Raw genomic sequence first — 144,179 nt, 5'->3', positions numbered from 1 at the left:
CTCCAGGCCTTTTATCTGCTTCATTGAGAATGACATAACGAAGGGATTGCCCACACCCAGGGGCGGAACTACCGCCCGTGCAGCCGGTTCATTGAACGGGGGCCCTGAGGGAGAGGGGGCCCCTCCAGCCTCAAGCAGGGCCGCCATCAGGGCATGTCTGCCCTGACTCCAGTATGGGGCCCAGCCGGTAGGGGCCCTCCTCTTGTGAGTCTCTCTCCTCATGGGGCCCCCGGCCCCATGCTAAGCGCCGGGTCCGGGACATCTCAGCGCTGTGCTGCGCTGCTGCGGCAGCGCCTTCATGATTCCCCTGACTTCCGGTCATGTGATGGCGCCGTCACATGGCCGGAAGTCAGGAGAACCTGGTGTCAGCGATTTGGACGAGCGCCAGGATTCTGCAGGGATCGCATGGGGGTAAGTATAACAAGTTTTGTTTTTTTCAAAATACAATTTACTAGGAGTGGGGGGAATGGGAGATGCACATGTGTGTGTGTGTGTGTGTGGGGGGGGGGAGATAAGAAATGCACATGGGGGGGGAGATAAGAGATGCACATGGGGGGAGATGATAAAAGATGCACATGGGGTGGGGGGGATGAGAGAGGTGCACATGGGGTGGGGGGGATGAGAGAGGTGCACATGGGGTGGGGGGGATGAGAGAGGTGCACATGTGGGGGGAGGGGGATGAGAGAGGTGCACATGTGGGGGGGATAAGAGATGCACATGGGGGGAGATAAGAGATGCACATGGGGGGGGAGATAAGAGATGCACATGGGGGGAGATAAGAGATGCACATGGGGGGGAGATAAGAGATGCACATGGGGGAGGGGGACAAGAGATGCACATGGGGGAGGGGGATGAGAGATGTGCACATGTGGGGGGGTGAGAGAGGTGCACATGGGGGGATGAGAGAGGTGCACATGGGGGGGATGAGAGAGGGGCACATGTGGGGGAGGGGGATGAGAGAGGGGCACATGTGGGGGAGGGGGATGAGAGAGGGGCACATGGGGGGGTGAGAGAGGTGCACAAGGGGGGGTGCTGAGAGCGGCACATGTGGGGGGGGGATGAGAGAGGGGCACATGTGGGGGGGATGAGAGAGGGGCACATGTGGGGGAGGGGGATGAGAGATGTGCACATAGGGGGGTGGTGAGAGCTGCTCATGGGGGGGTGAGAGCTGCACATGGGGGAATTGGGAGAAAATGAGCTGCACATGGGGGAATTAGGAGTAGGGGGATAATGAGCTGCACATAATGAATGTGGGGTGGGGGAGAGTAAATGATAAATGACGATGGGGTGGGGAGAGCACGGACATGATATAATGAATTGGGGCAGGGGGTGCATGTAAATAATGAATGCGGGGAGCAGGAAGTATAGAGTAGAGGTTCTAATTAAATTATATATTAAGTGCCTATTTACAGTTAATGGGGGCACCGTGGTGGATTACAATTTGTATTTGGAATGGTAGGTTGCATAATAACTAACCATATATTGATGGTGGATGCACGTCTGTATTCAGCTGCGTAATGTAGAAGTTGGGGAATGTGCTCTAGATAACTGTGTTAATTTATGCAGAGACGAGTCCTGGCTGGAAGACGTGATGGCGGTCTGTGCTGGATGAAGGAGAAAAGCGTAGCTGAAGGACTTCACCTAGAGACGTCACCAGTGAGTCAGTGCATTACATGTACACTTACACTATATACTATGCACCGGGCTCCTGTGTATAATGTCACTGGTGATCACTGTATTACCTGTACACTATATACAGAGCTCCTGTGTATAATGTCACTGGTGATCACTGTATTACCTGTACACTGACAATATATACAGAGCTCCTGTGTATAATGTCACTGGTGATCCCTGTATTACCTGTACACTATATACAGAGCTCCTGTGTATAATGTCACTGGTGATCCCTGTATTACCTGTACACTATATACAGAGCTCCTGTGTATAATGTCACTGGTGATCCCTGTATTACCTGTACACTATATACAGAGCTCCTGTGTATAATGTCACTGGTGATCACTGTATTACCTGTACACTGACACTATATACAGAGCTCCTGTGTATAATGTCACTGGTGATCACTAGATTACCTGGACACTTACATTATACATACCATGTATAGAGCTCCCGTGTATAATGACACTTATGGTAATATTAGTAATGTGGTGGTAATTAGAGATGAGCGTTGTTCTACTCGAACTGTTCGCCAATCTCAAATTCGAGCTGTTTTGGGCGGTGTTCGAGCCGGTCGGCGAACACGAACAATTTGAGAAAAATTCGGCTGTTCGAGGTTATGTTCGATAACTGTTCGTGCACAAAAATCATAACTGGATTTTTTCTCAGTAATGATGAAAATTAATGTTAATACGCAGTTTGAGTGTACAGCGGGGCGGGGGGAGGGGCAGGGGATGGATCTCTGCAGGAACAATGAAGATCTCCATTTTTTTTTCTCTTTCCCGCATTTGCAGTGGGGAGGTGCAATCTGTCAGCCTATCAGCAGCGCACACACGGAGCGAAGTGCTTTTTTTCACACAAGCAAGGGCATGTGTGATTGGCAGTGTATGTCACATGTCCTTGCCCTATAAGACCAAGCCATTTTCCCCGTCGCCACCATTTTCTCACTGCTGCAGCTGCGTGTTAGACGGCACCGCTGTTGCTGTGTGCGCTATACCTTGTTAATTTCAAGCCAATTTTCGCACAAATATACAGATAGCTTGGGAGTAGGGAATAGTTGTGATTGCAGTCCTTTTAAGGACTAGGTTACAGCATTTCCTACGACTTTTATCAGGCAGGTCTGTGCTCTTAAATAGATAGATTGTGGGAGTAAAGACTAATTGTAATTGGAGTCCTTTTCAGGACTAGGTTACATCAGTTCCTATCAGTTTTTGCCAGGCAGGTCTGTGCCAGTGCTGTGCAAGTTTTTTTCACAGCATTTGGCTGAATCTAGCAAAGCTAATCCTTTTTGGCCTATTGCAGAGTGTGTTAGTCAGTGGAGTAGCCTATCTGTGTTGCAAGATATACCACCTGTGTATAGAATACCAATTTTTTTACTGCACCTAGTGAAGTAAAATCTTTTGGGCATAGCATCATTCTATTAGTCCATCTATACTGACCTCCATCAGGTTGCAAACTGAATATAATTTTTTTCTGCATCTAGCTCTGAAAAAATATTTGGGCTTCTAGCAGTGTGTGGGACTTGGTCTATTAGTCCATCTATACTGACCTCCATCAGGTTGCAAATTAAAAATAATTTTTTTCTTCATTTAGCTCTGAAAAAATATTTGGGCTTCTAGCAGTGTGTGGGACTTGTTCTATTAGTCCTTCTATACTGACCTCCAGCAGGTTGCAAATTGAATATAATTTTTTTCTGCATCTAGCTCTGAAAAAATATTTGGGCTTCTAGCGGTGTGTGGGACTTGGTCTATTAGTCCATCTATACTGACCTCCATCAGGTTGCAAATTAAAAATAATTTTTTTCTGCATCTAGCTCTGAAAAAATATTTGGGCTTCTAGCAGTGTGTGGGACTTGGTCTATTAGTCCATCTATACTGACCTCCATCAGGTTGCAAATTAAAAATAATTTTTTTCTTCATTTATCTCTGAAAAAATATTTGGGCTTCTAGCAGCGTGTGGGACTTGTTCTATTAGTCCATCTATACTGACCTCCATCAGGTTGCAAATTAAAAATAATTTTTTTCTGCATCTAGCTCTGAAAAAATATTTGGGCTTCTAGCAGTGTGTGGGACTTGGTCTATTAGTCCATCTATACTGACCTCCATCAGGTTGCAAATTGAATAAAAAAAATTTCTGCATCTAGCTCTGAAAAAATATTTGGGCTTCTAGCGGTGTGTGGGACTTGGTCTATTAGTCCATCTATACTGACCTCCATCAGGTTGCAAATTAAAAATAATTTTTTTCTGCATCTAGCTCTGAAAAAATATTTGGGCTTCTAGCAGTGTGTGGGACTTGGTCTATTAGTCCATCTATACTGACCTCCATCAGGTTGCAAATTAAAAATAATTTTTTTCTTCATTTAGCTCTGAAAAAATATTTGGGCTTCTAGCAGTGTGTGGGACTTGTTCTATTAGTCCTTCTATACTGACGTCCAGCAGGTTGCAAATTGAATATAATTTTTTTCTGCATCTAGCTCTGAAAAAATATTTGGGCTTCTAGCGGTGTGTGGGACTTGGTCTATTAGTCCATCTATACTGACCTCCATCAGGTTGCAAATTAAAAATAATTTTTTTCTGCATCTAGCTCTGAAAAAATATTTGGGCTTCTAGCGGTGTGTGGGACTTGGTCTATTAGTCCATCTATACTGACCTCCATCAGGTTGCAAATTAAAAATAATTTTTTTCTGCATCTAACCCAGCCAATAGTTTTGGCCTAATACCACAGTTTGGCCACTCAGCTCTGCTCGGTTACCATCCATTGTTTTTTTGTGCAAACAACTCCAGAGTTGTGAATTAGTTAACCACCAAAATGAGTGGAAAAAGGCCTGCTGCTGGTGGAAAGGGGAATAGGCGTGTTGGGAAGGGGAAAAAAGGTTGTGTCCGTGGGGTAGGTGCAGAAGAAAGACCATCTTCCAGCCAAACTAAAATGTCTACTTCTTTTAGCGGACAATGTGATAAGATCCCTTTCTTATGGCCACGCCAATCGCTACAAATTCCAGATGAGGCACAAAAACAGCAGGTGCTTCAACGGATATCAAGTGCTACTTTAAGTGGGCTCTCCTCCACATCAACTTCAACATCACAAATACTCCAGTCCTCAAAGGTGTCACCCAAATCGCACTTGCTTCCTCACAGCTCCCAAATCTCCAGCTGCCCGTCTGAGTATGAGGTAGAACAGATGGTTGAGTCTGCAGAGCTGTTTACTCATACTATAGCCTGGGAATCAGAGGTCGACTCCAGCGCTTCTGTGAATCCAGACGAGGAAATGATCTGCACTGATGCCCAGAATCTTTATGAGTCGGATCCAGGACCAGACGCAGAAGGTTCTGACCATAATGTAGACCCTCATTCCCAAACTGTAACTCCTGTTGGTGGAGACAATGAGGAAGACGATGATAAGACTCAAATACCTGATTGGAGCGACAACTTTAGTTTTTTGTCAGGGCAGGAACAGGTTGGCTCTGAGGACGACGGGTGTGATAACGCACAGGGTGATGATGATGAGGTCGGAGATCCCACTTACTGTCAACCCACAGTCAGCCAAGAGATGAGGTCAGCAGAGGAGGTGGAGGAAGATGCTAGTGACGACGAGGTCAGGTTGCGCCTTCCTGGACAGAGACGTAGTACTGGAAGCACGTCAACAACTGCATCCTCAAACACAACTCTGCCTCTCACCACAGGTCGTGGTGGCTCTTCAGGTCGCATGGGTGCTAAGCCTTGCATAGCCTGGGCATTTTTTCAGATCGATAAAGATGACCCAACTCGTGTTATCTGTAACATTTGTCAGCAAAAGCTAAGTAGAGGCCAAAAAATACATAGTTTGAGTACTTCATGCATGAACCGGCACATGGACATGAAGCATAAGTTGCAGTGGGAAGCTCAGTGTGCTACAATGCGGTCTAGCCGGCCGGGCCAACCACCGTCTGCCATATCTTGTGCATCCGCGGCCTCTTCATCCTCTGTGACTGGGGGGACAGCAGTCACACCTGTTTTGGGGCGCAGACCTGCCACCTCTTTACCCGCAACAGCCAGCGTGATTGGCAGGTCATCATTTTCTTTGGAGGTGGTAACACCAGCTGGTCTTGAGCGCTGTCCGACATCGATAGCACCACCTTTGGATCAAGGCAACCTAACATGTCCGCCTGCATCTTCCTCACAGACCGGCAGTTTGCCGGGGACACCCTTATCAACCCCGTCTAAGCACAATAGCCAGCCCTCGGTCCCTCAGATGTGGACAAGTAAAAGACCATTTCCTCCTAGCCATGAGAAAGCTAAGAGGTTGAATTTCACCATCTGCAAGCTCTTGGCTACAGAAATGCTGCCTTTCCGCCTGGTGGACACAGAGGATTTTCGAGACCTTATGTCCGTCGCAGTGCCCCAGTACCAGATGCCCAGTCGGCACTACTTCTCAAAGAAAGGTGTGCCTGCGCTCCACCAGCATGTCGCACACAACATCACCGCTTCTTTGAGAAACTCTGTGTGTGACAGGGTGCATTTCACCACAGACACTTGGACGAGTAGGCATGGACAGGGGCGTTACATGTCGCTGACTGGGCACTGGGTAACTATGGTGACAGCAGGACAAGGGGCTGCTGTCCAAGTCTTGCCGTCCCCACGAGTTGTGCGTCAATCCTCTTTATGTCATTTTTCCTCCACTGCTTCTGCCTCCTCAACCTCCTCTCGGTCTTCCACCTGCACCCAAAGCCTGTCTGGTCATGCCACAAGCTTTCTAACTGCGCAGAAGGGATCCTGCACACCTCCTTACTATGCTGGCAGTAGGGCTCAACGTCATCAGGCGGTTTTTACATTGAAATGTCTGGGAAATGTGAGTCACACAGCTGAGGAGTTGTGGTCAGCTCTGGAGAACCAATTTCATGAATGGTTGTCTCCACTGGACCTGAAACCAGGGAAGGCCGTGTGCGACAATGCTGCAAACCTGGGTGCGGCCCTTCGCCGGGGCAATGTCACACACGTGCCTTGTATGGCTCACGTGTTGAACCTGGTTGTCCAGCAATTTTTAGCCCACTATCCCAGACTAGATGGCCTTCTGCAGAGGGCACGGTCGCTGTGTGCTCACTTCCGCCGTTCGCATCCCGCAGCTCAGCGACTTACATCTCTACAGAAGTCGTTGGGCCTGCCACTTCACCGGCTAAAATGCGATGTGCCTACCCGGTGGAATTCAACTCTGCACATGTTGCAGCGACTGTGGCAGCACCGACAAGCCCTGGTGCAATACGTTCTGACGTATAGCCTGGGCCAACGAGATTCAGAGGTGGGGCAAATCACGCTGGAGGAGTGGTCTCAGATCAGGGACCTATGCACCCTTCTGCACAGTTTTGAAATGGCGACGAAGATGTTTAGTGCTGACGATGCCATTATCAGCATGACTATTCCGGTGATTTACATGCTGGAGCACATGTTAAACAGAATTCGGAGTCAGGTGGTGGCACAAGAGGAGGTGGAGGAAGTAGAGGAGGAGGAGTTGTATGCGGAAGGGCTAACATCTGCAAGGTCCAGACGGTCGGCAGCACCAGGGCGGCAGGCATGTGAGGGTGGGGGAGATGATTTTACCAGGGCGCATGGTAGCAGCCAAACTAGTGAGGAAGGTGCAGGAGCCCAGGAAGAAGTGGAGGACGAACTGATGGAAGACTCATCAGATGAGGGAGACCTTGATCACATTTCTGTTGTGCGAGGTTGGGGGGAGAGGACAGAGGAAGGAAGCATGATTGTTACCTCGCCACCAACACAACAGGGACTTGGTGCTCCTGGATGCGCAACACACATGAGTGCCTTCTTGCTGCACTACCTGCAACATGACCCTCGAATTGTGAGAATTAGAAATAATCCTGACTACTGGGTTGCCACACTGTTAGATCCCCGGTACAAAAGTAAATTTGCAGAAATTATTCCTGCCATAGAAAGGGATGCACGCATGCAGGAGTATCAGCAGAGACTGTTGCAGAATCTTACATGTGCTTTTCCACAAAATACCAGTGGTGCACGTAGTGAATCTCACAGTTCCAACTTGCCAACCGTGGTCTGTATGGAATTGTTCAATAAAGGGCCCAAAATTAAGATAACATAGATGGGAGAGGTCTCTATGAATAGGAATTCCTAAGTATTTGATACCCTGTGAGGGCCAGGCAAAGGGAAAGTTGGACTGGATGGAATCCTATATGGATTTAGGGAGGGAGACATCGAGGGCCTCAGACTTCGCTGCATTGATTTTAAAATTTTACCATGTAACAAAGTGATCTATTTCAGCCATAACAGCAGGGATGGATATATGTGATTGAGTGATATATACTAGGACATCATCAGCAAATAGAGAGCACTTGTACTCGGTGCCTCCCACCTCAATCCACCTAATATTGGGGTTATGGCGAATTGATGAGAGCAGGTGCTCCGTCACTAGGATGTATAAGAGAGGGGACAGAGGACATCCCTGCCTTGTCCCATTGGTGATTGTGAAAGGTGATGAAAATGTTCTGACGCACCCCCTGGGCCTTGGGACACCCGGAGCCGGACCCTTTTTGGTGGATGCTGGTGGTTGTAGTCTTCGTGGCGGCGATCCGGTTCCGTGGCTCAGGGCGGTCAAACCAGTGGCGGAACTATTTATGTGGTTTTGATGTTTAAATGTCCGACTACGCCACCCGTGGATTGCGGTCAGAGTGAACCGCCGCTACAGGGCAGACCGCTAAGGCTGGTGTTGTGGGTGCAGCAGAGCGTAGCATAACTCCCCACGGGAGGAGTATAGCCTCAGGGCAGTGTATGCGGAGGATGGGGGTGATGGTGCAGGGCAGCAGCAGTAACGACACGGAGTCAGTGATGCAGTTCAGGGCCTTTACTCACAGTTCTTATTATCCAGACCACGTCTGCAGGTAACGGCTGCCCACGTCGTACTGTGCTCACCAGGTGAGGGGCTCAGACAACTCCCAGATAACTTTGGAGCGCTTCACAGGACCCCCTTTGTGTGTCCTTTGTCTGGCCTTTCTTACCAACACTTCTGTCCGGCTGCCTCGGGCCTCCTCTTGGTAAACTTGGCGCCAGTTTCCCTGACCCTATGTGGTGCCTTCCTAGCGGGTGGAGCAAGGGGCTGCGCCACATAAAATGTCAGAGCCTCCGGTTTCTAGCTGAGGGTCGTTTCCTGCCTCCACTAGTTCGGGGACCGGTCTCCCCCTTTGGCCTGACCCCTCCACGCAGGTGGATTCGGGCGTGCGGTGGCGACTCGCCCGTCCGCACCCCTGGGATCCCTTCATTCCTCGTTCCTGGAGCCTTCTCCGCTCCTCTTCCTTCCTTCTCCCTCTTGCAGGCCTGGGCCTCTGTTACTAGGCCCGCCTCCGGAGCAGAGCTCATGCAGAGCCCCTGCTCCCTGCCACTTCTGCTCAGACTTCTCTGCACTGAACTAAGATGGTGCCCACCTTTTATACTCCCTTCTCAATGCACCCAGGAACTGCTTCCTCCCTGCTCCTGCACTACAGGGTTCCCCTTCCTCAGTGTTCCCTCCCCCCACTCCAGCCAGGGACAGGGACTGTCGTGCCCATCTCAGGGGTATATTGGTCGCCCTGCCCCACGGCAATGTGGTGTAATGCATGCAGGTGTCGGGTCCTGATCCACACTCCATCCTTATCTGAGAGTGAGATATCACACCTCTGGGTGAGGTGCAATACGTCTGTAGCAACCGAGCCCTCGGTGCTACAGTTCCATTTATCTTCAGCCTAGGTGACGTATTGTGATACAGGGCCGTGATTTTGGCTATAAAAGGGTCCCCTAGACCCCTACCCCAAGCTTTTTAAGAGAATCATATATGGCGTGCCAGGAGACTCTATGGAATGCTTTCTCAGCATCCAACGAGAGTATCTACTTAAAATTTTTTAACTGCATCTAGCCCAGGAAATACTTTGTGCCTAGTAGCAGTGTCTGCTAGTCAGCGGATTATCCCGGCTGTTAAGCAAGCTACACCACCTGTAGTTTGGACACTTAATTTTTTCAAAGGAAATGCTTCGGGACCACGGGATACTTAGTGAAGAGCATCAGGAGGCACCCCAAGGCATAGGGGCTGGGACTGGCACTAGGATGCCTTGCGGTGGACAGCCGAGCTCGATCCTTATAAAAGCTTTTTAACTGCAGCAGCTTTAGTGGACGCTACTGGAGCTGGAATTACGCGGCTGCTGGCATGAGACTTGCCCTCCAATAGATCCTTGTAAATGGATTTAAAGTGTATTCATTCAAATTAGAGGGACAATTTAAATTAAAAAGCTTAGAGCTGCCTCCACCACAGGGGGCTCTCTCGACCCACCAGCGGACAGGCACCAGTATTGGGAGAGGGGGGCTGGCCGTCAGGGTTCACCGCGGCTCTGGCACAAACCCGGCGACACGGAGGTGGCACGGGCAGGAGCGGACTGGCCGTCTCGGCTTCTCACTTTTTGGATTTTAGAAGGGCATGACATGCCTATATCTGTGTCTCCCCCTCCTTTTACTCCTCCACCTCTTTTCTTTTCGCATGACTATATGTACTTGTCACTTTTCCATGTGTTAGTTGTGTCTTCTGAGCAGTTTGTCAGCTTTTGGACACCTTTGAAGGTGTTTTCTATGTGTTTCTATGTGTTTTTGTTTGCCTGCCATTGGTTTTAACGGTGTTCGAAGGTGTTCGACGAACAGTTTGACGAACAGTTCGGCGAACACACGGGTGTTCGACGAACCGAACCGAACTCGAACACTACGGGGGTGGCTCAACACTAGTGGTAATATTAGTAATGTGGTGGTAATATGTGGTCTGGTCATGGTGTGGCAGTTTTTCTCCCTTCTGTGTGGTATTATTCGGTCACTATGTTGTGGTAATATGTGGTCTGGTGATGGTGTGGCGGTATTCCCTGTATGTGGTATTATTGGTCATTTTAAAAAAAAATGTATATGACACATTCCCTTAAAGAAAACTAAATAAAAATATATCTAAAAAGAGTATTGGATATTTTAAGAAAATTTTAATAGGTTAGAGTAGGGTCCGGCCAGAAGAGTCTACCTTATCGTGGTGGCGGCTTTAAAAATCTTTTGGCCAAAACAAAAGTTGTTGGCTATGTATGTGGCACCGTCACATGGCCACACGTCAGGAGAGCCTGGTGGCAGCGACGTGGACGAGCGCCAGGATTCTGCAGGGATCGCATGGGGGTAAGTATAACAAGTTTTATTTTTCTTAAATACAATTAATTAACTAGGAGTGGGGGGGATGAGAGATGCACATGGGGGGGGATGAGAGATGCACATGGGGGGGATGAGAGATGCACATGGGGGGATGAGAGATGCACATGGGGGATGAGAGATGCACATGGGGGGGATGAGAGATGCACATGGGGGGGATGAGAGATGCACATGGGGGGATGAGAGATGCACATGGGGGGATGAGAGATGCACATGGGGGGGTGACAGATGCACATGGGGGGGATGAGAGATGCACATGGGGGGGATGAGAGATGCACATGGGGGGGATGAGAGATGCACATGGGGGGATGAGAGATGCACATGGGGGGATGAGAGATGCACATGGGGGGGTGAGAGATGCACATGGGGGGGTGAGAGATGCACGGGGGGGATGAGAGATGCATCGGGGGGGTGAGCTGCACATGGGGGGATGAGAGCTGCACATGGGGGGGGCGAGAGATGCACATGGGGGGGTTATGTTTACATAACTTTGTTGCCTTATGAAGCGCAGGGGGGGGGCCCCAAAAAATTTCTTGCACAGGGGCCCACTACAGTCTGTGTCCGCCCCTGCCCACACCTGTCCATGAAATAGCCTTGGAGTCAATTGTCCAATTACTTTTGGTCCCTTTAAAAACAGGGTGGCACATGTTAAGGAGCTGAAACTCCTAAACCCTTCATCCAATTTTAATGTGGATACCCTCAAATGAAAGCTGAAAGTCTGAACTTCAACTGCATCTGAATTGTTTTGTTTAAAATTCATTGTGGTAATGTCTAGAACCAAAATTAGAAAAATGTTGTCTCTGTCCAAATATATGTGGACCTAACTGTACATGCCTGAAATCATGCAGCCAGTGCCTGATACATGTTGCCCGTGGATTGGGAAGCATGTATATGCTGTCAGATTCCCTTTAAAAACTACCTATCACCAGTCTGGGTTTAACTTTTTTTTTTGAGAAAACTGTGAGCCGCCATAGACAGCTGATTTTACTAAATAACAATCCAGGATATGTCCAAAAGTGCTTTTAATGCTACAATAGAGGACATAAGTTTCGAAGAAATGTTGGGTCAAAACTTCCTGGTTGTGAGATTTCGAAACCCTCTTCAACCCCCTCACTGGAAAAGCATGAGATTCTGTGTGATATTGTAAAATTTCTCACTTTTAACTAAAACAGTGCTACCGAATAATGTACACAGCAGTTACTCATCAATAACAGCTTATAATGGAGCACTGTCAGGGTAAGGCTTCCACATATGGGCTTTATCCAACCCACTCCATCTAGTATTTCCCAACGGAATCCTGGCTTTCACCCTCTAACCCATATACAGGGATCTGGACTTACAGTTGTGCTCAAAAGTTTACTTACCCCGGCAGAATTTTTCTTCTCTTGGCCTTGTTTCAGAGAATATGAATGATAACAAAAAACTTTTTTCCACTCATGGTTATTGGTTGGGTGAAGCCATTTATTATCAAACTACTGTGCTTTCTCTTTTTAAATCTTAATGACAATCAAAAACTTCCAAATGACCCTGATCAAAAGTTCACATACCCCAGTTCTTAATACCGTGTATTGCCCCCTCTAAAATCAATGACAGCTTGAAGTCTTTTGTGGTAGTTGTGGTTGAGGTTATTTTCTCAAATGGTAAAGCTGCCCATTCTTTTTGGCAAAAAGCCTCCAGTTCCTGTAAATTCCTGAGCTGTCTAGCATGAACTGCGCGCTTAAGATCTCCCCAGAGTGGCTCAATGATATTAAGGTCAGGAGACTAAGATGGCCACTCGAGAACCTTCACTTTGTTCTGCTGTAGCCAATGATAGATCAACTTGGCCTTGTGTTTTGGATCGTTGTCATGTTGGAACGTCCAAGTACGTCCCATGCGCAGCTTCCGGGCTGATGACTACAAATTTGCCTCCAGTATTTTCTGATAACGTGCTGCATTCATATTTCCTTCAACTTTTACCAAGTTTCCTGTGCCTTTGTAGCTCACACATCCCTAAAACATCAGCGATCCACCTCCGTGCTTTACTGTAGGAATGGTGTTCCTTTCATCATAGGCCTTGTTGACCTCTCCAAATGTAACATTTATGGTTGTGGCCAAAAAGTAAAATTTTGGTCTCATCACTCCAAATTACCTTGTTCCAGAAGTTTTGAGGCTGGTCTCTGTGCTGTTTGGCGTATTGTAGGCAAGATACTTTGTGGCATTTGCGCAGTAATGGCTTTCTTCTGGCGACTCGACCATGCAGCCCATTTTTCTTCAAATGCCTCCTTATTATGCATCTTGAAACAGCCACACCGCAATTTTTTAGAGAGTCCTGAATTTCAGCTGATGTTATTTGTGGGTTTTTCTTTGCATCCTGAACATTTTTCCTGGCAGTTGTGGCTGAAATTTTTGTTGGTCTAGCTGACCGTGGTTTGGTTTTTACAGAACCGCTGATTTTCCATTTGTTAATCACAGTTTGAAAGCTGCTGACTGGCATTATCAATTCCTTGGATATCTTTTTGTATCCCTTTTCTGTGTTATACAGTTCAACTACCTTTTCCCGTAGATCCGTTGACAATTCTTTTACTTTCCCCATGACTCACAATCCAGAAACGTCAGTGGCTGGATGAAAGATGCAAGAGTCTGTCTGGATCCCAGAAACTCACTCAGCTTTTATGCATACACACTGATTACAAGCAAACAGGTCACAGATGAGGATGTTACCTTTAGTAGCCATTCAAACCCATTTGTGTCAAATTCTGTGCATATTATCAGGCAAAAATCACCAGGGTATGTGAACTTTTGATCAGGGTCATTTGAATGTTTTTGGTTGTCATTAAGATTTAAAAAGAGAAAACACAGCAGTTTGACAATAAATGGCTTCGCCCAACCAATAACCATGAGTGGAGAAAGTCTTTTGTTATCATTTATATTCTCTGAAACAAGGCTAAGAAAGGAAAAAGTCTCCCGGGGTATGTAAACTTTTGAGCACAACTGTATACAGGACCCCTTGATTTACATCCGCAGAGTGGCTGCTGACCGGTGAAGTGGCATGGTAGCGGATGGTCAGAATGTAGATTACTTATTCTGCAGCACAGCCATAGAGATTTAAGACTTTCTAATCCAGGGTACAACTCAAGAGGTATTCCATAGAGCGAGTGGCCAAACACCATTTCCATAAAATAATTATACCATCAGCCTGACATTGTCCGCAGTCCCATTTTCCATAGTAAGCTGCTGAAAAAAAGTATATGCAATATTTAAAGTTATTTGCTTTAATACTAATGCAATAACCACCCAATGTCTGTATAGTTTAGGACATCTACACATTAATAAACTAATAGAGATGAGCGTTGTTCTACTCGAACTGTTCGCCAATCTCAAATTCGAGCTGTTTTGGGCGGTGTTCGAGCCGGTCGGCGAACACGAACAATTTGAGAAAAATTCGGCTGTTCGAGGTTATGTTCGATAACTGTTCGTGCACCAAAATCATAACTGGATTTTTTCTCAGTAATGATGAAAATTAATGTTAATACGCAGTTTGAGTGTACAGCGGGGCGGGGGGAGGGGCAGGGGATGGATCTCTGCAGGAACAATGAAGATCTCCATTTTTTTTTCTCTTTCCCGCATTTGCAGTGGGGAGGTGCAATCTGTCAGCCTATCAGCAGCGCACACACGGAGCGAAGTGCTTTTTTTCACACAAGCAAGGGCATGTGTGATTGGCAGTGTATGTCACATGTCCTTGCCCTATAAGACCAAGCCATTTTCCCCGTCGCCACCATTTTCTCACTGCTGCAGCTGCGTGTTAGACGGCACCGCTGTTGCTGTGTGCGCTATACCTTGTTAATTTCAAGCCAATTTTCGCACAAATATACAGATAGCTTGGGAGTAGGGAATAGTTGTGATTGCAGTCCTTTTAAGGACTAGGTTACAGCATTTCCTACGACTTTTATCAAGCAGGTCTGTGCTCTTAAATAGATAGATTGTGGGAGTAAAGACTAATTGTAATTGGAGTCCTTTTCAGGACTAGGTTACATCAGTTCCTATCAGTTTTTGCCAGGCAGGTCTGTGCCAGTGCTGTGCAAGTTTTTTTCACAGCATTTGGCTGAATCTAGCAAAGCTAATCCTTTTTGGCCTATTGCAGAGTGTGTTAGTCAGTGGAGTAGCCTATCTGTGTTGCAAGATATACCACCTGTGTATAGAATACCAATTTTTTTACTGCACCTAGTGAAGTAAAATCTTTTGGGCATAGCATCATTCTATTAGTCCATCTATACTGACCTCCATCAGGTTGCAAATTAAAAATAATTTTTTTCTGCATCTAGCTCTGAAAAAATATTTGGGCTTCTACCAGTGTGTGGGACTTGGTCTATTAGTCCATCTATACTGACCTCCATCAGGTTGCAAATTAAAAATAATTTTTTTCTTCATTTATCTCTGAAAAAATATTTGGGCTTCTAGCAGCGTGTGGGACTTGTTCTATTAGTCCATCTATACTGACCTCCATCAGGTTGCAAATTAAAAATAATTTTTTTCTGCATCTAGCTCTGAAAAAATATTTGGGCTTCTAGCAGTGTGTGGGACTTGGTCTATTAGTCCATCTATACTGACCTCCATCAGGTTGCAAATTAAAAATAATTTTTTTCTGCATCTAGCTGTGAAAAAATATTTGGGCTTCTAGCAGTGTGTGGGACTTGGTCTATTAGTCCATCTATACTGACCTCCATCAGGTTGCAAATTGAATAAAAAAAATTTCTGCATCTAGCTCTGAAAAAATATTTGGGCTTCTAGCGGTGTGTGGGACTTGGTCTATTAGTCCATCTATACTGACCTCCATCAGGTTGCAAATTAAAAATAATTTTTTTCTGCATCTAGCTCTGAAAAAATATTTGGGCTTCTAGCAGTGTGTGGGACTTGGTCTATTAGTCCATCTATACTGACCTCCATCAGGTTGCAAATTAAAAATAATTTTTTTCTTCATTTAGCTCTGAAAAAATATTTGGGCTTCTAGCAGTGTGTGGGACTTGTTCTATTAGTCCTTCTATACTGACCTCCAGCAGGTTGCAAATTGAATATAATTTTTTTCTGCATCTAGCTCTGAAAAAATATTTGGGCTTCTAGCGGTGTGTGGGACTTGGTCTATTAGTCCATCTATACTGACCTCCATCAGGTTGCAAATTAAAAATAATTTTTTTCTGCATCTAGCTCTGAAAAAATATTTGGGCTTCTAGCAGTGTGTGGGACTTGGTCTATTAGTCCATCTATACTGACCTCCATCAGGTTGCAAATTAAAAATAATTTTTTTCTTCATTTAGCTCTGAAAAAATATTTGGGCTTCTAGCAGTGTGTGGGACTTGTTCTATTAGTCCTTCTATACTGACCTCCAGCAGGTTGCAAATTGAATATAATTTTTTTCTGCATCTAGCTCTGAAAAAATATTTGGGCTTCTAGCGGTGTGTGGGACTTGGTCTATTAGTCCATCTATACTGACCTCCATCAGGTTGCAAATTAAAAATAATTTTTTTCTGCATCTAGCTCTGAAAAAATATTTGGGCTTCTAGCAGTGTGTGGGACTTGGTCTATTAGTCCATCTATACTGACCTCCATCAGGTTGCAAATTAAAAATAATTTTTTTCTTCATTTAGCTCTGAAAAAATATTTGGGCTTCTAGCAGTGTGTGGGACTTGTTCTATTAGTCCTTCTATACTGACCTCCAGCAGGTTGCAAATTGAATATAATTTTTTTCTGCATCTAGCTCTGAAAAAATATTTGGGCTTCTAGCGGTGTGTGGGACTTGGTCTATTAGTCCATCTATACTGACCTCCATCAGGTTGCAAATTAAAAATAATTTTTTTCTGCATCTAGCTCTGAAAAAATATTTGGGCTTCTAGCAGTGTGTGGGACTTGGTCTATTAGTCCATCTATACTGACCTCCATCAGGTTGCAAATTGAATAAAAAAATTTTCTGCATCTAGCTCTGAAAAAATATTTGGGCTTCTAGCGGTGTGTGGGACTTGGTCTATTAGTCCATCTATACTGACCTCCATCAGGTTGCAAATTAAAAATAATTTTTTTCTGCATCTAGCTCTGAAAAAATATTTGGGCTTCTAGCAGTGTGTGGGACTTGGTCTATTAGTCCATCTATACTGACCTCCATCAGGTTGCAAATTAAAAATAATTTTTTTCTGCATCTAGCTCTGAAAAAATATTTGGGCTTCTAGCAGTGTGTGGGACTTGGTCTATTAGTCCATCTATACTGACCTCCATCAGGTTGCAAATTAAAAATAATTTTTTTCTTCATTTAGCTCTGAAAAAATATTTGGGCTTCTAGCAGTGTGTGGGACTTGGTCTATTAGTCCATCTATACTGACCTCCATCAGGTTGCAAATTAAAAATAATTTTTTTCTTCATTTAGCTCTGAAAAAATATTTGGGCTTCTAGCAGTGTGTGGGACTTGTTCTATTAGTCCTTCTATACTGACCTCCAGCAGGTTGCAAATTGAATATAATTTTTTTCTGCATCTAGCTCTGAAAAAATATTTGGGCTTCTAGCGGTGTGTGGGACTTGGTCTATTAGTCCATCTATACTGACCTCCATCAGGTTGCAAATTAAAAATAATTTTTTTCTGCATCTAGCTCTGAAAAAATATTTGGGCTTCTAGCAGTGTGTGGGACTTCGTCTATTAGTCCATCTATACTGACCTCCATCAGGTTGCAAATTAAAAATAATTTTTTTCTTCATTTAGCTCTGAAAAAATATTTGGGCTTCTAGCAGTGTGTGGGACTTGTTCTATTAGTCCTTCTATACTGACCTCCAGCAGGTTGCAAATTGAATATAATTTTTTTCTGCATCTAGCTCTGAAAAAATATTTGGGCTTCTAGCGGTGTGTGGGACTTGGTCTATTAGTCCATCTATACTGACCTCCATCAGGTTGCAAATTAAAAATAATTTTTTTCTGCATCTAGCTCTGAAAAAATATTTGGGCTTCTAGCAGTGTGTGGGACTTGGTCTATTAGTCCATCTATACTGACCTCCATCAGGTTGCAAATTGAATAAAAAAATTTTCTGCATCTAGCTCTGAAAAAATATTTGGGCTTCTAGCGGTGTGTGGGACTTGGTCTATTAGTCCATCTATACTGACCTCCATCAGGTTGCAAATTAAAAATAATTTTTTTCTGCATCTAGCTCTGAAAAAATATTTGGGCTTCTAGCAGTGTGTGGGACTTGGTCTATTAGTCCATCTATACTGACCTCCATCAGGTTGCAAATTGAATAAAAAAATTTTCTGCATCTAGCTCTGAAAAAATATTTGGGCTTCTAGCGGTGTGTGGGACTTGGTCTATTAGTCCATCTATACTGACCTCCATCAGGTTGCAAATTAAAAATAATTTTTTTCTGCATCTAGCTCTGAAAAAATATTTGGGCTTCTAGCAGTGTGTGGGACTTGGTCTATTAGTCCATCTATACTGACCTCCATCAGGTTGCAAATTAAAAATAATTTTTTTCTTCATTTAGCTCTGAAAAAATATTTGGGCTTCTAGCAGTGTGTGGGACTTGTTCTATTAGTCCTTCTATACTGACCTCCAGCAGGTTGCAAATTGAATATAATTTTTTTCTGCATCTAGCTCTGAAAAAATATTTGGGCTTCTAGCGGTGTGTGGGACTTGGTCTATTAGTCCATCTATACTGACCTCCATCAGGTTGCAAATTAAAAATAATTTTTTTCTGCATCTAGCTCTGAAAAAATATTTGGGCTTCTAGCAGTGTGTGGGACTTGGTCTATTAGTCCATCTATACTGACCTCCATCAGGTTGCAAATTAAAAATAATTTTTTTCTTCATTTAGCTCTGAAAAAATATTTGGGCTTCTAGCAGTGTGTGGGACTTGTTCTATTAGTCCTTCTATACTGACCTCCAGCAGGTTGCAAATTGAATATAATTTTTTTCTGCATCTAGCTCTGAAAAAATATTTGGGCTTCTAGCGGTGTGTGGGACTTGGTCTATTAGTCCATCTATACTGACCTCCATCAGGTTGCAAATTAAAAATAATTTTTTTCTGCATCTAGCTCTGAAAAAATATTTGGGCTTCTAGCAGTGTGTGGGACTTGGTCTATTAGTCCATCTATACTGACCTCCATCAGGTTGCAAATTGAATAAAAAAATTTTCTGCATCTAGCTCTGAAAAAATATTTGGGCTTCTAGCGGTGTGTGGGACTTGGTCTATTAGTCCATCTATACTGACCTCCATCAGGTTGCAAATTAAAAATAATTTTTTTCTGCATCTAGCTCTGAAAAAATATTTGGGCTTCTAGCAGTGTGTGGGACTTGGTCTATTAGTCCATCTATACTGACCTCCATCAGGTTGCAAATTAAAAATAATTTTTTTCTTCATTTAGCTCTGAAAAAATATTTGGGCTTCTAGCAGTGTGTGGGACTTGTTCTATTAGTCCTTCTATACTGACCTCCAGCAGGTTGCAAATTGAATATAATTTTTTTCTGCATCTAGCTCTGAAAAAATATTTGGGCTTCTAGCGGTGTGTGGGACTTGGTCTATTAGTCCATCTATACTGACCTCCATCAGGTTGCAAATTAAAAATAATTTTTTTCTGCATCTAGCTCTGAAAAAATATTTGGGCTTCTAGCAGTGTGTGGGACTTGGTCTATTAGTCCATCTATACTGACCTCCATCAGGTTGCAAATTAAAAATAATTTTTTTCTTCATTTAGCTCTGAAAAAATATTTGGGCTTCTAGCAGTGTGTGGGACTTGTTCTATTAGTCCTTCTATACTGACCTCCAGCAGGTTGCAAATTGAATATAATTTTTTTCTGCATCTAGCTCTGAAAAAATATTTGGGCTTCTAGCGGTGTGTGGGACTTGGTCTATTAGTCCATCTATACTGACCTCCATCAGGTTGCAAATTAAAAATAATTTTTTTCTGCATCTAGCTCTGAAAAAATATTTGGGCTTCTAGCAGTGTGTGGGACTTGGTCTATTAGTCCATCTATACTGACCTCCATCAGGTTGCAAATTAAAAATAATTTTTTTCTTCATTTAGCTCTGAAAAAATATTTGGGCTTCTAGCAGTGTGTGGGACTTGTTCTATTAGTCCTTCTATACTGACCAACAGCAGGTTGCAAATTGAATATAATTTTTTTCTGCATCTAGCTCTGAAAAAATATTTGGGCTTCTAGCGGTGTGTGGGACTTGGTCTATTAGTCCATCTATACTGACCTCCATCAGGTTGCAAATTAAAAATAATTTTTTTCTGCATCTAGCTCTCAAAAAATATTTGGGCTTCTAGCAGTGTGTGGGACTTGGTCTATTAGTCCATCTATACTGACCTCCATCAGGTTGCAAATTAAAAATAATTTTTTTCTTCATTTAGCTCTGAAAAAATATTTGGGCTTCTAGCAGTGTGTGGGACTTGTTCTATTAGTCCTTCTATACTGACCTCCAGCAGGTTGCAAATTGAATATAATTTTTTTCTGCATCTAGCTCTGAAAAAATATTTGGGCTTCTAGCGGTGTGTGGGACTTGGTCTATTAGTCCATCTATACTGACCTCCATCAGGTTGCAAATTAAAAATAATTTTTTTCTGCATCTAGCTCTGAAAAAATATTTGGGCTTCTAGCAGTGTGTGGGACTTGGTCTATTAGTCCATCTATACTGACCTCCATCAGGTTGCAAATTGAATAAAAAAATTTTCTGCATCTAGCTCTGAAAAAATATTTGGGCTTCTAGCGGTGTGTGGGACTTGGTCTATTAGTCCATCTATACTGACCTCCATCAGGTTGCAAATTAAAAATAATTTTTTTCTGCATCTAGCTCTGAAAAAATATTTGGGCTTCTAGCAGTGTGTGGGACTTGGTCTATTAGTCCATCTATACTGACCTCCATCAGGTTGCAAATTGAATAAAAAAAATTTCTGCATCTAGCTCTGAAAAAATATTTGGGCTTCTAGCGGTGTGTGGGACTTGGTCTATTAGTCCATCTATACTGACCTCCATCAGGTTGCAAATTAAAAATAATTTTTTTCTGCATCTAACCCAGCCAATAGTTTTGGCCTAATACCACAGTTTGGCCACTCAGCTCTGCTCGGTTACCATCCATTGTTTTTTTGTGCAAACAACTCCAGAGTTGTGAATTAGTTAACCACCAAAATGAGTGGAAAAAGGCCTGCTGCTGGTGGAAAGGGGAATAGGCGTGTTGGGAAGGGGAAAAAAGGTTGTGTCCGTGGGGTAGGTGCAGAAGAAAGACCATTTTCCAGCCAAACTAAAATGTCTACTTCTTTTAGCGGACAATGTGATAAGATCCCTTTCTTACGGCCACGCCAATCGCTACAAATTCCAGATGAGGCACAAAAACAGCAGGTGCTTCAACGGATATCAAGTGCTCCTTTAAGTGGGCTCTCCTCCACATCAACTTCAACATCACAAATACTCCAGTCCTCAAAGGTGTCACCCAAATCGCACTTGCTTCCTCACAGCTCCCAAATCTCCAGCTGCCCGTCTGAGTATGAGGTAGAACAGATGGTTGAGTCTGCAGAGCTGTTTACTCATACTATAGCCTGGGAATCAGAGGTCGACTCCAGCGCTTCTGTGAATCCAGACGAGGAAATGATCTGCACTGATGCCCAGAATCTTTATGAGTCGGATCCAGGACCAGACGCAGAAGGTTCTGACCATAATGTAGACCCTCATTCCCAAACTGTAACTCCTGTTGGTGGAGACAATGAGGAAGACGATGATAAGACTCAAATACCTGATTGGAGCGACAACTTTAGTTTTTTGTCAGGGCAGGAACAGGTTGGCTCTGAGGACGACGGGTGTGATAACGCACAGGGTGATGATGATGAGGTCGGAGATCCCACTTACTGTCAACCCACAGTCAGCCAAGAGATGAGGTCAGCAGAGGAGGTGGAGGAAGATGCTAGTGACGACGAGGTCAGGTTGCGCCTTCCTGGACAGAGACGTAGTACTGGAAGCACGTCAACAACTGCATCCTCAAACACAACTCTGCCTCTCACCACAAGTCGTGGTGGCTCTTCAGGTCGCATGGGTGCTAAGCCTTGCATAGCCTGGGCATTTTTTCAGATCGATAAAGATGACCCAACTCGTGTTATCTGTAACATTTGTCAGCAAAAGCTAAGTAGAGGCCAAAAAATACATAGTTTGAGTACTTCATGCATGAACCGGCACATGGACATGAAGCATAAGTTGCAGTGGGAAGCTCAGTGTGCTACAATGCGGCCTAGCCGGCCGGGCCAACCACCGTCTGCCATATCTTGTGCATCCGCGGCCTCTTCATCCTCTGTGACTGGGGGGACAGCAGTCACACCTGTTTTGGGGCGCAGACCTGCCACCTCTTTACCCGCAACAGCCAGCGTGATTGGCAGGTCATCATTTTCTTTGGAGGTGGTAACACCAGCTGGTCTTGAGCGCTGTCCGACATCGATAGCACCACCTTTGGATCAAGGCAACCTAACATGTCCGCCTGCATCTTCCTCACAGACCGGCAGTTTGCCGGGGACACCCTTATCAACCCCGTCTAAGCACAATAGCCAGCCCTCGGTCCCTCAGATGTGGACAAGTAAAAGACCATTTCCTCCTAGCCATGAGAAAGCTAAGAGGTTGAATTTCACCATCTGCAAGCTCTTGGCTACAGAAATGCTGCCTTTCTGCCTGGTGGACACAGAGGATTTTCGAGACCTTATGTCCGTCGCAGTGCCCCAGTACCAGATGCCCAGTCGGCACTACTTCTCAAAGAAAGATGTGCCTGCGCTCCACCAGCATGTCGCACACAACATCACCGCTTCTTTGAGAAACTCTGTGTGTGACAGGGTGCATTTCACCACAGACACTTGGACGAGTAGGCATGGACAGGGGCGTTACATGTCGCTGACTGGGCACTGGGTAACTATGGTGACGGCAGGACAAGGGGCTGCTGTCCAAGTCTTGCCGTCCCCACGAGTTGTGCGTCAATCCTCTTTATGTCAAAGTTCCTCCACTGCTTCTGCCTCCTCAACCTCCTCTCGGTCTTCCACCTGCACCCAAAGCCTGTCTGGTCATGCCACAAGCTTTCTAACTGCGCAGAAGGGATCCTGCACACCTCCTTACTATGCTGGCAGAAGGGCTCAACGTCATCAGGCGGTTTTTACATTGAAATGTCTGGGAAATGTGAGTCACACAGCTGAGGAGTTGTGGTCAGCTCTGGAGAACCAATTTCATGAATGGTTGTCTCCACTGGACCTGAAACCAGGGAAGGCCGTGTGCGACAATGCTGCAAACCTGGGTGCGGCCCTTCGCCGGGGCAATGTCACACACGTGCCTTGTATGGCTCACGTGTTGAACCTGGTTGTCCAGCAATTTTTAGCCCACTATCCCAGACTAGATGGCCTTCTGCAGAGGGCACGGTCGCTGTGTGCTCACTTCCGCCGTTCGCATCCCGCAGCTCAGCGACTTACATCTCTACAGAAGTCGTTGGGCCTGCCACTTCACCGGCTAAAATGCGATGTGCCTACCCGGTGGAATTCAACTCTGCACATGTTGCAGCGACTGTGGCAGCACCGACAAGCCCTGGTGCAATACGTTCTGACGTATAGCCTGGGCCAACGAGATTCAGAGGTGGGGCAAATCACGCTGGAGGAGTGGTCTCAGATCAGGGACCTATGCACCCTTCTGCACAGTTTTGAAATGGCGACGAAGATGTTTAGTGCTGACGATGCCATTATCAGCATGACTATTCCGGTGATTTACATGCTGGAGCATATGTTAAACAGAATTCGGAGTCAGGTGGTGGCACAAGAGGAGGTGGAGGAAGTAGAGGAGGAGGAGTTGTATGCGGAAGGGCTAACATCTGCAAGGTCCAGACGGTCTGCAGCACCAAGGCGGCAGGCATGTGAGGGTGGGGGAGATGATTTTACCAGGGCGCATGGTAGCAGCCAAACTAGTGAGGAAGGTGCAGGAGCCCAGGAAGAAGTGGAGGACGAACTGATGGAAGACTCATCAGATGAGGGAGACCTTGATCACATTTCTGTTGTGCGAGGTTGGGGGGAGAGGACAGAGGAAGGAAGCATGATTGTTACCTCGCCACCAACACAACAGGGACTTGGTGCTCCTGGATGCGCAACACACATGAGTGCCTTCTTGCTGCACTACCTGCAACATGACCCTCGAATTGTGAGAATTAGAAATAATCCTGACTACTGGGTTGCCACACTGTTAGATCCCCGGTACAAAAGTAAATTTGCAGAAATTATTCCTGCCATAGAAAGGGATGCACGCATGCAGGAGTATCAGCAGAGACTGTTGCAGAATCTTACATGTGCTTTTCCACAAAATACCAGTGGTGCACGTAGTGAATCTCACAGTTCCAACTTGCCAACCGTGGGACCGTCAAGTGTTCAGCACTCAAACCGTAACAGAACCACAGTATCTGCTGGTAACATCAATTTTGCGGAATCATTTCACCACTTTTTTAGCCCATCCTTTGCAAGGCCACAGGAGACAAGAAGTCTGACACATAGTCAACGCCTAGAGACGATGGTACAGGAGTATCTCCAAGTAAACATTGAAGCCACGACTGTGTCACTGGACCCTTGCTCTTTTTGGGCTTCCAATCTGGATAAATGGCCGGAGCTAGCCACTTACGCCTTGGAGATCTTGTCATGCCCCGCAGCCAGCGTTCTGTCTGAACGTGTGTTCAGCGCTGCTGGTGGTGTGCTGACAGATAAGCGCACGCGGCTCTCCACTGATAATGTAGACAGACTCACGTTCATAAAGATGAACAAATCATGGATCCGAAACGACTTTTCTACCCCTGTGTCATCCTGGGGAGAGTAAAAGCTTGATGATTGGTTAAAATCACCCTACCAACCGTTTTAAGCTTTCAAATTACTAATCATGTTTATCTGTATCTTGACTGGAAAATAATTTGGGCTTTGTAGCAGTGTGCAGCACTGATCCTATTAGGCCATCTATACTAAGCTCCACCAGATTTAAAATTACTAATCATGTTTATCTGTATCTTGACTGGAAAATAATTTGGGCTTTGTAGCAGTGTGCAGCACTGATTCTAATAGGCCATCTATAATAAGCTCCACCAGATTTAAAATTACTAATCATGTTTATCTGTATCTTGACTGGAAAATAATTTGGGCTTTGTAGCAGTGTGCAGCACTGATCCTATTAGGCCATCTATACTAAAGCTTCACCAGGTTTAAAATTAATAATAATTTTTAGCTGCATCTAGCCCGGAAAATAATTTTGGGGCTCCGAGATGCGCAAGACACATAAGTGCCTTCTTGCTGCACTACCTGCAGCATGACCCTCATATTGTCAGAATTCGAAGTAATCATGACTACTGGGTTGCCACACTCTTAGATCCCCCAAACTTTTCGATCAACCTTTTCATTTTAATAAAGACCAAAAAAATGGTCATTTTTGAAATTATAAGCATTAGCAGGTTGTTAGAAACTGAAATCAAACAGTTTTCAACTCAAAACTTTATTCTAGGTGATGTTACATTTTCACATAGGACCCCTTGTTCGAAAGGAGCTTCTGAACTCTCTCGTCCATTGAATTTGTCAGGTTTTGGATGGTTTCTGCTTCAATTGTTTTGCATGAGGACAGAATACCCTCCCAGAGCTGTTGCTTAGATGTGAACTGCCTCCCGCCATCATAGACACTCCTTTTAATGATGCTCCAAAGGTTCTGAATGGGGTAGAGGTCAGGGGAGCATGGGGGTCACACCATAAGTTTGTCCCCTTTTATGCCCATATCAGCCAGAGATGCAGATGTTTTATGTGCAGCATGAGATGGTGCATTATCATGCAGAAAAATGATCTTGCTGTGAAATACACGGTTCTTCTTCTTGAACCATGGCAGGAAGTGCTGTTTGAGAAAATCCACATACATTATGGAGTTCATCTTTAGCGCCTTCAGGGATCCTAAAGGGGCCGACAATCTCTCTCCCCATGATTCCAGCCCAAAACATTACTCCACCTCCTCCTTGTTGGCGCTGTAGCCGTGTTTGCGTGGGGTGTCCATCAACCAGCCATCCTCCACTCCATTCATCTGGACCATCGAGCGCTGCACGGCACTCATCCGTGAACAAAACAGTTTTGAAATCAGTCTTCATGTAATGTTTGGCCCACTGGAGCCGTTTCTGCTTGTGTGAAGTGGATAGAGGAGGTCGACAGGATGGCGTATGCACAGCTGCAAACCTCTGAAGGACCCTGCATCTTGTTGTTCGGGGGACGTTGGAGGCACAAGCAGCTTCAAAAACTTGTCTGCTGCTATGACAAGGCTTTTTTGCCGCTGCTCTTTCAACTGACGTAATTGCCTGTAGGAAAGAGTCCTCAATTTGCCCTTATCAGCACGCACACGTGTGTACTGTGAATCAGCTACATACTTCTTGATTGCCAAGACACTTCATCCTGATCATCGCACAATGTTGATTGTAGTCATGCCTTGACCTAAACACTCCACAATTTGTTGCTTCTCAGCAGCCGACACATCCTTTTTCTTTCCCATTTTGGCAGAAAATGTAGGCTGCTTAATAATGTGAGAGAGCCTTCTTAAGTAGTCTTGCCTTTCATTGGACACACCTGCCAAACTAATTAGCACAGGTGTCTGCAATTGCTTACAGTGATATAAAGAGCCCTGACACACATCACCATCAATGAGTTTAACTGACAAACAAACAAATTCTTCCCTTATCACTCCTAAACACTTTTTGCATAATAATTTGGAACGCGGTGTACATGTGCTTTTCCACAAAACACCAGTGGTTCACGTAGTGAATCTTACAGTTCTAACTTGCCAACCGTGGTCTGTATGGAATTGTTCAATAAAGGGCCCAAAATTAAGATAACATAGATGGGAGAGGTCTCTATGAATAGGAATTCCTAAGTATTTGATACCCTGTGAGGGCCAGGCAAAGGGAAAGTTGGACTGGATGGAATCCTATATGGATTTGGGGAGGGAGACATCGAGGGCCTCAGACTTCGCTGCATTGATTTTAAAATTTTACCATGTAACAAAGTGATCTATTTCAGCCATAACAGCAGGGATGGATATATGTGATTGAGTGATATATACTAGGACATCATCAGCAAATAGAGAGCACTTGTACTCGGTGTCTCCCACCTCAATCCACCTAATATTGGGGTTATGGCGAATTGATGAGAGCAGGTGCTCCGTCACTAGGATGTATAAGAGAGGGGACAGAGGACATCCCTGCCTTGTCCCATTGGTGATTGTGAAAGGTGATGAAAATGTTCTGATGCACCCCCTGGGCCTTGGGACACCCGGAGCCGGACCCTTTTTGGTGGATGCTGGTGGTTGTAGTCTTCGTGGCGGCGATCCGGTTCCGTGGCTCAGGGCGGTCAAACCAGTGGCGGAACTATTTATGTGGTTTTGATGTTTAAATGTCCGACTACGCCACCCGTGGATTGCGGTCAGAGTGAACCGCCGCTACAGGGCAGACCGCTAAGGCTGGTGTTGTGGGTGCAGCAGAGCGTAGCATAACTCCCCACGGGAGGAGTATAGCCTCAGGGCAGTGTATGCGGAGGATGGGGGTGATGGTGCAGGGCAGCAGCAGTAACGACACGGAGTCAGTGATGCAGTTCAGGGCCTTTACTCACAGTTCTTATTATCCAGACCACGTCTGCAGGTAACGGCTGCCCACGTCGTACTGTGCTCACCAGGTGAGGGGCTCAGACAACTCCCAGATAACTTTGGAGCGCTTCACAGGACCCCCTTTGTGTGTCCTTTGTCTGGCCTTTCTTACCAACACTTCTGTCCGGCTGCCTCGGGCCTCCTCTTGGTAAACTTGGCGCCAGTTTCCCTGACCCTATGTGGTGCCTTCCTAGCGGGTGGAGCAAGGGGCTGCGCCACATAAAATGTCAGAGCCTCCGGTTTCTAGCTGAGGGTCGTTTCCTGCCTCCACTAGTTCGGGGACCGGTCTCCCCCTTTGGCCTGACCCCTCCACGCAGGTGGATTCGGGCGTGCGGTGGCGACTCGCCCGTCCGCACCCCTGGGATCCCTTCATTCCTCGTTCCTGGAGCCTTCTCCGCTCCTCTTCCTTCCTTCTCCCTCTTGCAGGCCTGGGCCTCTGTTACTAGGCCCGCCTCCGGAGCAGAGCTCATGCAGAGCCCCTGCTCCCTGCCACTTCTGCTCAGACTTCTCTGCACTGAACTAAGATGGTGCCCACCTTTTATACTCCCTTCTCAATGCACCCAGGAACTGCTTCCTCCCTGCTCCTGCACTGCAGGGTTCCCCTTCCTCAGTGTTCCCTCACCCCACTCCAGCCAGGGACAGGGACTGTCGTGCCCATCTCAGGGGCATATTGGTCGCCCTGCCCCACGGCAATGTGGTGTAATGCATGCAGGTGTCGGGTCCTGATCCACACTCCATCCTTATCTGAGAGTGAGATATCACACCTCTGGGTGAGGTGCAATACGTCTGTAGCAACCGAGCCCTCGGTGCTACAGTTCCATTTATCTTCAGCCTAGGTGACGTATTGTGATACAGGGCCGTGATTTTGGCTATAAAAGGGTCCCCTAGACCCCTACCTCAAGCTTTTTAAGAGAATCATATATGGCGTGCCAGGAGACTCTATGGAATGCTTTCTCAGCATCCAACGAGAGTATCTACTTACAAATTTTTAACTGCATCTAGCCCAGGAAATACTTTGTGCCTAGTAGCAGTGTCTGCTAGTCAGCGGATTATCCCGGCTGTTAAGCAAGCTACACCACCTGTAGTTTGGACACTTAATTTTTTCAAAGGAAATGCTTCGGGACCACGGGATACTTAGTGAAGAGCATCAGGAGGCACCCCAAGGCATAGGGGCTGGGACTGGCACTAGGATGCCTTGCGGTGGACAGCCGAGCTCGATCCTTATAAAAGCTTTTTAACTGCAGCAGCTTTAGTGGACGCTACTGGAGCTGGAATTACGCGGCTGCTGGCATGAGACTTGCCCTCCAATAGATCCTTGTAAATGGATTTAAAGTGTATTCATTTAAATTAGAGGGACAATTTAAATTAAAAAGCTTAGAGCTGCCTCCACCACAGGGGGCTCTCTCGACCCACCAGCGGACAGGCACCAGTATTGGGAGAGGGGGGCTGGCCGTCAGGGTTCACCGCGGCTCTGGCACAAACCCGGCGACACGGAGGTGGCACGGGCAGGAGCGGACTGGCCGTCTCGGCTTCTCACTTTTTGGATTTTAGAAGGGCATGACATGCCTATATCTGTGTCTCCCCCTCCTTTTACTCCTCCACCTCTTTTCTTTTCGCATGACTATATGTACTTGTCACTTTTCCATGTGTTAGTTGTGTCTTCTGAGCAGTTTGTCAGCTTTTGGACACCTTTGAAGGTGTTTTCTATGTGTTTCTATGTGTTTTTGTTTGCCTGCCATTGGTTTTAACGGTGTTCGAAGGTGTTCGACGAACAGTTCGACGAACAGTTCGGCGAACACACGGGTGTTCGACGAACCGAACCGAACTCGAACACTACGGGGGTGGCTCAACACTATAAACTAAGGCAGTTTCCATTACTAAAACAAATCTGTTCCCTGAAATCTTTAAAACTTTTTTGGTAAAGTACAGTCTGTGATGTGCATAGATCAAAGAAACCTGCATAGTCATCCATTGTTTTCCTGGTATCCATAGTCCTCCATTGTTTTCCCGGTCTGCATAGTCCTCCATTGTTTTCCTGGTCTGCACTTTCTTATGATGGGGCTGTAACATCCAGAGTAATAAAACCCAATATTATGGCATATAGAGATTATATAATCCCTTTTCTGTGTTTTTATGCACAAACATAAATTGGAAATAATAAATCTTTTGTTTTCTATACTGTGAAAGGCATATTGCAAATTCATAAAACGAAAAATACTATAATCAGGAAATTTGTATGAAATTTCTGCCCGAAATGTACATGTGGGATTTTTTTTTTACTAAACTCTGATTCTAAAGGTCATATACCTTATATCAGTTTAACCATTGCCCCCAAATCTGATGCCACTGATATAGTACTTTTTGTAGTTAGGTTGTCAGTTAAATAAGAGAAATATATTTACTAATTTTAATAATAATAAATCTCAACAAGAAAACGCATTAAAAAAAAACACTTTGCATAAACCATGTACAGGTGCATCTCACTAAATTAGAATATCATCAAAAAGTTAATTTAACTTTTTTTAATTGAACAAAGTCCTGCTGGAGAATGAAATTTCCATCTCCAAAAAGCTTGTCGGCAGAGGGAAGTATGAAGAGCTCTAAAATTTCCTGGTAGATGGCTGCGCTGACTTTGGTCTTGATAAAACACAGTGGACCTACACCAGCAGATGACATGGCTCCCCAAACCATCACTGATTGTGGAAACTTCACACCTCAAACAGCTTGGATTGTGTGCCTCTCTACTCTTCCTCCAGACTCTGGGACCTTGATTTCCAAATGAAAATTGGAACTCTGGGACCTTGTGGAGTGTGTCAATGACTGCCTTCTGGACATCTGTCAAGTCAGCAGTCTTCCCCATGATTGTGGAGCCTACAGAAACAGACTAAGGGACCTTTTTAAATGTTTAGGAAGCCTTTGCAGGTGTTTTTGTTAATTATTTTAATTTACTGAGATAATGACTTATGTGTTTTCATTGGTTGTAAGCCATAATCATCAACATTAACAGAAATAAACACTTGAAATAAATCACTCTGTTTGTAATGACTCTATATAAGATATGAGTTTCACTTTATGTATTGAAGAACTGAAATAAATGAACTTTTTGATGATATTATAATTTTGTGAGATGCACCCGTATACGAGTTCTATGAAGAGGGTGAGACGCTGAGCTTGTAGATCTCTAAATGATTGAATTCACTTTTTCAGGTATAAATTCTGCCAGGACATATTGATAAAGCTTGTGAGTCCTGCTTCCTCCCACCCACACATAATGATTGACAGATTTCCCTACATGAGCTCATATATATGAATAGTTGTCAGTCACTCCGGCTGCTCACGAATAGTGTAGTGTTGGAGACCTGACAAATTTACTTTAGATCATCTCACAAATCATCGGTTCTTTGTTGCCAGGTCCAGTTTCATTGAATGAGCTCTTAAGTGACAAAGGTTTAAAAATCCTGTTCTTAAACATTAATTTAAAGTAAATATTAATGTATATATTTCATACACACAAGGTATATAGACCTGGGAACAAGACAAAATTCAAATATGAGCATGGTAACCCAATAACTTGGCAATTGGCTAATATATTTACCATTGATCAGAGGTGATCGCTGTAGAAGGAAAGGTAATCATGCCGCACGTGTATTGATTATATAGGGTTACACGAAATGTTTGCAAATTAATACATTACATTTACAGTAAAGAGAACCATTAAGAAGTAACCCGTGTGAGCGCACGTGAGGTTCACCTACCTTGTTCTTTGGATCAAAGGGAAGTAAAACTACAGCTGCATCAATTCATATTCCTACTAGAATTTAGCTACTTATTGCTTATTAAATATAAACATAAAGGCAGGATATGGCAGGTTTTAAAGGGAATCTGTCACCAGATTTTTTCTGACTCATCTGAGAGCAGAATAATGTAGGGGCAGAGACCCTGATCTTAGCAATGTATCACTTACTGAGCTGTAAGTGATACATTGTAAATCTCTTATCAGCTGTAGATCTACCAGTTCTCTAAATGCTGAGCTCTGTATAACCCCAACCACTGATTGGTAGCTCTCTATATACACTGTGCATAGGCAGGAAGCAGCCAATCACTGGTGGGGGGCGGGGTTATAAAGAGCTCATGAATATGAAGGACTCCATGGCAGCAGGTTTACTAGTCCTCTAGTGATACAGTGATTTTATCAAAACTACAGCAAGCAGCCCAGTGACATATGGTTGGAATGAGGGTCTCTACCCCTACATTATGCTGCTTCTGATTATGTGACAAGGAGCAGATTATATCTTTCTGATCTAATCTTTATACCGCATAGCTTATTCAACACTCATTTCACAGATCTAGAAATAAGCATTTTCTGACCTCAATGCTTCTGCCCACGTGATTGTCAGAGATATAAACCTATGTGTATTTTATTGTGATATATAGGGGATATAGATACCATCAAAATTGACAGAAGCCGGTCTGGAACCCCTCTGATGATTTAATTATAGAGTTCCCAGTACACATTTATTCTACTTGATGTCCAGCAAGGCCAGATTTGTTGTTTGCTGCGAGGCCATCTGGTAGTGAAGTAGTTAACCTAATTCACTTCCCTGTGAATTCAGCTGCAAGCCTAGAAAGGATTTTGTTAATCGGGTTTTAGTAAGAAGTCGTTCTATATTCATATTAACATTTCCATGAAAACAAAATGAATTTGTTGTGATCGAGTAGAAGATTCACAATGTTGTTTTTAAAGCCGCTTTGCTCGATGCACTAATACCGTATCGACTATGACGCCGAAATATCGCTTTCACTCTATCCAGACAGTGGAGCCCAAAGGTGACAATTTCCGCTAGATATGAAGTGACAACAAAGAATTGTGCCATGTTTTTTCTGGTTACTTAGCAACTATTTCCAAACCTAAGCTAAAATCTAATGCTCGGGCAACGTGAAAAGGGAATACAATGTTTTTTTACTGACCCTAAAAGACATGTTGCTGGAAGGCAAAACAGAAATGTTGGATTGTTTTTATATTTTTTTATAAACTTTGAGGAATGGAATTAGTGTCATTAAAAATAAGTGTGCTTTTAAAGGGAATCTGTCACCAGGTTTTTAATATGCAATCTGAGAGCAGCATAATGTAGGGACAGAGACCCTGGTTCCAGCAGTGTGTCACTTAATGCAGTCATGTTGATATAATCCCTCTTTACTCTGCTGGAGATCTAGCAGTTCTCTGAATGATGAGCTCTGTATAACTCCGCCTACACCACTGATTGGTACACTGTACATTGACAAGTAGCTACTTATCCTTGGTGGGGGCGGGGTTATGCAGAGCAGGAGGACTACATGGCACGAAACAACTGGTCCTTTAGTGATGATCTCCTGCTAATAAAACGCTGATTTTATTGAAACTACAAAAAGAAGCCCAAGAAGTGACATATCGCTGGAATCAGGGTCTCTGCCCCTACATTAGGCTGCTCTCAGATTACATAGCAAATCCTGCTGACAGATTCATCTTAACACTGCAGTACATGGCGGTCGTTCAGGGGACTTCTAATGTGCCAGATTTACTATACTAAATGTGCCAACATTTTGGCAGAATTTGTATGGATATGGAAAATCTGTTTTACATGCCTTGCACGACATTTTTTAGACAGTTTAAACCAATGGTTGCCCAACAAGACCATGGATTTACTTAAAATGGTTGTGCCTTTAAAGCAAAAGGGGCATGACACAGGCAGAACAGAGCGCCTGAGCAAGAACAATATGTGGGCCTTTTGAAGTCCAATAACTCATCATAATGCACAGTTTCACCTGCTTTGGAGGTAGAAGTGAGCGCCCTTACCTCTTGGGCCCTTGTGTGGTACCTTGGTATGCCGATATTCAAGTTATGCTGCTTAAATACCAGTATCTTACATCAAGTTTACAAGCTTAATGTTTGCGGTAAATAGCAGTAAGACTACAGCCCCAAGAGCAAATCTAATGATTACAATAAAAAAGGTAATCCAATTAAATACGACTCAATAATGCACAGCAAAATAAAACCAATAATACTGTATATACAGTATGTAGGCATCTTCAGAGAGATAATTCCAGAGGGCTTTCATTTCTAATCTTCATCATGTCAGTATAATATTTGATACTAAGGCTATGTGCCCACGATGCAGAAATGCTCTGGATTTTTCCTGAGCGTTTCTGCATCTCCCTGGCAGAAAAAACGTATGCGGATTGTACATGCGGATTGTACATGTGGATTGTACATGCGGATTGTACATGCGTTTACCTGCCAGGGACATGCGGATGTGAAGCGTTCGTCACATGCATTTCCGCATGCGGGTTGTCAAGCACTTTCCAAGCGATTTTAGCATCACTTGGAAAGTGCTTGTCAACTTGGACACACTATATAAATCCATGCAAACGGCATGGATTTATATACTGTGACCTTAAAGAATGTTTAAAAATAAAAAGATAAATATATACTTACCTTCTGATGGTCCCCGCAGTCTTGCTTCGCTCGGTCCCGGCAGCCGGCAGATCGTGGTACACTGAAGGACCTGCCGACCTCAGCATCGCGTGACCCATCACATCACTATGACGTCAGCGCAAGTACTTCAGTCCATCGCGAGCTGCCGGCAAGCCAAGACAAGCGCACCGGGGGCCGCCAGAAGGTAAGTATAACATTTATTTTTTATTTTATTCTTTTTTTTACAGGTTCTATGGTACCCGGGTCCGGAGGAGAGTCTCCTCTCCTCCAGACCCGGGTACCATCCGCACATTGAAACGCATGGATTCCGCATGTACAGATTCAGTGATGCGGACTACAAGCGTTCCAATACAAGTCAATGGCGGCGAAAACGCAGCGCTTCCGCAAAATAATTGGTAGTGCTGCGTTTTTTTCCGCAATGATAATCCGCAGCGGAAATTTCCGCAGCATGTGCACAGCACATGCGGATTATCATTGGGAACATGGCAGGCCTTCTACCATGCGTTTTTTAAGCGTTTCTGCAGCGTTTTTGCCGCTGTGGAAACACTTAAAAAACGCATCGTGGGCACACAGCCTTATACTAATATGTGTTGTGTAGTTAATAATTTGTGGTATAGAAGATCAGTATTGGTCATGACTGGCACCGTGGAGGGTTACTATGATCTTTATCTGGCTATGTGCACAATCCTTTCACTGTTTTAGATAATAAGAAATGCATCTGAGTGACACAAGTATTTTGTGCAGAAGGATCAGTGTGCAACTGTGGCACCCCAGGGGTCTGGTTGCCACAGTAATAGAAATATTATGTCTGAGAGCAAGTGGGAGGTTTCTCTGGTCAGGAGCCCTAAGCATGCAACACCGCCAGCCCAGACCTGGGAGGGGAGGAATCTGCCCTTATAAACTGGGTCTGGGGCGGCATTAGGTCAGTCAGAGTCTGGGAGTCAGAGCCTGGAGAGGGAAAGTTACAGCAGGAGCTCTGTAGGAGCAGGAGCGAGTGCCAGGGGCTGGAAGCCAGATAGCTCGCCCTGGCTGAAGACACTAAGACCGGACACGGAGTCCGAGGCTGTGGGGACATCCAGGTCCAGCAGCAGAATCCAACCGGCAGGGGATTCCAGGTCCTCTGGCCATAGAAGCCCGGAGGCACGGTCACAAGCAAGGGACCAGCACCACCATCGTGGAGCAGAGGCTAACAGAGGGCCCCAAGTCACTGGCCATAGGGGTGAGCACCACATGGTATACTCAGGGACGTGGGCTACTTCTACCCGCATACAGCAAGGTAGCCAGGAAGAGTGCAGATAGATGGGGAGGCCTACAACTCCACCTGGCCAGGGGAGATCCTGCTCGCTCTCAGACTGACCAGGCCTCTACTGCCAGCCAGTACTCCCGGGAGGGTCTGCTTTATAACATCAGTAAAGACCCTGAACTGCACTGCATGGCTCTGAGTTATTCCTGCTGCGCTCGTGCACCATCACTCCCATCATCCACATTAACTGCCCTGAGGCTATACTTCTCCCGTGGGGAGTCATCCCATTCTTAGCTGCACATATAACACCGGCCTCAGCGGTCTGCCTTGCAGCGGCGGTCCCCACTGACCGCAATCCACGGGTGGCGTAGTCGGACTATTATCACACTAATAAGACTGCCACTGAATTGACCACCCTGGGCATGGACCGGGTCAACCCTACGGAGACTACAACCCCCAGCGATCCGGCTCCGGGTATCCCCCTCACAACACAGGCCCAGGGGGCGCGTCACAACCTGTTTCCTCTATACTGAATAGTACTTATTAGAAGGTGAAGAAAGACATCTGGCTTGTTAACCACTTCGCGCCAGAGCCTGTTTTTGCCTTCGTGACCGGGCCAAATTTTTCAATTCTGACCACTGTCACTTTATGAAGTAATCACTCTGGAATGCTTCAACGGATCCCGCTGATTCTGAGAATGTTTTTTCGTGACATATTGTACTTCATGATAGTGGTAAAATTTCTTCGATATCTCTTGCGTTCATTTGTGAAAAAATCAGAAATTTGGCGAAAATTTTGCAAATTTTGCAATTTTCAAACTTTGAATTTTCATGCCCTTAAATCAGAGAGATATTGCACAAAAAATAGTTAATAAATAACATTTCCCACATGTCTACTTTACATCAGCACAATTTTGGAACCAAAATTTTTTTTGTTAGGGAGCTATAAGGGTTAAAAGTTGACCAGCGATTTCTCATTTTTCCAAAAAATTTACAAAACCATTTTTTTAGGGACCACATCATATTTGAAGTCACTTTGAGGGGTCTTTATGAAAGAAAATACCCAAAAGTGACACCATTCTAAAAACTGCACCCCTCAAGGTGCTCAAAACCACATTCAAGAACTTTATTAACCCTTCAGGTGCTTCACAGGAATTTTTGGAATGTGGAAGAAAAAAATTAACATTTAACTTTTTTCACAAAAATGTTACTTTAGACCCAATTTTTTTTATTTTCACAGGGGTAACAGGAAAAAATGGACCCCAAAATTTTTTGTGCAATTTCTCTTGAGTGCGCTGATACCCCATATGTGAGGGAAAACCACTGTTTGGGTGCACTGCAAGGTTCGGAAGGGAAGGAGCGCCATTAGACTTTTTGAATGTAAAATTTGTTTGAATAATTAGCAGACGCCATGTTGCGTTTGGAGAGCCCCTGATGTGCCTAAACAGTGGAAACCCCCCACAAGTGACACCATTTTGGAAACTAGACCCTTTAGGGAACTTATCTAGATGTGTGGTGAGCACCTTGAACCCCTAGGTGCTTCACAGAAGTTTACAATATTGAGCTGTAAAAATAAAATGTTCACATTTTTCCCACAAAAATGTTTTTCATCCCCTAATTTTGCATTATCATAAGGGTAACAGGATAAATTGCACCATGAAATTTGTTGTGCAATTTCTCCTGAACACGTCGATACCCCATATGTGTAGGCAAACCACTGTTTGGGCGCACAGCAGGGTTTGGAAGGGAAGGAGCGCCATTTGACTTTTTGAATGTAAAATTTGCTTGAATAATTAGCGGACGCCATGTTGCATTTGGGGAGCCCCTGATGTGCCTAAACAGTAGAACCCCCCCACAAGTGACACCATTTTGGAAACTAGACCCCTTAGGGAACTTATCTAGATGTGTGGTGAGCACCTTGCACCCCCAGGTGCTTCACAGAAGTTTATAATATTGAGCCGTAAAAATAAAATTTTCACACTTTTCCCACAAAAAATGTTTTTCATCCCCTAATTTTGCATTATCATAAGGGTAACAGGAGAAATTGCACCATTAAATTTGCTGTGCAATTTCTCCTGAGTATGCCGATACCCCATATGTGGGGGAAAACCATTATTTGGGTACACTGCAGGGTTCGGAAGGGAAGGAGCGCTATTTGACTTTTTGAATGTAAAATTTGTTTGAATAATTAGCAGACGCCATGTCGCATTTGGGGAGCCCCTGATGTGCCTAAACAGTGGAAACTTATCTAGATGTGTGGTGAGCACATTGGGAGACATAATAAACAAATCAGTAGCAGGTGAAGAATTGGTTTTATTTATTTTTTACGCCGTTCCTCGTGCGGTATAAGTGATTAGACGACCTTATTCTTTGGGTCGGTGCGATTACAGAGATACCAGATTTATATCGGGTTTTTATGACTGACAGCTGTCACACGCTAAAAGACGCTTTTTTTTGCAAAATCTAGTTTTTGCATTGCCATATTTTGAGAGCTATAATTTTTCCATATTTCGGCCGACCGAGTCATGTGACGGCTTGTTTTTTTGCAGGACGAGTTGACATTTTTATTGGTACCATTTTTGGGTACGTGACATTTTTTGATTGCTTTCTATTCCGTTTTTTGGGAGGTAAAATTAACAAAAACTAACAATTCAGGAATTGTTTTTTGAGTTTTTTTTTATGCCGTTCTGCGTGTGGTAAAAGTGATAAGGCAGCATTATTCTTCGGGTCAATACGTTTACAGCGATACTACACTTACTGTATTTTTTTTATGTTTTGGCGCTTTTACACAATAAAACAATTTTATAGAAAAAATGTTTTTTTTGCATTGCTTTATTCTGAGAGGTATAACTTTTTTATTTTTCGGCTGCTGGAGCTGTATGGCAGCTTGTTTTTTGCGTAACAAGATGATGTTTTCAGCGGTACCATTTTTATTTCCATTTTGCTTTTTGATCGCATTTTTTTCTACTTTTTGTTTGGCGATATGAGGAAAAAGCATAGTTTTTTGCTCCGTTTTTTATTTATTTTTATTACGGTGTGCACAGGAGGAGTTAATTAGTGTGACAGTTTTATAGCTCGGGTTGTTTCGGACGCGGCGATACCAAATATGTGTACTTTTTTTATTTTTGCATAAATATACGGACTTATCGGTTTAATATTTTATTTATTTATTTTGTATTTTTTTTAACAGTTTCAAAACATTTTTTTTTACTTTTTTTTACATTTTTACTTAGTCCCTGTATGGGACATTAATTTTTATTTTTCTGATCACTGATCTCATGTAATGTAATAGACATATATTACATTACATGAGATCTTTGCTGACTGTTTCACAGTCAGAGTCTCCTGCCAGGCTTTAGCTGCAAGCTGAGCCAGGGAGGACACCATATATGGCAGATCTGGAGGCGGTCATGTGACCTCCAGCTGCCATAGCATTGTCAGGTCCTGGAAGGAATAAGGGGGCCGTCGGAGAGGTAAGTGGACGACCCCCTCTCCTCCTGCTGTCTTCTATATGCCGCGATCACTATAGTTCGCGGCATACAGAAGACAGCAAATGGTTAACATCACTGGGACCTGATCCAATCAGGTCACGATGATGTTCCTTGTCAGAGCTATCGCTCTGCACCGCAAACGCAGCGCTTGCAGGACCCTGGGGGTCCTGAGCGCTGCGGGACCACCCACCGTTTTTAAACGTCCGCACTGCACAGAGCCCAGGCAGCGCGGACGTTTATCTACAGTGGGCGGTCGGGAAGCGGTTAAATGTAGAAATGCAAGATTCTGAATGTGAAACCACATTCCGTGACAAACCAAAGTCTGGTCGGGTATGCTGGTAACCATAAATGTAATATAGAAAAAAAATCCCTTCAAACCATTAATTAGGTTGTCCACTACTTTTCCATTGATTACCTATTCTTATGATAGGTCTTCAATGTCTGATTGGTCGGGGTTGAACACCTGGCACCCCTGCCTATCAACTGTTATTGGTGTCGGTGGCCTGAACTGCTCGATTACAAACCTGCTCCGTCTTCAAATCAATAGGTAGGCGGATGTGTAGTACCCTACCGCGGCCACTATCAGAAGATGGAGCAGCTCCGCAATGGAGCAATTCTGGTTGGCGTCGGCAGCCGTCCACAGAGAGCTGTTGATTGGCATGGGTCCCGACCAATCAGACATTGATGACCTATCCTAACCCCTAGGTCATCTCTAAAAAAGTAGTGGACAACCTCCTTAAACCCCATGCATAGCTTTATTAAGATCATAACAATCTTTGTAGATACAAAAACGACGAATAGTCAAATGTACATTTATATATAATGGCTCCTTCCTATAAATGACTGCAACTCAAATTTTCTTATACTCCTATCGAAAATGATATATTGGAATAAAAATGAGGAATTAAATAAAGGTAAACAGATAACAAGTTGTCTTTCTCTTTTCCTCTGGTAAATGTTCGCATTTGTATTGCGCTCTTACCGCCACACTGTCCAATAGCTTTACAACCAGAATAGAACAGTGCCGTCATGGATGAACAAAACTTCAAATTGATAAAGATGTCTATACATTTGTTAAAAGGCAATAGAAACACGTTTAAAAAACACACACAAACCAGAAATAATGTGTTAGATACCTGGTATCCAAAGCTGACAAGGGTTTTCAGTGACCTAACTAATCTTCCATGGCCAGAATAGCCAGAGTTGGATAGCTGTTAAGTACTGGAAAATTCATACGAGGCTTCATCAAACGTCAGCTATTTTTCTCGTTTCTCGTAAGGAAGCAACGGAACGGTCCGAATTTCATCAGTATTCTTGATTAGGTTGTCATCGGAGCTTGGTCAGTGCATCAGTTTTCACCATTAGTTTGGTCAGAGTTTCATCAGTTTTTCTCGGATGAAGAAAAAAAACTGATGGATGTATCTCCAGCTTCTCCGATCAAACAGTTCATGACAAACGGACAGTATATGGATGGCACCTGAGTGCTGCCCAATTTTTTTCACAGACCTATAGCCTTGCACTGGCAAATTTAATCTGATACTCAGACCAATTTCGGAAAAGTCTTCAGGCTTTTGTGCGGATCACTTGGTCCGAGAAAAGAAGAAATCAGACAGGTGAATAGCCTAATAGAACTATCATAGGTATGAGTGCTATCCATGAAAAACACAGATAGCCCTCGTATCAGAAAAACTGACATATGAGTGAACCTTAATAGAGAAGATGCAGAGAATATTGTCAGCATTCACACATTTGCAGCCAACTTTTTTTTGCCAGTGGTAGAACCGCAATGTTTTTGCTACAAATGCGGCAAAAAAAATGATATTACATATTTTGTATATGAGTATATATTTTTATTCCTAAAACACACTCCACACATTAATATGTACACACTGTAAAACTGCACATACTCCAGACATACAAGGAATATTTATTTAGGAATAATCATTTGATCCCTTGCTGTTTTTGCAAGTTTGCCCACTGACAAAGACATGAAGAGTCTATAATTTTAAGGGTAGGTTAATTTTAACATTGAGAGATAGAATATCCAAAAAAAAATCAAGAAAATCACATTGTATAAATTAGATACATTTATTTGCATTTTGCAGTGAGAAATAAGTATGTGATCCCCTACAAACCATTATGACTTCTGGCTCCTACAGAGCAGATAGACGCTAATCAACTCATTACCTGCACTAAAGACAGCTGTCTTACATAGTCACTTGTATAAAAGACTCCTGTCCACAGACTCAATTAATCAGTCAGGAACTAACCTCTACAACATGGGCAAGACCAAAGCGCTTTCTAAGGATGTCTGGGACAAGTTCATAGACTTGCACAAAGCTGGAATGGGCTACCCAACCATAAGTAAGACACTGGGTGAGAAGAAGACACCTGGAGCAATTGTAAGAAAATGGAAGAAATAAAAAATGACTGTCAATTGACATCGATCTGGGGCACCATGCAAAATCTCACCTCGTTGGGTATCCTTGATCATGAGGAAGGTGACAGATCAGCCTAAAACTACACGGGGGGAACTTGTTAATGATCTTAAGGCAGCTGGTAACACATTATGCCTTAAATGTTTAAAATCCTGCAGTGCCTGCAAGATCCCCCTGCTCAAGAAGGCACATGTGCAGGCCCGTCTGGAGTTTGCCAATGAACACCTGGATGATTCTGTGAGCTATTGGGAGAAGGTGCTGTGGTCAGATGAGACAAAAATTGAGTTCTTTGGCATTAACTCAACTCGCCGTGTTTGGAGGAAGAGAAATGCTGCTATAACCCAAAGAACACCATTCCCACTGTTAAGCATGCAGGTGGAAACATTATGTTTTGGGGGTCTCTCTGCTAAGGGCACAGGACTACTTCACCGCATCAATGGGAGAATGGATGGAGCCATGTACTGTAAAATCCTGAGTGACAACCTCCTTCCCTCCGCCAGGACATTAAAATGGGTTGTGGCTGGGTCTTCCAGCAAGACAATGACTCAAAACATACAGCCAAGGCAACAAAGGAGTGGCTCAAAAAGAAGTACATTAAGGTCATGGAGAGGCCTAGAAAGTCTCCAGACCTTAATCCCATAGAAAACTTATGGAGGGAGTTGAAGCTCTGAGTTGCCAAGCGACAGCCTCAAAATCTGAATGATTTAGAGATGATCTGCAAAGAGGAGTGGACCAAAATTCCTCCTGACGTGTGCGCAACCCTCATCATCAACTACAAAAAACGTCTGACTGCTGTGCTTGCCAACAAGGGTTTTGCCACCAAGTATTAAGTGTTGTTTGCCAGAGATATCAAATATTTATTTCTCACTGCAAAATGCAAATAAATTTATCTAATTTATACAATGTGATTTTCATGATTTTTTGGGGGATATTCTATCTCTCAATGTTAAAATTAACCTACCCTTAAAATTATAGACTGTTCATGTCTTTGTCAGTCGGCAAACTTACAAAAACAGCAAGGGATCAAATACTTATTTCCTTCACTGTATCTGGATGAACACACTGTACATCTGCATGTACTTTAGGCACTAAAAGCACAATTATGTACATACTCCACATTTCCGTACAATCCAAGCACACACTGCACACTTATATACGCAGTGTACATCTGCATACACTCAAGACACTTCCTATGATCTGCCTAGACACTTTCTTGCACTCAACATGCATACACTCTAAGCACACGTATGCAGTCACTGCGCACCAAGCACGCACTCACTGCGCCCCAAGCACGCACTCACTGCGCACCAAACACACACTCACAGCGCACCAAGCACACACTCACTGCGCACCAAGCACACACTCACTGCGCACCAAGCATATGCTCACTGCGCACCAAGCATACGCTCACTGCGCACCAAGCATACACTCACTGCGCACCAAGCATACACTCACTGTGCACCAAGCATGCGCTCACTGCGCACCAAGCATGCGCTCACTGCACACCAAGCATACACTCACTGCGCTGGCTGTTGGGCACACATATATTGGCCATTCTATGCGCTAAGTACCTTACTTAACTGTAATTTTTCATATTAATATTACAGAAAAAAATTGAAATATTTCATGTGCACATTTTGTAGCGCTTTCCTATGTTTCTATTGCAGTAATGCAGTTTCAATGTCTTAGAGCAATCACTCTTAGCAATTTAGGAGGCAACTTTGACCCTTTTTATAGGTTCCCTTTAAAATTCATGTTTGGATGGCACCCCAAGCGAGAGCCTATTTTTGTCTAGCCCTTGTCCCAGCCTGCAAATATGTCATAATGATAATATTAATAGTCAAAGTAATACAAATCATAACATAAATGTGTTTCAATATGTCATTAGTGTCAGCATAACACTAGAGAAATAAAATATAAAATGATGTATAATAAATAATGATCATAGAAAATAGAAATAATTGCAACTTCTGTAGCTTTTTAATTGGCTAATCCGAAAAAGAAAAGTATATATTTCTAAATATAAAGTATACAATATAGACAAATATACCTGATTTATTGTCACTACAAGGACAAGAGAAGCTTTGCAAATATATATTTGACCTGTAAAAGCAAATGAAAGGCAATGAAGGGGGAAAGAGAAATCAATCTTATAAAAATTCAGTGCTATGACATAAAAAAGCACATTTCAATCTTATAGAAGTACATGATACAAAATAAACTCAAATCTTTTGATATTTTACATACCAAATAAAAAATATTTTATCGCAAAGGTGAAATGAAATTTTTGGACTGCTTCACTTTACACTTGGCTAAGAATGAGTCATTACATTTCTCCTTATAGATTTTCCTCTGTCCTCAGCATTTCTGGGCATTCTTCCCACAGGGAGCAGTAATCTAGAAGAAGTCTGAGAAAATATTCTCTGTTCTGCATATCATCAATTATCAAGTTCAGAAAAATAGTGATGAAGAGGCAACGAGAGGACTATAGGTTTTTGGGGTTTTGGTTTGAACTGAAGCTTCCACTTTTAAACTCTATGAAGATTTTCTTTTCTGTATAGCCTCTGCCTTTACAGCCAGACTTCTTGCACAAATGGTGAGAACCACAATCAGTACGCCCACCATGAAGGTGACTAGGGGCCACAAGAAACAGTGTAGGAGAACATTCTCATCGTGGGATCGCGTTAGCAGAACATCTTCTGGCCTGAAAGATAAGAATGTTGTACAGATTACCAACTGAGCTAAGTCTAGGAAACTCCAGTGTATTGTTCTTGAAATGCCATCTGGGCAGTCCCTAAAGCTGAAGTGCTATTAGCTCTCTTTAATCCACAAGCCATCCACTCAGCTTATGAGTGAAAGTGATGCAAAAAGAGAGGAGGGGTTGTGGAGCACTTCCGGCAAACACTTGGGAACACTTCAACATTAGTGACTGCCCAGACAGCAAATGCAGCGAGAACACTGGATTAAAAGTTTACTTTCTCATTAATGAGCAATGCTGCCATAACCAGGGCTGTGGAGTTGGTAAACCAAACTCCTGACTCTGACGCCTCAATTTCCGTGACTTCCAACTCCAACTCCACGACTCCAACTCCACAGCACTACCTCACTACTGAGCATGTACATAAAGTGCAGCACAGATTCATCTCAGCTAAAAGCCCAGATCCTTAGATTTATAGGACATTTCATAACTTTCCCAAATTCTTATGAAAACATTTACAGCACATACTGAATTGTAATAATAAGCCCAATTTATTATATATTTTAACCCCAAGGTGGTTTGTACGTTAATAACCAGGACAATTTTTGCAATTCTGATCATTGTCACTTTATGAGGTAATTACTCTGGAACGCTTCAACGGATCCTAGTGATTCTGAGATTGTTTTTTCGTGACATATTGTACTTCATGATAGTGGTAAAATTTCTTCGATATGACTTGCGTTTATTTGTGAAAAAATGGAAATTTGGCGAAAATTTAGAAAATTTAGCAATTTTCAAAATTTGAATTTTCATGCCCTTAACCACTTCGCACCAGAGCCTGTTTTTGCCTTCGTGACCGGGCCAATTTTTTCAATTCTGACCACTGTCACTTTATGAAGCAATTACTCTGGAACGCTTCAACGGATCCCGCTGATTCTGAGAATGTTTTTTCGTGACATATTGTACTTCATGATAGTGGTAAAATTTCTTCGATATCACTTGCATTTATTTGTGAAAAAATCGGAAATTTGGCGAAAATTTTGAAAATTTTGCAATTTTCAAACTTTGAATTTTCATGCCCTTAAATCAGAGAGATATTGCACACAAAATAGTTAATAAATAACATTTCCCACATGTCTACTTTACATCAGCACAATTTTGGAACCAAAATTTTTTTTGTTAGGGAGCTATAAGGGTTAAAAGTTGACCAGCGATTTCTCATTTTTCCAACAAAATTTACAAAAACATTTTTTTAGGGACCACATCATATTTGAAGTCACTTTAAGGGGTCTTTATGGCAGAAAATACTCAAAAGTGACACCATTCTAAAAACTGCACCCCTCAAGGTGCTCAAAACCACATTCAAGAACTTTATTAACCCTTCAGGTGCTTCACAGGAATTTTTGGAATGTGGAAGAAAAAAATTAACATTTAACTTTTTTCACAAAAATGTTACTTTAGACCCAATTTTTTTAGTTTCACAGGGGTGACAGGAAAAAATGGACCCCAAAATTTTTTGTGCAATTTCGCTTGAGCGCGCTGATACCCCATATGTGAGGGAAAACCACTGTTTGGGTGCACTGCAGGGTTCGGAAGGGAAGGAGCGCCATTAGACTTTTTGAATGTAAAATTTGTCTGAATAATTAGCAGACACCATGTTGCGTTTGGAGAGCCCCTGATGTTCCTAAACAGTGGAAACCCCCCACAAGTGACACCATTTTGGAAACTAGACCCCTTAGGGAATTTATCTAGATGTGTGGTGAGCACCTTGCACCCCCAGCTGCTTCACAGAAGTTTATAATATTGAGCCATAAAAATAAAATTTTCACATTTTTCCCACAAAAAATGTTTTTCATTCCCTAATTTTGCATTATCATAAGGGTAACAGGATAAACTGCACCATGAAATTTGTTGTGCAATTTCTCCTGAACACGCCGATACCCCATATGTGGGGGAAAACCACTGCTTTGGTGTACGGCAAGGTTCGGAAGAGAAAGGAGCGCTATGTTGGCTGGGATAGGCAGCAGACACCATGTCACATTTGAAGAGTCGCTGACATGCCGAAACAGCAGAAACCCCCACAAGTGACCCCATTTTGTAAACTACACCTCTCAAGGAATTCATCTAGGGAAGTAGTGATTATTTTTTAATTTTTAAATTCATACCATTGGGCAGTGAAAAAAGCATAATTATATTTTTACCACAAAAAAATGTTTTACCCTCAGATTTTACATTTTCACACAGGGCAATGGGTAAAAATGGTGCCGAAATGTCACACAATTTCTTCTAAAAGTGGCAATACCCCATATGTGGCTGCATCGTACCGCTCAGCCATACGGCGAGATCTGGGGGGGACGGAGCGCTATTTGACAATTGGAGAACAAATTATTGTAGAATAGGCATTTGGATTTGGGAGCACAAAATTTTCTGAATTTCTTTTGGGGGGCAAGGGCCATTTCGCTTTTCCAGAGCCTTTCTGCTACCAGTAACTTGGAAGTCCCTTATATTTTTAACAGATGACGGACCTGAGTTGGGACTAGCTTTTTTTGAGGACTGAGTTGAAGCTTTTATTGGGAACATTTTACGTAACATTTATCCGGTGCTCTAGGCTGAGCACTTACGTCGGGGTTTCCATCTAAATTTCCAAGTGATGTAATTCAGATGAAACCCCTGCGGGATCCATTCACTGTAATGAGGCAACAGAGTTACTCTGGACTCCGTTTGGCCTCTGTTTAGCAGTGTCCTTTTTTTCAGAAGTGCACAAAACTGTGGCCAGCCGCACTTTTATGCACGCCTAAAACAAATGACACCGTGGGATCACAGGCCAGACGGCATCCACAGTGGCCTATATCTGCCTCATTACAGGGAATCTTCCGTCATGGGTTCCGGCTGAATCACATATTTCAGAGATTTACACGGAAACTCTGGCGTAAGTGCTCAGCGCAGAGCGCAGGATAAATGTGTGCCGAGCCATACTGCGATCTTTGGGAGACATAATAAACAAATCAGTAGCAGGTGAAGAATTGGTTTTATTTATTTTTTTACGCCGTTCCTAGTGTGATATAACTGATTAGATTACTTTATCCTTCGGGTCGGTGCGATTACAGAGATACCAGATTTATATTGGGTTTTTATGACTGACAGCTGTCACTCACTAAGAGACGCTTTTTTTTTGCAAAATCTAGTTTTTGCATCGCCATATTTTGAGAGCTATAATTTTTCCATATTTCAGCTGACAAAGTCATGAGACGGCTTGTTTTTTGCGGGACGAGTTGACATTTTTATTGGTACCATTTTTGGGTACGTGACATTTTTTGATCGCTTTCTATTCCGTTTTTTGGGAGGTAAAATTAACAAAAACCAACAATTCAGGAATTGTTTTTTGAGGGGTTTTTTTATGCTCTTCTGCGTGTAGTAAAAGTGATCAGGCAGCATTATTCTTCGGGTCGGTACGTTTACAGCGATACTACACGTACTGTATATTTTTTTATGTTTTGGTGCTTTTACACAATAAAACAATTTTATAGAAAAAATATTTTTTTTGCATTGCTTTATTCTGAGAGGTATAACTTATTTATTTTTCGGCTGATGGAGCTGTATGGCGGCTTGTTTTTTGCGGAACAAGATGACATTTTCAGCGGTACCATTTTTATTCCCATTTTGCTTTTTGATCGCATTTTTTTCCACTTTTTGTTTGGCGATATGAGGAAAAAGCATAGTTTTTTGCTCCGTTTTTTATTTATTTTTATTACGGTGTGCACAGAAGGAGTTAATTAGTGTGACAGTTTTATAGCTCGGGTTGTTTCGGACGCGGCAATACCAAATATGTGTACTTTTTTTATTTTTGCATAAATATATGGATTTATCGGTTTAATATTTTATTTATTTATTTTCATTTATTTTGTATTTTTTTTTTAACAGTTTCAAAACATTTTTTTTAACTTTTTTTTACATTTTTACTTAGTCCCTGTATGGGACATTCATTTTTATTTTTCTGATCCCTGATCTCATGTAATGTAATAGACATATATTACATTATATGAGATCTTCACTGACTGTTTCACAGTCAGTCTCCTGCCAGGCTACAGCTGCATGCTGAGCCAGGCAGGACACCATATATGGCAGAGCTGGAGGCAGTCATGTGACCTCCAGCTGCCATAGCAACCCAAGGTCCTGAAAGGAATCAGGGGTCGTCGGAGAGGTAAGTGGACGACCCCCTCTCCTCCTGCTGTCTTCTATATGCCGCGATCACTATAGATCGCGGTATATAGAAGACAGCAAAGGGTTAACATCACTGGGACCTGATCTAATCAGGTCCCGATGATGTTCCCTGTCAGAGTTATCGCTCTGCACCGCTCCCGCAGCACTTGCAGGACCCTGGGGGTCCTGAGCGCTGCGGGACCACCCACCGTTTTTAAACGTCCGCGCTGCACAGAGCCCAGGCAGCGCGGACGTTTATCTACAGTGGGTGGTCGGGAAGCGGTTAAATCAGAGAGATATGTCACACAAAATAGTTAATAATATAATTTCCCACATGTCTACTTAACAGCACAATTTTGGATCCAATTTTTTTTCGTTAGGAAGTTATAAGGGTTAAAAATTGATCAGCGATTTCTCATTTTTCCAACAAAATTTACAAAACCATTTTTTTAGGGACCACATCACATTTGAAGTGACTTTGAGGGGCCTTTATGACAGAAAATACCCAAAAGTGACACCATTCTAAAAATTGCACCCCTCAAGGTGCTCAAAACCACATTCAAGAAGTTTATTAACCCTTCAGGTACTTCACCGGAATTTTTGGAATGTGGAAGAAAAAAATGAACATTTAACTTTTTTCACAAAAACCTTGTGTAACCTTGACCAGATCTGTGCCTTGCCACAATTCTGTGTCTGAGCTCCTTGGGCAGTTCCTTTGAGCTCATGATTCTCATTTGGTCTGACATGCACTGTGAGCTGTGATGTCTTGTATAGACAGGTGTGGGCCTTTCCAAATCAAGTCCTATCAGTTGAATTAAACACAGCTGGACTCCAATGAAGGAGTAGAACTATCTCAAGGAGGATCACAAGGAAATGGACAGCATGTGACTTAAATATGAGTGTCTGAGCAAAGGGTCTGAATACTTATGACCATGTGATATTTCAGTTTTTCTATTTTAATAAATTTGCAAAAATATCTACATTTCTGTTTTTTTTTTCAGTCAAGATGGGGTGCAGAGTGTACTTTAATGAGAAAAAAAAGGAACTTATTAGAATTTACCAAATGGCTGCAATGAAACAAAGAGTGGAAAATTTGAAGGGGTCTGAATACTTTCCGTACCCACTGTATAATGTGTTATGCTGCAGCCTCGTAGTTCAGGCTTGTACAAGCAGGGCTGACATGATTTAGAGTCTTACTAGGTTCCTATGCTATTTATGACTGTTACTATGAAGCAATGTTTTGTGATATATTCAAAAAGATAGATAAATAGGCAGGGTGCTCCTCAACTAGATCTTCAAAAGATCTGGACCACTTTATTCAGTGCATATACAACCAAGTCAAAGAAGGAAAGCAGATAGCTTACAGTCGTTTCGCACACTCGCTGCTTTCTCAGGGTATCACTTTGGAAACTGAGAACCACCATTTGATCAAAATGAGCTTGTTGCTGCTACTATTCTAACTGAGGTTGACAAGGTAATGGAAGTATCGCTGACTATTTCTTCTATAGCATGGGAATTCGGTGCTTAAAATATCTTATACAGATTCCCATGTCTCAGTAATTGACTTTTTCCCTGTATTCTGTAGTTCCTCTTTCCATATAAAATTTATATTGGTGAATTAATAAAGATTTGATATTTTGTATTAGGCAGTGCTCGGAAGGGAAGGAGCGCTATTTGATTTTTGTAGTGCAAATTTGTCTGGAATAGATTGTGGACACCATGTCACATCTCAAGAGTCCCTGAGGTGCCAAAGTAGTAGAAATCCCCCACAAATGACCCCATTTTAGAAACTGCGCCACTAGGAATATGACTAAGGGTGTAGTGTATGCCAGAAACGCGTAAGGTTTTATCCCCATGATGAATCTTCCTGTTTTTAACTCAATTTCTAATAAAAAAAAATGAATTTTATGGATGGAAGTGCCAGAAAATCCTTTTTTTCTTCTTTGGTTCTACAATAGCTGAGCTTCACCAGCAGGAATTGGCACTCATTCATCAACTTTCTGGAGTATCCTGAACAAAGAATTGAGATTAACCAGATGAGCCTAATTGGCATATGATCGCAAGTATCCAAAACCAGCCTCCCACACAGGAAATACAGCGGAATTGTGACAGTGCGCACATCACACTATGTGTCATATGGCAGTATGCAGACACATACATTTCCTATAGACTTTCAGCCAGAACAACCCCTTTTAAAGCTAAATATCTACACTTCAGTGTCAGAATTGTACGTTCTACATAGGCTAAACTCTAAAAATTGTCACTGTCCAATTATTTCTACACCCAGTATAAGCAGCTAAATTAATATTGAATATTTCCGCATAATGGAACATGTAAAGTACAGATGATGCAAACCTGCCTGCTTCGGGCTATTTAGTAAGTGCAATAGGAAAATTGCATTTAAAATGTAACATAAAATGAGAAACAAAAGAACGTTTCTAACATTCATTTTACATTCATCATAAATGTCAGATATAAATATTATGCAGCACTTAAGCACTTAATAGGTTCAATTCTTTCATTTTCAGCTTGGGCCAATGATTGATTGACAGCAGGTACTGCATTTAAATATCACATTACCATATGTCAATTTAAAAGGCCTATATTATTATATGTAGTATAATTCTGTACTAGAAAAAATGTAAGCAAGCAGTCAATATTGTTTTGTCAAGAAAAACCCACATAACAATACAGTGTGATAAAAAGGAGAATCCACATTTTGAGATTTAATTACCAACATGTATGGGCACAACACTTCATACAAGCGTAGAAAAGACCGGCATTATATAAACTCCAGTCTACATGTCAATACAAAAACTCAAAAGAACTCCACCTAGAACAGGGATGTCAAACTCCAATACACAGAGGGACAAAATTAAAAGCTTGGACAAAGTCACAGGCCAGCCTTGAAGGTTATTAAAAAAAATGTCTACAATTGAGGAAAATTTTCTTTATCATCAAATATAACGATTTATTTTTTCATATGGAAACAAACGTAAAGGGCTTGTCCTACGAACAAAGTACATTTTAATTAATAGTCTTAGAATAAAATATTGGAATATAATAATGTTATGTAAGTGCAGTAAAAAAGCATATGGCCCAATGACCTAATTTAATTATGTAATGTAAAGGATAAAAAACCTTGAATAATACAGATAATAAAGTATGATGCCAACAAAAGTGCCCCAAATAAAGTATGATACCCCCATAGTGAATTCCTCCACAGTATCATCCACACACACGGTATGATGACCCTAGTGTACCCCACCTCCCTCAATCCCCCGACAAAGAATGGTTAGGCTGGGTGCCCACGAAGCGTTTTTCAAGCGTTTACGCTGCGGAATTTCCGCAGCATAAACGCTTGTTAAACGCTAGGTAATCCGCACCCCATGGTCCCCAAGGGGATTCCGCATGTTCTATGCACATGCTGCGGATTTTTCCGCAGCGTTTATTCTGCGCACAAAAATCCGCAGCATGTCATTTAATTTTGCGGAAGCGCAGCAGAATGGCCGCCATTGACTTGCATTGAAACGCATAGAATGCGCGTCTGTACATTTCTACAAGCGAATTCTATGCGTCTCTATGTGCGGATGGTACCCAGTTCTGGAGGAGAGGAGACTCTCATCCAGACCGGGGTACCATTGTACCTGTAAAAAAAAGAATAAAATAATAAATAAAGTTTATACTCACCTTTCCAAAGGCTTCTCTGCATGGCGGCATCGCTGAAGGACCTTCGGTGACGTCATGTGACCGCAGGCCCTTCACCGCTCTGTCTCGCGATATGCCGGCAGCCAGGAACCAGCCAGGAAGCAGCGCTGCAGCCACGCCGGGGCATCGGGGGTGAGTATAGCTTATTTTATTTTTACGGTCACACTGTATAAATCCATGCTGTTTGCATGGATTTATACAGTGTGACCTAGTTGTCAAGCACTTTCCAAGTGATGCTATCGCCTGGAAAGCGCTTGTCAATCTGCATGTGAATCCGCATGTATTCTGCAGGAAAAACGCATGCACAATCTGCATGTGTTTTTTCTGCCAGGGAGATGCAGAAATGCTGCAGAAATTTTCTGCTTCATTTCTGCATCGTGGGCACATAGCCTTATGATTCACAGTATGATATCACTGTATGATTCTTCAACTGTGCTCCCCACACAGCCCTCCACACAGTATAATGAACCCCACATAGTCCTCCATACAGTATAACGCCCACAAAAAGTGCTACATACAAAATAATGGGCCCCACATAGTCCTCCATGCAGTATAATGGCCCCACATACTGATCTATACAGTATAATAGACGCCACATAGTGCTCCGTACAGTATAATGAACCTCACATAGTGCTCCATACAGTATAATGGCCACAAAAAGTGCTTCGTACAGTATAATGGATCCCACATAGTTCTTCATACAGTATAATGAACCCCACACAGTGCTCCATACAGTATAAAGAGCCCCACATAGTCCTCCATACCATATGATGGATCCCACATAGTCCTCCATACAGTATAACAGCCACAAAAAGTGCTCCATACAGTACAATGGGCCCCACATAGTCATCCATACAGTATAACTGCTCCCTGCATTGCTTTCCATACCGTATAGTGGCCCCACTATAATGGATCCAACATAGTTCTTCATACAGTATAATGAACCCCACACAGTGCTCCATACAGTATAAAGGGCCCCACATAGTCCTCCATACCATATGATGGATCCCACATAGTGCTCCATACAGTATAATAGCCACAAAAAATGCTTCATACAGTATAATTGGCCTCACAAAGTCCTCCATACAATATAATGGCCCCACATAGTGCTCCATAGAGTATAATGATCCCATTCCATACAGTATAATAGGCCACAACAAATGCTACATACAGTATAATGGCCCCACATAGTGCTCTATACAGTATAATGGCCCCACATAGTGCGTTATACTGTATAATGGCCACACATAGTGCTCCAAACAGTATAATGGCCCCACATAGTGCTCCATACAGTATAATGGCCCCACAGTGCTCCATACAGTATAATGGCCCCACATAGTGCTCCATACAGTATAATGGCCCCACATAGTGCTCCATACAGTATAATGGCCCCACATAGTACTCCATACAGTATAATGGCCCCACATAGTGCTCCATACAGTATAATGGCCCCACATAGTGCTCCATACAGTATAATGGCCCCACATAGTGCTCCATACAATATAATGGCCCCACATAGTACTCCATAGAGTATAATGGCCCCACATAGTGCTCCGTACAGTATAATGGCCCCACATAGTGCTCCATACAGTATAATAGGCCCCACGGTGCTCCATGCAGTATAATAGTCCCCCATGGTGCTCTATACAGTATAATAGCCCCACATAGTGCTCCATACAGTACATTAGGCCCTCATAGTACTCCATACAGTATAATGGCCCACATAGTGCTCCATAGAGTATAATGAGCTCTTATAGTGCTCTGTACAGTATAATAGGCCCTACATAAAAATAAATAAATACTCACCTCTGCCTGTTCCCCCGCTGCTCTGGTTTCCTCATGGTGTCTTCAGATCCTCTGCACACTGAGGTACAGCAGGCGTGTTAACATCGGCCCACTGCGCTGAGACATCATATGCATAATGGGGATGATGGATGAGGGAGTGTCAGCTGACGCTCCCACCTCCATCATTACTTTCAACTGTAAAGTGCGATGCCTGGCGGGGGACCTGGGCCAAATAAACTCGGGAGAATCACCCGGCGTCACGGGCCAAATATATCCACCCTGCAGGACTCCTTCTGGTAATAATGTTCCCCGTTTTTCTGCCATGCATGCCACTGCCATGCACTGCCTATGTTGGGCACGTCAGCTGCTGGACTCTGGCCGGTGGCATATATTGCAGTGCAGGGAGCCAGTAGGATCTCTGCGCCTCAATACATTTCAGCTGAATGTGCGTCCTAGGTGATGGCATTGGCGGACTTCCCACTGTAAGGGCATGGTCACAGTCACATCTTCTGTATCCCCTAGTATAGAGGTACGTAAAGCAGTCAATAAATCATAGGGCGACAGAGCATATGCACAGTGAGTCGGTTTGACATTGCTATGCACATAATCATTATTTCTCCAATCCCCTCCATGACAGCACACCTGGAGGTAGCCTCCCCATCCTAATTAGGGACAGGACAACAAGACAACAAGAGGTTAAATAGCCCCTCCCCGCTACCATCTCCAGTGTTTTCCTGTCCCTATGGGATGAAGAGGTTACCTAGAGTGGCTACGACCGGCGAGCAGGGCCCTATTAAATTTACCTGTGCCGGGCTGCAGGGAGCGATCGCCTCCGGCCTTCCTTCCCTGGCAGCTCCCGTTCCCTCTGGAGCGGGACCCCCTCACTCGCCAGCGCCTACGGGTAAAGCTGAGTGTAGTTTGGGGGCTGGGGGCCTCCTGTAGCTCCATAGACGGAATCTCCTCTATCCTCCATGGCAGCGTTCTGGCACGCATGCAGGATGCGCCGGAAGTCAGGTATTCGGCCTGCAGAACGTCACTTCAGGTTTTGTTCCACCGTGGAACGCATGGGGCCGCGGTGGGAAATTCAAACTGAAAAAACGCGGTTTTGACCAGGAATGGAGGATCTTTCACCGGATAGGTGGAAATTTGGCGCTGGATCTCGGTCTCCTCTATAAAAGACCCAGATAAGAAGACACCATTAAGGTAGGACAGAATATTCTGCTGCTATGGAGGGTGTTGTTTCAAAGCCTGCGTCTGCAGAGCCCAGCGCTAACCCAGCCCCAGTAAGTACTCAGGGGCAAGGTTGTTCCCCACTCTCTTTTGAGCAGGATCCCAAAATGTATTTTTCTCCCCTTTTTTTAATTTAGGTGCCATTTGTGGGAAAAAGCTTGCTTCAGGGCATAATAAACCCCTATGCCAGAAATGCACTAACAACATTGTGAAGGAAGAACAGCCTTCCCTTATGGAAGAAGTCAGGGGAATGGTTCGGCAGGAAATACAATCCTCCCTAGCCTCCTTCTTGCAGTCATTCTCGCAATCCAGAGCTGAGGATCCATCTCCACCGAAAAGGAGAAAGTATACGGTTAGGGATACCTCTGATTCAGAAGAATTGGGATCCATGGATTAACCTGAGGAAGGGTTCCTAAGTGAAGAGGATAAGAAATATTACTTTTCTGCCGAAGGTGAGAGACACTATGCAGGTGGAAGAGGTGAAGAAAACCCATACAGTTCAGGACGAGATGTTTGGGGGTCTGAAATCCAAGAAGAAGTTAGTGTACTTGGTGCATTACAACATTCGGAGTCTAATATTGGATGAATGGGAGTCACCTGAAAAAAGGCTTAGTGTTACGGGAGAAATGAGGGATAGATTCCCTCTGTATGAAAATACGGGTAAACTATGGACGAAAATTCCAAAAGTAGATGTGAAAGTGGCAAGGGTAGCGAAGAAAACAACCCTTCCCTTTGAAGACTCATCCCAGCTGAAGGATCCTATGGATAGGAAGATGGACAGTCTTAAAAGGAAGACATGGGAAACATCGGCGGCTTCACTGAAGACGAATATCGCTTCGACTTGTGTAGCTCGTTCCATGTTTCTCTGGCTACAACAACTAGAGGAACATCTCTGGAAAGGTACTCCTCGGGAGGACCTCCTGGCATCTCTTCCTTTGCCACTGGATTCCTAGCTGATGACTCAAAGGAGTCTGTCAAGATTGAGGCAAGATCGGCGGCCTTATCTAATTTCACAAGAAGAGCTCTATGGTTGAAGATGTGGAGTGGGGACAACGCATAAAAGTCTAAGCTTTGTTCCATCCCGTTTAAAGGAGAGTATATGTTTGGAGCAGTCTTGGACGAGTTGTTGGAGAAAGCATCCGACACGAAGAAGTCTCTGCCAGAGCCGAAGGTTCCAAGAAACTTCAGGAAGAGACCATTTCTTCTCCCTCAGTAGCGACAGCAGCAAGCATTTCAGTACAGAGGCAAGGGTAAAACCGGTCGCTAGAGTTACCCAAAAGGGGGAAGAGAAAAGAATATCTTTCAAAGTTCTAGGCAAGACAGACAATGACGCCAAGAAGGTAGGAGGCAGGATAGCAAGCTTCCTTCCACAATGGCAGCTAATATCTTCAGACTCCCCTTCGGAATTTCGTCGGCACCCCGTCTGATTACAAAGATCATGGCAGAGGTGGTGGCTTGTTTAAGAAGATGGAATATCAGCATCGTCCCCTATTTAGACGATTTTTTAGTGATGGCTCCCTCAGTTTCAAGTTTGGAAGGAGACCTTCAGATGACCCTCCAGATTCTTGAATCATTGGGATGGCTGATAAATTACAAGAAGTCAGATCTGATTCCCTCCACCAGGAAGACTTTCTTGGGAATTCTCCTGGATTCTCAGCAGCAAGCCTCTTTTCTGCCAAGAGAGAAACATGGCACACCTAAGGATGAGGAACTACCAGCAAACAAAAAAGAAAAGAGCACCCAGAAACACCCAGAAGCGACAAGAAAAAGGACAGCCAAGAAGGGAAGAAGAGTGGTGGTGGTGGGAGACTCACTACTGAGAGGAACAGAAGCAGCTATCTGCAGACCGGACATAACCGCAAGAGAAGTATGCTGCCTCCCAGGGGCGAAGATCAAGGATGTTACCGATAGGATACCGAAGCTCATCAGTTCCAAGGATGTCCACCCATTTCTTCTGATACATGTTGGCACCAATGACACGGCAAAGAAGGACCTACCGACAATCTGCAAGGACTTTGAAGCATTGGGGAAGAAAGTAAAAGAACTGGATGCGCAGGTAGTTTTTTCTTCTATCCTTCCAGTAGACGGGCATGGCGTCAGGAGATGGAACAGGATCCTTGATGTGAACAACTGGCTGAGACGATGGTGCAGACAACAAGGATTTGGATTCCTGGACCACGGTGTGAATTACCTCTATGACGGACTACTTGCCAGAGATGGACTACACCTCAACAAACCCGGGAAACACACATTCGCCAGGAGACTCGCAACACTCATCAGGAGGGCGTTAAACTAGAAGAAGAGGGGATGGGAAGAAAAACGCCGGACACGAACATGCAACCAGAGAACATACTAATGAAAGATATGAAGTGCGACAAAGAAGGTCCAAGACAAGATACTTGGAAGGGAGGTAAGAAAATTTCTAATTCAATCCACAGGGAGAAGATTGGAACAAAACAAAATCGTGTAAACTGCATGCTAGCAAATGCCAGGAGCCTGACAAACAAGATGGATGAACTGGAAGCAGAAATATCTACAGGTAACTATGACATAGTGGGAATAACCGAGACATGGTTAGATGAAAGCTATGACTGGGCAGTTAACTTACAGGGTTACAGTCTGTTTAGAAGGGATCGAAGAAGTCGGAAAGGGGGTGGAGTCTGTCTATATGAAAAGACGTGTCTAAAGCCTACAATACGGGAGGATGTATGGGAGGGAAATGAGGAGGTCGAGTCCTTATGGGTGGAGATACATGGGGCAAAAAACAATAATAAAATTATCATAGGAGTCTGTTATAAACCACCAAATATAGCAGAAGCCACGGAAAGTCTATTAATGAGACAAATAGACGAAGTAGCAAAAAATAACGAGGTGATTATTATGGGGGACTTCAACTACCCCGATATAGACTGGGAAACCGAAAGCTGTAGATCTCAGAAAGGAAACAGGTTTCTGTCAATTATCAAAGACAATTATTTGTCACAACTTGTGCAGGAACCAACTAGAGGGATGGCCCTTTTAGACTTAATATTAACTAACAGGCCAGACAGAATAACTGAGGTGCAGGTCAGGGGGCACCTGGGAAATAGTGACCACAACATTATACAATTCCACATGTGCTTCAGTAGGGTGCCCAGCAAGGGAGTCACAAAAACACTGAACTTCAGGAGGGCAAAGTTTGATCAGCTAAGAGATGCCCTTCACCTTATAGACTGGGATAGTATCTTTAGTAATAGGAGCACGGATAGAAAATGGGAAATTTTCTAAACAGTCCTACATAGTCACTGTAGAAGGTACATACCTTATGGGAATAAAAGGGCTAGGAATAGGAGGAAGCCAATGTGGCTAAATAAGGAAGTCAAGAGGGCAATGAAAAACAAAAAAAGGGCTTTCGGTAAACTTAAACAAGAAGGCAGCGAGGAAGCGCTTATATCTTATAGGTAAAAAACAAAATCTGTAAGAAACAAATAAGAATAGCAAAAGAGGAGACAGAGAGACTAATTGCCAAGGAAAGTAAAACGAATCCCAAACTGTTCTTTAACTATATAAACAGTAAAAGGATTAAAACTGATGGCGTTGGCCCATTGAAAAATAACCTGGGTAAAATCATAGAGGGCGATGAGGGTAAAGCAAACCTACTCAATAGCTTTTTCTCCACTGTTTTCACAAAAGAAAACAATTTATCGGAGGAAATGCAGAGTGATAAAGTAAACCCTCCGCTAAATATCACCCACCTAACCCAGGAGGAAGTTCAGAAACGCCTAAATAATATCAAAATAGACAAGTCACCAGGCCCAGATGACATACACCCCCGGGTACTAAAAGAATTAAGTAATGTGATAGACAGGCCGCTGTATCTTATATTCAAGCACTCTTTATGGACAGGGACTGTCCCACTAGACTGGCGCCAAGCAAATGTGGTACCAATATTCAAAAAGGGGTCTAAAAGTGACCCTGGGAACTATAGACCAGTAAGCTTAACGTCTGTTGTGGGTAAATTGTTTGAAGGATTTCTTAGAGATGCTATTGTAGAATATCTTAATGATAATAACTGTCTAACTCCATATCAACATGGATTCATGAGGGATCGCTCCTGCCAAACAAACCTGATCGCCTTCTACGAGGAGGTGAGCTCACAGCTGGACCGGGGAGAGTCAGTGGATGTTGTATACCTTGACTTCTCCAAAGCGTTTGATACCGTGCCACACAAAACGTTGGTATATAAAATGAGAATGCTTGGTCTGGGGGATAATGTGTGCATGTGGGTAAATAGCTGGCTGAGTGATAGAAAGCAGAGGCTGGTTATCAATGGAGTAAGCTCAGGGTGTGTCAGGGTTACTAGCGGGGTGCCTCAAGGGTCTGTCTTGGGCCCTATATTCTTTAATAAATTTATTAATGATGTAGTGGAAGGGTTGCATAGTAAAATAGCAATATTTGCAGATGATACTAAACTTTGTAAAGTAGTTAATACAGATGAGGATAGGGCACAGCTACAGGAGGATTTAGATAAATTGGGGAGTTGGGCCAAAAAATGGCAAATGGGGTTCAATGCCGATAAATGTAAGGTCATGCACATGGGAAAGAAAAACAGCAGTCACCCATACATATTAAATGGGAAACCGTTGGGGAAATCTGACATGGAGAAGGACCTGGGCGTCTTGGTTAATAGCAAATTAAATTGGAGTGCCCAGTGTCAGGCAGCAGCTGCGAAGGCAAATAGAGTCATGGTATGCATCAGAAGAGGAATAGGGGCATATGATGAGAACATTGTTCTTCCTCTGTATAAAGCGCTGGTAAGGCCGCACTTAAAATATTGTGCACAGTTCTGGGCTCCGGTGCTCAGGAAAGACATATTGGAGCTAGAGAGGGTACAAAGGAGGGCGACTAAGGTAATAAAGGGAATGGAGGGACTAGAATACCCAGAGAGGTTGTCAAAATTAGGCCTATTTACATTGGAAAAGAGAAGGCTTAGGGTAGACCTCATGAACATGTATAAATACATCAGGGGGCAGAGATCTCTCCCATGACCTGTTTATACCAAGGATGGTGACAAAGACGAGGGGGCACACTAAAATTACATCTTATGCTTAGTGATAGTTAATTAATCCAGGGATTTAATCTGACTGCCAGATTGGTGTCGGGAAGTGAATTTTTCCTCAATGATGTAAATTGGCCTATACCGCATGGTTTTTTGTTGCCTTCCCCTGGATCAACGCTGCGGAATAGCTGCAGTGCACAAGAAATAGGCTGAACTGGATGGACGCTTGTCTTTTTTCGGCCTTATAAACTATGTAACTATGTAAACAAATTCAGTTAAGGTCGAAAGTTTATGCACTGAAGAACCGGAGTTTCAATAAGATTCACCATGTCCGTCTTCGGGACCATGACCTCATCTATTCAAGCAGTACTTTGGGCTCAAGTGCATTCAAGGGCCCTTCAAAACTACATCCTTTCCTGTTGGGACAGATCTCCAAGTTCCCTCACCAGCAGGATTCATCTGCCAGAGAAGGTGAAAGCAACTTTAAGGTGGTGGCTCTGTCCAGGAAATCTGGAGAAAGGTTCGGCATGGATTCAACTTCCCTTGTTATCGGTCAAGACAGACGCAAGCAAAAGGGGATGGGGAGCAGTAGTCTCTCACGTGGCCTTTCAAGGTGTCTGGTCACAAGAAATAGCAGAACAATCCTCGAATCTAAGAGAGCTGAAAGCGGTGGAGAAAAGTCTATGGGCGGCCAATTCTCTACTTCAGGGGTCACATGTCAGGGTCTACTCAGACAATATGACAAGTGTAGCCCACTTAAGACATCAGGGAAGTACAAAAAACAGGAGATTGCAAATGATCTCAGAAAGGATCTTCCACTGGGCGGAGCATCATCTACTATCCTTGTCGGCTCTGCACCTGAGGGGCTCCGACAACTATCAGGCAGACTTGTTGAGTAGGAAAGACATTCATCCAGGGGAGTGGAGTTTGAACTCAAAAATATTTCAGATGATTGTACAAAGGTGGGGTTACCCAGATGTGGATCTGTTTGCGAACCAGAAAAATGCAAAAGTAAGAGCCTTTTTCTCCCTGGACCCCGAGGATTCAGCAACAGGGATAGATGCATTCGCTCACCCTTGGGAAGTCGGGCTCGCTTATGCTTTCCCCCCGATTTCGTTAATACCAAGGACCTTACAAAAAATCAGGTCAGAAAGAGTCAAGACGATCCTAATAGCTCCAATGTGGCCAAAAAGAGCATGGTTCGGAACATTGAGCAGTCTAAAAATGGAGGATCCGTTGATGCTTCTGTAAGGGGGAAGACCGGGGTGTAAGTACTTTCAGAACAAGGGATCTGGAACTGCTGTGCCTCTGGTTGCAGGGGGAAGAAAGACTGCGAGCACAGGAGTCAGGTGACCGAGTAGCTGGGGGCGTGTCCAGAGCCAGAGCTCAGGGGTCAGGTGACCGGGGAGCTGGGGGTGTGTTTAGGAAGAGGGAGAAAAAGGAGTTTTGCGCGGGAAAGCAGGCAGTTGACAGTTGGAGTCAAGCCTAATTAGAGGGAGAAGAGACGCAGGGTCCGTGGAGCCGAGCAAGTGAGGTGCAGTGTTATGGACAAGGGGCTCAGCGGGACAAACCGGAGACCGGAGACGGAGCATTGTTTAGGCGGGGAAGGCAGAAGAAAACAACACCAGCATCAGCCGGCAACGGCCTTGTGGGGAATAAGAGTCAGCTAAGTGTAAAACTGCCGATTACAACCGTTTCGACTCTGTTACATCTAGCCAAACTGTGGATTGTCGGTTATAGCCTGTTACCTGCTACTCCCCTTGTTGTCCCTATATTTCCCCTGTTACTTCCTGCATGGAGATTGACCCTGTTACAATAAATTCCCCTGTTTATTAACCCTATAATACTGGCTGCTTGGTGTTTCTGTGTCACTGCATCTAAAGTACCTGTGTCGCACTTCCTCAAATTCACGATCTGCTGCATCAGGGTCCGATCTACCATCCGGCCCCTCAAAATTTGTCTCTAGCGGCTTGGCTTCTTAAGAGCCAGAGGCTTCTCAGTAGAGGTGATCCATACACTGCAGAAAAGCAGAAAACAAGTCACGAATTCCATCTATGAAAAAATCTGGAAAGCTTTCAAACTATGGTATGAGCCTCGTCCATTAGATCCCTTTTGGCCTGACATGGCCAGAATCTTGGATTTCCTACAGAACGGTTTGTCTAAAGCAGTGTTCCCCAACTCCAGTCCTCAAGGCCCACCAACAGGTCAGGTTTTCAGGATCTCCTTAGTATTGCACAGGTGATGGAATTATTGCCTGTGCAGGTGATGTAATTATCACCTGTGCAATACTAAGGAAATCCTGAAAACATGACCTGTTGGTAGGCCTTGAGGACTGGAGTTGGGGAACCCTGGTCTAAAGGATTGAGACCAAGCACACTTAAGGTCCAAGTCTCGGCTTTAAGCTCCTATTTTGATACTGATTTGGCACAGAACAGATGGATTAAGAGGTTCATGACAGCTGCTTCTCAGATAAATCCAAGAAAAGCTAAAATAGTTCCACCTTGGGATCTCAACATAGTTCTTAGAGGCCTAGCTATGCATCCTTTTGAGCCAATAGCCGTGGCATATATAGACAAATTGTCTTGGAGAGCGGCATTGCTTATAGCTCTGACTACAGCCAGGAGAGGGTGAAATCCAAGCCCTGTCTATCAGAGAGCCTTATTATCGTATTTTGGAGGACAGAATCATCCTCCAGTTGGAACCTTCTTTTCTTCCCAAGGTGTCGTCTGATTTTCATATGTCTCAGCCCATAATTCTTCCGTCCTTCTGTCAAAATCCATCAAATAGCAAGGAAGAAGATTTCCACGCATTGGACGTAAGAAGGATTATAATCCACTACTTAAGTGAGGCAGAAACTTGGAGGAAGGATCAGAACTTATTTGTTCAATATGGAAGTCCCAATAAAGGGAAGAAAGGTGCAAGAAATATGCTAGCAAATTGGATTAAGAAAGCAATTTGTTAAACATACATAGTTCAAGATTTGCCTCCTCTGGAATCCTTGAAAGCTCATTCTACTAGAGCTATGTCGGTCTCTTGGGCTGAAAAGGCTAGTGCATCCATAGAGCAGATTTACAGGGCAGCTACGTGGTTGTCTGTCCATACCTTTGCTAAACATTATAGATTAGATGTAATGTCAAATAGAGATTTAGCATTTGGAAGGAAAGTCCTTCAGGCTGTTGTCCCTCCCTAAGATTCATTCTTTGGTATTACACTAGGTGTGCTGTCGTGCAGGGGATTGGAGAAAATAGAATTAGACTTACCTGTAATTCGGTTTCTAAGACCCTCCACGACAGCACGGGTAATTCCCGCCATTTCCTTGTTGATGGAAAAATCCTTAGTGTTAATAAAATATTTAGAGCATTCATACTGTGTGGTCCTTTGAAAACACTGGGGATGGTAGCGGGGAGGGGCTATTTAACCTCTTGTTTTCCTGTCCCTAATTAGGATGGGGAGGCTACCTCCAGGTGTGCTGTCGTGGAGGGTCTTAGAAACAGAATTACCTGTAAGTCTAATTCTATTTTTTTTTGCATTAACCGAGCACTTTTCAGGCAGCTTCCAGGTTGAATCCACCTGAAAAAGATGTTTTGTGCACATACACTTAGCCATTTCGACATCAAGCTTCCTTGAGACAGAAATGTAAAAAGGGGTTCCCTGAAATGAAAACATGTTTCAAGGATTCCCCCCAATAATTTTCGGGCTTGGAATCAAGAATTTTTGCATCTACAGTAGAGCTATATTCTAAAAGAAGAAAAATGGGCAATTGCCCAGTACGGTAACTCCTCTATCTAGTGGTAACCAACTTTTTTGCTATTGCACTGGACGAGTGGGAATCAGGATCATGACACTGTATGGCACTGATACTAGTCTTTTTTTTCTAAATTATTCCCTTTTCTCTCTGTCTAAAATAGGGAGTGAAGCCCCGCAAAATGTTTTTCGCTAGTAGATGCAATAAACAATATTATATTCTATACTTTTGCAAAAATTTAAACTAGAATTAAGCAGTAATGCATTGGTGGAAGCAAATAAACTGCACAAATGTGGCACCAATAAATAAATACCGTATATAAACACAGTTTAGTCACAATTCCCTAAAATTAGCTTTTTCTTCCATGAATACACAATTACAATATCATAACCACATTCATTTTCAAAATTAATCCCAATTTGCTATACAATAACCAAATATTATTGCTGCACAATGGTCATCAAATACAAAGTGAACATCTGGGCGCCTTTTAATCTTTAAATAATGCATGTATCACATAAGTATAACCTTTACAATATCCTAAGAGGTTTACAGCATTGAGTCAGAAACTCCTACAAGTTGTTGCCAGGAGTTTCACTGCAGGTACGGACATAACATACAGCACCTCCTACTGGGTGGAGGTTTAAGTATCCAGTGACTCACAGCAATAGGCTGGGGACGCATTAGGACTGCGCACACTGTAACTTTAAGAATCAGGAAGTGCCAGCGTCGCAGCCCTAAGCCAGCAGACAAGAGACATGCACACAGCAAGCAGAGAAGCACAGTGCACAACCTGGACTGGTAGGTAAGTTGGCAGTCTTGCATGGTGGGAGATGGTAAGCCATGCCAGCACGCCGCCTGGGATGTTACACATGACAGATAATGCCGTGAGAACAACAGGCATAAGTAGGATTCATCTCCAGACAGGCAGACTCCGGCTAAATGCAGTACAGCAGAGCTGACTTTGCAATGAAAGGAGGAAGATTGAGAGAAGGGTTTGTAGTGTGACACAGCTAAACTCAGCTGTGCTGCCCCTTCTTCCTCAATGACCTTATGTGAGTCATCTGTGCTCTAATCTCCCAGCACTTTCTAAACATGCAGAAGGTTAGACTAAGGCTATGTTCCCACGATGCAGACATGCTCCGGATTTTTTCATGAGCGTTTCTAGATCTCCCTGGCAGAAAAATGCGGATTGTACATGCGTTTTTCCTGCCAGAGACAAGCGGATGTCTTCACATGCATTTCCGCATGCGGGTTGACAAGCGCTTTCCAAGCGATTATAGCATCACTTGGAAAGTGCTTGTCAACTTGGTCACACTATATAAATCCATGCAAACGGCATGGATTAATATAGTGTGACCGTAAAGAATGGTAAAAAATAAAAAAATAAATCTATACTTACCTTCTGATGGCCGCCGGAGTCTTTATTCGATCCGTCCTGGCTTGCCGGCAGCTCCCGGTACACTGAAGGACCTGCTGTCACATGACTAAATGACATCAGCGTAGGTCCTTCAGTCCAGCGTGATCTGCCAGTAAGCCAAGACAAGCACACCGGGGGCCATCAGAAGGTAAGTATAATATTTATTTTTTATTTTATTCTTTTTTTTACAGGTTCTGTGGTACCTGGGTCTAGAGGAGAGTCTCCTCTCCTCCAGACCCGGGTACCATCCGCACATTGAAACGCTTGGATTCCACATGTACAGATCCAGTGATGCGGATTCCATGCGTTCCAATGCAAGTCAATGGCGGCGAAAACGCAGTGCTCCCGCAAAATAATTGGTAGTGCTGCGTTTTTTTCCGCAATGATAATCCACAGCGGAAATTTCCGCAGCATGTGCACAGCACATGCGGATTATCATTGGGGAACATGGCAGGCCTTCTAACATGCGTTTTTTAAGAGTTTCTGCAGCGGAATTGCCGCTGCGGAAACGCTAAAAAAACGCATCGTGGGCACACAGCCTAAAGGATCAGCTGTGTATCCTTACATCTCACACACTGAGAAACCTAAGCTTCGGTGGGGATGTGTTCTTTTTCTGCTGTGGATTGCTGTCTACTTATGATTTGACAACACACACAGGGGGAAGAAGTAGACGCCCCCAGTGAAAGCTATCTGATAACACTTGTTATGAGTTCACTTGACATTAACAATAGTTAAGTCATTAAGTCCCATATATTTTGATTGCTAATATCTCTGCAACAGAGAGGCAAAATTTAAAATATAAAAACAAAACAGAAAACCTTTTATTCCGCTCTGCAGCCTCTATTACATTGTGTGTCCAATTCAACATGAAAAAATTGGTGAAAGGTCCTTTTTAAGAACTTTGTGTTAAACCCATAAAATGTCTCTAAAATTTGTCCTTTCTCTATCCATTGGTGCTTGTTAGGGTAAATTTCCTCTCTGGCAGCAGAGTCGCCATGATAAATTACAGAAAGTAGCGGTGGCTTTTGACGATATAGAGACAAGCTTTCTTTTGCTAGTGATAATGATAGGTAAATGCAATTAGGAGCACTCAGGGGACAGTGAGAAGCTGAGGAGCTGGAGAGATGAGCAATAAGGTGACTATAGTCTTTAGTTTTAGTTTTTTGCATTTTATGTTTTTTATACTCTGGGGTCTACAAAGGGACATTCAAATTGTGGAGAATAACTTCTCTGCAAATCAAATTTCCTGGGAAAATCTGTGTGATCCTCTCATCTCTACACACAATGCATCACTAATAGTAAGGGAGAGTAAGGGTATGTGCAGACTACCCGGAGCCGGCTGCGGCCCCTAGGCTGCAGAGGAGCCGCCTCCGGCTTCCACTCATTATGCAAATGAGCGCCGGCCTCTTTTTTTTTTTTATTCTCACCTGCAGACTTTCCCAATAGAGGTTAGGTTTATGGGGAAAGCCTGCATGTGGACCCGCAGGAGAAATTGACATGCTGTGTTCTGGAAAGACGCGCCACATGTCAGTTTCCATGGGTGTGCCACAGACGCATAGTGGACATGGGATTTGTATAAATCCCACCCATTATGCTGTAACATCTGGCCGCTGCGGATTGCACGCAGCAAATTGCGCTGAGTCCAATCCGCAGTGAACACTGATCGTGTGCACGTACCCTAAGTCTGAGTATGTAATCTGCTATCAGACATCAGAACTTGTGGAGGTTTCGCACTGAACTCAAATGGACAATAATGAACAGCAGTAGCTCTATATGAAGCTCATTGATAAAATCTCTAACAGAGCCCCCAGCAATTATGGGTCTTTAATAGAATTGGTCTTCTCATATGAGCAAAAAAGGACCTTTTAGACCACCATAGACTCTAAGGTGCAACTGCTACACCTGCACTCACTGTAGCTATACCCCTGATGAGCGTTCTGAGATAAAACAGATTAGGTGCGAGTGCCGAACCCCTTTTACAATAGCAAAGGATTAAATACTAGAAGCACGTCCTTTTATCTCAAATTCTGAATAAAGTACAAGTGCATTTTAATTATTAAAAAGTGTTTTTACTTGAAATTTAAAAAGAAAAAAAATTCTGGCAATAATCCATTAGTTGTCCTTTAGTGCAAAACCCTTTGATCTTTGAGGCTGTCTCCATGGACGAACAGCTGCTGTATTTCAAAGGGTGACAACAATAGAATATTCAGAATCCATTTAACCCCCTCGCTCACCTAGCATTAAACTTGTGAACCAGAGTGCGTGGGATAAATAGAGCCTTATCTACTGATCAGTTGGTGTGTTGTGTGTAGGACATTATGAGAAGACACTATATAATGTATCTAAAAATAATGTATATCTTCCCTTTCCCTTGTCCCCTATACTGTAAAAATCCCCTAATAAAAAGAATTTTGGAAAATAAAAATAATGTATGTATTTGAGGACTATCAAACATTTTAAAATGTCAGGGTGGTCTGCATATAACTCCATACTACTGTCCTTGCTGAGTCAGCAGGTGCATAGAGATTGTGGACGTACAGAAGCAGGGACCCACTGTCAGAGACAGCAAGACTCCCCGTAAAGAAGGCAGCGATGGTTTACCACTGTCTCTGCTTTCTGATCGTTGTGGTCACATCACCAGGAAGGGGTAATGCTGCCTCCTTGATAACATGATAACTGGATGTCAGGAAGGTGTAGGATCCTCTAACTATGGTAAATCCCACTTACAAGGAAAAGCATCAACAAATAAATAGGATTAAGGCTGTGTGCTTACGGTGCGTTTTTGGTGCGTTTTTTGGTGCGGATTTGCAGCGCGGAAACGCACCAGAAACGCATTGCATACCTTATCCCATGACTTCCTATGACATTCTGCAAGTTCTGTGCACATGTTCAGGATTTTTTTCTGTGCGGATTTTAGTTGCAGAAAAAATCCGGACATGACCATTTCTTGTGCGTTTCTGCATGCGGATTTGCCATGCGTTTTTCCAATGCATTGTATAGGCAAATCCGCATGCAGAAATGCATCAAAACAGCGTCAAAAAACGCATGTAAAATCCGCATGCGTTTTCCGGCAAAGGAGATGCAGAAATGCTCAGGAAAATTTCTGCTTAATTTCTGCATCATGGGCACTAAGCCTTAATGATGAAGCACCCCAAGGGGTCTTTTATGACCTCTAGGTGGGAACAAAGTGAAAAAAAAAATTGATTAAAAAAATATATAGAAAAATAAGAAAAAGGTTCTTGTTTTGGCCTCCGATAGAAAATAAACCCCTATGTATAAAAATAATTCTAGTCGAAAGGGGAATGCAATTTAGAACATATTTTAGTGACACTTTATGGTATAAAAAATAACAAAAGCAGACACATTTTACCCTTCTGGCTTTACATTTTCCTATAATAATGTAAACAAATAAAAATACAAATATGAAAAACACAAAAGAAGAGGCAAAAATGTTGGACACCTGAAAGAGAAAATCAAAAAACTTTGGAGCTCTTAAAACTGCAAGTATAAAAAAAAGAGAAAATGTGAATGGAACGGAAATTGCCCAATCTTGAATCTAAATAAAAAATGTCTCTCAGTAACCACATCCACATGGGTGGGAGGGTGGCTCTTAGAATACTGACCTAGGATTATTGGTTGGCAATCACAAAGACTTTTGAATTCCATTAACAAACTGGCAAGTCAGCCTATTGTTGCCTTACACTTCACCTGTCCAATAATTCTATCAGTTCGGACAGATGAGAAGGATTTATGGCCCATTTACAGGTTATTATTACCACTGGCACCTGTAACTCAGGGAAAAGATCAACATTAAAATTATCCATCACTGACCAGACCGATTATTTATATATAAAAGTGAAAATGACCCCTCATTCATGGCAGATGTTATAGGAAGCATTAACCCCTTCACCCCTGGGCCATTTTCCGTTTTTGCGCTTTCGTTTTTTGCTCCTTGTCTTCCCAGAGCCATAACTTTTTTATTTTTCGGTCAATATGGCCATCTGGCGGCTTACTTTTTGAGGGACAAGTTGTACTTTTGAGCGACACCATTCATTTACCATATTGTGTACTGGAAAATGGGAAAAAAAATCAAAGTGCGATGATATTGCATAAAAAGTGCAATTCCACAATTGTTTTCTTTTTTCTTTTTTTTTTTTTTTACCATGTTCACTAAATGCTAAAAGTGACCTGCCATTATGATTCTCCAGGTCATTACGAGTTCATAGCGCCATTTTCCGAGACCTGTAGAGTCTCCGTTTTTTCGTGATCTGGGGCCGGGTGATGGCTTATTTTTTGTATGCTGAGCTGACATTTTTATTGATACCATTTTGGGGTGGATACAATGTTTTGGTCGCCCGTTATTGCATTTTGCGGCGACCAAAAAAACCCTAATTCTGGCATTCTGATTTTTTTTTCTCGTTACGCCATTTACCGATCGGATAAATTGTCATGCCAACCCATCGGCGACCCGTGGTCATGTGACAGAGGCGCCAATGGGCGGGACTGGTGTCATCCTTCCGCTGTGGCCATGTTAAATGCTGCTGTCATAGATTGACAGCTGCATTTAACATGTTAACAGCTGCAAGTGAATCGTGATTCCACCCGCGGATGTTAGTGGCACAGGTGAGCCTGCAGTGGTTATGTCCCCGAAAAGGTGCAGGTTCAACGCTGGAGCCCGCGGCAAAGGGAGAGACACGACATGCACCATATATGTACGGCACATGTCAGTAAGGGGTTAAATTTGCTGTCCCTTATTGATATCTTTATAAGGCCCAGTAAAATTTAAAAAAGCATACTTTCTGCTGCGTCTCTGCTCCGAGCGCTGTGTGATCTTGTGACATTGTTTATGTCACCTGAGCACTGCAGTCTTCAGGTGAGCGCTGCAGCCGATCACGTTAGGGCTGCAGCCTATCAGCAGCCACTCAGGATGCTCCTTTCACAATTCTGTCTGATCGGCTGTAGTGCTCATGCAACAAACCATATCACGAGATCTGCAGGAATATAGCGCTTGAATAGGAGGAGCGGCGTCTGTCCAGGAGGCAAATATGCTTCTTGTTTTTACAAGACACATTAGAGACATTGAGATGGGGTTGTTGAGTAGTGGAAATCCTCTTTGGGAACCAAAATAGGTACTAAACTACTAAAAGATTGCTTAGTAGGAAGTATTCTCCTACATACAACAATCAGCTACATCCATGAAGTCATAAAGGTCATCAAAGTTTTGTTTATTCAGTTTTTATTGTGATACATGTTAGGCTAGAGTCACAGGACTATATTTTCTCTCATCTGAGAGAATCTGGCCGATTATGCTAATCACACTCTGGTCAGAGTGTCAGCAGAGTGTGATCCAATTTTCTCAGATGTAGAGAAGATGGAAAAAAAGTTTCTCCATCTTTTACATTCTGTTAGCCTGTGAAAATAGGACTGCACTCGGATGTCATACAAGTGCAGAACAATTTTTTTTTTTAACGGACCCATTGACTTGGCCGAGAGTGATCCGATTTACTGATGCAAATCGTGAATGCCTCGAAAAGACTTGGTCCGAGGAAAAAAATCGAGCATGCGCACAGCCCCATAGAAAAACATTGGGCAGAGTCAGATCCAATATTTTATCGGATTGCACTTGGACGACAAATACGGTCATGTGCATGAGCCCTAATAATTTTCTCTAAACAAAAACATTACAATATCATTAATCCTAAAAATAGTAAACTAAATACATTAAGGATATGTCCGCATGTTGCTTTTTTGCTGTTCTTTTTCTGCAGCCAAAATCTCATTTCTTGGCAGTAAAAAACCTGCAGACAACACGAAGGTTTTGCTGCTTTTTTGCTGCGTTTTTCAACATCCCAAAGTTCAGCTTTGCTTCCACCATGCAATCATGAACAATACAAGGTGTTAGGCCAACAATGCAAGACATATGTGAAACCATAAACTTGTTTGGAAAAAGGGCAATTTGATCAAATTATAAAGTGGAAAAAACTTTGTCTGAAAAAATAGTGACTATTCTGAACAAAAAAGGGGAGTTGAATGGTTTACCTAACACACTGGCAGTGCATTGAGTTGGTCAGGCATTGTTCAATTTCACACATTAATCAGGCATTGTTTACTTGCACACATTAGCAGCTCATGAGTTGGTCAGGCATTATTTCGATTCATTGGTAGGGCATTGAATTGATGGGGCATTCGTTACTTTCACACATTGGTAGGGCATTGAATTGATAGGGCATTCGTTACTTTCACACATTGGTAGGGCATTGAATTGATAGGGCATTCGATACTTTCACACATTGGTAGGGCATTGAATTGATAGGGCATTCGTTACTTTCACACATTGGTAGGACACTGAATTGATAGTGCATTAGTTACTTTCACACATTGGTAGGGCGCTGAATTGATAGGGCATTCGTTACTTTCACACATTGGTAGGGCATTGAATTGATAGGGCATTCGTTACTTTCACACATTCGTAGGGCGCTGAATTGATAGGGCATTCGTTACTTTCACACATTGGTAGGGTGCTGAATTGATAGGGCATTCGTTACTTTCACACATTCGTAGGGCGCTGAATTGATAGGGCATTCGTTACTTTCAGACATTGGTAGGGCATTGAATTGATAGGGCATTTGTTACTTTCACACATTGGTAGGGCGCTGAATTGATAGGGCATTCGTTACTTTCACACATTGGTAGGGCATTGAATTGATAGGGCATTCGTTACTTTCACACATTGGTAGGGCATTGAATTGATAGGGCATTCGTTACTTTCACACATTGGTAGGGCATTGAATTGATAGGGCATTCGTTACTTTCACACATTGGTAGGGCATTGAATTGATAGGGCATTCGTTACTTTCACACATTGGTAGGGCACTGAGTTGGTCAGGCATTGTTTACTTTCACACATATCACTAATTTAATTAAACTTTAATAATACAACAGCCATGTTCATGTGAGGATACCCAGAATTTATGGTTTAAACTTGGGAAAATCACAAAAATAAACGGGTTTCAAATCCTGCTGTACCGGCGTTTTTTTTCACCAAACATGCTGCAAAACCTGATGGCACTGTTTTTGCTGAATTTTTGCAATTACGCATTGCTTTCTATGGGTGAAAAAACTCTGAAATAATTGACATGCTGCAGCTGCAAAAACACAGCAGTTTTCTAATTCAAATAAAGAAGCATGTGCATCAGATTTCTGAAATCTCATAGCTTTTGCCTATATTGTAAAAAGCAGCTTTTAATTTGCATTAAAAAATGCAGCAATAAAACACAGCAAAAACATAGCCTTATTCTGCAGACAGAACGTTTGTATCTGAGGCTGTTGTGATGTTAGCAATCACATGGGCTGCAAAGCTTCAGTTACTGCTTTGTATAATGTATAACTTTGCAGGATTATTTTACCTGTACATTCTAGATTATAACGGACTTTCACACTAAACTCACTCTGGGTAGAAGGAAGCCATAAGTACCCTCAGAGAAAACTACTTTTTTATTTAGACAGGATTTTCTGTATTGCATTTTCAGTTTCATCATATACTAAGTAATGCAAAAGTCACTTGGTAATAACTAAATATACAAGTTACACAAAGCCAGTCACAGAGGGCAGTTTCCATCTAGACAGAGACGATCAGTAATGCCATGTATGCCAGCCTGTTTCTAAAGAGCAAATGTTACACAAGGTGAGAAGGCCCTTTGTTCCTTAGATGTCTGTTACCTCTGTGAGGTCCATGCATTTTTAAAATGATATCAGCAGCTTTCTAAGACTGTCTGGTGACCTGAGCGCTCAACTCCCTGTCCTGGGAAACAGCGCTGAGCTAGATTTTTCACACAGCGGTCCTGGGCATGCAAGAAATCAGACACTGTACCTATCATCCTCATCATATGCTGTTCCTCTACATTCACGACCAACAAGCAGAAGCGATCGCTTATCATATAAAACCTCAAAGATGGAGTTTTTATTCTTAAATAAACTGCAGATTCTCATGTAATCATGGTAACATAGTAACGTAGGTTGAATAAACACATTTAATAAGTTTTATTCTTATTTTAAAGAACATGAACATTTATCATTTCAAAACAGCTTCAAAGTACACTTGCATATAGTTTTTGAAAGGGTTCCGAAGGTAGGTTGTTCCAAACATCTTGGAGAACTAACCACAGATCCATCATGCAATAACATTGGGGAGGCATCTGATTGGCTCCAAAATTATACTGCAGTAGGACAATGACCACAAACATACAGCCAATGTCACTACAAACTATCTTCAGCGTATAGAAGAACTAGGAGTCCTGGAAGTAATGATATGGGGCCCACAGAGCCCTGATCTCAACATCATCGAGTCTGTGTGGGATTACACGGAGAGACAGGATTTGTGCTAGGCTACATCCACAGAAGATACGTTAATTCTCTGTGTGCAAGTGTTTTACACTTTTACATTGATGGCCTATCTTTAGGATAGGTCATCAATGTCTGATCGGCTGGGGTCAGACACCCGGCACCCCCACCGATCATCTGTCATCGGTGTTTGTGACCGGAAGTACTCACTTGCAGAGCTGCTCCTTCTACTCAAATCAATAGGAGGCGGATGTGCAGTACCCTGCGGCAGCCACTGCAAGTAGATGGAGCAGCTTGGCAAGTAAGAATTTCCGGCCAGTGGCCGCCGACACAGATGACAGCTGATAGGCGGGGATGCCGGCCGATCAGACATTGATGACCTATCTTTAGGATAGGCCATCAATGTAAACGTAGTGGAAAACCTCTTTAAGGGTGTTCACTGGTTGCACCAAATATTGATTTGATTTAGATTTCTCTTTTGTTCATTCACTTTACATTTTGTCAATTGATAAAAATACAACAGTTCTATATATTGGGACTTGGGAATCATTTTGGTAAAACTCTATAAGGCCTCTAAACACATTAGACTAACGTTGCCTGGACCCACTAATATCAGCTGACTCGGGCAGCAGTCTAACGTACATGGGACTTCCTGACTCCCCCCAAACAGATGATGTCAAGGAAGAGAAGGATCTGGCATGTCCGATTTTGGACTGGTGATCCTTTTCTTCTTGGCAAGATAAGTTACCACCAGAGGAGTCTGACAGCGGCTGTTATAGAGAAGACAGCGAAGCCAAGCGCTCCTATGTATGGAGGAGTCAGGAGAGATAGCTGATCACCTGAACCATCATTTGGCTGACAGCAATGTATTGTGTATGGAGGACTTTACTGAAAATTTTATACAAAATTCTAAAGCAAAATTTAAGTGAACGTTGAAGCTGGAAAAAGTTTAGGACATTCAGTATTTTGGAAATCGATGAAGGTCTAAATTAGTCTATATCCTATGAGATGATGGAAGTTTGTCTTTAGTTGGATCAAATAAAGGTATGTTCAGGGGAACCTGTCAACTTGAAATTGCAGTCAAATCTGCAAGCACCATGTTATAAAGTAGGAGATGAGCAGATTTATGCATAGTTTTGTGAGAAAAGATTCAGCATGACCTGTGTTTTCATTATTTAAACCTCTGTTTTTTCTGGGATCTTTGATCCGGTGGGCCGTCGTATCAGTGACTGACAGCCATCCCTGTGTACACATAATATGCTGTCAGTCATCGAAAGACCACCTAGTGTGTACCAATCTATTCAGCTCCCTCTGCTCTACATGGTGCCGGCAGATTGAACAGCATTTTCACGGTTAACAACTTGACCTTCATCAGTCCACTGGATTAAGGGATAACTTCTTGGACAGCGCGAGGCAGAGCTATGTGGGATCCACTAGTGCATAGCGGTGGATACCGAATAACTCTGCCTCGCGCTGTCCAAGCAGTTATCCCTTAATCCAGCGGACTGATGAAGGTCAAGTGGTAGACCGAAACGTCTCTTTATTGTTGGATTATACAACAAAAAAAATGTCATCTCTATTGATCACATTCGAGTGCCAAGTTTTCTTATATCTGTTGACGGGAGTGGATCCTACTTGTGCACCACTCACCAGTGAGTGCCGTGTCTTCTTCTAACTGCATTTTCACGGTGACAGGTTCTCTCTAAGAGTATACATTTTGCTCTACATTGAATTTTCACACACGGAAAATCATGTAATTTAGTGTTTCGTATGCTTAGTAAGAAATGTTTTTTTAATAGTTACGCAACATTATCTGCAATAACATGCTTTAATGGGAAATGTTAAAAACACAGTACTATAAAAATCATACATACAAACAAATATTTTTAACTATTCATTTTAAGAATTATATATTTTAAAGAATGAGAAGTACATAAAATGATCAAGCCAAAAGCAACATCTCAGACATGCTAAAATAGGGAATTAACCGAACACTTCCGGACAAACTGATGCGCTGTGTTATGCCTGATGCAGGGCCTGAAGGGGTATGACTTGTTAGTGTTCCTGTGCCACGAAGAGCAGCCTCGTCTCCCCCTCCCCTGCACGGCTTATATCACAGTATTGGGCTTGCCCAGGGCGTTCTTTTTTGTTGTTTATGTATATGGAATAAAAATATATTTTCCTTATATAAAAGACTGTATATTGGCAATTACACCTCAATGCATTACAAATTACATTAGAATGAGGTGAAGCATCAATGAAATTTCATTTGTGTAATGGATATATAATTACAATTGATTTGCCATGGCTGTGATGTGAGAATGAATTGCCAATGAAAGGTAATATATATGATCATTTAATGCACAGCATAGAGAACAGAGCCATAAACACCATGTTAGATGTGGCTGCAAGATGGGAATGCTTAACACCTAATGGTAAAAATAAATGATATAATAATTAATAATCTATGTAGGCTGGTTAATTACATATGATAAATGTTTATGTTAGTGATTACAATCACAGTACACTATAATTAAGCCACTGGCTCCAAAGTCAGCTCTAAATATGGTTGTCTCCTGACTTTTTGAGGCCTTTTTGGTGTGAAATAGTCTGGAACCAGCAGAAGATCCTAAACCTTTGGTACTCTCTATAGCAGGGATGGGGAACCTTTTTTCAGCCAGAGGCCATTTTGATTTTTATACTTATCAATTATCAAATTGAAATTGATCCCACTATATTTGGTCAAACATTTACTTAAACCCCTAATGTGATGGTTGGAGCTGCTTCTCTTTGGTGAGGCTGCGATGTTAGGTGGCATTGATGATGCTGCTACTCGCAACTACTTTTACAGGTTTAGGTCGGTCTTGAGCGCAGTCTACTCTTTGCGATGAATTATGAAAAGAACTCGCAACAGTAAGTTATGAACACAGATGTATATTACACTGCAGGTCTCCTCACAGGGGGAAATTCATCACTGATCATGTAGCATTTCTAGGACTCAAGCAGTGGGAGATCTGCAGCACATACATCACATACCCCGAGACTGCTTTATATACATCACATAGGAGACACAAACTACTGTATATAAATCATACAGGAGACAATGGGGCTGCAGCATATACATCACACAGGAGACACTGGGGCTGGAGCATAAACACATCACAGAAGATGCAGTGGCATATACATCGCAGGAGAGGTTGTAGGCACATACATCACAAGAGATGCAGGGGGCACATATAGCACAGGAGGGGCTGGGGGCCTATACATCACAGAAGATGCAGGGGAATATACATCACAGGAAGGGCTGGAGGCACATACATGACAGGAGGGGCTGGGGCAAATACATGACAGGAGACGCAGGGGCATATACATCATAGGAGGAGCTGGGGGCACATACATCACAGGTGGGGCTGGGGGCACAAACATCACAGGAGATAAAGGGGGCACATACATCACAGGAGACACCGGGGCACATACTTCCCAGGAGGGGCTGGGAAATATACAGCACATGAGAAGCTGGGTAATATAAAAGCAAGTAGGGAACTCGGCATTCAAATTGCAGTGAATGAAACAAAATATTTTAATGGCAATCCAAATAGTTGTTAATGTTTCGGTCCTAAAATTGGATCTTCATCAGAACTGATTGCCATACGGTGATTTCTTATGTTTTACCAAATGCAGTGCTGTTAGAAATGCGAAATGTGTCACTGTGGAATGACGTCGGCTTTTCATCGGAGGGTATGTATGCCTTATACATACTCCTGACCAGAACCCAACTAGTGGGTGCGGACCCTCTCCATACACTCGTATGGAGAGAGGCCGCGCCATAACTAGTGACGCAGCAGTCCAGTGGGCGTAGATGGCTAGAGGGCACAGCCTCGCTTCATATAAGTCTATGGAGGGAGGGAGGCCACGCCAACTGGCTGGGAGTATGTGACGCGCCCCTGGGCCTGAGTCGTGCGGCATCGCGCGCACGGGGGCTTACCCGGAGCCGGATCAGATAGGGGTAGTAGTCTCGTGGCGGTGACCCGGTCCGTGCCCAGGGAGTCAAACTGAGTGGCAGTGTTTAGCAGTAGATGTTAGAATGTTCGACTACGCCACCCGTGGATTGCGGTCATGAGACCGCCGCTGCAGGGCAGACCGCCGAGGCTGGTGTTGTTGGTGCAGCTGAGAATGGAACGACTCCCCACGGGAGGAGTATTGCCTCAGGGCAGCTATTGTAGAGTTGATGATGGGGGTGATGGTGCGGATGTCCCAGTACTGGTGGTGCAGGTACGACGATGAAACACGGAGTCTGGTAGTGCAGTTTCAAAAGCTTTACTCACGGTTCTTTATCAGGTCGCTTGTGCACAGTAGGACCACCCGAGTCATGCTGCGTTCACCAGGTCAGGGACTCGGCCAACTCCCAGGCAATTCCAGAGCGTGGTCCAGAGCTCCCCTCTCTTCCTTCCTACTGGCCGTCCCCACCAGGGATCCACCTTTGTCCGGCTCCCTCGGGCCTTCTGGTGGTGAAACCTTTCCCGGCTTCCCTGACCCTATACGTGGTTTGCCTTCCTGGTGGATGTGGCGAGGGGTCGCGCCAAAACTTGTCCACGACCTCCGGTTCCTGGCTGAGGATATTTGGCCTCCACCAGTTTGGGATCCGGTACCCTGTTCTGCCAACCCTTCACCCGTTTTCATTCTCTTGTGGGATCTCAGGGTTCCCTCTATGCTTGCGTCTCTGGGTCTTTCTTTGTGTTTCTCCTCTTCCTTCTCTCTCCTCTCTGCTTCAGGCCTAGCTCCGGAGCTGGGCCCAGACGGAGCCACAGCTCCCTGTCAGCCCTCTCTGGCTGAACTCTCCCTCAGCTTCTCCTCAGACTGAACTCTCCTGTTCCTAGATGGTGCCCACCTTTATACTCCCTCTGACACCCGAGCCCTGGTGACAATGCAACCAATGGGCTCCTACCTATGCCCAGAGTCCCTCCCCTGTCTGCTCCTACACCACTGGGATGTTCCCCCCCCCCCCCACTCCAGCCAGGGACAGACGCTGTCGTACCTGCACAACTATCTGGTGGGAGTACCGTTGTTCTGTCCCCCGGAAATGGGGTGCGTGTAGTGCATGCAGCTAACTGAGCTCTGTTCCATTCTCCATCCTTACCCGGGAGTGGAATACCACACCTCTGGTTCGAGGTGCAATACCCCTGTAGCAGCCGAGTCCTCGGGGTGCTACATTCCCCCCTGGTAAATCACAGCACGTCCTCGGGCTGGAAAAGAGTAAAACAATTTAGACATACAAAAATTTTAAAGTGTACACTTGCATGTAAGATATATTAACTTGCAATCATCCCTTTATGGGAGGTACTTTTCTTCTTTTAACGTTACAGGTATAAAACGTTACGGAAACATTACTAGACTTTCTGCACATACTTATAAAATACCATCAACTTTTTTTAGCAAAAACTTTTTCATATAAAACATTCTTGACCAACACATTCTTGATCTCTGGTCACCGTGCAACTTGTGACCAGGTAAAGTGCAACAGTCTCTAGTTCTAAAGTAGAAACGCAGTTCTTCTATAAAACCAGTAGGGGGCGCCTTAGGAAGTGCAACTATTTACAGGGTGGCCGCTCTCAGTCCTCGGCCAGTGGGGATAAGGGAGTGGCTGCTCACAGTCCTCAGCCTGGTAATTTAGGAAGGGGCACACAAGTAACAGTCCACACAAACACCAATTTTACGACAGTTCTTGTACCCCGACGGGTAACTATATACAGTCCTTCTTTACCACTCTCTAATAATGGTGTCCTCTTCGTGCTCCTTCCTGAGGGTAGTTTTCAGACCCGTCCGGGTCCTCTTGGCTTTCCTCATACTGTATCTCTTCCTCAGTCAGCCGGTGTACGTGAAGGGCGTACGGTCCTTTGGCACACTGATGCCGGGTGAAGGTGACCTCATCACCCGGGTAAAGGTCACGTCCGCGGTGTCCCTCCGGCAGGTGGCTCTCAACATCCCTGCGGGTGACAAAGACGTCGCCGGGGGTTCGGTGATCCCGGATAAAGCCCCAGCCATGCTCCAACTGGAACTTTATTACGGTCCCGTTGGCGCGGGGACCGTGGGCCGCACGGGGGTTTCGTCGGGCCCGGCGTTTCTGCTCCGCGCTTTGGACCTGCAGCTGTTCCTCGCGGATCCGCCTCTCTCGCTGTTCTCTCCCAAAGACCTCTAGCTGTTGACGGCAGCACTCCTCACGCTGGGCTGCGGCCGCCCTGGTCTCTTGGGTGAACCCCATGAGGTTTTCACCGGTGGGGTCCCATGCAAATTGGGCCTCCTCCAATGGGAGCGGGACAATTTTGGCGGGCGCCGGAGCCGGGATTAGAGGCTCACACAGGGGCCGTTCCCTCTGGAGTCGGGGGTTGATGTACTCCGGTGGCCACACGAAGGGCAGCCCGTCCGGGCTAGTATGCTGCGCGAAGAGATCTTCGCCCAGGGGCAGCACTGTGGAGGTTAATGGTTCTGTGGGGGCAGCGGCGCCCGGAGGTACTCGGCCTTGCGTCCAGGCCGGAGGCATCCTCTGTGGATCCAGGTATGGCACCTTTGGGGAAGAGGGCGCTGGAGGGGCAGCGGCGCCCGGATTCACCAGGCCTTGCGACCAGGCCGGTGGCGCTGTGGAGGTAGAGGGCGCTGTGGAGACGGCGGCGCCCGGGGGTACTCGGCCCTGAGACCAGGCCGGTGGTACTTCCTGCTTTGCCGCGCTCAGGGTCAAGGGGCATGGCGTAACAGAGGGCGTGACCGCGGCTCCCGCCGCTTGAGGCCTAGTTAGGAGCGGTGGCGGTGCGGCAATGGGCGCAGTGAGTGGGACTTCGGGCTCTGCGACGGGGAGCTGGGGCAGGCTTTCGGCTACTGGGCTCGGGGTGATGACGTCCCCATTACCTGCTTCCATCCCTGCGGCTCCTTCCGCGGCGTCGTCTCCGGCCTTCGTCCCTCCTGCACCATCCTCAGGGGCAGACATGCTCCACGTTGCGGGTGGCGTCCTCTGCTGGCGGGTTCCAGCCTGCTGGACCATCTCCCTTCTCCACTCGGCCAGTGCTTCTTGCTGCACTCGGGCCATCTTCCGGGCCAAGGCCTCCAGCGCGGTCTGTGCACGCTCCCGATCTCTGGGGAGCTGTGCCAGGATCTCCACCAGGCCTTCTGGGGTGGCAGCCTGCAACAGGTTCCGGACCACAGGGTCGGTGCTGCTCGACTCTCCCTCCATCTCCGGGTGCGATCTGTCCAGACTCCTCCAGGCTGCACCCATCCTCTCTGTTTTGTTCCCCTCACGCTGATGGACATTTCTATCATTGCAGTCTCTGCTGGTGGGGGCGGTTTCCGCTTTTGGCGCCATTCTTGGACCTGGCCCACGATGGGAGGTGGTCTTTTGCCACCCTCTGGCACGCCCATAATGGCGTCCGCTCTGCCAGGGCGGGAAATCGTCTCAGATGGCGGGAATCGTCTCCTTATGGTGGGAAACTCCGTGGATGGCGGGCAAAGGCTGCAGATGGCGGGCAAACGGCGGGAAACGACCCGAGATGGCGTCCGATGGCGGGGACCCTCTGGAATTGGCGGGAGACTTCTTACGGTACATGTGAACTTTTCTTCAGGCACGCAGTACCCGGTGGTTGCGGGCACGGAATCCTGCCGACTACGCCAAAATTGACGCGCCCCTGGGCCTGAGTCGTGCGGCATCGCGCGCATGGGGGCTTACCCGGAGCCGGATCAGATAGGGGTAGTAGTCTCGTGGCGGTGACCCGGTCCGTGCCCAGGGAGTCAAACTGAGTGGCAGTGTTTAGCAGTAGATGTTAGAATTTTCGACTACGCCACCCGTGGATTGCGGTCATGAGACCGCCGCTGCAGGGCAGACCGCCGAGGCTGGTGTTGTTGGTGCAGCTGAGAATGGAACGACTCCCCACGGGAGGAGTATTGCCTCAGGGCAGCTATTGTAGAGTTGATGATGGGGGTGATGGTGCGGATGTCCCAGTACTGGTGGTGCAGGTACGACGATGAAACACGGAGTCTGGTAGTGCAGTTTCAAAAGCTTTACTCACGGTTCTTTATCAGGTCGCTTGTGCACAGTAGGACCACCCGAGTCATGCTGCGTTCACCAGGTCAGGGACTCGGCCAACTCCCAGGCAATTCCAGAGCGTGGTCCAGAGCTCCCCTCTCTTCCTTCCTACTGGCCGTCCCCACCAGGGATCCACCTTTGTCCGGCTCCCTCGGGCCTTCTGGTGGTGAAACCTTTCCCGGCTTCCCTGACCCTATACGTGGTTTGCCTTCCTGGTGGATGTGGCGAGGGGTCGCGCCAAAACTTGTCCACGACCTCCGGTTCCTGGCTGAGGATATTTGGCCTCCACCAGTTTGGGATCCGGTACCCTGTTCTGCCAACCCTTCACCCGTTTTCGTTCTCTTGTGGGATCTCAGGGTTCCCTCTATGCTTGCGTCTCTGGGCCTTTCTTTGTGTTTCTCCTCTTCCTTCTCTCTCCTCTCTGCTTCAGGCCTAGCTCCGGAGCTGGGCCCAGATGGAGCCACAGCTCCCTGTCAGCCCTCTCTGGCTGAACTCTCCCTCAGCTTCTCCTCAGACTGAACTCTCCTGTTCCTAGATGGTGCCCACCTTTATACTCCCTCTGACACCCGAGCCCTGGTGACAATGCAACCAATGGGCTCCTACCTATGCCCAGAGTCCCTCCCCTGTCTGCTCCTACACCACTGGGATGTCCCCCCCCCCCCACACTCTAGCCAGGGACAGACGCTGTCGTACCTGCACAACTATCTGGTGGGAGTACCGTTGTTCTGTCCCCCGGAAATGGGGTGCGTATAGTGCATGCAGCTAACTGAGCTCTGTTCCATTCTCCATCCTTACCCGGGAGTGGAATACCACACCTCTGGTTCGAGGTGCAATACCCCTGTAGCAGCCGAGTCCTCGGGGTGCTACATATGCATAATACATACTTACCCTCCGGTCCCGGGTCAGAAACTGGCAAATCCCTGCAGCACACGGTGTGTGCCCTGGGGGATTCATAAGTCTGCAGTCACAGAGTGCACAGAGTGACTGCAGACTTATCAATTTAGACCGGACAACCCCTTTAATCTTTGTGTTGTTTCTCACAGCTGCTGAATGATCTGTATTTTCTGAATTTTAAAGGGAACCAGTCATACTGGGAAACACTATTTACCTGCAGATTTAGGATAGGATAGGATTTAGGATAAAAAAAAGCATTAAAATCATGCCTGTTGCCTTACTGGAGCGGGGGACTACAGGGAGAAAATGAACTCTTATAATCTCCCTGTAGCCACTTCCTTGCAGTCATAGGGGCGGTGCATTGATCAGTTACAGTTACCGCTCATTATACTGTGATCAGCGGCCGTAATCAATCTCTGTCAGATTTACAGCTCGCTCAGTAACATGTATGTGCAGTGTGTATCTGCAGTGTGTATGTGCATAACAGGCTGTCAATCAAAGTGTCGAGGAGTGATTACAGTCGCCCCTCATAATATAGTGAGCGGTGATTGTAACTGCTTCATGCACGCCCCTATGACTAAAAGCTAGAGGCTCCTGGGAGGATATAAGTTCATTTTTTCCCTCTGGCCATGGTTCCAATAAGGCAGTCAGGCATGATTTTAATGCTATTTAACCGTATATCTGCAGGTATATAGCATTTTCCAACATGACGGGTTCCCTTTAAAGAGCATCTGTCAGTAGGATCAACCCTTCTAAGCTGTCTATATGGCATGTAGGTCATAGGAAGCTGAAATCATGTCCAATTTGCCTTCTTTTCTCAGTTTTTTTTTGTGTTGTTCAAATAAACACAAAGAAAATAAACATGTACATGACAAAACATGTATAACTGCAATCATTTTCTGAGAGAAATACTTCATTTTCTGGATCAATTTCAAGGGTGTCAACAATTTTGGCCATGACTGTATATATTCAGTGAAGACAGATTTTCCCATTACTGAGATATGAGATGAAAGTTGGTGCTTTTAATATTCTATGGATGGGGAGGAGGAGGAGGGAGGAGCTAGAGGCAGACAGACATTTTGCAACAAGTCTTCCTGAAATGTCACTTACAGTTCTTCATAGAACTTTATAAGCACTAACTATCATCTCCTATCTCAGTAATGGGAAAATCTGTTTTCACTCAAGTCAGATTTTACCCGTGAATTGAGAATTTTGAGAATGAATGATCATTTCAGCATGAGAAAGATGCAGATATCTCCGATAAGATATATAACAAAGTTTCTTATTTTCATGTCTACTATTGATGAGTGAAAAAAATTCAAACGACGGTTACGCTAACAAAAATTACGGAAAGCTGACATATACAGAACAGTTAGCTCTTTACGACACAAACAAGTTAAAAGAAACAGAACAAAAAGCTGGATCTATGTAAGGACTCTTTTCCTGACAGACAGCAGATGCAGGAAGCTGTTTTTGTCTGCGTTGTTTTCTCTTTGTACTAATTAGATATGGAGGATATTAAATTGTCCACAGAAGTGGAATGGCGTAACTGTAGCAACAGATAATTTACCGATTCTACAAAGGTGAATGATGCAAAGCTGCTGGAGTATAAAATGCTATGTGCTAAAAAGATACAAATTGTCCAGGCTCATGGACTATGCAAACCATAACTATAGATAAAATAATAAAACTCCAGTGCATTGTCATGCTCTAGGTGAATATGATGATCATTTAGCTGCTAACATTACACTAATAACTTGTGAGTGTATGTGTATTTATGCCCCACAGGGTATGACTCTTATATGTGCCCAGTTAATGTCAGATATATTATTAATCATCATGACTTATTGATGTGCAGTAATGTAGCTGAGCATATATAGTAAGAAGGTCACTGCGGAGGGACAGAGAGCTAATTACCAATACAGTGGTGTGAAAAAGTGTTTGCCCCCTTCCTGATTTCTTCTTCTTTTGCATGCTTGTCACACTTAAATGTTTCAGATCACAAAACAAATTTAAATATTAGACAAAGATAAAAGAGTAAACACAAAATTCAGTTTTTAAATGAAGGTCTTTATTATTAAGATAAAAAGAAATCCAAACCAACAGGGCCCTGTGTGAAAAAGTGCTTTGTCCCCTCCTTAGAACATAAATTAACTGTGGCTTATCACATCTTTGGGAATCTGAGTTCAATTTCCCTAGCCACATACAGGCCTGATTACTGCCACACCTGTTCTCAATCAAGAAATCACTTAAACAGAACCTGCCTGAGAAAGTGAAGTAAACCAAAAGATCCTCAAAGGCTGCGTGCCCACTTAGCGTTTTTCAAGCGTTTACGCTGCGGAATTTCCGCAGCGTAAACGCTTGTTAAACGCTAGGTAATCTGCTCCCCATGGTCCCCAAGGGGATTCCGCAAGTTCTATGCCCACGCTGCGGATTTTTCCGCAGCGTTTATGCTGCGTTCAAAAATCCGCAGCATGTTCATTAATTTTGCGTTTCCGCAAGCGGAATTGCCTTGTGCAATGCATTAAAAACGCAAGGCAATTCCGCATGTGGTAAACGCGCGATAAGCGCGTGATAAACGCGCAATAAACGCGTGCGGAATTCCGCATGCGTTTTTCCGGGAGAGGACATGCGGAAATGAAGCAGATGAAGCAGCCAAAAGCTAGACATCATGCTACCATCCAAAGAAATTCAGGAACAAATGAGAAACAAAGTAATTGAGATCTATCAGTCTGGAAAAGGGTATAAAGCCATTTCTAAAGCTTTGAGATTTCAGGGAACCACAGTGACAGCCATTATCCACAAATGGCGAAAACATGGAACAGTGGTGAACCTTCCCAGGAGTGACTGGCTGACCAAAATTACCCCAAGAGTGCAGCGACAACTCATCCAAGAGCTCACAAAAGACCCCACAACGACATCCAAAGAACTGCAGGCCTCACTTGCCTCAGTTAAGGTCAGTGTTCATGACTCCACCATAAGAAAGAGCCTGAGCAAAAATGTCATGCATGGCAGAGTTCCAAGACAAAAACCACAGCTGAGCAAAAAGAACATATATGCTTGTCTCAGTTTTGCCAGAAAACATCTTGATGATTGCCAAGACTTTTGGGAGAATACTCTGTGGACTGACGAGACAAAAGTTGAACTTTTTGGAAGGTGTATGTCCCATTACATCTGGCTTAGAAGTAACACAGCGTTTCATAAAAAGGAACATCATACCAACAGTAAAATATGGTGGTGGTAGTGTGATGGTCTGGGGCTGCTTAGCTGCTTCAGGACCTGGAAGACTTGATGTGGTAAATGGAACCATGAAGCGCACTTGGGTTATGCAGCAGGACAATGATCCAAAACTCACTAGCAAGTCCACCACTGAATGGCTTAAGAAAAAAAAATTACGACTTTGGAGTGGCCTAGTCAAAGTCCTTACTTTAATTCGATTGAGATGCTGTGGCATGACCTTAAAAAGGCGGTTTATGCTCGGAAACCCTCCAATGTGGCAGAATTACAACAATTTTACAAAGATTAGTGCGCCAAAATTCCTCCAGAGTGTTGTAAAAGACTCATTGGCAGTCATCGCAAACGCTTGATTGCAGTTGTTGCTGCTAAGGGTGGCCCAACCAGTTATTAGGTTTAGGGGGCAATCACTTTTTCACACAGGGTTTGGATTTCTTTTTACCTTAATAATAATAAAGCCATTAATTTAAAAACTGCATTTTGTGTTTACTTTTATCTTTGTCTTATATTTGTTTTGTGATCTGAAACATTTAAGTGTGACAAACATGCAAAAGAATATGAAATCACGAAAGGGGCAAACACTTTTTCACACCACTGTATATAGAACTATGACAGTATAAGAAAGTGACAATTAGTCACTTTACAATAATTAATGTAATTAAAAAGGTGACATGGATTAGCATTGGACTCCCTGGACCAATATCTGCATTCTTACAGTATGTGACATGGTCATCATAAAGTTACTGAAAATGGAAACAAATACACTTGGTATCTGAATAATGGGGTCATTCAGTTTCCGGTGCCTTGAAATTTCCATGGAAAGTACCATTTCTGAATCCTTTGTCCACAAATATAATCAGATTTTAAATGATATGAATAATAAATTATCTCTTCTACGCTAGTATATCCTTATTCCCATTTATAGGATAATTCCAGACCCTATGTGGATCACTGTCCCTGAAGCTTTGCACTGGGCACAATGTATTTATGCTAATTCTCTGGTGTAAATACACTGAGAAATATGGAGTTTGAACATCTAAATCTGTTGGGAAAGTGTGCAGAGCCTTTTCTTTTACAATATTCTGTACACATTTCTTTTTATGATGGATTATGAGCAAAACTTTTAAGGAAATATAATTAGAGTAATTAGAGTATGTAGCATTGCATACTGTAATAGTGTACCACCCCCCTTGTAGCATTATCGACAGAAACAGATTGTTGTATTTTGGTCCACAACCAAGAGAAAAAACAGATTAACCCATTAACGACCTTGGAATTTTCCGTTTTTGCGCTTTCGTTTTTTTTGCTCCCCTTCTTCCCAGAGCCATAACTTTCTTACTTTTCTGTCAATATGCCCATATGAGGGCTAGTTTTTTGAGGGATGAGTTGTACTTTTGAACGACACCATTGATTTTACCATATAGTGAACTGAAAAACAGGAAAAAAATTCCAAGTGCGGTGACATTGCAAAAAAAGTGCATTTCCACAATTGTTTTTTTATTTACCATGTTCATTAAATGCTAAAACTGACCGGCCATTATGATTCTCTGGGTCAGTATGAGTTTGCATATACCAAACATCTATATGCTCTTTTTAATTTAAGTGGTGAAAAAAAAATTTAAATTTGCAATTTTGTAAAATTTGTTGTTTTGATAGATCGCACTCGGAACTAAACTACTGTCATCTATACAAGCCCTTAGGATAAGCCATCAATATCAGATTGGTGGGAGGTCCAACACCCCGCACTCACACTGATGAGCTATTTTAAGCTCCTCCGGCCACAGCCAAATGTCAACGATGAGTAGACCTCCATTGCCAAGCATTGTTCAATGTGTAGCAATCACTGCTAAATACTGCAGATCAGCTCTTGTTTAGGAGAATAGGAGCTGGTCTGCATTACCTGGCTTGATAGGTCATTAATATCAGATCAGTGATAATCTGACACCCAGCACCTGCACCAATTACCTGTTATTAGCTCTGATGGCAGTAGACTGTAATACTGAACAGAGCTGCACTGTTCAGTTCCATTCATTGTGTAGCAGCTGCTGCCGAGTACGGCAATAAGCAAAAATTCTCTTGAAAAGAAACTGGTCAGCAGTACCTGGAAGTGACTGCTAGACACTATGTTTCCATCTGGCCGCTGCTGGAGCTGCTTGAAGCTGATCAATAAGGGTGCTGGGTGTCAGACACCCACCAATCTGATATTGATAATCTTTAAACTGAACATAGAATCTTACAACTTGGAAAGAAAAATGACAAAAGCTGAAAAAACTTATAGTGGGAAGCTCAGTCCTGGAGCAAAAACCATTAATACAGAAAAAAAGAGCAGACTTCTAAACGGAGACAACTGACTAGCACAGGTTCATTAGTAAATATGGCTCATAAAGTCAAAGCAAGCACCACAAGAATAGTTTGTTCCTTGAGATAATTTGTCTATAGGGTAAATAATCAAAAAGGTTAAGTGTGCCAATTGCCATCTAACAATGTTACAACAATAAATTCCTCTCTATGAGGGGCACTCCGAAAGGTAATGGACAAAACAGAACAGAATATTATTTTAACAAGAAGTTCTCTGAGTCAGCCAAAAAGAAAACGTCACTGGAATAATTAGAACATACCTGTCAAGAGGCTCATAAATTGCAACGGTGCTAAATTCTCCTTGCATCCCTGATGAACGTCCCTTCTGAACATTCAAGCATTTAGATATATACGTATACTATTGCAATCTGGCAAAATGCTAGAAGTTCAGAAATAATCTACATTTAGAATTCAGAGCACGATTTCTGACATAATCGAAAGCATCTTCTCTCAATTGAAAAAGAAAACTATGAATAAGAACTATGGGTCAGATTTATTTATACTGCCTTAAATGTAGACAGCTTAGAATTAGACTAGATGCTCAAAATTTATCACAGTGGCTAATGCTGGAAGATATATTTGATGATTCTTTCAAAATTTTTTCCTTACTTTATACCACTTATTTGTTGTCTTATTTTGGAACACTTTCTAAGCCCTTTTCCCTATAAAGGCCCCCCCATCACCTTGAAATCAGCTGGACCCACCAATTTTAGAAGGATCTCCGGACCATCTAATTTATACTGTATGTGCATCCAATAGATTATATGCAGGAACATACAGGTGCATCTCACTAAATTAGAATATCATGAAAAAGTTAATTTATTTCAGTTTTTTAAGACAAAAAGTGAAACTCATGTATTATCTAGAGTGATCTATTTCAAGTGTTTATTTCAGTTAATGTTGATGATTATTTTGTAAGGAGGAATGAGATAAAATTCCTCCAAGTCACTGTGCAAGATTAATTAATTACAATTACAGGAAACGTTTATATGCAGTTACACCAGTAACTGAAAGCAAGCGTTCACATACTCTTGCCAATCACAGACGTGATATTGGATCATTTTCCTCTGTAATAAAAATGACAAAGTTTAATGTTTTTTATTTATTTGTTTGATTTAGTTCTCTTTAACTACTTTTAGCACTTATGTGAAAACCTGATGTAGTTTTATGTCAAGTTTACGTAAAAATATGGAAAAAACTGAAGGGCTCACAAACTTTCAAGTGCCACTGTAAATGGGTTGTCTGGTCACCAGATATTGATGACCTATTCCTTAGAATAGGTCAAAGAATATGTCATCATAGGTCATCAATATCAGATTGGCGGGGCTCTGACACTCTGCACCTCCACCAGTCAGTTGTTAGCTGCTCCGTAAGTGTCCAGATGTAAACACAATGAATGGACATTCTTGGAGTAGGAGCTGTTCTCCAGTACTCCAACAACACTTTAAAGGGAATATGTCACCACTTTGGAGCTCTACTATGGGCATACAGGGTATAGAAAACTAAATCTATACTTACCTGTATGGCCCATATTAGAGGTTTGATTGCAGAGAAGAGCACTTTAATCAGTTCTATTTTGTACAGGCTTGGCGTCCGGGGGATGGGAAGAAATCCCCGCCTAAGTGCTTATTATTCCCCCAAATCCCTGCCTATATGATTAATTATCATATTCCCCCCTCCCCTGCACGTCACAGGGCCCTGTGACGTGCACTGTGCTCCCTGACTTCCTGGGCATGCGTAAAGTGCCGCTCACCTACAGCGAGCTTTGCTCCCTCCCGGACCGTCTCTCTGTGCACTGTGCCGCAGGGTTCTATTGTGCAGGCGCGGAGAAGTGAAAATGACTCCCCGGCGCCTGAGCAATAGAAACCTGCGGTGCAGTGCACAGAGACGGGCCGGGATGAAGCAAAGCATGCTCTATGTGAGCGCGCTTTCCGCATGCCCGGGAAGTCTGGGAGCACAGTGCACGTCACAGGGCCTGTGACGTGCAGGGGAGGGGGCGGAATATGGTAACTAAGCATATAGGCGGGGGATTTGGGGGAATAATAAGCACATAGGCAGGGACTGTTTGGCGTCCCCCGGACACCAAGCCTCTACAAAATAGAACTGATTAAAGTGCTTTTCTCTGCAATTAAACCTCTACTATGGGCCATACTGGTATGTATACATTTACTTTTCTATACCCTGTATGGCCATAGTAGAGGTCTGATAACTCCAAAGTGGAGACAGATTCCCTTTAAGGATAGATAATAAATATCTGATGAATGGATAACCGCTTGTTGGACAAAGTACACAATTCAGATCCTGAATTGTGGCGCATTTTCAATAGTAAATGTGCACCTATGTCTACAGCACTGCTCTTTGCAACATTCTAAGAATAAGCAAACCAACTTCCATACCAAAAGTATTGTCTACTTTGGCTTATGGATGGTATAGATCTAGCAGATCCACATATCCAGTGATTTCAGTAGGAGCAAATTATAGTTTATCTGTGGTTTTGCCAAAGAAGACCTACTGGGTCCCTGTCCTTTGCTCAGCATTAACACCTGAATGCTGTGTGACCGTCAGATGATCAATGGGAACAATTGCAGTCAAAATCATAATTCAGAGCTGCATTTCCAATTCTGCTGGCTGCTACTGAAAAATTAAGACTGTGTTCACAAGCAGCTGTCACGGTGCAGCTGAAGATCACAACATCTCTGAGCCACTTTGTTCATTCCCCTGTTTTTCTGCAAAATCACGTTAACTTACAGTTAGGTCCATATATATTTGGACAGAGACAACATTTTTCTAATTTTGGTTCTAGACATTACCACAATGAATTTTAAACAAAACAATTCAGATGCAGTTGAAGTTCAGACTTTCAGCTTTCATTTGAGGGTATCCACATTAAAATTGGATGAAGGGTTTAGGAGTTTCAGCTCCTTAACATGTGCCACCCTGTTTTTAAATGGACCAAAAGTAATAGGACAGATTAAATAATTGTAAATAAAATGTTCATTTCTAGTACTTGGTTGAAAACCCTTTGTTGGCAATGACTGCCTGAAGTCTTGAACTCATGGACATCACCAGACGCGGTGTTTCCTCCTTTTTGATGCTCTGCCAGGCCTTCACTGCGGTGGTTTTCAGTTGCTGTTTGTTTGTGGGCCTTTCTGTCTGAAGTTTAGTCTTTAACAAGTGAAATGCATGCTCAATTGGGTTGAGATCAGGTGACTGACTTGGCCATTCAAGAATATTCCACTTCTTTGCTTTAATAAACTCCTGGGTTGCTTTGGCTTTATGTTTTGGGTCATTGTCCATCTGTAGTATGAAACGACGACCAATCAGTTTGGCTGCATTTGGCTAGATCTGAGCACACAGTATGGCTCTGAATACATCAGAATTCATTCGGCTGCTTCTGTCCTGTGTCACATCATCAATAAACACTAGTGACCCAGTGCCACTGGCAGCCATGCATGCCCAAGCCATCACACTGCCTCCGCCGTGTTTTACAGATGATGTGGTATGCTTTGGATCATGAGCTGTACCACGCCTTCGCCATACTTTTCTCTTTCCATCATTCTGGTAGACATTGATCTTGGTTTCATCTGTCCAAAGAATGTTCTTCTAGAACTGTGCTGGCTTTTTTAGATGTTTTTTAGCAAAGTCCAGTCTAGCTTTTTTATTCTTGATGCTTATGAGTGGCTTGCACTGTGCAGTGAACCCTCTGTATTTACTTTCATGCAGTCTTCTCTTTATGGTAGATTTGGATATTGATACGCCTACCTCCTGGAAAGTGTTGTTCACTTGGTTGGCTGTTGTGAAGGGGTTTCTCTTCACCATGGAGATTATTCTGCGATCATCCACCACTGTTGTCTTCCGTGGGCGCCCAGGTCTTTTTGCATTGATGAGTTCACCAGTGCTTTCTTTCTTTCTCAGGATGTACCAAACTGTAGATTTTGCCACTCCTAATATTTCTCGGATGGGTTTTTTCTGTTTTTGCAGCTTAAGGATGGCTTGTTTCACCTGCATGGAGAGCTCCTTTGACCGCATGTTTACTTCACAGCAAAACCTTCCAAATGCAACCACCACACCTCAAATCAACTGCATGCCTTTTATCTGCTTAATTGAGAATGACATAACGAAGGGATTGCCCACACCTGTCCATGAAATAGCCTTGAAGTCAATTGTCCAATTACTTTTGGTCCCTTTAAAAACAGGGTGGCACATGTTAAGGAGCTGAAACTCCTAAACCCTTCATCAAATTTTAATGTGGATACCCTGAAATGAAAGCTGAAAGTCTGAACTTCAACTGCATCAGAATTCTTTCGTTTAAAATTCATTGTCTAGAACCAAAATTAGAAAAATGTTGTCTCTGTCCAAATATATATGGACCTAACTGTACAAGGAAATGGCTGTTACATTTGTAAAGCCGCAGGACCAATTAAATTGCAGATCAGAATGTCAAAAGATATCCCCATAGCATTTTATTGCATATAAACTTTTTTATTGGTCAGTCAATGTTTGCAATATCTGACCAAAATACTGGAGCGATATTCTTTATATAGGGACAACTTGAGCCTTGTCATTAGTATAAGGCTATGTGCACACAGTGCGCTTTTGCAAACCTTGTCCCGTGGTTTCCTATGACATTTTGCAAGTTTTGTGCACATGATCAGGATTTTTCCTGACTGAATTTCATGTGCAGAAAAAGAAGCAGCATGTCCATTCTTTTTGCCTGCGTTTTTCCTATACAATGCATTGGAAAAAATGCGTGGCAAAAACGCATCAAAAAACGTATGAAAACGCATCAAAAACGATTTTCCGCAGAGTTTTTGCTGCCAAGAGGTGCAGAAACGCTGCAGAAATTTTCCTGAAGGTGCGCACATAGCCTTATACTATATAGGCTACGGTCACACTATCAGTATTTGGTCAGTATTTCACATCAGTATTTATAAGCCAAAACCAGGAGTGGGTGATAAGTACAGAAGTGGTGACGTGCTTCTATTATACTTTTCCTCTGATTGTTCCTCATCTGGTTTTGGCTTACAAATACTGATGTAAAATACTGACCAAATACTTATAGACCGTAGCCTTATACTGCATATTTCTGCATGGGGGGTTTCGGCTATTTCTGTGTTGCCAGAGGTTGATGGACTTTACTAGCTTTGCCTTTCTCTTCCTCTCTTTCAAATGTTTTTTGTCTGTAATTTTTACAAATATTCTTTGAAAAACATATTTTTATGATTAAAATGGCCTCTACCTCCTTTTTTTAGCTGTAGGTTACTAATATATTATGCTAACTAGGGAGCTATATGTATGATGAGTTATTGGTATTACTTGTAGGCATATTTCTGATGTGTGACCAGCCCATCTTCGTACTGATGATGGACACTGACCCTAGCATAGAAAATGGAGTATACTATAAAAAGTGGACAAACAAGAGAAGAGACTTGCACAAAGAGAAGTAATACGGCACCAGCCTATATGTCATCTGTAACATTCACCATGCAACGCTCCGGTTCATATACTCTTAGATTCTTTTGGTGGTGCAATTACAGCCCAGTCCATGTAAATTCAGTTTAAAGAAAAGTGAAAGGCAGCACTCACTTAATCTTGAATAAAAGCAGTCCTTTATTTCTCAACACGGGAGGACATGAAGGCGGTCGGCGGGATAAGAGGGAGGGCGTGCGGGGGACAGGTGCAGTGGACTATGGCCGTTTCACAGCCTTCTGCCGCATCTACGGGTCCAGGTCTGGACACCATTTTTTAAGTTAACAGTTTTTGTGCTTTCATTCGTTAAGGTCATTTATCTTCACAAACAAGTTTCATATACTATTGTACGACCGTCTGATTATCTATTCTAGGATATCTGATTAAACGAATATACATTTCCAAAATAAATTATAAATTATTTTATATTTCTATTATTCCAAAAATAAAAAATAAGGAATCTAAATCTTCATTTGATTAATTAAAAATACATAACAAGGGCGCATCCAAAAATGTGTCACTCTTCAATGTGAGGATCACTTGTTTCTGAAAATCAATACTTGGACCTATCTCAGAACTGAGCGATAACTCAATAAAAGGTTGTAATTCTGTAGCGGCAGAGAACAGGGTCCGCGCTGCAACCTTCTAGCATATTTATTTGGCACACATTCCTGGCAATCTGTAATTTTTAAAGCAAAGAACTAGGTGGAACCATGTCAGGTTTCAATGCATTTTGATTGGCTGACCTATTTAGATTAACAGCAAAATGCCTTCAAGAGGATTAAGATATTCCAAGCTGATAAAATGTATCTAGAATAAATACATGCCAAATGTAACAGGGACATAAAATATCTGCCCCCACATAGAAGTTTAAATAATAGAAAAAAATGGCAATTTATGTGTTTTAGTAGAGGTTACCTCAACAAACTCTAAGACTGAAAATGTGGCAAAAGGAATTATTGGCTTCACGCTCCAGTTGACACCTAGGTGTACTGAGACTAGGTGCCATAGAAGATGACAGAAAGGCTTACACCCATGGATGACTTCTATATGAGCAGTCTCAAAGGTTTCTCTGGTGGACACTGATTTTTTCAAAACTGCAGCCCCCCTCTGATGAGATATCCCCTCAGATGTACACCATATCAACAAAAATAGACATATCAAATCGAGCATCTATGTAATATCTCTATTTTCTTCACACTGTCAACAAGCTGCTGTTGACAGATCTGTATTCTTACTACGAATCTCGATGTCATACCTTGAGAGCTTGTGCGAATTGACTTGAAGGACCCGATCGAGTAGCCAAGTCAGTAATCTATGGTCGCTGGACGAGAACCCTGAGAACCGCCTCCTATCTCTCGGCAGCCGCAGCTCTTCTTTTGATTAGCCAGCCTGGCACGATGTCACATGTACATGACGTCACAACAGGCCAGCTAATCAATAGTAGAGCAGTAGATGCTGTTAGGTAAGAGGCGATTCTCAGGGCTCCCGACTAGCGACCATAGATTACTGACCTGGCTCCTGGATCAGGTCCTGCGAATCAATTTGCACCAACTCTAATAGCAGTGTTTACTGTGGATGTAGTATGTGGATGATTGCATTAATAAAAATCGATTAATCCAAATTATTAAAGGATTTGCACCACTTCTGTCCATGGGCTGTGTCAGATATAGAAGTCTGGCTCCACTTGGGATGAGCTGCACTATCCTACACATCCTTGTAGAAACCTTTAGACCCTTTTTTGTAACATAATACTAGCTAATCTAAGTATTATGTATTCCTTTGTTAGCTAGATGAAGATTATTATGCTTCATGTGATAATTCCAATGAGTTAACTATAGGGTATGTGCACCTTTAAATATTTTCATCTGTCACTCAGAACTGTCAGAAGCAATCCAGTCAATAGGACTTTAATGCCCATCAGTTTCACGTATGGAAATCTCTGCGTGAAACTGACACAGCCGAAGGGCATGATGGTTAGACACCTCAGCCTGCTCTAGCAAAAGAGAGACATAGCGAATCAGAAAAACTATACTACATTTCTAATTGTAGGTATTTGCTAATATTATTATTATTATTATACCTACTACATATTGGGATAGGATCTTGGATATGGGAAGACCCCTTTAATGAAAAGCTCAGAATGCTCAATGACAATGCTAAAAACTCCACTTCTCACCCAATATGTGGGGTTGAGCATTAAACTAAAGCGGTTTTCCAAACATCATAAATGGTTATAATTTCACACAGCTGGCAAAAACAAGCAACTTTGCAATTTACCTCTTACTACAAAATTCTCCATTCTTGATAACAAATAGATTTTTACATTTATTGTTTATTGCTCATTGCCTAGGTTACCAGCTATCAATGCAATACAACAGCGGTGACCAGTCTCCTAGGCTAGGAGTGCAGTGCTTACAAGTTCTCTCGCATAGAGCTTGTAAGCATTACTATTAAACTGGCCCGATACTGTTTCAGTGAAATTGCGATAATCTGATGCTGCAGAAGTAAAGCTGCTTATCAAAGAGAGCAAGATCGGGTGAGCAGCGCAACAATGCTGCTGGTTCAAACTGTCAATCAATCAGGAGAACCCCACCCCTGGCAAGGTAAGGGAGGTAAAGGAGCAATGGTCTCCTGGACAGGAGACAACCCTTTTAAGCACCATAAGCATATGTTTTGGATGACGAGTGACTCAAAATAACTTGGTAGGATCTGCAGAAAGAGCAGCATGATCACTGTGACATATTTGCTCTTATCAATAATGTATACGGACATGGCAGATCTCAGAAAAAAGGGAAGAAAAGCTGAATATTTTATGCATTCCATTTGCATCCTAAGCCCCAGCTTTGCTATGACTGAATAAAAGGTCTTAAGTACGAGGTCTCCTCTCCAGATGACGTATCAGGAGGAGTGGTATTATATAAAGGACCAGGCAGTCCCTAGTGTATGTATGGCCACACTGCCATCATAATGTACTTTTATGTTCCCGTTACCTATTAGGACATGCCAGTACAAGGTGCACATGAAACTTTAAAGGGGTTTCCCTACTTTAAAAGTTATTCTACGTTGGTCCAGGATGAGCTTATAAAACAAAACCTTATATTCAGCTCCTGGACTATCACTGCTTTTCTGCACTTGTTACTGTGTCCCCTAGTCAGGGTATGAGCCCACGATGCAGAAATGAAGCAGAAAGATTCTGCAGCGTGTCTGCATGTTCTTGGCAGTCAAAAACTCTTGTGGATTTTACACGCGTTTTTGATGCCTTTTTACATGCGGATTTGACTTGCGTTTTACAAATGCAGAAACGCACAAATAAGGCTAAGTGCTCACGATGCAGAAATGCTGCATATTTTTTCCGCTTCTCCCTGGCAGGAAAAACGCATGCGGATTTTACATGCGTTTTTCCCGCCAGGTAGAAGCGTTTGTGAAGCGTTCTTCACATGCATTTCTGCATGCGGGTTATCAAGCGCTTTTCCAAGTGATTTTAGCATCACTTGGAAAAGTGCTTGACAACTTGTTCACACTATATTAATCCATGCAACCGGCATGGATTTATAGCAGTGTGACCAAGTTAGTTTAAAAAAAAAAAGGATAAGAATAGTAAAAAATAAAAAAAAAAGATTATACTTACCTTCCGATGTCCTCCCGGTGTTTACTCTGCTGCGTCCGGTCTCTTGCACTGCTCGCGGTGGTGTGAAGGACCTGCGGTGACGTCATTGAGTCATGTGACAGTTCACACGACCGCCGACGTCATGGCAGGTCCTTCACAACACCGTGATCCATACAGCTAACCAGACAAAGGGGAGAAAACACCGGGAGGACATCGGAAGGTAAGTATAATCTTTATTTTTTATTTTAAATTCTTTTTTTTTTCAGTTTCTATGGTACCCAGGTCTGGATGAGAGTCTACTCTCCTCCAGACCTGGGTACGATCCGTACATTGAACCGTGTGATATCCGCTTGTGCAGATGCAGTGATGTGGATGTCATGCGGTCCAATGCAAGTCAATGGCGGCGATTACGCTGCGAGTCCGCTAAATTAATGGACATGCTGCGGATATTTGAGTGCAGCATAAATGCTGCGGGAAAATCCGCAGTATGGGCATTGACATTGCGGCTTGTCATTGGGGACCATGGGGGACGGATTACCAAGCGTTTCCCAAGCGTTTACACTGCGTAAATTCCGCAGCATAAACACTTGGAAAATGCTTTGTGGGCACGCAGCCTAATGGACATGCTGCGGATTTTTCCACAAGGAAAATCCGCTGCGGAAAATTCCGCAGCATGGGCACTGAACATGCAGATTTTCATTGGGGATCATGGGGCACGCATTACCAAGCTTTTTGCAAGCATTTATGCTACGGAAATTCCGCATAAAAAACGCTTGAAAAATGCATAGTGGGCACGCAGCCTCAAGGTATAAACATCCACAAACAGTGTCAGGCGAGCGCTGCAGCCAATCCATGGCTGCAACCTTCACATTTTGTATGAGCAGAAGTGGGCTCGGATGAAACATGAAAGTCACAGACAAGTATACAAGGACTGGATAATCCCAGGGTTCCAGAGCAGGATTGCCCCAAACACCCCCCACACATGGGGGAGATGGCATTCAGTTCTGTGTACATATGTTCTGCATGCAAGGAGGCGGCTGCACAGCTAACAGACACCTTTGGCAGAAACTTATTTCCCTTGAGAATTAAGGATCATGGATGTCGAAATGCAAAAACTGTTTGTGAGTTTCCTACCTAAAAGAGTATTCCCAACATTCCCCATGCAGACATTTATAGCATATCCACAAAATATTCCATAATTGTATGTTAGATGCAGCTATGTAAGCAAAATTGATCCGCCGGAGAGATGGCTATGACCCATAACTATCAGTCATCTATGTGACTATGTCATAAATATCTGTGTTAAGAAGACAGTAGCATTTATAGCATGTCCTTGCAGATGACCATGTAGATATGAGAACTCAAAAGATGGAAGCCAAGAGTGAAGGTCAGGTTCAGATATGAAATCTCAAACTTGACACTTCTTCCAGAGCTGCAACTTTGGCTCAGCCGATTCCACTCCAGCTATAAAGGAATCAGTTACCTTTATCTTTCTACAAAACATTGTGTGCTTTAGGAAAACCATCAGCGGTGTAACTTCTGGCTCTGCAGTGAAGACAGAACATGATTTGGTCGCTGCCTAACTCATACTAATCAATCACTGCAGACTCCATGGGAATGCAGTCAATGCAGTTTGTCTATTGTCCTTCATTCAATTACCCCAAGATAGCTGAAACAGAACAGCACCTAAATCACACAGCCTGCAGATCTTTACTATACTTTCTACAGCCATATGTTTAGACTAAACTTAAAAAAAAAGAGAGAATTGTTACATACCAAATTTACAACCTCATCTGAAGTCAGAGTCACGGTAAACTGGCTCCGAATAGACTGTTTCCTACTCAAACACTGGCAGGATTGTAAAACACATGGTAAGCAATTGGCAGCAAATGTCTTTTATGGAGTTTGAAGCACATGGTCATATATTTGTTAAAGGGTCCCTGCCATTTTGCTAAAATTCTGATGACCTAGAAACAAAGTCCTACATTGTCCACACCCAGCTCTCAAAACACAACTTTTCATATGCTCCTTTAATATATCAGAATTTGAGCAAAATAAGTGACCATTTAATGTGGCCCAATTATGCATATACATATACGGACATTAGGAAGAAATCCCTAACTTGGGACCTCCATCTATGAGCCAGAACCAAGAGTAGTTATATTAGAGAGGCTCCAACTCTGGAGGACTCTGGTGGACTCAGTCCTCCCATGCATAAGATGATTATTGAATTAACATTCATTGGAATAGCCACCTTGTACTGCTATGATTCGCCTGCTGCCACCATTGCAAATGAGATACATGACAAGCTTATTCATGGAAATTAGAGATGGCAAGTAGCTTGTATTCAACAGGAATCTATAATCAGAATATGACATATTGTTTACATCAGGTTTCTGTGCTACATATATTTTTTTTAAACATATCACAATCTATATTAAAAATTAAAAAAAAAACTCCTGCAATTTTCATATTGGCCACTGGGGCTTTCTTAGACTCAACTTTCCTATTGTTTCAGGAAACAACACATGTACATAGTCACACCAGTCAGATCCTGACACTGTCTTTTGTATTGTCTAATGAGCCTGTACAAAGGTCATTGTGGAAAGAGAGGTAGGAATGTAAGCTGTGAAATCACCTATTGTGATTGGTAGAACTTGTCTTATCAGCAGTATATAAAGGTGTTACCTGTCATTGTAATCCTGCCTTTGGTTATAAGAAGATTTTCTAGAACTCTTCCTGAAAAAACAGGAAGTATAAGTCTTAAAAAGCCCCAATGTCAAAATTGCAAGATTACCTTAATTTTCTTTTTTAAAAAAGATCATAACATTTAAAAAAAAAAAACTTTGTCCAATTTTTTTTTACATACATGAAACACAAAAACGTGATTTAAACAATAGATCATTGTCTGTTTATGTCTTCCCTTTAAAAAGCGGTAGTCTTCATGATAACATTTCTTTTCACTGTGTTACTTTACTTTCATGTGGAACGCTGCAACATAGAATCATAGAATCATAGAATGGTAGAGTTGGAAGGGACCTCCTGGGTCATCTGGTCCAACCCCCTGCTCAAAGCAGGATTCACTAGATCATCTCAGACAGATGTCTGTCCAGCCTCTGTTTGAAGACGTCCATTGAAGGGGAACTCACCACCTCTCGTGGCAGCCTGTTCCACTCATTAATCACCCTAACTGTCAAAAAGTTTTTTCTAATATCTAATCTGTGTCTCCTCCCATTTAGTTTCATCCCATTGCTTCTAGTCTTTCCTTGTGCAAATGAGAATAAAGATGATCCTTCTACAATGTGACAGCCCTTGACATATTTGTAGACAGCTATTAAGTCTCCTCTCAGTCTTCTTTTTTGCAAGCTAAACATTCCCAAATCCTGCAACTGTTCCTCATAGGACATGGTTTGCAGACCAGTCACCATTCTGGTCGCTCTTCTCTGAACTTGCTCCAGTTTGTCTATGTCTTTTTTAAAATGTGGTGCCCAAAACTGTACACAGTATTCCAGATGAGGTCTGACCAAAGAGGAGTAAAGACCGATAATGACTTCACGTGATCTAGACTGTATGCTTCTGTTAATACATCCCAGAATTGTATTTGCCTTTTTTGCTGCTGCATCACACTGTTGACTCATGTTCAGTCTATGATCTATTAGTATACCTAAGTCTTTTTCACATGTACTGTTGCTTAGCTCTATTCCTCCCATTCTGTATATGCTTTTTTCATTTTTATTGCCCAGATGTAGTACTTTGCATTTTTCCCTGTTAAAAACCATTCTGTTGGTTGCTGCCCACTGCTCCAGTTTATTTAGGTCTTTTTTAATCCTCTCTCTCTCTTCTCTAGTATTAGCTATCCCTCCTAGCTTTGTGTCATCAGCAAATTTAATCAGTTTACCCTCAATTCCTTCATCTAAATCATTGATAAAGATGTTGAAGAATACAGGTCCCAGGACGGAGCCCTGTGGTACCCCACTTGAGATATTCATCCAGCTGGATGTGAAGCCATTTACAACCACCCTTTGAGTCCGATCACTAAGCCAGTTATGAATCCACCTAACAGTTGCCTGGTCCATTGCATACTTGGTCATTTTTTCAATAAGGATGGTGTGAGATACTTTGTCAAATGCTTTGCTGAAGTCAAGATATACTATATCTACAGCATTTCCCTGATCCACCCAGTCAGTGATTCTGTCATAGAAGGAAATTAAGTTAGTCTGACATGACTTGTTAGTTACAAACCCATGCTGACTCTGGTTAATCACTTCATTCTTATCCATGTACTTACATACATGTTGTTTAATAATTTGTTCAAAGATCTTTCCTGGTATAGAAGTCAGACTCACCGGCCTATAGTTCCCTGGGTCCACCTTCTTCCCCTTTTTGAAGATAGGAACAACATTTGCTCTTCTCCAGTCTTCTGGGACTTCTCCTGTTCTCCAAGAATTTTCAAAGATTATGGAGAGTGGTTCTAAAATTTCTTCTATGATCTCCTTCAGTACTCTGGGGTGTAATTCATCTGGACCTGGAGACTTGAACTCATTTATGTTAGCTAAATATTCCCTCACAATCTTTCTGTTTACAGATAACTTGGATTCCTCTATTCCTTTAAAAGGACAGTGAAGATCAGTTGATGTTACATTTTCTTTCTGAGAGAAAACAGATGCAAAATAGGAATTAAAAAGTTCGGCCTTCTCAACATCCTCTCTTACCATTTCTCCATTTTCATCCTGTAAAAATCCTATAGCATCTTTGACTTTTCTTTTACTTTTGACATACCCCCAAAATCCTTTTTTATTGCTTTTGACATCTCTTGCAAGCCTTAATTCATTGTCAGCTTTAGCTAACCTGATACGTGCCCTGCAGGATCTGCAGACTGCATTATAATCTTCTTTAGATATGCCTCCCTCTTTCCATTTAATAAACATTTCTTTCTTTCTTTTTAGCATGTGTTTAAGTTCTGTGTTCATCCATCCTGGTTTCCTTAAATGCTTCCCATTCTTCCTACTTTTCGGGATTGTTAACGATTGTGCTTTGAGAATCTCATTTTTAAAAATTTCCCATCCTTCCTGGACATTTTTGTCCTTAAGGACATCCAGCCATTGGATCCCTCCTATTCTCTTTCTGAGTCTCTTAAAATCTGCCTTTCTAAAATCTAACCTTGAAGTTTGAGTCTTCACATGTCTTCCTCCTCTAGTTATCCAAAATTCTATAATAGCATGATCGCTGCCTCCTAGGGTCCCAGCCACCTTTACCTCCTCAACCATTTCCTCCCTGTTTATAAGGATTAGATCCAAAGTAGCAGATCCCCTTGTTTTCTCCCCTACCTTTTGGAAGATAAAGTTGTCAGCAAGAGAGGATAAGAATTTGCTTGACCTGTTAGTTTTACTTGAGAGAGATTCCCAACAAATGTCTGGATAGTTGAAATCTCCCATGACCACTACGTCATATTTTTTGGAGAACTTGGTCATTTGATACATAAAGAGTTCATCCATATCTTCAGCTTGCCAGGTGGCCTGTAGTAAATGCCTACAATGGTGTCCTTTCGTTGTTCTCTCCTTGTATTCTTACCCAAACAGTTTCCACAGAACTCCCAGTCTCTGAAGCTTCAATCTCTGTGCAGATATACGCTTTTCTAACATACAATGCAACACCTCCTCCTCGTTTATCAAGTCTGTTTCTTGCAAATAAAGTTGTATCCTTTTAGCCTTTTATTCCAATCATGTGTATCGTCCCACCAAGTTTCAGTGATTCCAATGACATCATATTCCTTTTCCTGCATTAGTAGTTCCAATTCTCCTTGTTTGTTGCCCATGCTTTGTGCATTTGTATAAAAACATTTTAGTTTGTGATTGGTTTCTCTTCCTCCCATATTTTTATTATTTAAATTGTTTTGTCTTTGTTCTTCCTTTCCACTTCCAGTAGCAGAGATCTCAATAGTATTTGTCAGCTGTATGGCTTTTTCTGGCCTTTTGCTTCCCTTCCCACATTGTTCTAGTTTAAAGCTCTTCTGATGAGTGTAGCAAGGCGACTTCCAAATACATGTTTTCCAGTCTTCGTAAGGTGCACCCCATCTCTAGCAAGTAGTCCATCGTATAGGTAATTCATTCCGTGATCCAGAAATCCAAATCCTTGTTGACGGCACCATCGACGTAGCCAGTTGTTCACCTGTAGAATCTTATTCCACCTCATTGTTCCATGGCCATCCACTGGGAGGATGGATGAGAAGACCACCTGCGCTCCCAATTCTTTCACTTTCTTGCCTAAGTCTTCAAAGTCACTGCAGATGGTTTCCAGGTCCTTTCTTGCGGTGTCATTTGTCCCCACATGTATTAGCAGGAATGGGTAGTGATCTGTAGGTCTGAAGAGTCTTGATATCCTGTCAGACACATCTTTAATTTTTGCTCCTGGAAGACAGCTCATTTCTCTTGAGGTTATGTCTGGTCTGCAGATAGCGGCCTCTGTTCCTCTTAATAGGGAATCCCCCATGACCACCACTCTCCATTTTTTCTTCACAACATTCTTCTTTCTCCATCCAGGAGGATTCTGAGGGCTTACAAGGTTATTCATTGCTGGCAAAGTCTTATTTTGCTGTATTTCTTCATGGTTCTCCTGCGTGAGAGCCTGGTACTGGTTCCTGAGCAGTATGGGTGCTGACTGCCTCTCGATCCTCCTGCTTCTGTGGGTCACATGCTTCCATTCCTCTGTTTCGTCAGGTGCAGTTCGAATTTCTTCTCTTTCTGAATCATGAAGAGATAATTCTGCTCTGTCTAAGAACTCTTCACCTTCCTTAATGATTATCAAGGTAGTTAACCTCTCTTCTAGATTTCGCAACTTTTCCTCCAACAGGGACACAAGCTTGGATTTCTGGCATGTGAAGTTTGGCTTTTCCACTGGCAAGTCTGTGAACATGTAGCAGGATATGCAGCTCACCAAATGGCTCCTGGACTCTTCCATGTTCTTATTGTTAATGTTCTGAAAACAGTGAAAAAAGCTTAAAAAAAAAAGCTTAAAAATGCGGTTTACCGATGTTCTCTTTTCAGCTCCAACAGCCAAAATCCAGTGTTCTTTGAGCTCGCGGAGACTCTTCACTTACCCCAAAATGCAGTGGGAATATGCAAATTATCTCCTCAGGACTCCTCCCCTGGTTTACCGATGTCCTCTTTTCAGCTCCAACAGCCAAAATCCAGTGTTCTTTGAGCTCGCGGAGACTCTTCACTTACCTCAAAATGCAGTGGGAATATGCAAATTATCTCCTCAGGACTCCTCCCCTGGTTTTTCATTGAAGACCATAAGTAGAAAGTGCTTTTTAAGTGCCATTTTTTTTCTTATAGATACAATTTTAGCATCAATTTAAATACAATTTTAATATTGCAACAGTGTTTTCCTTATGGTAAAAGTGCAGCTCAGGAGGAAAGAGGATGTCCTTGTGAGAGGATAGCAGAGGAAAAACACATTAAGAAAGTACGTAGTGCTGGATTTTCCTTGTCATCCACAGGCCCGCATCTTGTAGTCTGTGGACCAATACTATATCTACTGAAAAAGGCAGGCGAGAGAACTTTCAGAGTGGAATGATATCCCGTTACCCCAAGTTTTCAGCGTGGACTTAAGATGAATAAAAAGAGATACATACCAAACATGTGAATTTATTATACATTTTCCAAAATTTTATGGTGCATCTGTCACCAACAGATCATAGACATGATGAGGCTGGTGTACTTTGAAAACTATTGTCAAAATGTCTGTATGATTATTTTTGAAAGCTTTCCTGCCAGATATTAAAATAAGCTTTGATGTAATATGCATACCTTCTATGCTGGTTAAAATAGCAGATAAATGGCTGTATTCCAATTTCTTGGTTCCAAAACTTCTCCTTTTGTAGAACATTGTCTGAATTTTTCTGGTTCTCTCGCTCACATTTAGGAATATACGAACACTGTTGGGATACATGTAAAATAGAAATAAGTCTTTCACTGAAACAGAAGTGATATTTCTGTATACTCTCTTAGGCCACGTTCACACGTTCAGTATTTTACATCAGTATTTGTAAGCCAAAACCAGCAGAGGAACAATCAGAGGAAAAGTATAATAGAAACACGTCACCACTTCTGTATTTATCACCCACTCCTGGTTTTGGCTTACAAATACTGATGTAAAATACTGACCAAATACTGAGTGTGTGAATGTGGCCTTACAGTCATACTATCAACAACTACCAAAAGACAAAAATATTGCAATAAAAATGAATAAAGTTTTTAAACTTAAAGTACATATTAACAAAATAAGACTAAAAAACACATAGCGTTAGGTGAAGACTATTCTAATATTAAAAAAAATTCTTATCTTTATTCGCCCACCACAATTATTAGAACATACGGTAAATATAAAAAATGTGTGCAATAATTTGTGACTTCTTGGTGATTTCCTCTTCTCTCACTACTTTTCAAGAAAAAGTACAGTGTTTAATGAGGTAGGGTATGGGCTGAGAAACGTATTATAATTCATGCCAGAAACTGGTATAAATTAGAGGGCAAATCGTTTCAAGCTCATAAATGTCATATTCTGGTGCCCAAACAGACAGAGATTAAGGTGCATCACATCTACTAATAACTGTGGTCCATCGTATTCCAGTGCACTGTAGTTTGAAGCCCCCCATACACTGGATATCTGTCGGCCAAACAATGGTTCGGCCTGTAGGTGTCTCGCCCATCTCTCCCATACACTCTGCCAAAAACTCCTGTGTTTTCTATAAGAGAGTTGATGCTAGACATCTCTTGTGGCAGTTTATCTCTTAGACCATGGCCCCACTATCAGTATTTGGTCAGTATTCGGTCAGCATTTTTTCTCAGGAGTGGGAGCCAAAACCAGGAGTGGGTGATAAATGCAGAATTGGTGACTTGTTTCTATTATACCTTTTCTCTAATTGTTCCTCACCTGGTTTTGGCTCCCACTCCAGAGAAAAAATACTGACCGAATACTGACCAAATACTAATAGTGGGGCCATGGCCTTACAGAACAAAAAGACTGGTAGACCAAAATCAGACATCCTGGATCCTAATCTTCCCCGATATCATCTGTCCTGGGACCCCCATACACATTAGACTGTTGGCTGAATCCATCGATATTGGCGCGTTTGGCCATTGTTAATCAAATATGTATTGGGGCCTAAACACTCTTCCTCCTATGATGTCTGTTCTTAAAGGAAAATGAGAGGTGATTCATGCTGTCTGAACCACAGGCCGTATGAGACTGACTCCATTATTGAAGACATGTATGCTTTCATCTTCAGCGTTTCTGAGAAAACATACTTCTAAAAACTAGCCTGGACAATGCGTCTTGGATGATTAGTCAGAGGCAGCTTCTTCCCAACCCACTCTCTTAGACTGACAGGTCTCTCACTATACACACACATAAATAAAGATTAGTCAGTCTAGAGGTGAGGTGCAGGAAGAATCCACCAGAGACCGGCCATTTGGACTTGGATCATAGTTGCATCATCCCTGGACAGCTTTTAATACTATGCTTTCTCTTAAATAATGCAGCATTAATGGAGCTAGTCCCTGACTCATGGTGCCTGTGGTTAGGGCAGCATGGATCAGCTGTCAGGTTCCCTTACAGAGAGGACATACCAATTACCGTACATTGTTTTTTATTAATTAAAACCCGCTAATGGAACATATTGTTTTTTATTTAGTGATGGAAGGTTTTTTATTCCAATTTTTGTACTTGATTATGGGGATGACTTAGTTGCTCTTAAATATTGTTGGAAATATGCCTTTACAGCAGTCACAGGCCCCACTGCCAGCAATAGTCAGAATCTAACACATTGGGTGGTCAAGTATGATCAAGTGATTTTTTTTAAATCCCTTTTTTGAAGTTTGCTTTTTTTCTATACCAGCCAAATTGATCAAAATGTCGCACAGTGTATTGTAATTTGAGTCAAAATCAAAACAACAGTAGAATAAAATAAGCATTGTCTGACAGCCAGCAGGCCTTTAGGTAGTGAAGCAGACAGATGTATTATGGCTTAAATGGTTATATCCATCTTCCTAATTTAAATTGTCAGATAGCGCTTGTAAATACGAGCAATTTTTCAATTTACCGCTTGATAAATTTTTCAGATGTTCTTTAGATATTAAATGGGTTGTTCAGGTTTGGCACAAAAGTCTGCAGTAACTCTATGTGACTGCAGACATGTGAATCCTCTCAGTGTGCACAGCGCACAGTCATGATACTTGGTGCCAGTGGCAAGATCGGGCTTGTATGTATATGCGATATACATACTTTCGGCCACATTCTGACTAGAGGTGAGCAGTCTCGCTCAATTCACTTGTACTGAGAGAAGCCGTGCACATCTAGTCGAAATGTGGCTGAGTTTATGCAGACTTTTGTGCCAAACCTGAACAACCCCTTTAACACTTTTGTTTTGTTCCTTTTGAGCTTGAGCTCACTGTTACCAACTAATCCTGGCCAACTGCAATGCAGTGCTTACAAGCTAGACAGCAGCAGTGGTCGGTATCCTAGGCAACAAGCTGTAAACAAGAGAAAAGTGTTAATATTTTAAGAACTGAAAATAAGCAGTAAATTGATTGGAAAAGTGCTTGACAATTGACAATAACAATCTTTAAAGACCCTTTAACAGGAAAAGAGGTGTCAGAAAAATAATAGTTTCCGTATCAGTAATGGTAAAATCTAATAAAATATTACATTATTTCACCCAAATGGTGAACGAAAAAAAAAAGTAAAAAAAACAAAACAAAACAAAATTGCTGTTTATAAATCACATTGCATCATAGAATTCATCATCGTTAAAAAAATGGTTCATAAACTAATTAAAAAATCATTAAATACGTAAAATAACAAATAAATATGTATGGTAACATAAAACTTCATAATAGTTTACAAGTCAGTTTAGTTTTATGAACAGGATTAGTTCAGGAATCTTTTATAGTCAAGGTGTCTGCGTCTATTCTGTATTGAGGACTATGTGGGGCCCATTATATTATATGAAGGACCTTGTGGGGTCATTATTCTGTATGAAGGACTATGTGGGGCCATTATACTGTATGGAGGACTATATGGGGCCATTATTCTGTATGAAGGACTATGTGGGGCCATTATTCTGTATGAAGGACTATGTGGGGCCATTATACTGTATGGAGGACTATGTGGGGCCATTATACTGTATGGAGGACTATGTGGGGCCATTATACTGTATGGAGCACTATGTGGGGTCCATTATACTGTATGGAGGACTATGTGGTGCCCATTATACTGTATGGAGGACTATGTGGGGTCCATTATACTGTATGGAGGACTATGTGGTGCCCATTATACTGTATGAAGGACTATGTGGGGCCCATTATGCTGTATGGAGGACTATGTGGGGCCCATTATACTGTATGGAGGACTATGTGGGGCCATTATACTGTATGGAGGACTATGTGGGGCCATTATTCGGTATTGAGGACTATGTGGGGCCATTATTCTGTATAGAGGACTATGTGGGGCCATTATTCTATAAGGAGGACTATGTGGGGCCATTTTTCTGTATGGAGGACTATGTGGGGCCATTTTTCTGTATGGAGGACTATGTGGGGCCATTATTCTGTATGGAGGGCTATGTGGGCCATTATTCTGTATGGAGGACTATGTGGGGCCATTATTCTGTATGGAGGACTATGTGGGGCCATTATTCTGCATGCAGGACTATGTGGGGCCCATTATACTGTATGGAGGACTATGTGGGGCCATTATTCTGTATGGAGGACTATGTGGGGCCATTATTCTGTATGGAGGACTATGTGGGGCCCATTATACTGTATGGAGGACTATGTGGGGCCATTATTCTGCATGGAGGACTATGTGGGGCCCATTATACTGTATGGAGGACTATGTGGGGCCATTATTCTGTATGGAGGACTATGTGGGGCCCATTATATTGTATGGAGAACCTTGTGGGGTCACTATTCTGTATGGAGGACTATGTGGGGCCCATTATATTGTATGGAGGACTATGTGGTGCCCATTATTCTGTATGGAGGACTATATGGGGCCCATTATATTGTATGGAGGATCTTGTGGGGTCATTATTCTGTATGGAGGACTATGTGGGGCCCATTATTCTGTATGGAGGACTATGTGGTGCCCATTATTCTGTATGGAGAACTATGTGGGTCCCATTATTCTGCATGGAGGACTATGTGGGTTCCATTATTTTGTATGGAGGACTATGTGGGGCCCATTATTCTGTATGGAGGACTAGGTGGGGCCCATTATTCTGTATAGAGAACTATGTCGGGCCCATTATACTGTATACTGGTTGGCGAGCGACTTTGTCCAAGTTTTTCATTTTGGCCCTCCGTGTGTTTGAGTTTGATATCCCTGCTTTAAGGGGAGTAAAAGGTTTAATAACTGGACACCATGGACTTCTATAGACTTCTGTATTGCAGTCATGCTTTGTGATGACTGCACACATCATTGTACAGAGGAAGAAGAGGTGGGCTTTGATGTCTGCTGCTGAGAAGTGATCTAAAAAAGAAACAGAAGAATATCTCTAATGTGAGTGGCTATTGTAAAAGTTGCGAGACTTCAGGATTTCTTCAAATAAATGGACCAGTCGGATATCACTTATTATTTTCCAATTCTACTGTTCCTCCCACATAGGTGGTGCCATATAGAGTCACATGCTGAAGGTTTTTTCAATTACTTTTTAATAAACAAAATACAGCCAATAGGGGTGTTAATACAAAAAAGGAATGGTTACTTTTCCCCGTTTGTCTCCTAGCTTCCCATTTTGGTGCATCCAATCAATGGTCAAAGATCGGATGTAACCTTCAAATTCTGTCTGAGTTGAAAGGGTCTTTGGCGCAAGTTCATCAAGATTGGTGTGGGTCAAGCTCGCGCTACACTAGTCTTGACAGAGTAAATGGCACCAAATTCGGCACAAGACACTTAATGAATTTAGCACCTCTGTGATCTGCTTCAGAAATGCTACTCCAGTCAGAGACTAGAGTAGCATTTCTGGAATCAAAAAAAGCAGACAGATATAAAAAATTAGGCTATGACCTCCACCTTGACTCCTCCCCAGCTCCACGTGTTTCGGCGGATCTGATCCAAAGTGGCATGAAAACAGCAAAAGTCTTGAGCGGCCTCAAACAATAGAAGTGAATTGTCTAGTAGGAATGTGGCCAAAAATATGCAAATCACATACTTACAGTCACATGGCGATGCGCATGTTGTGAGGATTCAGAAGTCTGCAATTACATAGAGTGACTTCAGACATTTAGCAAAAGAGTGAACAACCCCTTTAAACCCTTAAAGGGAATCTGTCAGTAGGATCAACCCATCTAAGAAGTCTATATGTGAATGAATGTCATAGGAAGCTGAATAAAATGATACCTTCATATCTGTGATCTGATGTCTTATTCCAGAGAAATTTAGGTTTTTCTTATATGTTCAGGGCTATGTGCCGGACACTGACACAAAACAGGAGAACAGAACTTTGTCTGCTAGTTAGAAATATTTTAAAAAAGTATAAAAAAATATAGAATTTTAAATCACCCCTTTCCACAAATGCAAATATCAAAACAGAAAAAATAAATAACATATTTTAACATTGCTGTGAGTGTAATTGCTCAAATTAATTATATTAAATTAATTAAATATCAACATATTTATTCCATACAATAAACACCAAAATAAGATAAAAACAAAACAGCAATTCTTTTTTTCTGTTTATCACTTCACCTTCCCCTCTAAAATGGTATAAAAATAGTTCAGAAACTCAAATGGACCACAAAATTGTATCAATAAAAACTGCAACTCATCCGGCAAAGGCTGAAAAATTATTGAAAATTAAAAAACATTATGGCTCTCAAAATATGAATATGATGAGTAAAAGCTATTTTTTGGAAGTTTTTTTTAGTTTATTTTTAAGTAAACAAAACTATATAAATGTAGTATCCCCATAACCTTACTGACCCATAGAACAAAGTTACCAGGTCAATTTTACCATAAAGTGAATATTGTAAACAAAACCCTAAAAACAAAAGCAAATTTTCAGATTTTTTAAATTGGTTATTTTTCCTTTTCCCAATACATTATATGGTAAAATAAATGGTGTCACTCGAAATTCTTGCAGCAAAAACAAGCCTTCATATGGCTATATTGACAGAAAAATAAAAAATGGGTACGTATCCAATGGCCCCAATGACCCACTTGTACAGATGCAAAAACCAATCAATTGCTAAACTATACTGATAAAGTATATACTTGAATACAATAGAAAATGTATTGAAAGAGTTCATAGAAGGAGCACACGGTAGCTTCAGGATTTGTGTTTCTGTGAAAGAATGGGCCAAAATTACACCTGAGCAATGCATGTGACTAGTTTCTCCATACAGGAGAAAGGTGAAGCTGTCATCACCAACAAAGGCTTTTGTATGAAGCATCAAATACATTTCAGTAAGCGTGTTCAATACTTTTTCCCTGTGTCATTTCTCATTATTACATATAATTTATGGTAATCTATGGTTTGAGTCCTTTGCCTGTGTGGATTGGATGGATTGTTACCAACATGTGGTAAAGAGAAATGTCAATAGCACCTTTAGAAATATATTTAATAAGCAAATTGGTGACGTGTTCAATACTTATTTCACCCACTGTACATTATAAATAAATGTGGGAAAAGCTGAGCATCAAATTTTCAACCTATTCTAAAAGCACTGAATGTAGTATTCTTCTGAAACTGTTTTTATAACCAAGAATATTGACTATATACCAAAAAGTTTTCAAATTTTAAAGCTTATCCTTGATTAAAAATAGTCCAATTTGTCCCAGAAACTGTTTGGCATTGCAGCTCTGCCAAGTTCACTTTAGTGGAGATGAGCTGCAATACCAGACACAAACCAAGTGCAAGAATAGTACTATTTCTAGAAAAAAAGAAGACCCTTTATTCTAATTCTAGCCAACCCATTTAAAGAGTCACGGTTGCTTAGACATACTGTCCATAAGAGTATAATAAAAGCCAAGATAAGAAACCCTCTATGTATCTTATAACAGGAAAATATCTTATCAAACTCCACTCTTTCTCCTCCTGCCCTTATGTATTGTTCACTTACTCCCAACTCAGTGCTAAAATTCATTTTCAGTGTAACAACAATGAAAATGGCTTAGAATTTTGGGAGGTCACAATACAGCTGTTGCCACAAAGTGATGCTGCTGCGGCTTCTAGTACGTGTTCTAATGTCTACAGCTGTTCCCTATAAAGTTGTATGGCGAGTTCAGGAGGAGAAGAAAGATCAGCTAGACAGAGAGAGGCACAGACACAAAGTGATGCTGCTGCAGCTTCTAGTACGTGTTCTAATGTCTACAGCTGTTTCCTATAAAGTTGTATGGAGAGGTCAGGAAGAGAAGAGGGATCAGCTAGTCAGAGAGAAGCACAGACACAAAGTAATGCTGCTGTGGCTTCTAGTACGTGTTCTAATGTCTACAGCTGTTCCCTATAAAGTTGTATGGCGAGGTCAGGAGGAGAAGAAAGATCAGCTAGACAGAGAGAGGCACAGACACAAAGTGATGCTGCTGCGGCTTCTAGTACGTGTTCTAAAGTCTACAGCTGTTCCCTATAAAGTTGTATGGCGAGGTCAGGAGGAGAAGAAAGATCAGCTAGACAGAGAGAGGCACAGACACAAAGTGATGCTGCTGCGGCTTCTAGTACGTGTTCTAATGTCTACAGCTGTTCCCTATAAAGTTGTATGGCGAGTTCAGGAGGAGAAGAAAGATCAGCTAGACAGAGAGAGGCACAGACACAAAGTGATGCTGCTGCAGCTTCTAGTACGTGTTCTAATGTCTACAGCTGTTTCCTATAAAGTTGTATGGAGAGGTCAGGAGGAGAAGAGGGATCAGCTAGTCAAAGAGAGGCACAGACACAAAGTAATGCTGCTGTGGCTTCTAGCACGTGTTCTAATGTCTACAGCTGTTCCCTATAAAGTTGTATGGCGAGGTCAGGAGAAGAAGAGGGATCAGCTACACAGAGAGAGGCACAGACACAAAGTGATGCTGCTGCGGCTTCTAGTACGTGTTCTAAAGTCTACAGCTGTTCCCTATAAAGTTGTATGGCGAGGTCAGGAGGAGAAGAAAGATCAGCTAGACAGAGAGAGGCACAGACACAAAGTGATGCTGCTGCGGCTTCTAGTACGTGTTCTAATGTCTACAGCTGTTTCCTATAAAGTTGTATGGAGAGGTCAGGAGGAGAAGAGGGATCAGCTAGTCAGAGAGAGGCACAGACACAAAGTGATGCTGCTGCAGCTTCTAGTACGTGTTCTAATGTCTTACCGAGTGCTAGATTCACAGCTACAATGTACAGTAGTGATGTGTAATGTCATCTATGCTGCTATTATATTTGTGCGTGCTACAAAGAGATAGGGGAGCAAAATCTCCTCTTCTCTTTAAGTGCCCACGCTAGAGAAAAGTTTATAGACAACTGATAACTTGAAGTGGAGCCAGCAGTGGGGGTACATTGGTAGTAAATTAAGTATATAAGTCATATAATATCCAGATATAGTGTTATTCCTCATGTACACAGACAGCTGATTCTGAAAAATCACCGGAAACCAAAGGTACTTTTTAAGGAATAAAAAAGACATATCCAAATACAACAAAAACAAATAGTATATAAAATATATGCAGTGTTTTCATAAAATATGATATCAGAATCACGTACTGTACATCCATACAAAACATATTTATGTAGCTTGTATTAGTAGTATTGATCTCTAGAATGGGAGGTTCCATGTGCAGTGCAATTACTTTTATATTTTATTTTCCATATGAAGACGTCAGATCAAGGACGATGAGCTCGGTATGAGACGAGAGAGCCATTAGCGAGCTTTGATTTGCATCAAGTCGAAAAGTAATAGCGATTGATGTAATTTTAAATTGCATTACTAAAATGTTATGAGCCTAGACTCGTGTGATGTTTCACATTCTTTATTGGAAGCCCATCTGGCAAATTCCTCAATAGCTATCTTAGAATCCCGTCATTTGTGGTAGGCATCCTAACTCGGAATGAACTGGTAAGCATCAGGTATACCTTACATACATGGTACAGATGTGCGCTGACTTAATTTAGGTCTTACAATAAATTGCAAGTCCCTTTATGGGCACAATCAATGAACTGTACAATGAAAATAAAGTGGACTAACTGCAGCATAATGATTGCTATTTTATTCACAGATTAATTGTCCATGTACATGTAAAGAAACACTTTAGGCCACTTCTAAAGAAGGAAAGGTTACAGTGTCTATGCGACAAAAACATCTATAGCTTTTCCTGCTGTAATCAGGAGCACAATTATATTAAATCAGTGGACGAAAAGGACTTATTAGCCCATCAGAAGTGATTACAAGAATGAACAGGAATCATGAATCCTTGGCAAAATGCGGAAAGTGTCACTGAGAAGAATGGGAGAGCTGATAACACCTTCAGAGGCATTATATTCTGAAATAAGAGAACTTCTGCCAACTTAATCTGTTTGACAATGCAAGAACATATAAATTGTTGTGGGTGACAGATATACGAGTCTTACAACTTCAGAATGTTTCATAAAATTGCATCAAAGTGGATCAAACGATATGCTGTTAATAGATCAGATTAAAGTACAGTTCTAGCTTTCCGCAATTCACATCACAGCCAGTCTCTAGTACAGTCATACTTTGTTCTAAACAGTATCTATGGCATTAACCACACTGCTCAAAAAAATAAAGGGAGCACTCAAATAACACATCCTAGATCTGAATGAATGAAATATTCTCATTGAATACTTTGTTTTGTACAAAGTTGAATGTGCTGACAACAAAATCACACAAAAATCATCAATGGAAATCAAATTTATTAACCAATGGAGGCCTGGATTTGAAGTCACCCCCAAAATTAAAGTGGAAAAACACACTACAGGCTGATTCAACTTTGATGTAATGTCCTTAAAACAAGTCAAAATGAGGCTGAGTATTGTGTGTGACCTCCACGTGCCTGTAAGACCTCCATACAACACCTGGGCATGCTCCTGATGAGGCTGCAGATGGTCTCCTGTGGGATTTCCTCCTAGACCTGGACTAAAGCATCCGCCAACTCCTGGACAGTCTGTGGTGCAACGTGACGTTGGTGAATGGAGCGAGACATGATGTCCCAAATGTGCTCAATCGGATTCAGGTGTGGAGAACGGGCGGGCCAGTCCATAGCTTCAATGCCTTCATCTTGCAGGAACTGCTGACACACTCCAGCCACATGAGGTCTGGCATTGTCCTGCATTAGGAGGAACCCAGGGCCAATCGCACCAGCATATGGTCTCACAAGGGGTCTGAGGATCTCATCTCGGTACCTAATGGCAGTCAGGCTACCTCTGGCGAGCACATGAAGGGCTCTGCGGCCCTCCAAAGAAATTCCACCCCACACCATTACTGACCCACTGCCAAACCGGTCATGCTGAAGGATGTTGCAGGCAGCAGATCGCTCTCCACTGAGTCTCCAGACTCTGTCACGTCTGTCACATGTGCTCAGTGTGAACCTGCTTTCATCTGTGAAGAGCACAGGGCGCCAGTGGCGACTTTGCCAAACCGTTTGTGCAGACACATGCACATTTGTGGCCTGCTGGAAGTCATTTGGCAGGGCTCTGGCAGTGCTCCTCCTTTTCCTTCTTGCACAAAGGCGGAGGTAGTGGTCCTGCTGCTGGGTTGTTGCCCTCCTACGGCCCCCTCCACATCTCCTGGTGTACTGGCCTGTCTCCTGGTAGTGTCCCCAGCCTCTGGACACTACGCTGACAGACACAGCAAACCTTCTTGCCACAGCTCACATTGATGTGCCATCCTGGATGAGCTGCACTACCTGAGCAACTTCTGTGGGTTGTAGAGTCGATCTCATGCTACCATGAGTGTGAAAGCACAACCAACATTCAAAAGTGACCAAAACATCAGCCAGAAAGCAATGGTACTGAGATGTGGTCTGTGGTCCCCACCTGCAGAACCACTCCTTTATTGAGTGTGTCTTGATAATTGCCAATAATTTCCATCTATTGTCTATTCCATTTGCACAACAGCATGTGAAATTGATTGTCAATCAGTGTTGCTTCCTGATTTGATTTCACAGAAGTTTGATTTACTTGGAGTTATATTCTGTTGTTTAAGTGTTCCCTTTATTTTTTTGAGCAGTGTATATAGGTTACCTTCCCATAACTTTATATACGAGTCATTACATGGTTGCTTACCACGATAAGTGTAAGAATTTTTGTCCTCATCTGCTTTATTGTATAGTTGACTGTTTGAGCTCTACCACCCATTCTCTCCTAAAAGGTGCCTGATTAATTCTTTGTCGTCTCTTCTTACATTAATCTGTCCATATTACATTTTCCCCTGCTCCTTGTCGCTCTTCTTGATTTCTTCTCTGTAGCTTGCTTTGTCTTCCTCCTACACAACTCATTCTGTTCTCTTCCTCCTCCTTTCAGCAAAATCTATAGTTTTAAACTAGGTCCCTTTGCTGCACTTCCTTTGTGCTCATCTTGGTACTGCATTTCCACAGTTATAGTTGTACAGAAGTCATTTCTGATTTTCAAAAATGTTTAACAATAAAGTGACTGTGCATGACCCAATTTTGTTTGTCTAGTAGTGCATAATGAGATATCAAGCTCATGTCCTCCTTGCATGACAGTGTTAGCCATCTGTCCCAGCTCCTTGCCCTCCTCAAGCTGCATGTGGCTCCCTCTACACCTGTACACTTTAAGTTACTATGATAATCTGGGGCACACCTCTAAAGACACTCTAGAAGGCCACATAGGACAGCTAAGGTGGCAAGATGCCACCTGAGTATTCAGGTAGTTGGCATCCTTACCACCACTGCTACCTCACTGAGCTCCACTATCTGCCACAGAAGTGCCTCCTATCAAAACCACCTATGATACAACCACTGGACTCTGCTACAGCTGCTGGACTCTACTGAATCTACTGACAAACCCAGCTCTGCTAGAAACATTGGACTTTGCTTAATTTACTGAGTCACCTCACATATCCAACTCTGCTGTATCGCTGGGCTCTGCGACAGCACTCTACTTGGTTACATCTATGACACAACGCTGCTGTGCCATTAAACCATCTCTAGCCTACAGCCTCCGTTCCTCCATCTGCCATACTGCCTATTTTCTGTCAGCTGCCTTCCTGCTTATGCAACCTTTGCTGTTTAACGGATTTAGCTCACTGCCTCGGGCCAAAGGTTTCCAGGATCCACCTCACCAATTGGGACATAACAATCAGATGCTCTTGATATCTCACAACAGGGATCCAAATACAACCAAATATATCTCTTGGTGTATCGGGACCTTTGGCCAGGAGAAAATCCTACTGCTGATCACTTGCTAGATAGCAAACCCTTGCTTAAAAGACTAGAAGGTTACTAAAAAATAACATAAGAAAGTAATAGTTACGAATCTGCATAATACTGGACAACATCTGCAAGGAATTTGTATTTTCTCCCCGTGTTTGCAAGGGTTTCCTCCAAGTACTCCAACTTCCTCCCTCACTCCAAAGACATACTGATAGGGAATGTAGATTGTGAGCCCAAGTGGTGTGGAGATAGTTGGCGCTATATAAGTGAGTAATAATAATAATTTCGTCAGATGTCCTGCTATACCACTCATCTCTCAGGGAAAAATATTTATCTTAATCAGGGTAATTGGTGAAGTTATTTACATGCATAGGTAGTCAAGAGACTGATGGTCTTTCTAATCCGTCATCTACTTCTTCCCAATAATCTTCATCATTTTTGCTACTATATGTCCTTCTTAAGAAATACGGTAGTCAACTGCACTATTGCAAATTGCAAAATAAGTTAAATGACTCTTGACCTCTATTGTGTGAAAAGAGATCTACATGCTTATCGCATATGTCAGGAGCTTAACCTGGCATACACGTCAAATGTATACTTGAAACATGATGTAAACATAACCTAATCCTATGAGGCCCCTCCAATTTAGCTAATGGAATGCCTACTACTTCTTTTCATGATTAAAGGGAATCTGTCAATAGGAGCAACCCTCCTAAGCCGTCTATATGGGCATGTAGGTGATAGGAAGCTGAATAAAATGATACCTTAATATCTGCGATCCAATGTTTTATTCCAGAGAAATCAAAGTTCTTCTTATATGTAAATGAGCTGTTCAGGACTATGGGCTGGACACTGATCTGCATGAGAATCTGCCTCCAGAAATTCTATTACATGAAGGGGGAGTTACTAATGTGATATGTGATAGCCGCTCTCTACTTTCCTGATGTCACTGCAGAGCTGTGTGTGATTATACCTGACACATCTGCAGGTTCCTCTCAGCTTCCATCTCACAGGCAGACAGTGCTGCAATGTTGTTACAATATAGCAAAGCTGAGAGACAAGACGACTGGTTGCAATTGAAGGAAACATGAATGCGGCCAAGTACAGAGATATCCTGGATGAAAACCTCTTCCAGAGTGCTCTGGACCTCAGACTTGGCCGAAGGTTCACCTTTCAACAACACAATGACCCTAAGCACACAAAGGAGTGGCTTGAGAACAACTCTGTGACCATTCTTGACTGGCCCAGCCAGACCCCCGACCTAAACCCAATTGAGCATCTCTGGAGAGACCTGAAAATGGCTGTCCACCAACGTTCACCATCCAACCTGACGGAACTGGAGAGGATCTGCAAGGAAGAATGGCAGAGGATCCCCAAATCCAGGTGTGAAAAACTTGTTGCATCATTCCCAAGAAGACTAATGGCTGTACTAGTTCAAAAGTGTGCTTCTACTCAATACTGAGCAAAGGGTCTGAATACTTATGACCATGTGATATTTCAGTTAATTTTTTTAATAAATTTGCAAAAATTTCTACATTTCTGTTTTTTTTTTCAGCAAAGATGGGGTGCAGAGTGTACTTTAATGATAACAAAAATGAACTTTTTAGAATTTACCAAATGGCTGCAATGAAACAAAGAGTGAAAAATTTAAAGGGGTCTGAATACTTTCCGTACCCAATGTACATATATATGTACATATACTGTATATATATATATATATATATATATATATATATTTAATATTTTTATTAAAGGTTATATTGTAGGGGTTGATTATGCAAAATAGTTATATACAATGGCACCACATGGAAGAGAAATGTCACAAGAAAGAAAATAATTTCTTTACACAAGATTATCAAAGCTTTACTTAGTCAGAATTCTGGAGCAAAAGTCATACAAAAATTTAACAAAGATGGAACTGTAACTAGCTCACAGACGTCCAGGCTGACCAGGGAAGTCATCACCTAAACACGAGTGTCTTCTGATGAAAAAGCTTGAAGAAAATTGACATGCAAGTTCACTGCAGTTAGCTAAAAAGATAGAAAGCCAAAATGAGGTGTTTCCTCAATTCGGCATACACTGCAGAGGAATAGCATGCATGGGTGTCATCCACGAATTAAGTCCCCCCTTAAGGCCCACACACAAAAAGCACGCTTACAATTTGCCAGGACCAATGCTAAAAATATGAAGATAACTGGAACTTTAAATCCAGAATACAGGCTCTAAAATACGTTGTACTTGAAGAATAGAAAAAGATAGATGTTGCAATATGTCACCAAATTGTTCATTCCATGCGTAGAAGACTGTGCTGTCATTAAAAATCATGGAGGTCATACCAAATACTAGATGTAGTAGTTTTTGATGTGGGCTGTATTAATTTTTGCATTAGCTAATTTGAGTAAAACTGAAGCTTTTGCAATGAAACTTAAATTATAAACCTTACTTTCATGTTATAGGTTACAAAAATGTTCTATGAAACTCAGTCTTGTCAAAATTTTGGAAATTGTTCTTGTGCTCAGTGAGGTATTGATTAAAATCTTAATTTTCAAACGGGGTGTACTAATTTATGCTGAGCACTGTATCTATAGTAAATATACCTACAGCATTTGTACTGATGTGGCCCACTTTTGCCCCTTCTACACCCCTCTGCTTAAAATATCAAAGAATCACATCAAGTGAGAAAGAGAGCCAATCATGAGAAAGTGGAGGCCAATAATAGCTTTGTCCTTTAGACAGTTATAGCCCTAGCATTTTAAATAAAAGACCCCCCTGGAGCAGAAGTGGGGCTCAGAAGTGGAGGGAATCTTTCAAGAATGTAACTATATCAAAAATAGTTTTAATTTTATCCTTGGGTGGCTGACAAGGATCCCTCCTTTGCAATAGGAGAATTAACAATTGCAAAAGAAATATAGACATGGAATACAAGAGTTTGTTTTATTAAATGTAGAATTTTTAGAAACATAATTAGAAGTTAATATATTGTGTATTCTTGGTGGATATAAAGTTGGTATAAATGTATTTTCTTTAGTTAATAATAGGTAATAGAATGTTTTTACCTGTTTAAACAGATCAATTTTTTTGAGAAAATGGACTATACAGCATTAACCCCTTTACAGCCTGGGGCGTAACAGTACGCCCCAGGCCATCACCCCCGGTTCAGTGAGGGCTCCGGCGGTGAGCTCGCACTGAACTGAGCACATGTCAGCTGATTTACACAGCTGACATGTCCCCGCAACAACGGCGGGTGGAATCGCAATCCACCCGCGGCTGTTAACCAGCTAAATGCCGCTGTCAATCTCTGACAGCGGCATTTAACAGCGCCGCGCCGGAAGCGCGCCACTTACCCTGCCCTTCGGTGACCCAGTCACGTGATCGCGGGTCACTGATTGGTGAGCATGACAACCCTGGGTCTGCAGCACACCCCAGTGGTTGTCATGTAATGATCGCTATGAGCACCACCTAGTGGTCGGCGCTCATAGCACAGGAGCATTTCTGCTACATAGAGGTGATCTGCTCATCACCTCTATGTAGCAGAGGCGATCGGACTATAGAAGCAAGCAAACAGTGTAAAAAAATTGTTTTTAAAAATATATTAAAAAAATATAAAAATAGAAATATAAATCACCCCCCTTTCGCCCCATTCAAAATAAAATAATAGAAAAAAAAACACACATGTTTGGTATCGCCGAGTTCAGAATCGCCCGATCTATCAATATAAAAAAAGAATTAATCCGAACAGTAAACGGCGTAATGAGCAAAAAATTCTAAACGCAAGAATTACGTTTTTTGGTCATCGCAACATTGCAATAAAATGCAATAATGGGCGATCAAAACATTGGATCTACCCCAAAATGGTATCAATAAAATCGTCAGCTCGGCGCGCAAAAAATAAGCCCTCATCCGGCCCAAGATCCCGAAAAATGGAGACGCTATGGGTCTCGGAAAATGGCACCTTTTTTTTTTTAGCAAACTTTGGATTTTTTTTTCACCACTTAAATAAAAAAGAACCTATACATGTTTGGTGTCTACGAACTCATAATGACTTGGAGAATAAGAATGGCAGGTCAGTTTTAGAATTCAGTGAACGTGGTAAAAAAAAAAAAAAAAAACATCTGTTGTATTACAGTATTGCACTTTTCTTGCAATTTCACCACACTTGGAATTGTTTTCCCTTTTTCCCGTACACGATATGGTAAACCAATAATGTCGTTCAAAAGTACAACTCGTCCCACAAAAAATAAGCCCTCACATGGCCATATTGACCGAAAAATAAAATCGCTATGGCTCTGGGAACAAGGGGAGCAAAAAACGAAAATGCAAAAACGGAAAATCCCAGGATCCTTAAGGGGTTTTAACTCCTGTTTTTATTCTAGATTTGGATATACCCATTTACCCTTCTAACCCCCCTCCTTAATAAAATTTGCTGTTGTCCTTCTTTCCCTTCCCCTGCCTATCTCTCCCATTACAATAAATAATATGTCTTAAGTATAGTAAAATATTAAGAGAAGATATACTTAAAAGATAGAAGTGATAAGCCACATGCACAGTTTGTTATTGTTAAAAAAAATGTTTTTGTTTTTTCTTTTCTTTTCTAGAAAAATAAATAAAAATCTATTGAGGGTAAAAATAGTTTTCATTTGCACCCTATTATCTAACATGTCTACCATAAGCTTTATCCACCTCTGAATAAAGCGAACGTTTTAAAAGGAAGGCTTCTCTTGAAAAGGATGCAGTATTAACTGTTGACACTGATGGATTCATCATCCTTCCAGTGATTAATGAGAAGACTGTGTTGTCTGCCTTCTGACCCATATGACATCTAGCCAAGGCATCACCAGTCATAACAATTTATAAAAGACATGATGTTAAACGTCACAATTTGTGTGAAACCATGTAAGCTTACAAAAACCATGCAAGTGAAGTTAAAGACATAAATGTAATTTCTCCACAATATTGCTTGGCTGTTACAAACACATCTAAGTGTATTTCAGCTGGGGCAGGAAACTGGTGCAATACTGTTACATAGCACCATACATTAGCAATCCAATTTAATGAAAACATTTTATTTGACGTATATTTCAAAAAAGTTTTCATAAGTCTAATGTGTGTATTAGGCAAGATGGCAATCAGTTCGTTATTACCTACTGATCAAATAGAATTAAAATTACCATTGGGTTTATAAACTATATTCTCAGAACTGAAAGGATCAATACAGACTATGCAGAAGATGGCAATCTGTCACCTTTCATCTACACAAATCTGCTACAATGGAGCCGGCGGATATGTGACGGCATTTTATCCTACCACTTGGGTCTTAGCCTTTCTGTAGAACAGCACCTTATAACAAACTAGTTATTAAGAGAGAACCTGACAACAGATACATGCTGCCCGATCCACAAACAGCATGTACCATCAGTATGTATCAGTATTTTCTTGGAAACGCCGGAACGTTTCAGAGTCAAACATACCTGGCTGAGATCATACAGCCAATGCCCGATACATGCTGCCCATGGATCGGGCAGCATGTATCAGAGGGCAGGTTCTCTTTAAAGAATGGTTATTTTCACATGAACTGTTGATCATATTTGAGATTATTGTCAGAGAAAAATGTTACATATAATAAAATTATCTTTCTAATACAGATTAAAAATGACATAAAAAAAGAATACGGCAAGAGCAAGACAGACACAAAGACAGCATAGAACAAACTAATGTTCTATATTGGCAAAATGTGCATAGTCCGGGTGCAGGAAAAATACGGTATATCTTTGTACCTCAGTGATTGATACCCTTTAATGGCTAACTAGTCCAAGTGCAACATGTTTATTGTATAGATGGCTACTTGTTAATGCCAAATGCTTAGTAAGTAACTCTCAAAAATACTCGAGATGGATACCCCTACATCTGCTACTAACTCTCAAAAATACTCGAGATGGATACCCCTACATCTGCACCATAAAAGAAAAGCAACGTAAACAGTAAGCGCTCGAGCTCTGGCACTGGTTCATCCACCAAACACGTGTTTCACCGATGCCTTCATCCAGAAAAGCCATGGTTCTCTAGGTGCTTGTTAATATTTATGTGAGTAGGGGACAATAGACCCTTATGTGGGTAACTGCTGTATCACATCTGAGGTTAGTAATAAAAGTAAGAAATTAAACGGTAAAACAAGAACACAAACACTGGATAGAAGATGTTTGGAGACAAGTGTCAGACAACTAAATCTAATTTAAGGAATTTTGATCACAGAGAGGATGATGAAAAGAACAAATAAAATATGCTGCAGAACTACTTGACGTCATCTGTTAAACATGATAGAGGAAATGTAATTATCCAGTGGTGATTTTGTGCTAGTAAAGTAGCAGAATTACACAAAGTAAAAGAAATCTAGAAGAAGGTTATCACTCCACTTTGTAAAGCCAAGCCATGCCCTCTGGAAATGGTGTAATTAAAGCAAATGTAATCCCACTACCGGACAATGACCAAAAGCACTGTCCCAATTTATGTAAGACCTATTTAAGAAAATAGTCTGACAGCTAGTATTCAGTCTGCAATGGGTTGATCAGTCATTAGAGTTCAAGGTTACTGTGGAAGCAGCATGACTCCGCATTCCTCCCACACTCCAAAGACATACTGATAGAGAATTCAGATTGTGAACTCCAATGGGGACAGCAAGGATGATATATGATGGTGCTATTTAAGCAAGTAAAATAAATAATAATAAAAATAAATACTTTAATATGGGAGGCTCTTTAGAAAGTGTGGGGCTAAGTTTCGCCAAAAATGAACACCCTCAGGGGCATTTTATTTAAACTTTAAATTTTTGCAATAGAGTTTGATAAAACAAAATCTGCCTTCCACAACTTCTATGTATCACAGTGCATAACAGACTGCAGAATAAGTTAACGCTAAGGCCGTCAGTGTTGGTAGGGTTTATAAGTCATAAGGGACAAACACCCAACGGTGGTTTGGCCGACAACCACCTCTTCCGATTCTCTGATAAACAAGAATACTGAGAATGTCGGCTAAACTTCATTATTGGTCACTAATAGGTTGTTTAATGTGGTTAGTTTAATGTGTATGAGGGCTTTTACTCACCTTTTTCTGATCTATTCTAAGCTGATTTATGACCATATTGAAGTTCAACTGAACTTTGTTATGACCCTGAATCAAAACTGCAACGCTACATGACTTACAGACCAATCTGCAGCTGTAATTGCTGCAAATAGAAGCATTGTAGTGCAAGAAAACAGTTGAATGGCTACTAGTTTTGCCAGATCAACCCCTCAAGATTTTTATCAAGGGGTATAGTGAATATTTTAAACCCAGGGGTACGACACAGAATTTGATAACATTTTATCGTCATATTGAATAAGTTGTCATTAGTCTTGAGCGCAAGTGCTCGCTACTTGAGTTTGCATCGGGTACTCGGATATGCACCAAGTATCGCGGGTGCTCAATTGACATGCTCGAGCCCCCACTCCGCATGTTTCACAGTTATTAGACACCCAAAAACAAACATGTGGGGATCGCTCGTGCATGGCAGGCAATCCCCGCAAGGTTTTTTTTGGTTGTATAACAGCCGCAAAGCATATGGAGCGGACACTTGAGCATGTCACTCAAGCACCCGCGATACTCGGTGCATACCCAAGCACCCGATGCAAACTCAAGTAGCAAGCACTTGCGCTCAACACTAATCGCCATATCGTCATTTTTTTTTTAAATCTCATTTTATTCCATTTTTTGTTTGCCGGTATGATGATAAAGCATAGTTTTTTGCTTAGTTTTTTTTTTTTTTACCGTGTTCACTAAAGGGGTTAACTAGCGGAACAGTTTTATAGGTCAGGTCGTTCCGGACATGGCGATACCAAATATGTGTACTTTTATTGTTTTTTTTTTCATAATATTTATGGGTACAGTATATATATATTTTTTGGATTACTTTTTTCATTTTTTTTTTTTATATTTTTACAATTTTTTTTTTTTTTTTTTTCACTTTCTGATACTTATTTTTACTCTTACACTTTGTTCCACTATGGGACTTTCACTTTTTGCATTCTGATCGGCTGTATAGCATTGAGAGCAGCAGCTATGCTATGCAGCCTGTCAGGGCTGCACAGGGAGGAGTTACTTTGATCGCACACTGCGCATGATCAAAGTATCTTTCTGCTGTCTGGTGACCCGGATGTCGTCATGATGACATCGGGTCAACATGACAACCACCAGGATCCGGCAGAGACAGCGCGGGACGCCGGAGATGAGGTAAGTAAGCGACGCTGACCTCCCCTTGCTCCCGGAATGCTGTGATTGACTTTGATCGCAACATTTCAGGGGTTAGTGTGCCGGGAGTGGTGCAGCACCGTTCCTTGCACATAGTACCGAGTGTCAGCTGTGACAATTAGCTGACACCCAGCGGCGATCGCGCCCGTACAGCCTCTGTGCGGGTACAATCGCCAGGGCGTATTAATACGTATTTGGTCCAGTAGGCCCAGGGCGCAGACACGTATTAATACGCCCCATGTCAGAAAGGGGTTAAAAACAAAACAGTGTCAGAACTGAGAATTTATTTAGCAATTTTACTGCACTTGAGACTTATTTTCCACATTTTCCAGTACATTGTATGGTAAAATGAATTGTCATTCAAAACTACAACTTGTCCTGCAAAAAATGCTGAGCCCAGTGGCATTTTTTTCTCAGCAATGAAGTAGCTACAGGAGTATTGTGCTCTTCTGTTAGAAAGTGAGACTAGGAACCTAGGGCATGTTGCAATTTCGCATTTGATGTCCTTCCTTATTAGGGAAGGTGCAAACGAATGTATTTCCTGTCCGTGTACGATCTCACAAAACATCAGATCGCACTCCGACCAATATTAGTCTTTGGGGCCGTGCACATTTCCGATTTTTTTTTTCCTCCGACAGAGATCGCTGTATGCGCAAATTTTATCCGATATTCGGATCGCACTGTGATAAAACTCTGGTCAAAGTTTGATCAGAGTGTCATTAGCATAATCGACCTGATTCTCTCCTACGAGAATCTACGGCCGTCTGCACCTGCCTTCTATAGTATAATGAGAATCCCCATTATCACTTATCAGGACATATTATGTGATACGTGTGAAGGTGGTGTATAGTGGGCTGTAAGATTTTCTACCAGTTGTCACGATGGTTGAGTTATTGATTTGCTTTGTAGACTGCTTATCAATATGATTGGTTGCAGAAGGTAATTGAAGCCTTCAGCAGTAATTGCACTATAACTCTCGGCCTTCTCAGTTTATGGCATTGTCAATCAATACGTAGGATTGACTGGATACTTCAACAGCAACATGATGTTACAAATAAGAGTCTTCTTGGAGAAGTTAAAAAAAAAAGAACATTGATTTTGTTAAAAAGCCAAAAACACAAACAAAAAATATCAGTACTTAATAAAAGTTACGTTTTAGTTTTTAATTACAAGTAGCTGACTCACCCACTGTCGGTGGATTAGAAGCACTTTATTAAAAACGTAACAATCAATAATGGATTGTGCAGAGTAAGGTGACTGGCCAGCAACACGTAAGGTTCAGCTTGTGCTTGTTCCTATAGAAGAAAACATCTGATGTACATTACCCTCAAATGACAAACTGGGGATTACTAGAAATCTATTTGTCAAAAACTTAAAATTCTGACTTTGCGGCTCACGTACAAGGTTGTTGGTTTATTGAACATGACCAATAAAGAGCAGGTGCAAGGTCAGTATCAGAGAAAGATGTGGTACACAGGGCAAAAACAAGGTACAAGAAGGAGGACCCGAATTTAAATGAGAAAAAGGTAGGAAAAAAAACAATGCCTTGCTTCTCTGTCATGAACTGCAAAGTCACCCTCCCTGGCTTCTCTGCGTGAGCAGTCAGATGGATTACAGCAGGGGACATCTTCGGACAGGTGAGTATAAGGATTTTTTCATTTTATTCTTATTTTTACACCATGACAGAGCGGCAGCAGAATACTACTCTCATGATTGTCCCTTGCTAGTGCTGATCGCAGTGCCGTCTTCAAAGTAGCCACCTTTTGCTTTGATGACTGCTTTGCACACTCTTGGCATTCTCTTGATGAGCTTCAAGAGGTAGTCACCAGAAATGGTCTTCCAACAATCTTGAAGGAGTTCCCAGAAATGCTTAGCACTTGTTGGCCCTTTTGCCTTCACTCTTTGGTCCAGCTCATCCCAAACCATCTCGATTGGGTTCAGGTCTGGTGACTGTGGAGGCCAGGTCATCTGGCGTAGCACCCCATCACTCTCTCTCTTGGTCAAATAGCCCTTACACAGCCTGGAGGTGTGTTTGGGGTCATTGTCCTGTTGAAAAATAAATGATGGTCCAACTAAACGCAAAATGGATGGAATAGCATGCCGCTGCAAGATGCTGTGGTAGCCATGCTGGTTCAGTATGCCTTCAATTTTGAATAAATATCCCCATCAGTGTCACCAGCAAAGCACCCCCACACCAACACCTCCTCCTCCATGCTTCACGGTGGGAACCAGGCATGTAGAGTCCATCCATTCACCTTTTCTGCGTCGCACAAAGACACGGTGGTTGGAACCAAAGATCTAAAATTTGGACTCATCAGATCAAAGCACAGATTTCCACTGGTCTAATGTCCATTCCTTGTGTTCTTTAGCCCAAACAAGTCTCTTCTGCTTGTTGCCTGTCCTTAGCAGTGGTTTCCTAGCAGCTATTTTACCATGAAGGCCTGCTGCACAAAGTCTCCTCCTAACAGTTGTTGTAGAGATGTGTCTGCTGCTAGAACTCTGTGTGGCATTGACCTGGTCTCTAATCTGAGCTGCTGTTAACCTGCGATTTCTGAGGCTGGTGACTCGGATAAACTTATCCTCAGAAGCAGAGGTGACTCTTGGTCTTCCTTTCCTGGGGCGGTCCTCATGTGAGCCAGTTTCTTTGTAGCGCTTGATGGTTTTTGCAACTGCACTTGGGGACACTTTCAAAGTTTTCCCAATTTTTCGCACTGACTGACCTTCATTTCTTAAAGTAATGATGGCCACTCGTTTTTCTTTACTTAGTTTCTTTACACAACTGATGATCCAACCCCATTTATAAGGCAAGAAATCCCACTTTTTAAACCTGACAGGGCACACCTGTGAAGTGAAAACCATTTCCGGTGACTACCTCTTGAAGCTCATCAAGAGAATGCTAAGAGTGTGCAAAACAGTCATCAAAGCTAAAGGTGGCTACTTTGAAGAACCTAGAATATAAGACATATTTTCAGTTGTTTCACACTTTTTTTTGTTAAGTATATAATTCCACACGTGTTAATTCATAGTTTTGATGCCTTCAGTGTGAATGTACAATTTTCATAGTCATGAAAATACAAAAAAATCTTTAAATGAGGTGTGTCCAAACTTTTGGTCTGTACTGTATATAGTTTCAGAAAATAGAACAAAAGCAGAGTAATCAGCATTTTCTTTTGCCGCATTATAATAACTAAGTTAACGATAAGCAGTTTTGTCACATGTAACAGTGAGGTAATAGCAGTCATTTTACTGCTGGTTACTGTTGATGGATGCAAATTTACATTGATTATTCTGCAATGCTTTTAATTAATTTTAAGAAGACTTTCATTTGGATCTTTTCTTCAATCTAAATTGGATGAATGCTAATACTGTAATTATTGCAAGAATATTGGGATACTAACCCTGGAGAAAGTATAAATGATTATGCTCTTTTACAACATCAGTAGCATCTAAGGGTAAATACATTGTACTGCTTTAATGTGATGATTTATATTAACACTCATTTGCTCTTTAGTTAGCAATTAAAAATGACATTATCTGGCTGCTGTTGCCAATTTTTTTTAAAGGTAACCTATCAGTAGTTTCTGTTATGGAATCTAGAAGCATCATGATGTAGGGGCAGAGACCCTGATCCCATTGATGTATCACTTACTGGACTGCTTGGTGCAGTTTCAGAAAATCCCTGTTTTTCTGCTGTAGATGTAGCAGTGGTCACATTGCTAATCTGTGTATAACCTTGCCTACACCATTGCTTGGGAGCTTTCTGTGCATTGTCAGCAATCCAGCAATCAGTTATATGGACTGGGTTATAGAGATTAGCCTGACTGGTTTGCATGTGACACATGTCACAAAGGTAATTCCTCCTTTTATTTAAAATAAGTTTTGAAGTCTGATTCGAAGGGATCTCTCTGGAATAAGATATTGAATCGCAGATATCAAGGTACTTTATTTAACCTGCATGCCCATATAGATGGCATAGGAGAGTTGTTCCTACTGACAGAGGGGTTGTTCCACGAACAAAGTACATTTCAATCAATAGATGATGAAATAAAATAAATTCCACAATTGAATGTGTTACAAAAAATGTCCCTGTGCTGAGATAATCTTATAAATGTGATCCTGCTGTGTACTGTGTAATGGCTGTGTCTGACCGTGCAGGAACATGGTCTGCACAAGAGTACTTTTATGCACTCACATGTGCAGTGAGTTTCAATGGCTCATAAGATCAGCAAGCAATGACTATGTGCAAAGATTTTAGTTTTACGCTGAACACAGGGCTTGAAATATAAGTGTCAAGGAGGTAAGACATATGCCCCCTCATCGCCGTCCTACTCACCACGTGGCTTCTACTCGCATCAGCAGGGCTCGCTGAGTTGTTGCCTCTTGCAGCACTGCTGCATCTGAAGGCGTCTCCATATGGCTTCAGGGGTGCATGGTCAGTCTCTGCAGGAATTTAACCCTGCTGTATCCTGCAGAGATTAGGTTCCCCGGCCTATCCCGTGAAAGCAGGCTCTATATCAAGCAGCTCCACCCACTACTCTTGGCCTGAACGTTGGTTCCTAGCCGGTTTGTTCATCTAGTGTCCAGTTTGTGCTTTGTGTGTTTGTTCCTCTTGTTTTTGACCCAGCTCGAGTACTAGTCCTGTCTGACCTCTCCGTTCCTGACCTTGGCTACTCATCCTGAAGCTATGCTACCTGCCCTGACCTCTGACCGTCTAACCACGTCTTTGCCCTCCTGTACCGCATACCCGTGTCTCTGACCCTCCGATCAGCAGCTGCAATCCTGGGCACGGCCCTGGAGTGGTACCTTGGTGTCTACCGGCGGCCCAGTCTATCCTCATCACCAGAGGCTCTAGTTAAGACCCGGTAGACACCTAGTCACATTCCTCAAGATTAAGCCTTGTCCGTGGAGCAGTGGGTCCACATCCACCGGCGTTACATTCACCCTTCAGCGTAATAATACGTGTAAAAATACATAAAAGGTATGTATTTGCGTATGTATTATGTTGCATACGCAACATAAATTAAGACAAAGAACTAAAACATGGAGGTTCACTTTAAAGTGACCGTGTCTGTCCATGTAATTATAGGCACTGACTACACGAAACGGAAATGACTGAAAAAAATAAATGATAAGACAACAGTCTCTATTACTGTCCCTATAATACAAGGATGAATTCTCCATTAAAGGGAATTCCCTTTAATTTCTGAAAGCTGCAAATTGTATAATAATATGTTTATAATGAATTAGGCAACTACATGGACAGATATATTCCTGTGGACTGCTAGACACTGGAAATGAATAAATGGCTTGTTTTCTGTACATAAAAACTTCAGTTCCTGGAAGTGACATTTTATAAATGTTATGTTCATTTCTTAAGCCAGGGAATGACTGGAAGAAGAGTTTATGTTTGTGCCAAGAAGTGACAAGTCACGGCACACGGCACAGGAGTCTGCCTGCTACCTATTTCACCTATCAGATTGCTGTAACGTCATCCAGAAGCTCTGAAGGAGCGATGACACCTTGGTGCTGTTTATATCACTGCAGCCACAGTGACAACCTAGCACTGAACTAAGGGAGGTATTATTCAAAAGGAAAGGAAATTCTATTAACCCCCAAAAAAAAAGGATTACTCATTTATTCAATCCCACTCTGACCGCTGCAGCCAATCACTGGCTTTAGAGGTCATGTACCGTACATCATTTCAAGACCGATGGGGATGAGTAGCACAGCGGCACTGGTGCAGCAGGGATTATATAGACAAATGATGCCTCTTTTATTAATTTTATGCCACTTTTATTTTATTTTTTTTAAAGTTCCTGACAATTCCTTTAAGTGACTGCAGCTGCGACATCTGAGCTGGTGATATTAGAACCATTTCAATGATATATTGGACACTTACTGATGTATTGATTGTCACTGGAGCACAATAAAGCATGTCCTCAGATAGTCATTTATGAAGTACCCCCTGAAGAGTAAAGTTAGTATGTCAATGTACAGACCCATAATGATGTCTATAAACGTCACAATGCAGTCTGGTGCCATGGGATGATTAATATAAATGGAAAACTGAGCATTTCATGTCAGCAAAATGGCTGTTTTTTATGCCTGTTTAGAGCAAGCTGACATTGATGAATGTGATTGACGTTCTAATTCTGTTAGTGTCATGGATTTCCTAATCAATAATGGAACAATTAACTAAAATAAGATTCTTATGAAACGGGGAATAATAAAATTACGATAAGTGTTAATTTAAAAGAAAGGATCTGCTTTATTTTCCCAGAAAAATTACCACTGTTGCCCATGTGTTTGGTACTTCACTCCATTCCCTTGAATAGGGATGAGCTGCAATACCAGACACGGCCTATGTACAGGAGTGGCACTGTTTGTGAAACCGCTACTAACACTTTTTTCTAATCTCAGCTGATTTACTCACTTATATAGCGCCATTAATTCCACAGTGCTTTACAGACATTATCATCACTGTCCCCATTGGGGCTCACAATCTACATTTCTTATCAGTCTCTGGAGTGTGGGAGGAAACCCAAGAAAAAAAAAGGTGGAAAGTACAAACTCCTTGCAGATTTTGTCCTTGGTGGGATTTGAACCCAGGATCCCAGTGCTGTAAAGCAACAGTGCTAACCACTGAGGCACCGTACCTTTAAATGACATAACAGCTGGTTAAGGTCTGTCTAGGTAATAATCAAGACGAAAACAAATGACTATAATCCTACATTTCACATCAATCCCCAACATGAGTATTATTTATGGTTCTATTACATAGGTCCCATCGTATATCACCAGTGCTTGCGGGTAGGACTACTATGAGCCCCATCATCCATCAGCCTCTGTACTTGCTTTATGCCGTGGAGCAGCAGCCAGAGAACGCAGATCTTGGTGCAGTGGTCGCAATGGGCAATCTATACTGTAATTAGGAAGTGCGTGAGGCTGTCTCAAGCTTTTGTTGGCTCTTGATGATAACATTTTCCAGCTTTAATTAGAACTTGTTGGGCCATGACTATCTTATTTCACACATGCCCCGGCAACTATCGAAAAATTGGAAATGTGAAGTACAGTGTGTTCTACTGTAAGTCAATACAGTACATAATGAATACTATGCTGGTGCCTGAGGGGCTATTTAACGGGAACCTCTGCCACATCCCCTCCTCCTTAGTAAATGTGACTAAGCTTTTCTTATATATAGTCACTATACTAAATGGCCTAAGCTTTGCTGCCGCTCCTTCCGCATTTGACATCAGTGACCCATTGCCAGCATGTCCAAAATACCGTATTTTTCGGACTATAAGACGCACTCCAAATTTTGGGGTGCAATATAAGAAAAAAAATATTTTTTGTATGATGGGGGTCCGTCTTATAGTCCGAATAGGTATCTTACCTGGGGGGCGGTGGAGCGAGGGTCACAGGAGGCATCTTAGAGTGGATTCACAATTTGCGTTCTCATTTTCAGGAAATACAATACTTTTTTTGCACCTAATGTTTTTTTTTTTAAACGTATGAATGAAAAACATCATAAAAAAACGCTTGTAAAAACCACAAGTCAAAGGAAAATGTTGGAAAAAACCTGTGTGAAGGCAGCGTAATCCTACTAAATGATACCCACTAATGTTGCCAAGGTGAAACACGTCACCTATGCAATGATCCACAATAAAAAGGATCACTAGAATAACACGTAGTGGGACACTTCTTTTCAGCACAGGGGAACAGGTAATGAAGTGGCATCCACTAGTACAGTGGTATTGGAGATGCTGTATGGAGGTTTACATCTTACTTATATGCATGTATTTGGGCTAAAAATCATTTTCAATTGCATTTTATGGAAAATTTTGCACCGTGTGCCCTGTATAGTGTCAGTGCTGCACTGGCTGCAGAATGAGTTAACTGAGCATCCATCAGTCAGCCCGCTATGACAGTCTGACATGGAGTTTATAACTTTTTTTTATCTGTGTTTTTCTTAGCTCCTCTCAGCTGATTTATGACCTTAGACCACATCAAAGTTGAATGTGCAGGAAAACAAAGAGCTTTGAAAAGCTAAACGGTGCAAATTTTTTAATGTAACCCAATTGGAAAAAATATTTTTATCCCCACACGTATTTAAGTTTAAAAAAACGTAGACCCAAGAGGTGCACAACCCCTATAAATAGCTTGTTATCATCACTGATTCTCTTTAAAAACTGATTTGCCCGTTACACTATATAATGGCACCCCTGCATATCACGTCATGCATCTGCCAGAGAAGGCAACATTGCCAGTAACTTCCGGAGAGAAAGTGAGTGCCATGCATTAGTGAGAGCCATGCCCTACACGCAGTGGCGGCGTTTCAACACACATTATGGTAAGAAGCCCTCTGTGTGTGCCAGTGTCAGTGTGCTCACCTATACATCATACATACATATAATCTAGGCAGTGACCTAGAACACAGCCCTATGTACTAACATCTCAGATGGAAATAATCCCCAGAACTGGATTGTGGATTAGTGATGAGCGCAGGTGACAGATCTGATGAAGTGTAATGTAGTGTGAAGAATGAATGACTCCGGCGTACAGTGTGCGCAGCGCTGCTGTGATGGGGAGATACATGTGTACAGCCCTTTGTTCAGATCTTACAGGCATACCTCATTCCCTAGGCAACAGAGCTTATGTCACAATGGGAACAGTTGTATTAACTCCTTCATCAATTAGTCTACAGCGCACCAGCCGCCATTAACCCTTACTGCCCTTGCTTTATTTACAGACGATACCCTAAATGTTCATCCTTGGTCATTTATAAATAGACTAATATATACTAGTGACTGTGCTATGTGGTTATCATGGAATATTGTCATCCTATGGAACAGTGAGGCAGCATGAGACACCACCATATAATCAGGCACACGGGGAAGAAACAAATACATTATTTACATGTTACTTAACCTCATCATGTTGGGTTTAGTGGCAGCAATGCAATGCTACCCAGTCCGTTCACTGCAATGCTCCAGCAAACGACGAAGGACAGCCAAATAATAAATCTATACCAGTAGTGACTAGCGTCTGGTCAGGGGGCATCAGCACATCTCGTATGTGATTAGGGGGCAGTATGCCACTTTCCGTTAGCCAGATCCCCCCTCATTTAGCTGCAGACCTACTGAGTATGGTACATACTATACCTATGTATGTAATATTACTTCCAGGTCTGTTCTGTGATTAGATCGCTGTCACAAATATCCGACCCTCTATCCACACCCCTTACTAGCTACAGAAATATGCTGTGATCTGAAGATGATAATTCTTCAGATGCTCCTATGTCATAGTATGAAGTGTATCACATGTCATCATATTAAAGTAAGTTGCTGATGGACTCTCATCGAATGTAATAATGACTGTTACTAACTAGAGAGAAAATAAAGTCATTTAAAAGGGTTCTGTGACTTTAAAAAAATGGCTAACTACAAAAATTGTGAAAAAATTAGCAGTGCTCATCTGATCAATCCCTCTGTCACTTCAGCACTGATGGTTAACCGGCTATACTTACCTGATGCAGTGACATCACATACATTTACGTGACCGTTCATCCAATCACTGACCTTAGCATTGAAGCTAGCATTCACGAAACCACAGGAGCCAGTGACTGATCAGATTTTTTATTATTATTCTACTATTACCCAATTGTTGCAAAATAGTCTTTAAAATAATATTTATTGAATCAAGAGAAAGTACCTAGACTTTAAAGCCAGTTAGACACTTTTTAGGAGCCATATTATTAGTGACCAAGAAACTTCAAAGACATCAAAAGAGAACAACCTAAAAAGTTAGCGTTTGAGGCCACATTCACATGTTCAGTATTTGGTCAGTATTTTACATCAGTATTTGTAAGCCAAAATCATAAGTGGAACAGAGGAAAAGTATAATAGAAACACATCATCCCTTCTGTATTTATCACCCACTCCTGATTTTAGCTTACACGTACTGATGTAAAATACTGACCAAATACTGATAGTATGAACATGGCCTAACACTAACTTCCTACTAGAATGGCTGCCTGTCCCCTGAGATCTGTCCATCCCTGCAGGCACTAAAAGTAACATGGTACATATCGGGTGGGCAAGAGGGACATGGGACACATGGAGTCGAGCAGGATGAAACGCAAAGAGAAGACATGGGACAGTGCAGACAGTAGAAGGGCACACAATGGAAACATGGAAATATAAACTGGGAAAGACATGGGACAGATAGAGGGGAAAGATGGACATGGGACGTATAGAGTGGAAAGATGGACATGGAACATATAGAGTGGAAAGATGAACATGGAACATATAGAGTGGAAAGATGAACATGGAACATATAGAGTGGAAAGATGGAGATGGGACAGATAGAGTGAAAAGATGGCGATGGGACACATAGTGGAAAGATGGAGATGGGACAGATAGAGTGGAAAGATGGACATGGGACATATAGAGTGGAAAGATGGAGATGGGACAGATAGAGTGAAAAGATGGCGATGGGACAGATAGTGGAAAGATGGAGATGGGACAGATAGTGGAAAGATGAAGATGGGACAGATAGAGTGGAAAGATGGACATGGGACATATAGAGTGGAAAGATGGAGATGGGACATATAGTGGAAAGATGGACATGGGACAGATAGAGTGGAAAGATGGAGATGGGACTTATAGAGAGGAAACATGGACATGGGACATATAGAGTGGAAAGATGGAGATGGGACATATAGAGTGGAAAGATGGAGATGGGACAGATAGTGGAAAGATGGAGATGGGACATATAGTGGATAGATGGAGATGGGACATATAGAGTGGAAAGATGGACATGGGACATATAGAGGGGAAAGTTGACATGGGACATATAGAGAGGAAAGATGACATGGGACATATAGAGTGGAAAGATGGAGACTGGGCATATAGAGTGGAAAGATGGAGATGGGACATATAGAGTGGAAAGATGGAGATGGGACAGATAGTGGAAAGATGGAGATGGGACATATAGTGGAAAGATGGAGATGGGACATATAGAGTGGAAAGATGGATATGGGACATATAGAGGGGAAAGTTGACATGGGACATATAGAGAGGAAAGATGACATGGGACATATAGAGTGGAAAGATGGAGACTGGACATATAGAGTGGAAAGATGGAGATGGGACATATAGAGTGGAAAGATGGAGATGGGACAGATAGTGGAAAGATGGAGATGGGACATATAGTGGAAAGATGGAGATGGGACATATAGAGTGGAAAGATGGGAAATATAGAGTGGAAAGATGGAGATGGGACATATAGAGTGGAAAGATGGAGATGGGACAGATAGTGGAAAGATGGAGATGGGACATATAGTGGAAAGATGGAGATGGGACATATAGAGTGGAAAGATGGATATGGGACATATAGAGGGGAAAGTTGACATGGGACATATAGAGAGGAAAGATGACATGGGACATATAGAGTGGAAAGATGGAGACTGGACATATAGAGTGGAAAGATGGAGATGGGACATATAGTGGAAAGATGGAGATGGGACATATAGTGGAAAGATGGAGATGGGACATATAGAGTGGAAAGATGGGAAATATAGAGTGGAAAGATGGAGATGGGACATATAGAGTGGAAAGATGGAGATGGGACAGATAGTGGAAAGATGGAGATGGGACATATAGTGGAAAGATGGAGATGGGACATATAGAGTGGAAAGATGGATATGGGACATATAGAGGGGAAAGTTGACATGGGACATATAGAGAGGAAAGATGACATGGGACATATAGAGTGGAAAGATGGAGACTGGACATATAGAGTGGAAAGATGGAGATGGGACATATAGAGTGGAAAGATGGAGATGGGACAGATAGTGGAAAGATGGAGATGGGACATATAGTGGAAAGATGGAGATGGGACATATAGTGGAAAGATGGAGATGGGACATATAGAGTGGAAAGATGGGAAATATAGAGTGGAAAGATGGAGATGGGACATATAGAGTGGAAAGATGGAGATGGGACATATAGTGGAAAGATGGAGATGGGACATATAGAGTGGAGAGATGGGAAATATAGAGTGGAAAGATGGAGATTGGACATATAGAGTGGAAAGATGGAGATGGGACATATAGAGTGGAAAGATGGACATGAGACAGATAGTGGAAAGATGGACATGGAACATATAGAGTAGAAAGATGGACATGGGATACACTGGGCTCAATGAAGGGTAAGAATCACACAGGATGGGAACTAAAAACATGAGTTATATGGGGGAATATGGGCACAGAGTAAAGCATATAGAGAGTGGCATTGGGCATTGAAGACATACAGGACAAGTTACAGGAGGATGGCAAAGACAGAACAGAAACGACTTGGAGTGATATTAGGATGTACATATTTACATAGGGAGAAAAGTGAAATTTGGAGACTAGAAAAAATAAAAATATTACAGTAACATTAGGAATATAAAGAGTAGGAGGAGGGTAAGACATAGACAGAATAGATGGCACATGGGGTATAGACAGAATAGATGGCACGTGGGGTATAGACAGAATAGATGGCACATAGGGTATAGAAAGAACGGATGGCACATGGGGTATAGAAAGAATGGATGGCACATGGGGTATAGCCAGAATAGATGGCACGTGGGGCATAGCCAGTATAGTAGGTACGTGGAGTATAGAAAGAATAGATGGCACATGGGGCATAGAAAGAATAGATGGCACATGGGGTATAGAAAGAATAGATGGCACATGGAGTATAGCCAGAATAGATGGCACATGGGGTATAGCCAGAATAGATGGCACATGGGGTATAGCCAGAATAGATGGCACATGGAGTATAGCCAGAATAGATGGCACATGGGGTATAGCTAGAATAGATGGCACATGGAGTATAGCCAGAATAGATGGCACATGGGGTATAGAAAGAATAGATGGCACATGGAGTATAGCCAGAATAGATGGCACATGGGGTATAGCCAGAATAGATGGCACATGGAGTATAGCCAGAATACATGGCACATGGGGTATAGCCAGAATAGATGGCACATGGAGTATAGCCAGAATAGATGGCACATGGGGTATAGCTAGAATAGATGGCACATGGAGTATAGCCAGAATAGATGGCACATGGAGTATAGCCAGAATAGATGGCACATGGAGTATAGCCAGAATAGATGGCACATGGGGTATAGCCAGAATAGATGGCACATGGAGTATAGCCAGAACAGATGGCACATGGAGTATAGCCAGAATACATGGCACATGGGGTATAGCCAGAATAGATGGCACATGGAGTATAGCCAGAATAGATGGCACATGGGGTATAGCTAGAATAGATGGCACATGGAGTATAGCCAGAATAGATGGCACATGGGGTATAGCCAGAATATATGGCACATGGGGTATAGAAAGAATAGATGGCACATGGAGTATAGCCAGAATAGATGGCACATGGAGTATAGCCAGAATAGATGGCACATGGGGTATAGCTAGAATAGATGGCACATGGAGTATAGCCATAATAGATGGCACATGGGGTATAGCCAGAATATATGGCACATGGGGTATAGAAAGAATAGATGGCACATGGAGTATAGCCAGAATAGATAGCACATGGGGTATAGCCAGAATAGATGGCATATAGGGTATAGAAGGAATAGATGGCACATGGGGTATAGCCAGAATAGATGGCACATGGAGTATAGCCAGAATAGATGGCACATGGGGTATAGAAAGAATAGATGGCACATGGGGTATAGAAAGAATAGATGGCACATGGGGTATAGCCAGAATAGATGGCACATGGAGTATAGCCAGAATAGATGGCACATGGGGTATAGCCAGAATAGATGGCACATGGAGTATAGCCAGAATACATGGCACATGGGGTATAGCTAGAATAGATGGCACATGGAGTATAGCCAGAATAGATGGCACATGGGGTATAGCCAGAATAGATGGCACATGGAGTATAGCCAGAATAGATGGCACATGGGGTATAGAAAGAATAGATGGCACATGGGGTATAGAAAGAATAGATGGCACATGGGGTATAGCCAGAATAGATGGCACATGGAGTACAGCCAGAATAGATGGCACATGGGGTATAGCCAGAATAGATGGCACATGGAGTATAGCCAGAATACATGGCACATGGGGTATAGCTAGAATAGATGGCACATGGAGTATAGCCAGAATAGATGGCACATGGGGTATAGCCAGAATAGATGGCACATGGGGTATAGCCAGAATAGATGGCACATGGAGTATAGCCAGAATAGATGGCACATGGGGTATAGCCAGAATAGATGGCACATGGAGTACAGCCAGAATAGATGGCACATGGGGTATAGCCAGAATAGATGGCATATAGGGTATAGAAAGAATAGATGGCACATGGGGTATAGCCAGAATATATGGCACATGGGGTATAGAAAGAATAGATGGCACATGGGGTATAGAAAGAATAGATGGCACATGGGGTATAGAAAGAATAGATGGCACATGGGGTATAGAAAGAATAGATAGCACATGGGGTATAGCCAGAATAGATGGCACATGGAGTATAGCCAGAATAGATGGCACATGGGGTATAGCCAGAATAGATGGCACATGGAGTATAGCCAGAATACATGGCACATGGGGTATAGCTAGAATAGATGGCACATGGAGTATAGCCAGAATAGATGGCACATGGGGTATAGCCAGAATAGATGGCACATGGGGTATAGCCAGAATAGATGGCACATGGAGTATAGCCAGAATACATGGCACATGGAGTATAGCCAGAATACATGGCACATGGGGTATAGCTAGAATAGATGGCACATGGAGTATAGCCAGAATAGATGGCACATGGGGTATAGCCAGAATATATGGCACATGGGGTATAGAAAGAATAGATGGCACATGGAGTATAGCCAGAATAGATGGCACATGGAGTATAGCCAGAATAGATGGCACATGCGGTATAGCCAGAATAGATGGCATATAGGGTATAGAAAGAATAGATGGCACATGGGGTATAGCCAGAATATATGGCACATGGGGTATAGAAAGAATAGATGGCACATGGGGTATAGCCAGAATAGATGGCATATGGGGTAAAGCCAGAATAGATGGCACATGGGGTATAGCCAGAATAGATGGCACATGGGGTAAAGCCAGAATAGATGGCGCATAGGGTGGCATAAAGTGATGCACGCAGTGAGTAGGAGATAGGAGACCTATAGAGAAGCCTTGTGCATTGGTAAAGGGGATATACAGAGTGGTCTGGAGGATATAGGGTGTACAGGGCACACAGAACATATGGCTGCGGAGGCAGGTGGATGCAGGTGGGCACACATGCCCGGGGGCGCGGTACCTTGGGGTTGCTGATGAGCTGCTGCTCGTCCTCATGGAGCAGTGCCCTGGAGTTGGACTCGGAGTTGTTGACGTAGATCTGCAGGCAGGGGTACAGGGACGTGCCCTTACAGTCACTCCCGCAGGTGAACGTGCACTCGAACGTCTCCCCGATCTGCTGCACCGACAGCACCGTGCAGTTGGCAGTCGTGCCCTGGAGATCCTGCAGCGCCGGGTTCAGCCAGCAGAAGCCCAGGATGAAGAGCGACACCACCCCGGAGATGATGAGGAATAAGCCCAGCCGGATGCTCTTATCCTCGGCTTCGGAATATTCATAAGCCAACCTGAGCTTCGCCATGGTGCCCGGAGCAGAGCGGCACACTCAGGGGATGAGGAGGAACTCTGCCCGCACTCAGGGGATGAGGAGGAACTCTGCCCGCACTCAGGGGAGAAAGAGGAACTCTGCCCGCACTCAGGAGATGAGGAGGAACTCTGCCCGGACTCAGGGGAGAAAGACGGACTCTGCCGGCACTCAGGGGAGAAACAGGAACTCTGTCCGCACTCAGGGGAGAAATAGGAACTCTGTCCGCACTCAGGGGAGAAAGAAGAACTCTGTCCGCACTCAGGGGAGAAAGAGGAACTCTGTCCGCACTCAGGGGAGAAAGAAGAACTCTGTCCGCACTCAGGGACATGCCGCCTCTACTTCTCCCTCACAGCGTGGAAATCAGGCTGCTCCAGTCTCCGCTCCCCTCCCCGCTGGGAGGCAGTGCCCCGACTCTGTGCCAGCCAATGGCGGCCGCTAATCGGGACCTGACAGCCACATGTCCCCAGAGAGGACAACCTCCGTGACAGCTGTGTCCCCCTTGTGACTGCCTGTGATAATGACAGTGGACCCTAAAGTGTCACCATCACCACCCTGTGCAGATAATGCAGTCTGCTGTTAGCGGTTATCAGCCATTTCAGGAGGAGGTCACACTTTGTACCATCTTGAGAAAACATGGCAAAAACTGCCACATGTGAATAATTCCCAGCCTGCTGCTTGGAGGAGCCCTACATCTCCTGACACTAAGGCGCTTTCACACGTCAGTATCTCCGGTACGAGTGGTGACCGTTTCCACACGTACTGGAGACACTGACACAGATACACCCATTCAAATGAATGGTTTGCGCACATGTGTTTCCACGGACCGTGTGTCCGTGTGCTCCACATGCTGACATGTCCATGTTTTTTGCATACGCACGGTCCTCAAAACGTCCCACACGGATGACATCTGTGTGTCATCAGTGTGACATGGACCGGCGCCTGGGAATCAGCGGTACAGTTCCCGAGTGCTGAACACTGCCCTCATCATGGTTCCCTGCCGCTGCGATCAGCACCAGCAGGGACAATGATGAAGGTAGTAGTGTCTGCTTCCGCAGTGTCCCTGTGTAAAAATAAGAATAAAATAATAACACCCTTAACCCCTTCATGACCGGAGCATTTTCTGTTTTTGCGTTTTCATTTCTTGCTCCCCTTCTTCCCAGAGCCAGAACTTTTTTATTTTTCATTCAATATCGCCATGTGAGAGCTTATTTTTTGCGGGACGAGTTGTACGTTTAAATGCCATCACTGGTTTTACCATATCATGTACTGGAAAACGTCAAAAAAATTCAAAGTGCGGTGAAATTGCAAAAAAAATGCAATTCCACAGTTGTGTTTTGTTTTTGGTTTTTACCACATTCACTGAATGCTAAAACTGACCTGCCATTCTTATTCTCCAGGTCATTATGAGTTCACAGATACCAAACATGTATAGGTTCTTTTTTATTTAAGTGGTGAAAAAAAATTCCAAAGTTTGCTAAAAAAAAAAAAAAAATGGTGCCATTTTCCGAGACCTGTAGCGTCTCCATTTTTTGGGATCTGGGGCCGGGTGAGGGCTTATTTTTCTGCGTGCCAGGCTGACGTTTTTATTGATGTCATTTTAGGGTAGAGGCAATGTTTTGATCGCCCGTTATTGCATTTTATTGCAATGTTGCAGCAACCAAAAAAACTTAATTCTGGCATTTGGAATTTTTTTCTCGTTACGCCGTTTACCGATCGGATTAATTCTTTTTTTATATTGATAGATCAGGCGATTCTGAATGCGGTGATATCAAATATGTGTATGTGGGGTTTATTTTTTATTATTTTATTTTAAATGGGGCAAAAGGGAGGTGATTTAAACTTTTATATTTTTTTTATTTCTTTTTAATATTTGTAAAAACTTTTTTTTACACTTTTTGCTTACTTCTATAGTCTCCATAGGAGACTAGAAGCAGCAACTGTCTGATCGCCTCTGCTACATAGAGAAGATGAGCAGATCGTCTCTATGTAGCAGAAATGCTCCTGTGCTATGAGCGCTGACCACTAAGTGGCGCTCATAGCAATCTTTACATGACAATCACTGGGGTCTGCTGCAGACCCCGGGTTGTCATTCCCGCGCATCGGTGACCCGTGATCACGTGACGGGGTCACCGATGGGCTGGGTAAGTGACGCGCTTCCAGCGCGGCACTGTTAAATGCCGCTGTCAGAGATTGACAGCGGCATTTAACTAGTTAACAGCCACGGGTGGATCGCGATTCCACCTGCGGCTGTTGCAGGCACATGTCAGCTGTATAAATCAGCTGACATGTGCCCGATTCAGTGCGAGCTCAGCGCCAGAGCCCGTGCTGAACAGGGGGTGCCGACGTGGTGAGTACTATTACGTACCACGTCAGAAAGGGGTTAAACTCACCTGTCTGGAGATGTTCCCCGCTGTAATCCTCTGACCGCTGATGCCAAACATATGATGATGTCGTGTTTAGAAGCTTCTGATAGTTTTTTTGGCAACATCTCAGTTAATTAGAGACACACATGTGGATGTATTTTAATGCACACCTTAAACTCACTGCATCTTTGTGTAGCATCATGGGAAAGTCTAAAGAAATCAGCGAACATATCAGGAATAGAATTGTGGACTTGCGCAAGTCTGGCTCATCCTTGGGTACAATTTCAAGATACCTAAAGGTGCCTCATTTATCTGTATAAACAATTATATGAAAGTACAAACAAGATGAGAATGTCCAGCCATCATACCACTCAGGAAGGAGACAAGTTCTGTGTCCTAGAGATGAATGTGCTTTGGTCCAACATGTGAATATCAACCCAAGGACAAAAGCAAAAGACCTTGTGAAGATGATGGTGGAAGCAGGTAAGATTGTGTCAATATCCACAGT

The 144,179-nt window shown here is 42.7% G+C and overlaps 1 protein-coding gene across 1 annotated transcript; it reads right to left on the bottom strand.

Moving 5' to 3' along the window:
- Positions 1 to 43,127: 43,127 nt before the first annotated feature.
- Positions 43,128 to 141,700, bottom strand: KCNMB4 (potassium calcium-activated channel subfamily M regulatory beta subunit 4). The gene is made up of 3 exons (XM_073650697.1): positions 140,967 to 141,700; positions 104,775 to 104,902; positions 43,128 to 43,873 (listed from the first exon to the last, which is right to left on the bottom strand). Exons 1-3 carry the CDS (start codon positions 141,300 to 141,302, stop codon positions 43,705 to 43,707), a joined length of 633 nt encoding a protein of 210 aa, XP_073506798.1. The 5' UTR covers positions 141,303 to 141,700; the 3' UTR covers positions 43,128 to 43,704.
- Between the last annotated feature and the right edge of the window lie 2,479 nt (positions 141,701 to 144,179).

The sequence above is a fragment of the Phyllobates terribilis genome, unplaced genomic scaffold, assembly GCF_046119375.1.
Source record: "Phyllobates terribilis strain yellow unplaced genomic scaffold, ASM4611937v1 Scaffold_11__3_contigs__length_659146591, whole genome shotgun sequence".
NCBI lineage: Eukaryota > Metazoa > Chordata > Amphibia > Anura > Dendrobatidae > Phyllobates > Phyllobates terribilis.
Note: the sequence above shows the minus strand (reverse complement) of the source record. Positions and strands in the feature narration are given on the sequence as shown.

What these genes read in the sequence shown, in the direction of transcription:
- KCNMB4 (XM_073650697.1), bottom strand. Translation starts at nt 141,302, where the DNA reads ATGGCGAAGCTCAGGTTGGCTTATGAATATTCCGAAGCCGAGGATAAG. An exon ending in AGCTCATCAGCAACCCCAAG is followed by an intron (nt 104,903 to 140,966) that starts GTACCGCGCCCC and finishes GTATCCCAACAG; the next exon opens with TGTTCGTATATTCCTAAATG. An exon ending in TATTTTAACCAGCATAGAAG is followed by an intron (nt 43,874 to 104,774) that starts GTATGCATATTA and finishes CTTATCTTTCAG; the next exon opens with GCCAGAAGATGTTCTGCTAA.